We start from the raw sequence: 144,179 nt of genomic DNA, 5'->3' as shown, positions 1-144,179 counted from the left end.
TCATTATCCCTTAAATGGAACCTTTAGAATTCAAAATGATTTTGGAATGGAATTTACCACTGCCCTGCACTCCATTCATTGCAAGGAACTTTACTGTAACTGCATGTCACACTTGCATAAATAACCTTCAGAGGGGAAAAAAAAAAAAAGAAAAGATGAAAGGACTGGCCCAGAAAAAGGAATAAAACTCCAGTGCAGGCTACCACTGCTGGTAATATTCCAACAGCAGGGTGATTCTGTAACAGGAGGTGAAAGCTGCTGCAGAAAGTGGAGGTAAAAGAGTCTGAAAGTATTTGATGTTTGTAAGAATTTTCTGTGTGAGCATTAACTGTAGCATATTTTCAGGCAGCAATGTGTTATGGGTTTTTTTTGTTTACTTAGCTGCTTCCCAGGCATATTCTTGACAAATTAGGTTTTCTTAATAAACTTAGGATGGCAAGGTCCCTGTACTGGCAACACATGGCCTGAAGAGCTGCTGAAGGAACTGGTTATTCCTTTGGATGAGCAAAGTGCAAGAGTGTGACTGTTGTGAGTGTTGAGGTATTGTTCTGCTTCAAAGCCAGAAAGCTTCAGTTCATCTGCTGACCTCTCTTGCAGGTCTTTTGCTTGCAAATTGTATCTGCTAGCTAAGCAGCTCAGGTACAGCATATTGCTTAAATTTCATTCCTGAGAATGGAGTGAAATCTGTGGTAGTAAAGCAATCAGTGACCTCAATCATGTCTATACTCCCCTCTTAATCCATCTGATGTAGGCTTCAAGCCTGGCTATACTAAGGTACACATGCCTGTACACAAGGTTGTAGAAACAATTAAATCTGCTTACTGTTTTTCATTTTTTTATAGACAGAAGTTTTAATCAAGAAATATTTCAGACAGGAAGATTTTCAGCATCAGTGCTGGACAACCAATTTAGGATAACTCTACCCTGGTAGACAAAACTCTACTGGTGACAAAAGTCTGCAATGCCGTTCTTGCAGTCTCCCATGTAATATGCACTGGTCACATGCACACATCAGTAATAAATGTATTCCTAATGTATTTGGACTAATTTTGCATGTGGACCCATGTCACCTGTTGCATGAAGTGATTCTGGTGGTAATGGTCACCCAGTGGATGGCTTTATTTAGATCCTAGTAAAGGCCATTTCTTAATCAGTAGCATCTTGCACACTTTTTTTTTTTTTTTTAATTTTATTATGGATCAACCTCAAGCAAGGCAACCTATAGCTACTGCAAAGTTGAAATATTCTGCAGCTGGTTCAGGGTTAACGAAATTTGGGATGGTCTCCAATAATCTTCTCACTCTTCCTCTGATGTGTGGTGGGCATGCAGCAGAGTGAAGCAGGGCTGTACACTCCTGGACCTGGCTCCTGGACACTGCCTGTGTGCTGCTTGTCTGCCAGGAGCTGCTGACAGCAGCACAGAGCAGCTCATAAGCAGAGATGGCTGTGGTCTCCTCTGCTGCTCTTTCAATGAGTGAGCCCAAATCAGGATTTTGATGGCAACCAGCCTACCACACTGTGCCAGCATTCCCTGCAGGTGGAATCAGGAGTGGTTTCTGATAGGTAACCACTCCTGGTGATGGTGAGGCCCTTCTCTGAACCCTTACCTTGCTTGCTGAGCAATGAGCCTGGGATGGACTTTGCCTGATCTCTGCACTGTGTGGAGCCCTCTCAAACCCATGAACAAGAATTTTGTGGATCAGTGGCTGAAGGTGCAGGTATAAGGTATAAGGTCAGCATTGGAGGAACATACACACTGAACAGTTCTGGCACTTGAAGCCTAGACTTTCATATTCTTAGGGTTTAGTTTTTAAAACATTCTCCAGCTCCTCTCCTCCTGCAGTAGCCAGAAAAAGCCATGTTGTTGTGCCATGGCTTGCTGTGGCTGCTGGGCCACCTGTGCCCAGAGAGGAGCCCAGTTCCCAGCTCTGGGACCAAGGAATTTCAGGTTCTTTGCTGTCTAAGCTGCTGCTCTGCACTATGCCAGTCAGATCCAACATAAAGGCAGACAATACAAATGTGATTCTTTGACTTGAAATCCTTCTTTCTCAATAACAATCTCATCAACCTCTCTTGTATCTCACTTTCCATTAATGGTGTCTCAACTAAATTCTACAGTGTTTGGAGGATGTGCCACATTATGGAAAGATGCAAGACCTTTTGGGATACTGTTGGAGAGCTCTATTAATCAGAGGATGCAAATACAGACCCTGGAGCTACCTCTAGCTGACCAACTCCCTCATGTTTTGAAATATTTTCCCCATACTTTCCTTAAATTTTCTTCATATTCCAAAATCAAGCTGAACCTCTGGCTATGTTTTGGTAAGCTGCCTATTAAGTGGGCACTAATTATACAGAAAGATTTAGAATTAATATTTTAAAAAAGGAAGAAAAAACTGAGGACTAGATTGGTTTGGGATTTTTTCCATGATGCTGGGAAAAGGCATTAAGTATTTTGGGTATATTTGATTTTTTAAAATGAGGTTTCTTTTCCTTCTTATTTTTCATCAAGACTGAAAACATTATGAGACAGTATTTTGTAATTATCAATACTTAAATCAATGCCTAAAAGATTTTTTGAGAGGTCTTTGTTTCTTTGTTAAGAGAAAACTTCTGCTCAGCATCAGAGATCCCTAATACATTTTTTTAACAACACCAGGTATCAGAATAGATGCCACATACATTCCTATATAGAAGTGAATTGAAAGAGGGATGCATGTCTTTACTTTTGGAAATAGCTTTAATTGTGGAAATTAGAAAAAAAAAAAAAAAAAAAAAAAAAAGCTTACAGTTAAATTTTAAATGTTCCAGCTGTTAGCAAAGAAGGAATTTTGTCTGAAAATGAGTGTTCTGATTCTAGTTTACTGGGAAGGAGAAACAGTAATAAATTGTATCATGTTTACAAGCACCTGTACAAAGTGTTGCCATATGTGTAAAACCTCAGGGCATGTGGGGCCATACCACAGTTGGGACACCCATCCTTCCCTCTGTTCTGTTGGAGGAGGAAGTGTCTTGTCCCTGTCTTGGAACTGGGAGAGGCAGTCTGGGATGGGACCAGTGTTACCACCACCATTGTGACATGGGATTATCTAAATCAGATTGATGTCATGTTTTTTTACTTAAAGACAATGAAATTCCTTGTTAGTTTCATGTCTTTTTTTTTTTTTTTTTTTTTTTTTTCCTTTTCTGCTATACTACCAGCTATGAGAAAGCATTTAAAACAACCATATGCCTGAAAATAGTTCATTCTGAATTCAGTTAAATTCTCCCAACTGTTTTCATTTTACCAGTCTTAGAGCTATGTTTCATTGTATGTTCAGAGGGAATCAGGCACCACAGAACCTGAAACCTGAAAGAGACCTCTACATTTTATTGGGGTATAAATAATGGTAATAATTTGATGGAGCTCCTTGAATAGCACAACAACAGAATGGGGTAGGGTTTACAGCATCATACTTTGCTTTGTCTGTAGAGAGTGTGCTGCAGATTGCTTTCCTGCAGATTGGTTCCTGCCAGTGACAAGGTCATAAATGCCCACCTTAAAACCTGGTTATGTCTAAACCCCCCAATTTAATCCCTATATAGGGCACCATGTACTTTTTAAGATGCAACTTGAAGAAATTAAAAGAGTGGAAAATTTGTTCTTATTAAGATGTAGTTGAGGCTGCCATGTGATGATGCAGGGGAGGGACAGACAGCTGGCCCCAAGCATGTTAATCTGTAAGGGAGCAAAAAACAACCCTGTAAAGGATTCCACAACATCACTCTGCTGAGACACTGCACAGTCTAGGACTCATCTAAAATTCCTTTTGTTTCATAAAATAATTTTCATCTATTTAAAGCAAGGGCAGAGGAGGGGGAGAAACAACAATATTTCTTAAAACTAGAAACCAGAAACTTTTATAAACTGCAATTATTTTTTAAAGAAAGCATTGTTTCTAGTCAGCTCCATAGGTTGGACTGTATGGCACATGGATGGCTGAGGACTTCAAGCACACTTACTCTGTCTCCTCCTGCCTCTGCTCACAAGGAATTCAAGCCAAAATATCACTTGGGGGAAATAAAATGGAAAGCTTCAGTGGCTGACTAGTATTTTGTTCTTTCACTTCCAACACTTATCATGACCCTTAATTAAGGGGATATATTAGGAGATGTGTTGCTTTTGCTGGCACAATCAAACAGGCTGCTTTCTAAATCACCTGGTAGACAGGCTTTCCACTGGCAATGTAATGTCTGAGTGCTCATTCCCTGGTACAGAGGTCCCTAATCCCAATGGAAGGGGACAGGGACCTGCAGTGAAGCTGTGCACCAGAGATCACTGCAGTGTATCCCCATAGCTAGTGACCACATGTATTCCCCAGACAACCTTTCCAACAGGAGAAGGGCAAATGGCCTTCTGGAGCAATCCTTGTCTGCAGAGACTTGAGAGAAGCTGTCAAGGAAGGGCAGCAGAGCCAGAATTGTTCCACAGAGACTTGTGGCATCGTGGCCGTGTTGCAGCCATTTATCATCATTCTCTGTCATTCCCAAACCAGGGCCTCTCACATGATAACACAGAGTGCCACTGCTCCTTTACTTACTTGGTCCCTGCTTAATCAGTTTGTTCAGGTTTTGAATGCTGTATTCAAGCATATTTTTAACAATGAAAAGCTCTCTGTGCTAAAAGAAAGGTCCTACGTATTTGACTCACATTCTTTTCTCTCCAATCGTTTCAGGTTTTGTGTCACTTGATTTGTACTAGCTGTGGCTCATTATGAGAAGTATTTGTCAGTGTGGGCACTAAGGCACGCACAGCCCTACATGTGAAATTTAATTATGGGCATGGGAATTTCCTGTCCATTCCCTTGAAATATTGTTGCTTAAAACTTGATAGAGTGAAGGTTTTGCAAATTGAAAGAGAGAACCATGAAGGAAGATAGACAGAGGAATAGACAGAGGGGTCCAGAGATGTCTGATGTCTGGGGATTGAAGAAAAAAGCCAGGTTCCCTTAGGAGCAGTGAATGACCCTGGAACCATTGGGACAGAGAAAAAAGAAGACACCCTGAAGGCACTGAGGGACACAAGATGGAGCCTGATGACAAACACTGAGGGACAGATCCTTGAATTGGATCAAGAGAGAAAAAAGGGCTTGGAGGGGAGAAAGAATGAAGGTTGAAGGGAGCCTTCTGTCCAGAGGACCTTTAAATCTGAGATTGTGAGCACAGGATTGTTGATATTACAGTGCAAGGTTCTTGGAAAAACTAAGGATTAAAATTGGCATAATTTTTATTTCATAGATTTGCTCTGCCTCCCCTATCTCACTAGAAAGATTTGAGCAAGAGCTGAGCCCTGGTCACTGGTGCACAGCTGAGGAGGACAGGAGGACTTTGCCTGCTGCTAATGGAGCCATTTGCTGGGAAGTTTCCTGCTCATGCAGTGATGCTGTTTGTATCTTTTCTTGAGAGGAGTTATAGAAGATGGAGAAATCTTTCTCTACAGGTGGTCAAGTGACATCTTCATTGCTACTCATGTCTTTCTCGAGGCAGGGCCTGTATTAAGCATTCCCTGTGTATTCAGGGCCTTTAATGCAGAATCCAGTCATGCTGCAGAGATTTGCTTCGTCTTTTGAAATCCCATGTAAGCAAAAGAAACCCCTGTAGTTTGCTCAGTTTGGGTTATTATACCATAACCACTGTTTCTGTCCTAACACCCTGTAACCTTCCCTGAATCCCAGGAAGCACAGCTCCAGTGGCAGAGCACTATCACATACACATCACAGGGCACATGAGCATTATCACATACAAGGATATGGGGCAGAGATGGGGTTTTTTGGAGAGATAGACATGGTGGCAGGTAGCTCGTTCCCACTACGGCATCACAAACAGCTACAACATTATAACAGAGGCTCACAAAGGCATTGAGGCTCCCTTGATTATCACTCTATTTCTCCCTGCTCTAAATCCATCCCTGGTAGAACTTCAAGAAGGAGTTGAGGAGCTCTGCTAGCTGCACCTGACATAACAGTGGTGTCTTAATCAGTAGAGCCTGAGGCACAGCCACAAACTTCCCAGGTGTTTTTCTCTGCCTAGCAGTGTGATGCCTGTCACAGTTGCACACTGGCTGATTTTTGCTGATGAACATTCAACAGATTTCAGCCAAACTCCATGACAGTGCTGTTGTCACTCGTGGTGCAGCTACAGAGAGCTGGATGTTGTGTCCGTGCTCTTGGGAGGGAAACCATCAAACAGCAGCAGACAGCAGAGCTGCTGCACTGTCTCCCTGAGTCTGCAGATGGTGTGAAAATAGGGAGCTTTCATTTCAGCACAATGATAAAATCTGAGACTTAATTGTGACAGCTGCATTTGCATTAACTATTTCAGTACCTGAGCATTTTAGCCACATGTGAAACCCTGAGCCTCTCAGTTCTCTCTGTCATGATAATGACCTCCAGTTCAGAAGTTAGCTTTCAGCTTCCACCCTATTAACTTCTGATGCTGTTTTTGGTTGCCAGGATAGATTGGCATGTTGGAAACTGAAAATGTATATATATATATATATTTAATTTAATATTAAAAAAATACAAGTCTTTCCTGTCTTGATTATATTGCTTATTTTCCTGGTTAGGATGATAGAAATTCTTGTTCCCTTGGCTTAGGCTATGGAGAAGATCTGCTAGGTCAGTGTCATCTCTTTCTGAGGACATTAGCTGGAGCACAGCTATTTTGTACACAATTGCATGACCAGAGCTACAGCTGAAGAGCTTTTCAGTACCACTTCCCTAGTCATGATAATTGGATTATTGTATCAACTCTGAATTACTCCATAAAGAATACAAGTAACTGATATTCATTTGGATATGGAGTCAATTTTACACCTTTAGAACTTGAGATGTAGCTGAGTTTAAAACACAAAAACTTAAGACATGTTACTTAAAATCAGAGATAACTTCCTTCAAAGTTGGTGATTTTCCATTTGAACAATTACTGTGCTTCAAAATCTTACCTACAATCAAATTTAAGAACTTTGCATAAATCTAGGCACTATTTTTGGAGAAAGTAGAATGTGAAGTATTTGCAATAGGAGTTGTTAGTATATAGCTGAAGAATGGAAAAAAATTCATACAAAAATATAAAGCTAGAGATATACTTGGAAGCTAACAGTCTTATTTGCAACTTATTTTAACTTAACACCATAGTCTCCATTATTTGCTGGAGTCATATAGTCTACTGATGTGCAGATAATGTCACAGTCCCAGAGTAATAGCCTTCTGTTTGGAGGGTATTGAAAGAACAATTGTTAGGAAATGAAAACTTCAGAGAAGCCTCAGCCCTGAGATAAAATAATGCAGATACCTTATTTACCCATTATCTCATTAGAATCCAAAATGCAAAGGTGTATTTCATATTGATAGCAAGTTATGAAAGCATCACTATCAACTTAGTTACAGTCTAAAAATTCTCACACTTTTAAGAAGAGTAGGAAGGACACCCCACAAGAGAGAGAAATGAGAAGGAAGACTCTATAGAACAGGACATCAGTACTGAGAAGAGAAAAGGAGGAAAAAGCAGCTCACTGTAGACTACAGTAGCTAGTAGAGTAGGGATGGAATCAGAGGAGAGAGAAAAGAGACTGGGAAGAATAAAATACTTAAAAATTGTTGCCCAAGGATAGTGCTGGGATAAAATATATATCTATCAGTGAGATTCTGTCAGCTTTACAAGCATCAGATCAAGCTGACTCACTTGCTATCAGCTGTAACTATGCAAAATATGCTACTCCAACTAAATTGGCAAAAGGAAATAAAAAAAGAATGGTTTGCACATAAAGAGCTAAACTTTATGTTGATTCACCATATGTCCCTTGCCACCTCAGAGAGATAAAGATCTGAAGAGCATAAATATGCAAAGAATGTTGGCCAGGTTTTGCATTTTTAGTATTTTCTAGTTCTTCCAGAAGTACAACTCTCTTGCATCAGGTCTAAATGCTGTCAGCTGCCATTGGTTGTAGAATTCTACCACTGACAGATAGCAAAATGAAGATCATTTTTGGGTCCCTTTTTCTTTTTGTTGGAGAATGGGATTTACAGCAAAACAGCTCATTGATATTCATCCATTTGGAAGACTGTTTCCAGGGAACATGCTTAACACGTAAACTTTTGGAGTAAGGACTGTCTTTTGTTCTGTGTTTGTGCCAGGTGGTCTTGGTCTCTAAACAGGGGTTCTGGTTGCACTAATGATAAATAATCTTTAAAGATTATAGTAATTCTTGATTTGGAGGTGACAAAGAGGTGTAGAAAGCAAGCCAGTCATTTATAAAAATCCATTCTAGGCTGGCTTAGCCTTTTCAGTGCTGTGAGCCAAATATCAGCTTTGGGGCACCTCTGTAAGCTGATCTCTGGAGCTCCATCAGAGCAGGGTTCTCCTCCAACACAGGTGGGCTGACAGTTTACAGAGTAAGTGTTTGGGCATGTGGAGGTGCTTGGGGAGGGAATATGCCAGCTGACACAGTCCTGGCAGCCACTCTGGCTCATGGGCTGCTGCTTTGATCTGGCCCTTCCATCACACTCATGAGAACTGCTCCATTTTTTTTTCAAATATGTTGATAAATTTATCGTTTTCTCCTGTATTTGCATAACTCATGTACTCACTATGAAGTGACTTGAGAGTTCTCTGTGTGTATTCCATAATCCGTGCCTGGGAGTTGTGTCATCGTGATTAGGTGTGATGGTGTAGGGTCTTGCAATGAAGGTTTTGTTCCTAGTCCTTGGCTGATGGAGAAAAGACACTCTTAGGGCAGAAGTGTGGGTGCCAGCAGCACTGACTTTCTGCCCACTCTGTCATGGCAAACACCACATTTTCAGGTGGAATCTTCTAAAATTAACCACCAACAGACAAGCATATAAACAGTTGAAACAGGCAGTGGGATATCAATTATGAGTCAGTATGAATGAAATAAAAGTCAGTAATATTCTGTAGGTAATCACTTATTAGAGAAACACACAAATATGTAGCACTCAACTGTTCATCTGCTCTTGTGTAAGAATAAGACCATGGCTGAGGTACAGTGTCCACATTAGCACACAAAAGACGTGCAATAGGGTCAAGTAATATATGCATGCATATAAATTACATTATGTTGCAAAAAATATGTTTCTGTTTCTCTTTGAATCAACTATTCAGAAAAAAAGGTTGAGGAATTTGCAAGGAAATTCAATTGTATAGTGTGCAAGTGGATATGTAGTAACAAGCTGTAATACAGGCACTATTATAATTACAAGGTGAGGAAGGGCTAAAATCAGAATGAGAATGAGACCATATAAAGAGGTGCACATAATTCATGTGATACATTCTAAGGTGTGTGTGGAAAACTGAGGATTAGCCTGATTGACCAATGGAAGCTGAACAACATGCAAGGTTCAAAGACAGAAAAACCGAGCTACCTTTATTTAGAATCTAAGGAAAAAACCCACTATCAACACCTTTCCCTACTCTTGTAAACATCTTGCTAATTTCTGCCATTCTGCTTCACCTCTTAAACCATAAGTTTAGGTTAAAAATTGCTGCATTCACTCTCTAAAGCCTGCATGCTGCTGATTGTCTTTTTCTTTGGAGTTCCAGCCACAGGGAAGTGCCTGTCCAAGGTCAGGTATCTGTGCCTCAAGAAGGATGAGAGGCTGTGAACTTTGCAGCCATCAGAGGAAAAACCATGGCTTGCCCCTCCAGGAAACTGCTTCCAGGCTTACTCTCATCTCATGAGGATGTGAAGAAATGCAACCACTCCCAACCCTGAAATCAGCTCAGTTGGTCAGAGCCTGGTGCTAATAATGCCAAGGTTGTGGGTTTGAATCATGCATGGGCCATTCATTTAAGAACTGGACTTGATCATCCTTGTGGGTCCCTTCCAACGTAGAATATCCAGAGATTCTGTTTATCGCTAAAGCAAGGAAACCGAAAAACTCCTGCCTGTGGTCAGAGGAAGCAATCAAGACATTTTGGCATTTAATAAGACAAGACCTAGGAAAAAAATCTACTCATGTACTTGACCTGAGTGGTTAACCAAAAATCAGCTTTGTAAGAGTGTTTTTATGTCATAAGAAATTGCTGGTGGAATAATGTATTTCTTTGATGCTGTTATGATTATTTTCAAAGGCTGTGCACAGACAGTCCTGATCCCTGAACACAGTAGAAATGTGACAGCAACGAGAGGTATTTTTTCTTTACCAGTTCTTTCTACTCACTGTACAAGGGGACTTCATTTAACATAAAAGTCACTTTTACACAGTCACTAAGTCTGCCATACTGTTCATTTTCCTACTGCATATGTTTGACATCTGTAAGAAATACTGTTGTACATGGTTTGAATATACAGCCCACCACTCAAGCCATGCAGAAAATCTGGAGGAGGTGGCAGAAGCTCAAGACATCTGAACAGAACTTTTACTGTTAGAGAGGTATGTGGGTATTCAACCAGAATGATCTTGATTAGCTAAAAAGGAAAAAAGATAAAGTATTTCTGTCTTAAACATTTAATGATGTGTTCATTCACTGTATTTCAGAGTGGAAGCAGTGGGGCTGAACAGCAAATTTTTCAGCAAGGCAATTGCAGTCCCTCAGATGTTGAACTCTGGGAGAATTCCGATTTCTTCCTGTGCTCTGATACCTCAACAACAGGAAATCATCAATTCTAATTTTTAATTTGTCAATAACTTGTCTGTCTTCTACTTTAAAGCAAATTAATTTCCCTCTTTATTTTTCTAATATGTATTAGAAATTTTATCTACCAGTTTGTATTCATCTCTTAGGCAAATTTTGTATATAATATACCTATATTATATTATTTGTTTGGAAGAAAAAAAAAAAAAAAAAAAAAGGAGGGATTTTTTTTTTAATAATAAGGGAAGAAAATATAAAACAATTTAAAAAAATATACAGACAATATAAGCCCAGACAGGACTGCCACAAAGCTCTGCAGACATCCCCTAAGCAGAATTCTCTCCTGGCCTCAGAGAAGATTACAGCTGTGGTATTAAAGGGCAGCTCCCCAGGGCCTTTCCTCCCACATAAATTAACTGGAAAGCAGTGGCAGAGGGGTGAGGCCAGAGGTGGGCACTGACACTGTTGGGAGTTTTGATCTGCTTCTGTCTGGATGGATTAGTTAAAGAAACCACTACAGGATTTAAATTTAAGGAGATAGCTGTGGTAAAGTACAGGATCATCTCAAGACTTCTTTATTTCAATATTTTGTGAAGGAACTGAGGATCTGGAAGAGCAATACCTGAAATGCAGAGTTGTCACTGATGTGGTGCTTGGCTGGCAGTCCAGCCCAGGGCAGAGAGATCCCGAGGTGCCTTTGGTCAAGGAATTCAGGCACAAGCTGAATGGGACCCCAGAGCAGAGTTCAGTTTTCACAGCCCAGCCCCATCTCCCCAGGGCCTGGATCAGCCCAGCCATCCTGTGTTGGGTTCTGGGTACATCCACACTCATTCCCAGTAACCCACCCACCATCCCTGTCCTGCCCTCAGCATCTCTGCTGTGAGCACCAGCTGCAGCATTACATCTCTTCTGTGGTTTTCTCTTTCTCTCTTCTCCAGAGCTTGTCTCTGGAGCTGTGTTGGCAGCCCAGAAAGTGGGAGAGCAGAGGAGATGTAAGTCTCTGTCACTGTCTGGAAGTTTTTCATGGGTAAATATTCTATGTGAACAAACCCATGATATCTCATTATCATGACAGATATGGTCCTTAAAGGTTGTCTGGTCAGTGGAAGTATAAACTATAAATTGGTTACCTAAGTTGCTCAGGACCTAAAATTATCCTCTTGTAGTGCAAGGTGTGTATTCTCTGTTGTAAGGATTTTGTGGAGATCAGATGTTAAGCCATATCCCACCTTCTTCTTCTTGTTTCCTGTTTAAGGAGACACCTGGCAGAGTTCTGCCTTCTCCAGCCAACCCAGAAGAGTTTCAGCAGCGCTTTCAAAATGTTGTGAGTACCAGGGGCCATACTAAAGTGTATTGATAAGGCTACATTTGTTCCTGCCAAAATATAGCAAAGTGCCAGGGATTAGGAAAGGTAGTCCCCAGTTAAGCACTCCCACTAAAAAGAAAATAGGAGCTGCTCCCTCCCCACACTGGTGGGACAGACAAAAGACACAGGTAATGAGCTGAGCTGAGAACAATTTATTGGAAACAATGAGATAAGCAATGAGATAAGAAAGACACAGTAACAGCAGCAATATTGCTAACAAAAGGATACAAAAAGAGAGGGTGATTTACCCTCAAAAGGCTCATCCAAAAGCAACAAGAAGGATGGCAGGCAGGTTTCCCACTCCCACCATGCTCTTCTCAGCCCAAAGCCATGCCCCTCATCTTGGAAACTAGAGTCCCTTACACCCTTGGTGAAGATGTCAGTGGTAGAGAGTCACAACCTAGACACAGCCACACAGTTCCAGGCTCCTCCCTCTCACAGCTTCTGCAAAAATTTTCTCTGTCCTGGCCGGAACCGGGACACGTGGATCCAACCAGAGAAAGCAAAGCTTGAGGTGACACTTTGCAGGTACCTGACCTTTGTCATTTGGCTCAGCACCCCTGGCCTGGGCACAGCTGCAGTGACTGAACATTCTAGGTGTAGGCTGGATGCCTGTACCAAGCAGAGATGGGTGGGATCGCCATGACAAGCTGTGCCAGTGGCTTATTTCCACTTTTCTGCTCTAGCCCTGCCCATCCCAATTCTCTCCTGTGGCATGGGGAAGAGGAGGCACAGACACTTAGCAGAGCAGAATAGGTGCCACATATTCTTTAGCTCCCATGCCAAACCTCTTGTTTTTTCACAAGGTGCCTGTAATTACAGGTGAAATGAATTGATTCCTCTGCGTTGGGAAGGTCTTCTAGATAACTAACAAAGAAGGCTGTTAATTACCAGGAGGTGGCTCTGGAAGGGGCACTTTGCAGGCTGTAGGTGAGAACTGTCTTTTCTTAAGCAATTTTTAGTTCCATTAGTTACAAAACCCTAAAGTAACAGGATCCTGTAGAGTGTCAGTCACAGATGGAGGCAGAGAAGTCCTCCCCAAATCAGGAGGAGGTGGCTCTGATTAGTGCACGACCCCATGGCAGAGCCTGCTGGGTTGGACCTGGGAGGTGAGCAAGACAGGGAGGTGAGTTTGAGTAGTAAATCATCTTTTCTTTAGCACAGAAGAAAAGAGTAAAGAGGGGGAGAGAAGAGGAGGAAAAAAGGGTAAAGGTGGCAAGGAAGTACTGATCAGGTCAACATCTGCTCTCCTGCAGTGGACTGGGCTCTCTGGCACCAGTTCACCAGCATCCATTACATCCTTTGCTTAATTTTAAAAGTAGTTTCTAATAATTTATCACGGATTTGAGAGAGCAGAAAGTAGCTATGGTGCTAGAAAAACTCTGGAAAGAGTAAGCAAATTTAAATGATGCAGCTGTTCCAGGCTTTCCCAGCCTCCCAAGAAGACAGCTCAGACTGCAGCACGACACACACCACATTTCATTGGCATAGGTCCACTGTTTGTGTCACAGCCAGACAGCTTGCAATAGAGCTTGGCCTGGGTGTGGAAAGCCTTCTTATTTGAATTTGAGAAATACAGAGTCGTACTCAGATTTTAAAGCTTTTTAATTATTTAAAGTGTAGGACAGAAAATTCAGCACAGCTGTTACTACTGAATCCAGACAGGGCTTGAAAGGTGGACATTCAGCAGGGGGTGCTTCCAGGAACCCTCATCCTTCAAGGGTGATGGATACCCTCCAGCTTTGCTGGCTTCCCTGAGAGCAGGTGTGCAGTCTCTCCTAGTGCTAACCTCAGGTGACAGGTTGAATTCACAACTCAGGAGGGGACCCTGTGACCCAGGGCTGTCTTACAGCTGCTGACAAAGTGTCATTCAGAGAAGTTTGATGTCAGGTGAATTCTGGAGCAACTCTATTTCCCACCAGTAGAGTTACATCAGTGTAAAGCCACCGTAGGAAAAATCAGAATAAAGCCCAGTGTGGAGAAACTTAGTAGAAAGTATAAAGAGGCCATAAATCTTACTCCAGTTGCACTTCAGATGGGATGGTTTTATTCTGGACCTGGTGTATGGCTGCTTTGGGTGCTGAAGCCATCTTAAAAATTACTTAAGTGTTCCCTCATGTGAGTATCCCTCACCAGCCCTCTACACTTTGTGCACACCAATTTAATATTTGAGACAGAGTGCTCAGCTTTTTGCTGCAGCATAATATGGAGCAGTTTAGGAAGTGGTATCTTGGTGTTATATTAGAGTTGCACTACAAGCTCTTTTGGCCTTTACCTAGACCAGGACTAAAGGGGAGAGTGGGGAAATAAATATATGTTTAGAACTAAGACTGGGATTTAGGATTTTCAATGATTTACTCAGCCACAAAAAGAAATTTGAGAATAACCAAAGTTATTTGTAAATGTGAGCTGGAACTGGCAAATAGCTTTGGATTGAAATAAATAAATAAATAAATAAATAAGATCAGTTTTGGCATTTTCTGAATTTGTTCCTGAATCCTTTTCAGACTAGATTCATAGACACAGCCCACATAACTGAGGAAGATGAGTTCTGTTGCAGGGTGACAAACTACTTACAGACTGAAGACCATGTCTAGTATAGCTCTCTGAAATGGGAGATCAAGTGAAATTCCTAATCTGGTCAAGTGAGAAGGACTGGATGGCAGATTTCCCTACTGTTGGAGATATAAGAAAGAACAGAGGAAAGCAATGTATTTTGTTAACTTTTTTTTTTAATTGATTAAAAAATATTTTTAGGATGACTCAGGACAGGATTTTTTCCCCAAAGTCAGACAAAAATGATTTCCATGTCCCTGCTTAGAGCTGCATTTCTGCACAGCTCTCCTTGGCTGAGCCAAGCACAAGCCCAGCCTGTGTAACAGTGCATCCCAAGGTATGACACACCATGGATGAAGGAATTACTGTATAGTCTTGTTCTTGATTTGGAATTATGGTAAACATTTATCTACTAATGCAAATCAGATTCATTCTACGAAGATTGATTTTCAGATAATTTGACCTTGTCTAATAAGTCTTCGTGACCAGATGAATTGCAGGGACTTTGCACTGATTTATTTTTGCTTATGCATAAAGTACTGCATGCTTGTTCATTTATTATGCTTAGCACATCAGACTCAGGAAGATGATATTATTTGAAAATTAAATTTCATACGTTAATATTTTATCATAGACCTCTCTTCAGCTGTTTGACTTCCTATAGCTCTGTCCTCCAAAATTAAGAAAATACATAGAAAAAAATTAGGTTTTTTTCTGAAGTTTGCATGTTGAGTAATAAGCCCAGAACTGTCAATGTGTGTGTTCATGCTATGATAGAAGGAGAAAACCACACAATGTAAGGTTACCAGAAGCATTTTGCCCCAACCTGTGTCCACAAATACTGATGTGATTTACTTATCATTATAGTGTTATTGTGCCACTACAGGGGGATTTTGCCATTATTTGATCACCTTATCTTTAACTGTATCCCTTAATAAGCTTTGGTTTCTATTGCTCTTTACATTAACTCCATCCTAAATCCAGAAGTTTTTGTAAGGCTGGATCCAAAGTTACTGATGTTAAGGGAAAGGCTCCCTTTCATTTTAACAGCCTGTGTATCAAGTTCCTAAAGCCAGCAGTGCCTTAAGTTCTTGAATCTATTTTAAACAATATCTATATAGGAAGATAATTGTGTGAGGAGAAGATATTTATGATTGTAATTAATCTTTCTCATATTATTATCTTACATTTCAGTAGAAGTGACCTCACGCTGCTACATTCTTTCAATTACTATGGTTCTTTCTTCCCATCGTGGCTTACATTGAAGTTTAAAGATATATCATTTACTCATTTAATCAACTGCCCCTTTTAGAACATTTATGCTTATAGTAAATTTGTTTCAACACTGATGTCTTCAGTATCTCCCCAGATACCTCTTTGCATCTATTTCAACAAATTGCAGCCTATTTATCATTATTAATTGTTTACAGTCCTTCAAGCAGTCCATGATTTATCTCAAATTATTTAATATATACCCCTCATTTTTTAAATATGAAGCTGAATTATGCCATTTAGCCAATTACCCAAGTAAATAGGGAATGTGGTTATCCTGATCATCAAAAATAGTTGTGTTTTGGTTGCTGTATTGTTGGACAATAGAGCCTCTGTAAAACTCAGCTAGTCATGTGTGCATGTATATATCCTTCCAAACAAGTAACAATAAAAGCTGATTTGTCTTATGACCTATATATATATATATATATATATATATATATATATATATATGTGTACACATGCACAAATATACATATATCTGGAATCACAGTCACTTCTTTTTTAAAATAAAATATTAGCTATATTAGAGTTAAGATGCTTTGGGACTCTTCACTTCTAGGGCCATAATTACAGGGCTGAGATTGTACAAAGCATTTAAATATGTTACAGAGTGGAATTACACTGATGTCAAGAGAATAAATGTGCCTGAAGAAATGCATTTAAGGTCTGTGAGAGAATTTAGGTAGCAGAACTTGAAGACAAACCAATTCTAGAATGACTTTGTATGGTTCTTCTCTTAATGAAAGTATAAACATTTAAATGGTGAATACCTGTTACTGTCTTGCCAGTGACAGAAGCGAGCACTGAGTTCCATAAGAAAATTGTATCTACTTCTGTCTATAATGACAGAGATCTAACTTTTAGCCCTTCAACTCCTCATGTTTTGAGATTGAATAGTGTACTTCAGAAGTATATAATTTTAGCAGAAAGATATCCACATGTGAGAGGCAAAAATAATTCCCTAGAAGACTGATGAAAATTAAATATCAGGTGTTTGAAACTGCTCAGGTGTTTAGAAAGTCAGAATTTGCTGAAGGGAAAGGAATTTGTATCCAAAGATCAGGCAACACATTAAAAATGCATGGGAAAATATGAAGAAAAACCCCCATAGGATGCATTGTGGAACCATGTGATAAAATCAATTTCACAGTGAATCATATAGCTCTGCAGTTCAGTGTTGATAACTCACAATTCAGCTGAGAGTCAGAAAATATTTAGTAATTTTTTTACAGGCCCAACTCTTAAATTCATATGATTACAGCGGGAATTCCAACTTTAATTAAATTTGAAGTAAGTCCCTGCCTGCAGAACAATGCTACAAGCTATGTTCATGTATGCTCCAAAGACTTAGAAATCAAAAGCAACCTGTATTTTTTTTTTTGTTTGTGTAGGCTTTTATTGCTAATATATTGTAAATAAGCTTTATTTGTTTCATCTGGAGGCTGCCTTATTCAAAATGAGTAACAAAACTACAATACTGAGCTAAGGAGAGGAATACAGTGAAATTAGACAACCTACAATGCATCTTTGCATTGTAGGAACAAACTTTATCCTGGTAAACTAAAGCACTAGCAATAAAGGTTACTGAGGAAAGAGCAGAAATGTAACCTACCTTAATGTCAGAGAAAATATCCACCCAACTGCTGTGTGTGTCCAACTAATAAAATACAATTGACATGTATAACCAGCTGCCTGTAAGGGACCTAATAAATGATGGATCAAAAGACAAATAATCTCTTTCCCCCTTTTATTTTTGCATGATATACTGAATGAGTTTATCAAAGAAAAAGAAGGGTCTTGCTCAAGAACTATCCCAAATATATTCCTTTGAAACATTGGGGTATCCTCTAAGCATTCACATTGCTCTGTTCTGGGGATCACACAGGAATTACAGGTATATAATGCACATATAAATAATGATAACTTTACTGAGGTTGAAAGATCAGGCTCCCTAAAATTAGGAAGTTTCACAAATGGAGTTTTGTGTAACTCCAGTCTTTTATGAGCTTGTTTGTGTTTTGACTCTCATGGCCAGTAAATATTAGCACTTGTACCTAATGCTGAAGATTGCTCCATATAAGACCTAAAGAAGTGTCTGTCTGTCCAACCCCTTTTTTCTCCAAACCATCATAATTTAATTCAATGAAATGCACTGGCTGTGACTGCAAATCTCACTTTGTGAGTATTTCTGATTGCCCTTAATTAGTGATACCACTGAAAAACCATATTGCACTTAGTCACTCCTCTTCATGTAGCTCCTCATCAAATACCAGCAAGTTCCCTAAAGCCAACTAGTCTCTCAATCTAGCGTCTCCTGCCTCCCACTCTCCATTTTGTCTTGACTTTCTGCCCTCAGGCTTCTTGTCTGGCTGGTTCCAGGTCTGCCAGCACTGCCTCTCTCTGCCCAGTCAAGTGGCTCCTTCCTCTTGCACCAGACAGTGTTGACACAAATAGGACGTGCTGCTTTTTCTTGCTACCCCTTCAGAGCAATTAATGTTGAGAAAGTGCAATGTCCTTTGCATATATTTGTTGGAAGATGCATGCCTAGATGCTCCAGTGACAGTGACATAGGATTCTGGAAAGGAAGGAGAATACTTTGTGGTATGGAGGGAAGGCACATCTACAGATCACACTGGATCTACAAGCAGGTGCAGTATACTCAGTTTGCAAAGGATATTACAGGATAGTTATATTAGCAGTTGATGAGTTTTAGTGGTTTTAACTTAATACCTCTTGCTGCTCTTGGGATAGTCAATATAAACTACAAATAATTTTGTATTTTGTTTGTTTTGTACCCTATTGTGCTTAGGGCTCAGATCAGTGTTCTAAAATGTCTGTTTCTGATCATCATCATTTTTTAATATCATCCATCCTTTCTGATTTGATCTTCCTGGCCCTTTTTAACTGGTTTCCCTGACTTCTTGACCCAGTGTCAGAGAGGTGGCAAGAGCAGGCACAGAGGATACAAGGAGAAGCAGAAGGGGAAATGCTGATCTCCTCTCTCTTGACCAGTGACAAGACCTGAGGGAGCAGCATGGAGCTGTGTCAGGGGAGGGCTGGGTTGGGTATTAGGAAACAGTTCATCACCCAGACAGTGTCTGGGCACTGGAACAGGCTCCTCATGGCAGTGGTCACAGCACCAAGCCTGACAGAGTTCCACAAGTGTTTGGACAATGCTGTCAGTCACTCTGAGTGACTCTTGAGGTGTCCTGTGCAGGGCCATGAGATGAGCTTCAGTGATCCTTGTGGGTAGTTTCCAACACAGCACATTCTGTGGTTCTGTGAAACTGTGGAAGAGATCACAGGTACCTTTGACACCTTCTTATCTCTTCCAGAATTATCTCCTGACTCAACCTGTCCTTGTTCTAGTTCTGAACTGAGGGAATCTCAAAAGTTATTATGTATGGTTAACTATGTGATAAAGACAGAAAACACTGAAAATTAGATCTAAACTTGTTTATGGGAAGGAGAGAGAAAGCATCACAGGGCTTAGTGGAGCTGCTCCTACTTACATAAGAAATTAATCTAGAAAAAAAAAAGAAGTTTAGTTTTGAAGTTCTGTGCTTTCTTTACAGTTTGTCAGCATCACAGGACCTTTCTCTGGATTTCAAGTGCAGCTCATGGGACTGTATCCCTGCTTATCCCATCGGGCTCTTGTCAATAGGATTGTTGTGCTTTCTCCAATAAGATTATAAACGCTCATTTGCTTTCAGCAGAAGTTTTACCAAGCATCTATTCATATCTTAATGGATTATTGACATAACACAGCAGACTGTTATGAAGTATTCCACTATGTGTAATTAGAGAGTATTTAATCTGCATAATAAAAATCCATATGAACAGTTGTTGTCATTCATGCCCAAAAGCTGCTCATCTAAATGAAGTATCTAGTTTGCCCTATAAATTTAGAGATGGAAAACAGCATTTTGAAAACATGTAAATTCAAGAATGTCAAAAAGGTACTTTTACCCAGCAACCCAAATTGGGGCAATTTGATTTCTCTCCACCTTCCCCTGCACCAAAAAAAAAAAAGAAAAAAAAAAAAAAGAAAAAAAAAAGGCATATAGATTTGAATGTTACATTGCAATTTTCATCTTTGGTCATGCTTTTACAGCCATTTGTTGAATATTTACTGCCTGTTTCCTCATGCCTTTAGTGGGATGCCAAGACAGAATACAAGGAGCTTGCTCAGGATCCTCCTGCCTGGGCTGGGGAGGAAGGGTGGGTCAGGTTCTCTGCACTGTAGGGCCTTGTGATTTTTTTAATAATCCATCCACCCAGTGCTCCCACATGTACAGGATGGGCAGAAGGTCAAGCTGGCATCTGTATATCATTTAAGACCTGCTAAAGCATGTGAAGTAGAGTTTAATTGGAATATGGGTGGTTCAGAGAGCACCACTGAGTGCTCTGTAATGGGAAAATTTAGGGTTAAAAAGCAGCAGGGGAAGACAAGCTGTAACTGATAATGCAGCCTGAGAGTGCTGAGAGAGTAACCAGTAAATAGGGGAAATATTTTATCCCTGTAGCCTATTTGGGCTTTTACTAGATCTAAATTTGCAAAGCAAGCAGGAAAAAAGGAGTTCAAAATATTTATTAAAATGTTTATATATAATAATTTTTAAAATCTGTTTTAATAAAAAATTATTGTGATTTTTATTTTGCTAAGGAACTTCTTTGAGTTCAAAATTAGCCAAAACTGAAGGACATAAACTTTCATTGTAAAGAAATGTTACTGAAGGATATAAACTTTCATTGTAAATAAGTGTTCTGTTCAACTGCTGTCGCTGCTTGTTACGTTGTGGTGAAAATCCATCTCAGACTAGCCTGAAAACACTAATGAAAAGAAAAAACCCCAACCAAGGTAAAACCTCAGCTGTAATTTTCACATCAGCTTTTTACAGCCAGAATACAATACAGTCATTTTGTGGTATCATAAGGAGTTGTTAGTCGTTCTTCTGGTGATTTAAAGCCCCAAAATTGTCAACATAGTCTAGAATATTATTGTGTACAGAAGGAAACTCCACTGCATAAATTCCATAAAGCTGTTCATTTTGGTATGAAAATAACAAACTCAATTATTTGAGAAAAGGCATCTATAGGGCATACAGTGGGTTTGTCATGGCATTGATGGGAATGTGTGTGTTGAATTAAGCAGAAGTGTTCACAAAGAATTGAAAAATCTATGCTGATACATGAAGGTGCTGTAATACTCAGGTGAGCAAGCCCTGTAAAGCAACTTCTAAGTGACCAGTGCAAAACTCCTACTTTTGTATCTAGACATTAATGTTAAGTCAACAGGAAGTCAATTATTCTGGAATTGGTTCTAATTCTGGTATTTAACTTTCAAATATTTGCCTGCACAACATTAACATTGTTCCTTGCATACAGCTTCTAGCAAATGTGAATTTAGACTTGTAAATTGCAGGCCCCTCCAGATTATCTGCAGAAATGTATTTGTGGTTCTCAGCTGAGGAGGAAGGATTTGGGGTTGTATTGTAATTTAAACCAAAGAATGTTAATTGCAGTGTATGTGTAAAACACTTGGAACTGTCCTGGAGGAGTCTCAAGATGCTTTATCAAGCCAGATATTATACAGAGCTTTCAAGAACCAATTCCTGAATGTCTGAGTTTAAGAAAAAAAAAGGCCAATGCGATAAGAAATATGCTGAAAAACCTTCTAAATCCTTTTATCAGAGGGAGAGAGATAAAAATAATAACACTCAGTAGCTAAAAAATACAATCTGTGGAAATCTTAATGAAGCCTAATGAATCATGTGAGCTGTATTGTTAAATTTACTATCCCTATTTTACAGCTAAGAAAAAAGAAATATGAAAGTGAACACTGACATTTTCATCTACTGGGTGTATTAAATTTTGCAACTTAATCCATATTCTTACATGCTAGTGAAAGAGAGAAGAATTTAGTTCTTATTGAAAGTTAAGCTATCACAGACAGGGGAGAGAAATCTGCAAAAGAAATACTCCCATTCTGTCAGGCATCTAGTTACTAGTGACCCTAACTTATGGTTTGAAAGCAAGAGGCTGAAAGTTTTAAAGTACCAGCCATCCAAACATCTGTCCCCATCTAAAAGAAGGAAGTGTATTTCTGCAGTGCTCAGTCAATGCCAGTGTGATCTCCATCTTAGGGAGCCTGCACCTGAATGCTTGCAGAGGGAACACCCACAGGGTTTCACTTTGTGTGTTGTTCTGTGCATAGTCTTCTCCTCATATTAGCTGATCACTGGCTTCTTGATAGTCTCTTCTTATTTGGAATTTGTAAATTTAGGATCTTACTAACTTTCCTCCTTTTCCATCAGACACTGTGGATGTCTCTCACCTTTCTGCAGTCTGTGCTGTATATAAATATACCAAGCTGTCTTGTGGTTGCTTAAATATACTTATTGATATTTATAAAGAACTAACAATTTTGATGTAGTTTGCTAATCAATGAGGATTACAATGTGAAAAGGCTGTGTTCAGCATTTTGGTATCCAGCATCAGGTTGTGGTCTTTCTTTCTCTTGGGCATATTTTACCAGTATTTTGATGATCCTATTGCATCTGAGGTTTTGTCAATTTGCTGTGAATTTGGTTTTCTCTTTTGAGTACCTATCTATGTATGTCTCTACACTGTCATGTCCTGATGAGGAAGCAAAATGATCCCAGTGGGAGATGCACAAATGCAGGCAGCCCTGTCCTCATTCCAGGCATTCAGTGTTGGTGGATTTTGTTGCCTCCTCTTAGTAGTCCATCTGATTTGGATCAAGACCCCAGATCCTTGTTAAAGTTCTGTACAAATTGAATTATTTCTAAAAAAGGCTTGTCTATAGAATGCATATATACACACATAGGTGTATATATATGTAGGCAGAATCCATATGTAAATAATATGAAGAATGGATTTTTAAAATTTCACATCAATATAAATACATGTAGATACAAACTTTTGGCAATTTTCAGCTTCTTTTTGGCCAAAATTTCACCAGATGTTACCTGCTTCCTTTGCATGGCATGGGTTGCTGGACTTTTCCCTGGGGAACCTATTTTTCCAATTCTGATGGCTGCTGTTTTCTTAAATGCTGTAGGGAAGTGTACATCCCTTGCAAGATGTTCAAATTTGGATTCAGACCACATGGGGATCACTGGTGTTATCTCTGGGAACGTTTAATGAGGAAACCCAAAAATTCTACAAAGTTAAACATCCTGGAGAATGAACTGGCTGACAGCTCTTGGACTGGTTCGTGTTTCTACAACCAGAAAGAGGAAACAAGCTTTTGACAAAGATGCTCTTAAGATGTGTTTTGGTCAGATGTTGGTCTATAAAGGTTGGCTCTTCACCTTGGGCTCAGGCCATGTCTCCCAACACCCCCTGGTTTGAAGCAGCACCTCATGAGACTCTTGAGAACAGCCATTTCTCTCACATTTTTGAGATCCATAATGGTACTCTGCTCCTTCCAGAGTCATTCATGGATAGATCCTGGATACTGGCTCTCTCTTCAAGTAGCTTCTATTTGTGTCCTGAGGTTTTCCTTTATATTATTGTGAGATTCTTACCTCATTTTTACCTTTACCTTGTGACTTCCTTTACACTGCAAAAGAGAAATCAGAAGGCTCCATCAGACTTGTAATCTGTTCCTTATCTTCCCTGGAAGGCAAGAAGGCTTTCCAATGTTTTGTTAGGTATTTCTGGGGAAACTCCTAACTCCATAAGCAAAAACACAAAGCAAAGATCACAGGCTGTCCTTTTGAAACAGTTCTGCTTCCTCAGAGTTCTTCAAGACACAAGAGCACACCCAAAGTGTCTCACTCATTTTAAGGATGAGAGAGATTTGTTATCACATTACTCCTCCACCCTAACATGGATAAAGGGATTTTGTGTGGAATTAAAATTGACTTGTTCCTCATGTAGACTATGTCCCCTCAGCTTGTCATTAATTTATAAGTCTTTCTTTGATACATAATGATAAATTACATTTTTAAAGATGCCCACCAAATCAGCTTGGTGAATATCCTCTATCACCTGTCAGAGGTTGTCTCCTGTGCCTTCAATGTCCACTGCAAGAATCAGTCTTTCTGCCCTGGAGCTCATCCATCTCTACAGCTCTTGTTAGACTCCTCAGTTAGAGGAGTATTTGTTCACAGAATTTTCTTTCATGGCTGTAGTCATGCAGTAGGTAAGACAATACATCACTGTGGTGATTCTTCCATGGTCTAAGGCAGTTTTTTCTCTACTACACCTAAGCTTTTGGTAAAGCTCCCTAAAACACTGATTTCAGTGCCATGGCCTCCTAGAGCTGAGCTTGCCTTCAGTCAGCAGCAGGCAATGGCTCTCTGGGTTACAGCTTACCTGTTTATTCTGGTTGGTGATACCCTGATAAACAACAGTGGAGATTTCAGCAGGCACATGCAGCAAGTGTGCTGATGATTTACAGGACAGGATGTTTTGATCAGCTTGTTTGAAATGACCCTCATAGTCATACCCACATAGTGTCAACAAGTAAAATATTTTCCACTTGGATTTGCTGAATGCTCTTGAAACTCCACAAGTTTCTTCCCATCAGGGTCTTGGTCCTCCTTGCCAAGTGAGATGGTTGTACACTTTCCAAATCTTTCTCCATTCTTCCTTTCTCATTGAAATCAACATCAGTTATTCCAGTCAGGAGGGTAGAAAGAGATGGCAGCCTTTATTTACAGACAGGCATATACATCTTTTAGAGTTTATGCTTTATACTAATGCTTATACTTTATGCTAAATACCTTCCCAAGCAGTGTCAGCATTCTCTCTTGGGTGGGAGAGTGGCTTCTGTCAGCTGTTCCCAAGCTGCATTCTCCCAGGATGGAGCTGTCTGGCATACCTTTGATACTGTGTCTTGCACCAACACATAAATTATCTGGCTAACTCTCCTTGGCTATAGTTACACTGACAGGATTTGACACATCTCAAAGAAAAGGATACAGATAAACTACCTCTCCTATGTTACTTCTCTATTCCATTTCATTATGTTCTGCTTTCACTTTATGTGTTTGCTTTCTGGACTTCATAATTTGCATTATCATCTAGTATCTGTCATTTCCAGTCCTAAAGAAAGATACAGTGTTTCATTTTTGAAACCACTGAAAATATTAGATTTTCTAAATTTTGTCTTGTCTAGGCTTGCAGCTTACATTCCCCACTGCACAACTCTTACGAGATTTTTTTGTTGGTTTTTTTTGCTTGTTTGTACTCAATATAATTAGAATTTAATTTCAAAAGTATTTCTGGGACTTCAAATACAGTATAACTTGTGTATGGTGTCCAAATGTAAATCATATGTAGTCTTTTCATATCCAAAGTGATAATCCAGTCTTTGCTATTGCAAAATTTCTGCTACAATTGATTCTTTCTTGCTCTTCTTTGCCTCTCTTCAGCCTTTGTCCACAAAATGTTACAGAATTGTTTTACTTCCTACAAGTATAATGGATTTGCCCACAGGCTGCTTGGGTCTATATTTTATTTCAGACCTTTGTGCAGTCTTCTATGTGACATCTTGCAAATCTACTCTGACTGTATTTTGTGGACTTCTCTATAGAGCCTTCAGTTTTGTTTCACATTTGCATCTCTTTATGGATTTACAGTTTAATACATATAAAGCATCACACATCTTCTTGATTTCTTAGAGGAAGCCGATCCCTCTGCAGCTTTACCTTTCTGTAACTGAAGAATAATCTTCATTTATTTAGTGCTGTGTAACAGCTGTCTTGCTCTTCCTCACCTGCACAGAGGCTATTGGTCTAACCTGATGCATCTGAGCTCAGCATGTATTAGGCCACATTTTAATCTTCTCAGAAATAGAAAAAAAAAATTGTCCTGGTCCTCTTTGCTCAGTTCTCTAGGTTTTTTCTGAAAAGTTAGATGCATAGTGCAGTTTTTACTGGTTTCTCTAAGATATGCTTTGCTCACTATTTTTTCTTCTAGTTGTGTGTCTATTTTGTTGCTGGTACTGCATTGTCTTCTGAGATGGCAGTGAAACAGAGCTCCAAATCAGGACTCAGAGGTACAATAATTCTCATAATGAAGAGAAACTGATGCTGGGGAAAGATCCATATGTTTTACTCCATCAGGTGCTCAGCTCTGACTGAGTGTAGCAAAAGCTAATTCAGACCAAAATTCTTCTTAAACTGCCTTTTACTGTGAGAGTTATTTAATGTTCAGAGGTGTTATGTACTTAAGACTGTCTCTGAAGTTAAATGAGGAAGGAGTGAAATGGTATATTTATGCACAAAATTTAAAAGACCAAGATTAAAAATTGGCTTGTAATGCCTTACTATTTAGAAGTTCTTACATCCAGTTAAGTTATTCAATAGTGTTTTTTATGGAGATATTCCAGAAAACTGCTTTCAGCTCTGGAATGACTGATCTCTTTCTAACTGAGTGAAAGTTGGCAAGCCTCAGATCTACAAAAAACACAAAGAGTGCAGGTACTACACTTTGCTATAAAAAGATTTAATTAAATGCTGTATTTCTAAAATCATAATAGCTGAGAAACCACCATTTTGTTTTACTTACTGTGAAAAGACAAAATGTAACCAGAAAACAGTAAGATCCAATTTGCTTATCCCTCAGCTACAAAATCTGCTTTCCAAAATAAATCTTTATTCTGCTTCTTTCTCCTTCTAACAAATGTTTTGGTCTCTTGCTGGCAAAAATGAAAACAGAAAGAAAGACAATAGTTTGTGAAGAGTCTTTTCACTTGGGAAATACTACTTTATAGTAACTGTAGTATAATCTGTCATAACTCCAAATATAACAGACTAGTACAAAAAGAAAGCAACAATGGTAAGTGCCTCCCTGGGTGTTTAATGGTAATTACAGCTCTCTGGCTGAGCAAGCTGATGGCTAAAGGCAATTTAGACATTTAAACTGACCAGTCTGATTCCTTTCCTTTTAGGTTGTGATCATTCTATAAACAGGCATGTAGATTAATGGCATATCCAAGATTTTCTGGAGTGGGGTGCAGTTTCAGGAGACAGCCTTCAAAAATATGGGTAAGAGTGAAAGAATCAACCACACAATAACTGAGGCATAATTAAATGATAGCCAGGAGAGCATCATGACCACCATTTTACTGTTTACTTTGACTGCCATTGCTATTTTGTACAATCTTTAATATGGAGGATGTGGTGTGTCTGTACATGGTCTTGTGCTGTACATACTATTGTTAATGCTCACTGAATATTCTTTCCCATAAGACAAATATGTTTTTCAATACAAATTAACAGGTTATTATCTTCAATAGTGAGCCATGGAGCAACAGCAGCAGTAGGTCTCTGATTACAACAGTATTTAACATTTTCTATAAAGACACACAAAAATTCCAGCTCAGGAGGGACCTATTGCTGCACTTGCGCCTTTTTCCAGGTTGGTTTTGTTTTCAATATTCCTGTACTTCAAAATGACTGCAGAGATGATGGGATTTTGGCACAGCAGGAAGTGCTGTAGTTATGGAGGTATTGTCATTTTGGTGAATTTTAGTTCTGTGCCCAGTGGGAACAGGAAAAGCTGTGTGGGTAGTGGGGGAAGAGTTTGCTACTGGGCCTGAACACAGCACACAGCTGTGGCAAGTCTGCTTGCTTGTAATTGCAGAAAGGCCTAGGTTACATTTTGTAATACTCCTGGGAAACCAGACAACACCAACAATCACATATGTACCCAAAGGGATAAGTAAAAATTATTCCAAATCAAAACAGAGATGAAAAACCTCCACAGTTAATATTTTTAAATAGAAAACCTATTTTTTTTTACCTTTTGTGTTTCAATGTACTGCATTCTTCAATGTCAAATTTCAGAAAAATACAAGGACAGGTTTTTTCCTTTTCCTACCAGGAGCTACAGCATCCAGAGGGCTCTTCATTGCCACTGTCAGGTCTTCAGAGGGCAGATGGTCACAGATGCATCTCCTGCTCCACTGACCTGTTCTGGCTTGTTTTTCATGTCCAAAGTACTTGATCCATTCTCGGTTGGATCTGCTGACAGAATAGGCTGTTTGCCCCAAATTCCTTTAAAGGAAAAGGTAACTTAAAGGAAAGTTGGGAAAGTTGGAATGTATGACTTTTGTCTAAAACTTGTCCATTATGACTACCCTTTGGAAAGCTACCTGACACTTGTGCCCAAGCTGCATGGTCTAAATCAGTTTTCTTCTCCTGGAAAGGTCAGCAGGAGTGGCTGTTAGAACATTACAGGAGCAAGCAAGAGGGGCCCCAGCTCTGGATGTCGCTCTGCAGGTATGTGTGCCAGAGGAGGACAGATATGCTCAGGTCCTTTCTCCAAAAACAATGCTGTTTACTGTTTTAAAAATTATTTTGCAACAAAAGCAAAGATGAAGAATATAATTTGGCTATAAAAGCAAATCAGGGATAAGTGGAATAAGGACAAGTGGGCTGTTCTTTGACATTAATATTTATATTTAAGGATATCCTAAAGGCATGCAAGGGACATCAAATTCCTTTTTATTTCCAGGATATAAGAGAGGTTTGAAGCTTGCATTATGGGATAAGAAAGGAAAGGATATTCGTTTGGCCGCTGCAACACAAGGGAAACAAATTAGTGGATCTGTAATTTAACTAACCACTTCTATTAGCACAGCTATTAAGGGTGGTTGCTTTTCCCAGTTTCCATGGATAGTTTTGATGTTGAGAGGATTGCCAGACTATCGGGATGTTTTTGTCTTGTAACTTTTTGATACTTTGTGTTGAAGGAATGGCTCATCAGTACTACTTTCCTAGAAGTGCATCCAGGTAATACCAGTGTGTATGTTCCTACTCTGTGCCCTGCAAGCCACCTCCTCACCCTACCAGTGACCAAGAATATGTACCAAGAGCATCCACTAAGTGATTTCTTCCTGTATGTGCCATATGGAGGAGAAGTCAATATTTATACCTCTCACTTGATAGAATTCATTAAATATATTTTGCTAAATAACACTCTATATTACATATTCCTTGTCTAATATTTGCCCACAGAAGTAGTATTTGTTATGTGAGTTGAATGCCTAGTTAAGACCTAAATGAGTACAACATATTTAATATTTATTTGCTAGCACAATACAGTAGATACAGGGGTGATGAAAGAGAATGCAAATAGAGGAAGAAGTGATTAAAGGGCACAGATGAAATATTTCTACATGACTGCAGTGATTCTGAAAAAAGTAAGCTGCAAGAGAAGTTCAGTTATTTAGGTTTTAGGATTTAAAAGTCAATAATTTTAAGAAAAAAATCATGTTTAAGGAGATTGCAAATTACTATTAACAGCAGTCATGCTTTGTCAAAAAATGTGTTGCTTTAATACTCCAGAAATGAGCCACTTCTCATCAGATCTGGACCATTTGGGTTCTCCACATTTAGGGCACCTTTAATCTTCAATGACAGGTCCTTAGTACGAGAAATCCTTATTTTTACTTTTCTATTGTTTTAGTCTCTGACATAGTGAGTAAACTCATACTACTCATACTACAGAAAATCTAGTCACAACAATGACAACAAAATCCCCATGTGGTTGAGAGCTGTTAAAGCTCTGTTAAAGACTGCTTACTAGAGAGATTGTATTGGTTAATGGGATTTTGTGAGAAATTACATTGCAGAATTTTTGGTGAAGAAAATGCTTTGGGCAGTAATTTGTTTTTCTGAAAATAATGTTTTGTAATAAGAGTAACATGCCCTGCTCTATTTTCTGAAATATATTCCTTGAGAGCAAATGGAAATCACAACTGTACAGGCAGAGGAAGGATTTTGGCCGTTTAAGTAATTTGAAGAAATCATGAATATAATCCACCACCAGCAAGATGCCGTGACATGTTTAACACTGAACTTTTAATTTAATAAAAGCAAGTGAATCATATATCAATATATCAGTATATCTTTACTTGACATGATACAAATGGAAGAAAAGCTATATCAGACATGATAATACTTATTTTAGCAGATATGTGTTTGCATTTGCAGCTGTGGACAGGATTTCAAAGGTGTCCTTTGGTAAATATAAATGGAATAATCAAACCTCATTTCTTTATATTGGTTTCTCCCAATGTACTTCTCCTGCTGTGTATCTGTGATTATTCAATCCAGACAGGTATTCCTAAGAATTTATTTTCTATGTCTGTATATACTGGAATTTTGTGGTTGAGAATTCAATGGATTTTTTTTCCAGTCACAATTAAGTGCACTGTTAAATTTAAAGAGGAATATGAAGAATTTTAATAGGCTTTTTCTTAGAAAGACACTTGTACACTACATTATATTATTGGTCTTCCTATATTTAGTTAGTTCTGCTGTTTTTGCACTGTGTAATCAGAGTATGACTACTTTGTTAATGCAATCCTGAAGTGTGAAAACTTGAAATTTAACTTCATTTTATGAAGAAAATATTTTGAACATCCTGAGCAAATTCCAAAGTATTATCCTCAATTTTGAACAGGACAGCAATTTACCACCTAAAAAAAACCCTATGGCACAGAAACAGCAGTTTTGAGTAAATAGTGTATTCTATGTTCATCCATCACAGCTTTCAGTTTCCTCTCCAAATGGATTCAATCATTTTATTGAAAAGATATCCCACAAACCAAATGCTGTCCATGATTAATTCCTACATGTGTTTGCTGTAACAGGCTCTTCTGTTACACTGCTGGCATGTTGTGCTGCTGGTTGCACAATCTCTCCATGCATGGTCATATTAGTTTATTTCATGGTGATGTGTTTTTGGTTTCGGGTTTACCTGATTATTTTTCTTTTCTCTAATATTTTATGGTACTAGTTCCTTTATTGGGAGGGGGCTTTAGCAACTGTCACTAACATGCATACCTACGACATCAATAAATGGGAAATGAGTGTTATGTACTGACAAATGGAATTGTATAATCTTCATAGAAAATTTCCAGGTGATATATATATATAATATATATATATATATATATATAATGTTTTTTTCATTTGCAAAATTAAATTTTAATTTTAATTATTCCTGGCATCAGCTCATGTCTGGTAAAGCAACAAATAGGAGGGACTAAGCAGAAACAAAACAGCACTGACATCATTGAGCAAGGAATTAAAATCAGCTGAAATAGAATGATTCTATGATTCTGTGATGAGTGTTATGATACTGTTTTTACAATACAGGGTTACTTTGTTACCTGGTTTAACTTCTAGATTGTTGTCATTTCTTTCTGCACAAGACACAGCACCGCATGTTTCTGACAGAGGTGCAGAGCAGCCATGCTCACAGAGGACCAAAGCAGAGCTCACATCACACCCATCTTGTACCACCTCTTCTGCTCCTCCAGCTTGCTCGCTCTCCCAACAATTGTCTTAACCTTAGAGCAGTCAAAGTTGGCAAAAATTGTTCATATGCCCCTCTGATGTATTTTAGGTCTGCACACTTTTTGTTTTTAATCACATCTGCGATTACCGTAAAGTAGAAAAGGACCTCGGAAGGGTCATGCACCTATGAAACCAATATAAAAATGTTCCCTCCGGAGAAATAGTTCTTTGCCCCCTGGTGGTGAATTAATTTTGAAAAATATTGCAAAACACTTTTAGGGAAATTTACTTGAAATGAAAAATAAGTGCTAATTGCTTCATTGAATACAAGTAATAATAAACTGCTAAGCAACACTTAAAGTTCAAACGTAATTAGGAAAAATCCTATTATGAGCAAGCTCCATCAATCTTTGATAATCACTGCAGAAAAATGAAAAATAGTTTGAAAACTGCATGAAACCTTCAATACTTCAAAGTCACGTCTCATGAATGTCTTGAGAATGTGAGGTAGTCTTGCCATTCCTACTGGAAATGAACTATGGAAATTATATTCATCTGAACAGCTTCTTTACATCTGCCCTTTTCTATATGTTGCCCATACATTGAGTGCTCCCATTCTGGGTCACTAGAATAACATTCCCTGGATTAAACTTTTAAAATAGCTGTACATATTTCTAAGAGTTGTCTAGAGGTTTTCAGCTTGCATATGCTGAGCATCTCCATATGTGAATAGACTACTAGGATGTCATTCTTGGAATAGTAATAACAAAATTAACGCTGGTAGTCACCCACTTGCAATTTTAGCCACAGATAATTTTGAAAGGTGTCGAGAATACATTGTTTAATGAGATGCCATTAGCCTTCTAATCACTGATTTTTGTTCTATCTTTTGATTATTGTGCCTCCAAAACTTCAGCCTGAGAGTGCTTTCCTGTATTGCTGTTCTTCAGAAAATGTATATTAAAATTTAATGACAGACTATTGTCATGTCATGCAGCAAAACATTATACATTTATGCTGGGAAAAGGCCATTTATAATGATCAGGGTTTCCATGTTGGCTTTACACTCTTAGGGTATGGCTGATACCCTGAAGATGATCTCACTTTTCCTATTGCGCACTCAGAGTATATTACCATATCTTGTATGATGGTAATGTGGCTTCAGGCAGATTTTGAGTTTGGAAAACAGCATCAAAGGTATGCCATGCTCAGCAGGCACAATTAGGTGTTGGCACTAATGACGTAACATGAAGAAAAAGAAAAAACAAAAGAGTGATGTAGCTAAAAGAGACGACTGAGCTTCCCAGACTAGGCACAAATTAGCTATTTTCTAAATAATATTCTTTCATGCCTGATGGACTGCAATAGCTTTCTGTTTTTAGCGCTGTTGCTTTTGCTTCTCTTCCCATTCCCACATTTCTTTCTCATTACTTCGACTTCTGTCTGGCCTAAAGTAACAGCTGGTGTACACAAATGGTATTTTCCTTACAAATCTTTCAGTGGGCAGCGTTACTATAAAGTGGTCCTGTCCCCACGGTCCTTCTTCTCCCGCTGCCACACTGGATGTCATCTTCCCCCGGTCTCCATTCCATTCGCCTGTTCGCATGGCTGAACGCTAAACTGCATCTGCAGAATGATCTGACTTTAGAAAAAGATCCCTTAAAAAGGCGATAGGCAGGCGGCTGGCCGATGGGGAGGGAGCAGCCGGCGCTGCTCGGAGCGGGGCAGCCGCAGCCGCTCCGCTCGGGCACGGCTTCTCTTCCGGGGCGAGTCCTGCGGCGGCTGCCGGCCGAGACAATTCCTGCCCCGCTCTGCCCAGCCCTGCTGCCCGGAGCAGCCAGCCCTCAGCTCTCCGGCTTTAGCTGTACAGAGGGGTTTTCCACTGCGGAAAAGCCACTTTAAGTCGGGCTGTTTCCTGCCTGCTCTGCCCTCTTGCTCTCGCTCCCTCGCCGGGGCTCGCTGTCCCCGCGGTTGTGCGAGTGCAGCTGTTCGTGGGTTGACTTGTACATCGGATCAGTGAAACATCTGAGTTTTTCTGTGCGTGTGTTCGTGTGTGCGCGAGTTTTGTGGGGGTATTTTTCTGTTTGTTTGTTTGTGGTTTTTTTTTTTTTTTTTTTTTTTTCTTTTAAAGATGGATCATCTCAGTAGTTTGATTTATAATGTGGCCCACAAAGAGTTGAATTAGCACAGCTGAGGAGGCAGCAAACAGCGGCGCAGAGGTGGGAGCCAGCGCCTGGCTGGGGGAGGGCGCAGGAAACTCATAAGCCAGCTTTGTGAGCAGAGAGAAGTACTGTGGCTGTACAAAACCGCGCCGAGCACCTACACTAACCAGCCAGAAGAGAGACTGGAATAGACCGCAGAGCAGCCAGGCTCTTCAATTGCTGGGGATAAGGCTTTATCTTTAGGAGGAAAAGGGGTGGTCCCTTAATAAGCTCTTTCCCCCAGACGTCTGCTCTTCATCTGAGACACCGAAATCGCAGGCTGCTTAGCTATTCAGAATATGATCGAGTGAATCCTACTGGGCTTATGAAGCATGTTGGTCTTTCAGTGCTGTTAAAAACGCTAATAATAACTAGTTCATGCCTCGGGTCCTGGGTGCTACTGTCAATTAGTGTCAGAACAGAGATTTATTTAAACAAATTATTTTTTCCCTTACGCTCTGTGAAGTAGAGCTTCATGCCCAAGTGGACCTCTTTCAGAGACACCTGTCCGCATGTGCAGGCAAACTCGGGCACAGAAAGAAAATGCTATCCTTACCTTCATAGCTCTCTACATTCTGGAGTTAAAGGAGTGCCCAGCTGCAGAGACTACATACAGGATTAAAAACTGCTCTCTGATCCTCTAGCAATTTAAATGTCATGGCTGAGTCACAGGAAAAAATACTAATACTTCCCAGCAGGAGTAATTTTAGACAATGATGAAAAAGCCATGTGTAGTCTTTTACCTTCCCCTCTACCTTTGAGTGGGAGTTTGCAATAGTGAGATTTAAATTGTCATCACCAGTCTCCCAACTCACCAGCCTGTGATGTCTCGCTTGTAGTTAGCCTCAGAGAGAGGCCAAGCATTGCTGAATTTGATTGTGTTTGTTTTATATTTTAAGTCTTTCTCTGAAGGCAAGAAAGAGAACCAACTCATAATTTAATTTTTTTTAAATTTTTTTTTTTTTTTTTTTTTTTTTTTTTTTTTTATACTGGGGAGGTCTAATATGACTTGGATTAATTGAAGTGCTGGAGAAGGGTGAAGTACTCTTCATGACTCATTCTCATGACTTTAAAGAAGAAAACTGAAGAATGAGAAAATGTCATTATTATGGAGGCACTTATAGCATTTTAATAGTATTTTCAGCATTTTCTTCCCAAAATTTCAGTATCCATGCTTGGAGTACAGAACAATTTTAATGGAAATATTTAAACTGATCTCATATTGCAGAATTTTAAAAAATCCCTTTTGGAAATGTTCCATGCAGTATTAGGCCTCTGTTCCAATGGTTTAAGGAGCAGAATAAAAATGAGTTTCAAATTTCTCACACTGTTAAAACCAATTGGAGTAATTTAACTATGCTGACTTAAATTAAGAGATCTCTTAAATATGTATTTTAGATAATCATAATCCCATTAACATTAGCACATTTTTTTTCTCCTATTATTCTTTCCAAATTCACATTCTTCTTGACTAAAAGAAGTCCATAATTTATCTGAACAATTCTGAGGTGTATCTTTCAAAATAGCTATTATCTGCTGTGTTCTCAGAAGCATTGGTGCCACAAGCCACCTGCAATTTGTGTTCGGTGTTAGAACTGGCTTCCTGGTCTCGGTAGAATGGAATAAGTGACTTGTTTTTATCAGAGTTTTTGAAGGCTTTTTTAACAGTTTCAGCAAGAGCAGCCAGAGGTGGGTTTTGAAAGGAGTAATTATTTATAACAAATTCCAAACACCAAAAAAATAAGACGAAAATAACAAATGTTCCTCTTCAAGGTTCATCATCGCACTAGGTCAACTTAACTGAGGCTTAGAATCTTAGAGGCAAGAGGGAATAGATATGAAAAATACAGAACAAATCAGAAGGAAAGGAGAATTTGGAAGTATTTATTAAGGGCAATGAAATACCACTAATCTCACATTTATAAAAATTTTCCACCTGGTTTAAAAACAATGTTATCTTATTAAACTCTTTATTTACTCCTGGTTTCTGATGATACTTCGCATCATTAAACTTTGTTCTAAAACCTTATGGGTAGGTAATATTTTGAATCCAAAGTTGATATTTTTGTGCAATAAAGCTTCAGACTTGAAAGAAGGGATAATGCAAATATATGGGGCAACAAATTTATACTGGCATGGATACTGGCATGCAAAACAGAACAGATTAACAAAGTAAGGACGTGGGAAGAAACTGATCTATACCAGGTTCAGTTGCTCCAGCCAAACAAAGCAGCTGATAAATTAACTAGCCCATGACTTTCTCTTTACTTTGTCATTCTCTACAAAATGATTTTTTTTGGCTTTGTGATCAAGTGGGAGGGACCTTTTTTAAGATTATAAGAATGAATAGTTAAGTGCACTTTTTTGTGAAGGGTAAGCTAAAAAAGTCTATATAAGTCACCGTTGGCTAAATTATAATTTCCTGGCAAATGGGTTTAGGGCTCTTTTCAGAAAGCAGAGCCGGAGGCACAATTGTGATCCTAAAAGCCCAGTGGGCATGCATATGGGATATGGAAACATGAGTTTAAATATCAATCTAATTAATATTTAAATAGTTTATACAAAAGGGAACAATCTCAATAGTAGAGAATACCTAACACTACTCTATACTTTATGAGTTGGAAAATTGATAATGGCTATGTTGGTTCAAATCCCTACTCAGAAGTGAGCAGAGTGTATTTTAAAGCCACATCTTGATATTCCCATGGAGTATCCAAGGAAGCGCTCTACTGTGCAGTGGTTCTGTAAATGGTAGCTAGCTCCTCTTATGTAAATCCAGGTGCGGATAAGATAAGCATTTGGGATTTTTTTTCTTAAATTGTAAACCCTATTTTTAAAAACTTTGTTCATGGATATTTTTCAGATGAGTGAATCTGTCTTTTCTTGAAAAGATTCCCATAAGTGAGTTATTAACCAGGCCTAGTTTTGAGAGAGATTAAACAGATGGGGTGTGCCGAGGAGTATGCCCGTGCTAGAGAAAAGTGATTTAATGATGATAATTTGTATTGTTCGGCCATTAAGTTTCCATCTAATTTCTCTTCTAGCGTCCCAGGTGAAACATTTCACATTAATTTAAGCAAGGAAAGAACAAAAGGTTCGGGGACAACACCTTAAAAATCGGGTTGATTTTGATTTTCCAACAATAGGATGGAGAGATTTTTAGGGTAAAATAGGTTAGGGGAATCAAACACGCTCTGAAGGAGTTAATGAAGACAGAAAATCGAAAGACGATTTAGAGCGCGGGGGCCCCGCGGGCACCGGGCTTCTGTAGCCACCGCGGCAGCCCCGTATCCCCTCAGCCCCGTGTCCCCTCAGTCCCGCATCCCTCAGCCCCGTGTCCCCGTATCCCTCAGCCCCGTATCCCTCAGCCCCGTGTCCCCTCAGCCCCGTGTCCCCGTATCCCTCAGCCCCGTATCACCCTCAGTCCCGTATCCCCTCAGCCCCGTGTCCCCTCAGTCCCGTATCCCTCAGCCCCGTGTCCCCGTATCCCTCAGCCCCGTGTCCCCTCAGCCCCGTGTCCCTCAGCCCCGTGTCCCCTCAACCCCGTGTCCCTCAGCCCCGTGTCCCCTCAGTCCCGTATCCCTCAGACCCGTGTCCCCTCAGCCCCGTGTCCCCGTATCCCTCAGTCCCGTATCCCTCAGCCCCGTGTCCCCTCAGCCCCGTATCCCTCAGCCCCGTATCCCCGTATCTCTCAGCCCCGTGTCCCCTCAGCCCCGTGTCCCCTCAGTCCCGTATCCCTCAGCCCCGTGTCCCCTCAGTCCCGTATCCCTCAGACCCGTGTCCCCGCTCCCGCTGTTCCCGGCGGGAAGGGCGCGTGAGGGGGGAAGGGCGGGGCGGGGCGTCCGCGCGCACACAGCTCGCGCCCTTCCCCCTCCGGCCTCTCCACTGCGCGAGCGCCGGCGGTTGCCGGGGCGCGTGACGTCACGAGCCGCGGAGGCGGTGATTGGCCGGGCGGGGAGCGCCCCTCCCTCCCCTCCCCTCCCCCGCCGTGGGACCGCCGCTGCCGGGGCCGGGCCGGGCCTCGCGCGTCCCCTCAGTGCGGAGCGGCCGCCGCGGTGAGCGCGGTCTCTGCGGAGCCTCCCGGGCGCGTCCCCGCCCCGCCACCGCTCCGCTGCCGCTCATCGCAGCCGGGGGTCATGGCCCGCCCGCGGCCCTCTCCGCGCCCTCGGCTGCTGCCGCTCCTGGTGCTGCTGGCGCTGCTTGCTCCCCGCGCCCGCGCCTGGGACAGCGGCGACCTGGAGCTCTTTGACTTGGTGGAGGAGGTGCCGCGGAACTTCTACGACTTCCTGGGGGTGCAGCAGGTGAGCGAGGGGCCGAGCCCGCCCGGCGCCGTCCCCTGCCCCAGCCCGTTCCCGCGGGCCCCGCCGGTCCCCGCCGCCCCTGACCCCGGCAGAGCTCTCAGCTGCCCGGCTCCCCCCGCCGGCCCCTCGGCCGCTCGCCGGGCGCTGTCACCCTCCTCCTGCCCCGGCGCCCAGGGGTCGGGGAACGTGTCTGTCCCTTTTCAGTCTCCCCCGTCCTACGGCGGGGGCTCTGCTCTGCTTCAGGTACTGCTCTCTTGCTTCTCCTTCCTGCCCCACCGTTAATTAGCCCTCTCTCCCACTCTACCTTTGTCTGTTCCCACTGCCTGTTGCTTTTCTGAACATACCTCATTTTCTCCAAATGCATCTACAGCCAGACAAAAGTAGCTTCTAGGCTTTTCACACTTCCCATTCATATTGTCGGTGTGGCAGTTTCTCACCTTTCCCTCATTCTGCACAGCTGCTAGTTCCTTAAGATTGTGCATCACCATGTGTTGCGGCTCATACTTTCTCTCTCACTCTTGCCATGTGGTAGACTGTGACCCTTTGCTGTGTTAATGGCTTGTAGATTGTTATATTTGTTTACTTTCCATGTATCTTGGTTGTTGTGCGTGGCTTTCACCTCTCTTTAATAAGTAGTACCAAGATTATCTTGAAGAATTTTTTATGTACCTTCAGTTAATTTTTCATGCCACTGTGGTCAAGACAGGAACTCCTGTTAGGAACATTTTTATCCCATGGTTCTTGTGTACACCTTAGATGTGGTTGCTGGTTTCACTGCCACTTGGCATCTTCAACTTGTTTCACTTGTCTGGGCTCCCATGTGGTGCCCTTTCTTATCTCTAGATACTCTGCTCTGTGTGTGACCTTGCTCAGTGTCTCTACGTGCATCTTAAATTTTTTATTTTTTTTTTTTTTTTTACTTTCTTCTAGTCAGTGTTCTTCTCCTCAGTAATGAAATACACAATTCTTTATATGCTGTTACTTTACCCAGAGTCCCTAAAAGACATTTTGCTCTTTCTCTGTCTCCTAGTACATTCTGTACCCCTAGTATCTTCTCTCTCAAGTGCTATATTCTGGTGAGTGATCCTGTTTAAATGGCTTCCCTGCTGACTTTGAAGTTTAGTCTGATGTAGTTCTTGCAGATTTTGATAGTAATGACTGTATTTTCAGGTGCATTTCATTAAGGCCATGCCTAAAAAGAGAGGAAAGATGTCTGCAATATATAAGGGTCCAGTTTTGGAAACTACTGGCTATGGTTGTTCTGACTGTTTCATCTCTTTCTTTCCTTCAGTCCTTCTTAAGCATCCATTGTTTAATACTATGGCATACCATCATCTATACAACACAGCAACGACTACTATTCATGTTTAATTTTCAAGACCCTAAAAAACTAGGTGTTGATTCTCAAAGACAATTTTAGTGTTAGATAATGTGGGAATGCAAAACTTTGTTTCTGCTAGTGATGTTCAGGTCTGGTATGCAAATCTTTGTTAACATCTTCTACAGTCCTTTTTTCTAGGGCCAAATCTCTACCTTGCCCGTATGTTTAGCAAAATGTTAATTTTAACAAGCAAGTAATGTAGTTTACATTTCTACTCCTAGTCATAATGGAAAACTTGTATCACTTGCAGTGTGGGAGCAAGGAGAAAGTTGGTTGAAGTGCGACATAAATGCAACCAAGTTTTCTTGTTTAAAGTGTGCTTTTGTTTAAAGCGGTCACTCATTGTGTCATTATAGCTAAGACTAGAAATGTACATACTGCTACACATGCAGCAGAATAGACCTGTGAGTGGGATAATGGAGTATGCAGTGTTGGAAATTGATCTTCAGTAGGAATTTGTAAGATTGTAAAATGCTATGTGTATTAACAGGTTCTTTCACATTGTATCCTTTGTTCCTGCTGCTTGCTTCTCGGGCTCTGACCTCTATCTGAAACTTCCAGCAAGGTCCTTGTGTCATCCTGAAGGGATGTTGTCTTCCAGTGACTCTCTAGGCAGCTGCTGCTATTGAAGTTACCTTATGAGAAGAGTAGTTGGTCTTGTGGCAGGATAAAGGGAAGTGCCCAAATCTCAGGTGTGCTCTATCCTAACTTGGATGTCTCCAGACAAAACTGTCTTTTGCCACAATATCTCTATGTGATGTTTGCACATTTCTTTAGGTATTCTTCTGTATTTTAATAGTACAGTTTAATGGAGCTTGTTCATTTTGTATGTCATTATTGTTTTAGTTGGGATGATTTTTACTACAGTGCTGTAATTTCACTTTTCTTCATTCTGGTACTAGAGGTTTCCTTCCCTGAGTTCAGGTGGTTTACTTGTCAGCAAGAGTTGTGTGTGTGACAATAGCCTTTTATGGCCATACCTTTGAACTGTTTAATTATCTTTCATTTATCAAAGCTTGCTTTTCCTCCCACCCATTCCTATTTAATTGCCTTGTATCATGTCCTGATAATCCCTTCTTCCTTCATGTAATTCTGGGAGAGGGTCTTCTTCTCCATTATGCAGGATGTAATGTCTACATCTGAGATATGGATGCTTAACTGTGTTTGTTAACAGTAGTGTATCAGCGGTGCCAGATTTCTTCTAAACATGTCATCTTGTGTTTTGAAAAAATATAGGGAATGACTCCAATGCTTCCTTAAGGCATTAAAGCAGCTTAGTTTTGATGGGAGAACTGTGGCACTATGTCAGAAGCTGATGTTGATCACAGCTGACAAGATGCAGAAGACATTGTGGGAAGTGCTGTAGATCTCAAACATGCTTTGGTGAAGTCTCTGACATGTGGATATTTTTCACACAAATTGGAGGAAAACGACTGGAGTTTTGTTTTGTTGCTGCTCTATGCTTGCAGGAATATGGATTTTGTGTTTTGTCATTTTGAGGGCCTTGTGGAAGCCTCCTGGCATTGTCAGGTAACTCATCCAGCTCTACTAAGGTGTTAGGTTTGAGCTGCTGCAATGGCAGAGATAGAGGATGATCTAAGCAAAGTGATTGTTATGATTCTGAATGTGGAATGACAAAGTAAGAGTAAGATTGTGATTGTTTTGGCTTAAGTAACTGGTTTTTTTTATATAACTGACCTTTGCTCCTGATTTCAAAGAGTGATTGGCTGAGCAATCTACGAATACTCATGGAATAGCTGAGGCTGGAAGGTCCCTTCTTCTCGGACCTGCAGGTGTTAGGGCTGAGCACCTAGATTAAGAAGTATCTGATTTTTATACAGGGACACAATCTATCTATTTGGTTTTTTATCAGATCTAATAGTAACATAGCACGAGGCAGTCTTGTATTGTTACATTATTACTATTGCTGTTCTGACCAATGTGGGAAGTGCTCTACTTTGCCTTTCTTTGATAGTTCTTAAATTGGTGATGTGATTAACTTAAATGACTCATTTAAAACATTGTGTTTTCGAGAAGTTTGACCTAGCAGAATGGGGATGTAACGTTTGGCTTGAGAAAAGGTTGCATTTCCCTGTCCCCCCAAGTGATTACTGAAGAAAATAGAATCATAACATCTTGATAGATCTGATGTAATAATAATTTCAGTAATCGCTTCAATATAGCCAGTTTCAAACCAATAAAGGAATCAGGACCAAATAGTATTAATCTAAAAACTCAGATGAAGCAGCAGAATTAAACCAGAGGCTATGCAGACTCAGTAATATGATGGCCTGTTACCTGAGAATGAGAACATAGAAATGCGATACTGACATTTTGGAAAAATTCCAGGAATATCTGAGGACTTATAAGCTTGTATGGTGGACAAATGAATGGATCAAGTTCATGTTATCATCTCTTACAACTTTTAATACTTGATACCTTCATGAATGTGATATGCTTTGGATAAATAAACTTTGCATCAGCTGAACCTGTGAATCTCCTTCCCAAAATATGCTTTTGATTTTAATTTGTTCAAGTGGCTTCAAGGGAATTATTTGTCCCTCCACTTTTTTTTGGCTTGCAATCAGGAAGGTACCTACAAGCCTCTGAATGTCTTTTCAAACTTTGTGATACAGTTCTTGCATACAAAGGACCTGATAAAGAAATTTTTAGGTAACTTTTTTTTGTGAAGATATATTAGAATGCATGAGCTGTATTGCTGGAATCGAGCTGTGTGGAGCTATGTGCTGTGTGTCAGGATCAAGGAAGGTCTGCATGAGGCTTTGATTTCCACTGGTAATTACATAAGGAAAGAGGCTGGTGTTGAAAGTTCTGCTAGGCCTGTGCAGTGGAGGGAAACAAATGGAAGGGTTCTCTGGGTGCTCTTAGAGGTAATGGAAGAGGCCCTGGGAGCTCAGGTTCTCGAGAGGGGGTTAACAAGTACAACTTGCTGGCCAGCATGGTGGATAAATATATAACCTGAAAAATGCTGAGTGGGATATTTTCTTCAATATTGGCTTATGCCTTTCGTGTGGCACATGAGCTTTATATTGAACCAGGCTCTAGTGTGTTTGTGTGGCTTTACTGTAGAGTTCTAAGAGCATTATATCCGCTGCAAGATGATGGGTTTGCTAGATGATGTTGCAGCACAAAGTCAGACCTGTGTGTGCACTACCTGATTTTGGTCTGACAGCCTGTGAGACATTGGTATGTTGGAAACTCCAAGGAGTTGGATTTCCATGGCTGTGGGAAGCCACAACCTCTCCAGATGAGCTGGATATGTTGGGCTAATAGCCTTCTTTCAAGAAGGCTGGAACAGATGAGCTGTTGTGTACTGTGTCAAGTTACAAGATCTAAGAGGGCTATGTCTGTAGAATGCAATGTTTGGTGCTGCAGAATTGATGTCTGTACTGTTTGCATTTCAGGGTTGTTTTTTTTTTTCTTGTTGTTGAACTAATTCCAGTCTGGCTCCATGGACTCAATGCCTGTTTGTGTTGAAACATGCTGTTTGTGCTCTTGGTTTCACATCTGATGGTTCAGTTCTCTCTGAAAGGAATCCTATTCATCCACTCCAGGACTGCTTCATGATACACAGTCAGTAGGTGCAATGGAGAAGTTTGCTTTCACATGCACTCCTGGGCTGCACTAAAAATATGAGGTAGCTGCACCTTTAAGACTATAGTTTCTACTAAATGTCTGGCACTGAGTTTTACCTCTTGGCATTGCTCTGTAAGAAGAGGGATGAACACAACAAACTTTTGTGGCTTTTATGGTATTATCAAGTGTTACTAGAGATGGAAGAAAATTCTCAGTAAGATGTTTCTATGAGGTCTGTTTTATGCAAATGGATTGACTGATGGCATGTAATGAATATATCACCACAGGTCAAAAGTTGTGAATTTCTACATTATATAAGTAAAGTTCTTGGATGTAGATTTAGTATTTTATATTTCAAAAATAATCTCAGAAGTTGTCAGTGTTGTTTTGCCTGGCCCTGCCACAGTTTTGGCTTTGAATGGGTTATTGTCCAGAAAAAAAAAATCTACATTAAACTATTATTTCTATAGAACTTCTGGGGAACTTTGAGTATGTAGATTGGTCCCCTCAAGTGGAAAGAAACAGCTCTCCCTCATGTATCTGTCAAAGGAGTACTCTTAAATCATCATTAAGAGCAGCCTACCTGTACTCATACAGTTCTGTCTTTCCTGGCAGACAAGGTACACATAATTAGAGCAAGGAAGGAGGGAAATAAGGAGAGGTAGCCTGGAAATTCAGCAGTTTGTTTGTTCTTCCCAATGACAACCTGGATCACTCTCAATAGACATATTTTGGTTGCTCTTTTAACATTTCAGACTGTTCTCCTCCCTGCTGCTCTTTAAGGTTAATATATGTGGGTGCAGTGTTGCTAAAATCATGGAGTGTGCATCATCTACAAAAGTTTTAGCAAAAATCTAGATTGGTCATAGTGGTTCAGTCTTCTAAGCTTTGGAAGCATTTGATCAAGTGAGACAAAACTTTGCTTGCATGTGATTATAACATCACTTTTTCAGATGATTGTGTCAAAAGTATGAGCTGTAAGCTATTCTTGCTTTGTTTTGCAAGATTATTTTGTCTTGCATGGCAAGTAAGATATTCACTGTGACCTTCAAAATTGTTGTGCTGTGAAATGATGTGGAGCCATGTAGCACCTTGGTGTCTCACTCATTTCTGACAAAGCAAAGTTGTTTGGCTGGTGATTAAACATCATGTCTAACGTCTCAGCCTGTTTTGAGATTGCTTTCTGCTTCTTGTTCAAAGTTATGAACATAACATATGTTAAGGAGATCTAAGTTGGAAGGCATTAGATTTTAATGCACTGGCAATTGCAGTTCTCAGTTAGAAAGATGAAATGTTTCCATTTTCTTGCTCCAAGCTTTAAAAAATAATTAACTTCCATAATACACAACTGGGTGATAGTAGTAGCAGACTGTTATTTGGACACTGAGGGATTTAGTAATTCCTGAAACTGTATTTCTTTTAAGCATATGAATATGCTGTCAGCATTGAGGCAGTAATAGTCCATTGCACTGGTTCAAACAAAAATAGCATCAGAAAATCCAGTTTTGTTTCTGGTGGCTTTAGCTGTAATGTCAGTTCATTCCATAAAAGTAATTGTGTGTTTTCTCCCAGTGTGTTACTGGGACACATGCCTGGATGATTTAGACTTCCTTTCTGAATCTGTTACTTGTAAATTATACATGGAACTGAGATTTTCAGCAGTTCTAGAAACTCTTCTTGTCCCAAAAAATGTGAATTAAGGTTGTGTGAAATCATCATTAAGATTATTCACTTGGATCCTATAGAACAAAGTTGTTTTGATTTTGAGTAGCTTAATGGCTTGTAAGAGTCACCACAGAGAAGTGCTAATGATAACTGCAGCATTTAACTGGGGATGGTGCAGGGTACAGGTTTCTGTGTGTTTTGGGGTTTTTAAAAAATTGCTGAACTTACAGGTAAATTGATGGTAGATAATATATTCTATTCTATAAGTGCCTGCCCTTATCTTTTTGTTCACTGTTGCTGCATATAAAAATGTTTGAGACATCTAGACATGTAAAGCTTGTATATTCCATAAAAATGGGTTTTCTGCATTGTTGCCTATTAGATTTCTGCTTGGATGTTGTCCAATAATTTCTTTTCTTTCATTGTTGTCTCCTTTTTTTGAGACACTGAAGAGCTTTGGAATCCACCAATTTAAGTAGTTTTAAAGACACTTACTCTCGACTTTCCCTGACAATTCATTCATGTAGTACTTTCCTGATTTCTTTCAGGTTATCTTTTTCTTCTTTCTTTCTGTTTAGAAGGACGTACAGCAATAGGAAATTACTATGTTTGGGAACCCAAGGGAACTGACAGTATGCAAAGTGCAGTAAAAAGAATAAAACAAGCAGTCTTGAATTGGTTTGGTTTTGGGTTTTTTCCTGTCTGCAGCAGCAATAATGTTTCAGCTCTTTCTCTCTGTACTTCTTGCTTCACTAATCCTTTAAGGATGTATCTATAATAGTTTGATCTTCAAATTGCAGAAATAAAAAATGCTTGGTTTTTTTTTCCAAGTACTTCTGTATTTGATCTGTAATTCACTGAAGGAATTGACCAAATTCTTAGTGTAGAAGGGTAGGTAACCTGTGCTGGTGGACTTTGGTGCTTACAAAAGGCTCTACGTTTTATGCTTGTTCAAAATTCATCTTCTTTGCTGAAGTTCTAAATGTGTGTCCATGTTGGTATCTGAAGCAGCTACGTAATTGATCTAACATGGAATTTTGTAAACAGCTTCCCAATGGGCCTTTTCCTACTTGACTGCTGTGGATTGTCTGTAAAGCTGTATAAAAAAAAAAAAATCTTAGAGGCAGCCCTAATTTCATTCTGTTGAATGATAAAGCTTTTATGCTCCATTTAGAGTAATTTTACAATTAAGATTAATGTGGTTTTCTAATCAGATCTAGAGAAAACTGTAGCTTTAAGGGAGATATTTGGAGGTATCCATGGTGCTATTTTAACTTTAAGTATGTGGTAAAATTTGAAAAATAAAATGAGAATTCAGCATGTAAGATGTTTCTTAATTGGCTTGGTGCTTCTTGTGCTCTCAGCAGAGCCGGTAACAAAGAGTCTGTGGTGCTGTTGCACAGCTGAGCTAGTGAGAATGAGACTATAAGTGATAACAAAGGGATTTTTTTGTCTCTTAAGAATGGGTCTGACATACATTAATTTCCTCCTTTGATTCATTTTAATATCTGAAATGTTTTGGTTTTCCGCAGAATCCTACTGGGCCAGCAAAAGTCATGCAGCATATGAAAATCTGCAGTTTTGCTTTTGACTTTCTTCTTAGTCTTTGTCCTTTTGCTTAGCTAGATGCTGTGCAAATTAGAAGTTTGCTTCTCTTTTGTTTTTTTTCCCTTGCAGTGTAAAGTTGTTTGGTTTCCCTAAATTATGAGGAGATTTGGGGTTTCTGAGTTTCTTTTGGTTATTGTTTGTATATCAATCTTGTTTGGATGTTACTAACTCTGTATAAAAGTGATTTGTAAACAGTCTCACTTACGTGGCAATGTGTTGTACACGTGGTGTATGTTACAGTTATGCAAACGGTAGCAGTTTAAAGCAGGATTGTGTGTTCCTGGGCTCTTATCTGAGGGTTTACTTAAGTACAGGTTTCTTAAATGATCTGGTTGCAGGCCTTGCAAACTGTTCTTACTGATGTCAAATGAGCAGTGGGATGAGAAGTGAAGAAGTGAAGTGTACAGTCTCTGATAGATCTGAAATTCGTCCTTATCAGTTAATCAATTAATCTGGAAAGTTGTGGAGGAAACCACATGATGCACAGGAGATGTTGAAATAAAATAATTTAGCAATCCTTTTATGACTGAAGAGAGGAAAAACTAGAGGGGTATTGCCACATGGATTGTAATTATGAAATGCTGCTGTCTCAAATACTGTAAAGTACTTTCACTTGTTGAAGGAAGTGTTCTGTGCTGATGAGGACAGGAGAAAGCTGTGAAATAGCCTTATTGCACTGATTTGTGTTGAATAGCTTCTATATTAAGGGACAATGATTGTTTTTACCTACCCCTCAAACTATTGCAAATTATTTTTTAGTGTGATTGATCAATGCTTTATTAAATTTTATTTATTTAGCCTAAATTGGTTTTATCAAATTGATCAGTTTTAATTCAGTTTTATCAAACTGATTTAGACTAGCTTTTATATTCAATAATCACCATTTGAAACTCAGTGATTTCTCTAGTGTTCTTCTATGGGGTATAAATGCTGCAATGGGAGAGAAGAATAATTCGTATGCCGTTTAACTTTGTGGCAGTCCAAGTTATATTTTGAATTGCTTTACTGGATGGTGTGTCTAACAGAGGTTGCTAAAATGTTATAGTACAAAAAAGTCTGTAAAACTTAATCCTATATGAACGCTTCTTCTCATTTCCTATTAAGATTTATTAAAAGTCTTATTTAATTAATGCATTTCCTTCAGTTGATTAAAGCCTTGAAATAAATGAGTTTTCCAGTCTGAGTCTACCCATCTATTGAATAAAACGTATTTATTCTGTATGTTGTAACTTGTGTGGCTTGTAGTTTCAGTTCTACTTCAGAATTTTTTATTTCCACTCTAGTAGCCTTTCCACACTCCAAGCTAAGTCAACAACATTCAAAACAAAGCAATAAATTCGAATGTTGGCTTTTGTCTGTTGAGAATGGAGTTTCCATAGCTGAAACACAGATTGAGGGGATCAGCCAATCAGTTGGTTTTTTGCAGCTTACAATGGTGAAAGAAGTAACTTCTTTTGTACATAAGATGTGTACTGTATTTGAAAATGAATTGTAACTGACTTACATTCATTCTCACGTACCTAGTACAGAGTTCCTGTGCTGGAGTGCACCATCAGTCCATTTTGTAAGTATTTTTGGTCTTTGTGTTTTCTGGTTGAGTAATACTGGGTGCTTAATTAGAAAGCAGTTGTGTGAGCTTTTGGTTTTGTTTTAAAGGAAATAAAAATGAAACTAGTTGTCTGCTGGAGAGATAGAGACTCAGGCTATCAACGAGTTACTGACTTAAGAATTTGATCAATCATGAAATCTTTACACTTATCCTTACCTTTCTTACCTACAAACAGATATGATATGTAGACACCTTAATTTTCTGAACGAGGTGCAAAGGACACATTGGTGTGGGAATCTCTTGAGCATCTCCAAAAGGGAAGATTCATTATGTGAATTATTAAATTACTTGGCTGTAGCTTTGTTCCTGAATGAAACGTTTCATAGTTTTGTCATCAAGTCTCTAACACCCTGGCTTTGATTACATCTGTAAAAATAAAAGGGTTTTGAAAATCAAATAAATTGCTTGGACAAATGCAAAAGTCCTCAGTAACATGCTGGAAAGAGGTAGGCGACACATTTTTTAGCTATGCATTCCTTGAATTCTAATGGAATTGGCACAAAAATCCACCATGTTACTGCTGTGGTTATTTATCATTAGAAGGAAAAAATAGCTGCTGTTACGCTGTTTTTCCTGTTTGATTAACTGCTGCACATGAATGATTGAGCACATCTTCATAGGAATCCAGGCTTTTAACTGAGATATCCATAGGGAGTTCAGGAATGTATTATCTGCTTCTGGTCACTGCTTTGGTTACTGGCCTCAACTCTGTAACATCTCAGTCATGGACAGTAGTTCTCTTTCCAGTAAGACAGAGGGCTGGGGCTTGTATTACTACTCTAGTTAAGACTTAAGCAGAGTTGGTTTGTGTCTTGTTATTCCTCCTCCTTCTTCCTTTTTGACCTATGGTTTCTTTATACCACAGTAAATCAGTGGATTTATTAATTCTGCAGCAAAGTTCTTACTTAAGTATATTGTTTTGGGAACAGTAAGATGACTTAAATCCAGTTTTTGTAATTTTGATGGTACCACTTACTTGCTATGTCTTTGCTTATTCCTACTGTTTAGGCAAAATTTTGGTATTGCATTGTTTGTTGTATAAATCACAGTGAAAACTTCAATTTTGTGTCTTCTGTCAGATGTTGGGATTGTGAGGAGAAACATGACAGGATTTTATGAAATACCCTCACTTCTAGAAGTTTTTAAAAGGTAGAGACTTGCTGAAATAACTTTTGCAGCAGGGAACTTGTTTGAAATAGAGGAGCTTTAATTGAACATACTAAAGTTAAAAGTTGTATCAGATAAAGGGTATTGAATTTCAAGGTTTTAGTACAGTTATTTATTGTATAATCAATTTTCTTTTTCTTCTAAATAGAGTTGATCTGCTTATTGTTCAGGAACATAATAAAGTCTTAGTTCTGGGTCCTATTTAAAGGAATTAAGCCCTGTCTCTAATCCTATGCGTTGCTTCCATGCTGTGCATGCACCTTTGACTATCATCAAGAGATGAGAATTTAGGGTAGACTGTGCTGTTTGCATTTGCATGTCTGATATTATACATTGAGAAGTTAAGTTTGAGAGCACAAAGAAACACTATCTAGAAGAAAGTGTGGGGTAATGAAAGATGAAATCAGACTTTTCTGGGAACAGTAGTTTTGTAGGTACAATGTATGGGGTGCAGAGTTCAGGCGGAGAGTTTGGTAGCAGAGGTGTTGTTGGTAAATACTTCCTGGTTTGAGTTCCATTTGGGATTGTCTCTTTAAGGCAGCATTTTGTCTTAGTGTGACAGCAAATTGCAATATATAGTTAGCTTTATCTTGATTTTTTAATGTAAAACTGTAATATTTAATTTTCTCAGTCTCTGAATATGTATGTTTGAGTAGACTGTATTTACATCCAAAATGTGTAGGTAATACTACATTTTCCAATAAAAAGGGATAGAGAGAAATGCATTTAAATTAAAAATCATGCCGTAACAAGAAAGAGCTTTAATATTGATATTGCACTTCCTATTTTAAACCATGCTGTTTTAAAGTTTTCAGTACAAAACATTTGTTGGCATTTGTTTCATAATATCTGAAGTCTACAAAGTAAATTGGAACACCTCTGTTTAAAAAGTGCTCTTGCATAAGTAGCCATTTTGCATTGCAGAATGTTGGCTTCGCTTGTAAATATATATGTGAAAATAAACACTGCTCAACATTGAATGTGGATATCCATGTTTTCTTTATAAGAAACATTCTTTCATTTGTGTTCTGTATGTTTGACTTCCTCAAAGTTCAGATTTTTAACAATTTTTTTTTTTTTTTGTAAAAGAAAATATGACTGGTATTTAGACAACCGTTAACAGAAGCATATCTTCTTAAATTTCTGACCTAAAAGATGCAGAAGGCTGTAAAATGTGAATGTCTTTACTTCTGGAATATGCAAGATGCATTCCTGTAGCTTCTGGGGTCTTTCCTAACAGATTAACTCAAAGACACTGTCATTGAATTAATGGTATCCCATTATTATCAAGGTATTGGTTATCCTGTCTGCTGTCATGAGATATGAGAGCCTTACATGACAGCTGCTTAGATGTGATTGGATTGATACTATGGCCAGGAAAGACAGTACTGGACTAGGTTGCTTTCTGAAATTGATTTCTCAGTCAAGATAGAATTGTATCTTGATCAAGTATTCAATATTTTGCAGTTCAGCTAAGACAAATATACAACTATTTCCCATTCCAGCTGCAAGTGTAGAACTTGCTGTTGTCATACAACCAAATACCCACCCCACCCCCAGCTTACACCAGGGTTACTTTGTAGTCTCAAGAGTGTTTGGCTGCAAGCCTGGAAGGAGTACATATATTGTACTTACATTACATATGTATGTACTTATATATATACTGCAAGCCTGAAAGGAGTACATATATTACCATACTTCACCTGAGTATGAGATTCACAGGATAATTTAGTAAGATTATATTTTGACTGTTCTTAAGGGATACCTTACTAAACTAGAGGTTCCTCTTGGACTCTCCACTGGGGTGAATGGATAAAAAGATTGACACAAAAATCCCATCTCTGTTCCCTCTGACCACTGCCCCCCCACCTCCCCCCAGCCCAATCTATTTATGGATTTAGGCAGGAAGGTAAGAATGCCTAAAAAGATGGAATCTTGTATGAGTTGGCAAAGCTGAAAAATAACAAACTGTCACGATAAAAATCTAGTCTAGAAACCAGTATTGCCAGTTAACTATGAGATGGTATGAATCCTGAAGTAGTGGTAAAAAGAAGAATTAAGACTCCATGAAGGACACTGATACTCTAAAAATATGGAAAAATCCAGTAAAATGTGGGAATTAACAAATCTTTCCCCCTTCCTCCCTGCTTAACTGTTGAGTTTCTGGGTTTTTTGGTTTTTTTTTTTTGGTGACTGAATTAATACAAAAGATATTATCTTCTGTGCTAGGCTATGATAACTGTGAGATAATTTTTTGGTCTAGAAAATGCTGTTCTGACTCTCAGCCCAAGGTTTTTGCTCTGGGATTTTGGTAGTAACACATTCATATACTGGCCATAGGTACCTTGAAAACAGGATTTGTTTTCACAAGGATTCTCTCTTGCAATGACTTGGTTAAGGAAAAACATCATTGCAAAAAGTGAAATAATATTCTAGATGAGCTATACTGGAGTAAAATTATCAGTTTAGCTGATGCACAGTGCAGGATAGCACTTTGCTGAGGCCCAAGACTCTGGCATGAGGAAGGAGAGAGAAGAATAGAGTGAGCCAGCATGTGCTTAGACTGTAGGTTACTCCAAGGAAGTTTCTTATGGTCAGTCTTGGTGACCTATCTAACAGGCTTGAGGTCTTTGGTATTAAATTTTTAAGATAAATATCTAATTGGTAATTTTAGCAAGAATTATTGCATGTGCTGTGGTATAACTGTTCTAAAATTGTTTCTTTTCAAGCATCGGGAAAAGTACTGCAGTTTCTAATATAACCCAAGGAAAGGAGCTAATCTTCAAGAGATTAATTGCTGATCTTTTGATGACATTTTGAAGTTGCATCTTGCTTATTATGCTGTCCCTTGGTTTCTGTTTAAGTTGGACCTTGGTGCTTTTATTTGGATAAAATATGAATGCCTACCCCATTTTCTGGCAAAGCCTGGTTCAGATGATATTTTGGATGAGTTGATCTTCAATTTTTAGACCACAGCCTTTCTTCTAGAGTCCCAGTGATAGTCCTGTCTTGACAGAGAAGGGTAAAGGCAGATTTTCTTCTGGTTACCACTGGGATAATGCCTGTGGCCGCAAAAAGGAAGATGATGCTTCCTTTTAGACTTGCTGCATGTGTTTTTTCAGTTGAGCTTTGTTGTATTCTTTACCCAGAAAAAAATGCAAACAAACTCAAAATTACCTACACTGATAATTTTTCATTTCTTCAGTCTCTTCATTTCTCTCTAGATTTCATAACAGATCTTCCTTTGAGGACTTCATTTTCTAGGTTAATATTTGGCAACAGGTTTACAGTTTTTGCTGCCTTTAGCTTGCTGGTCTTTCTGGTGGTTTTGTTGAATGTGTTGTTGTTTTGCTTTTTTCCTTTTTTACATCCTTTTCCCCCCAGATGAAATTCCTTTCTTCAAACCATTAATCCTAGAATAATGATGAACGAGACAGTTAACTAAATGGTTTCTTGTTCTTTGGTATGCCTAAAGCTTTGTTTTTCACCCAGCCAGTACTGAGTGTTTCCTTAATGAGAGCCGTGTCCGAGGTCCCTTGTGGCCGCAGCTGAGAACTGCTGTGCTGGTTGTGATGCTCGTAGTGTTTCAGCTTTGTAAGTACATCCTAGGAACCTTCTGCTGTGCAGTTCTGGAGCTAATAATAATTCCATATTCTTTGATGGTATTTTCCATGGCTTCTGTGCTAGTTGTTTTTTGATTTTCTTTCTGCTCTAATTTTTAGAAGCTGCAGGAATGAGCAGTCTAAAAGTCTTCTCTGTTGTGCTTGAGTTATACTGTACTTTGCCTTCTGAGTTCCTTTCCCTTTTGGTTTAAAGTTGTCCTCTCATTAAGAACCAGAGTTTCAATCAGGGATACTTTACAGGGGTATCTGTAACTTTTAAAGTACCCTTTTTCTGATTACTTTTTCTTATCAATGTATTCGGTTCTTCTGAGATATCTGTAATCAGTTCAAACTATAAGTAATCATGTTTGGGAGGAAAAACTAAGGGGTTTAAAATGTCTTTTTAATCCCCGATGCCTTCTGTTTGTCACTCCTGATCTTTGAGGTCATCTTTTCTCTTTATTGTGTGGTTGGTTGGTTTGTTTTTAAATGTATTCCTGCTGCCATCAAATTTTACTGTGGCTTTCACTGCTCATCATAAATTCAGTCTGCCCTTTTAGCTTGGAGCTAAAGTGGTTGCATGCACCCTGGTTAACTTACTTTTCAATTACTTCAGTAACACCCTCTTTGTCTAATCCTTATGCTTTCTGTAACTAAAATGACTGTCTAAAATTGGTTTTGGCTTTTCAGTTGGACCTGGAGATGAATTGCCAAGCAACAGGCACTTAGTGTTGCCTTGATATTAAAGCTACATGTGGCTGTAGGCTACATGTTACATTTGCCCTGTATATTCCCATTTTTAAAATTCTGCTATTTTTAAAAAATCCTCACTTAGTTTGGCATTATTGGTGGTGCTTTTTTATTTGTTTGTTTTGTTTTTTTTTTTCTTTGACAGTTCACTGATTTCTGTTCAGTTGTTAGTCTCTTTTTATTCATGTAATTCCTGAAGATGCGTTTTTACTTCTGCCTGCTGGTATTAGTTCTATCCCTCCTTTCCCAACATTGTAGAAGAAGTAATTGTCCTAAGTTTCCTAATGCATGCTTTTATCATTTGTGGCTTTTAAAAGTAATTCTTAAATAAATACTTGATGTGTTCTAAATTTCAATATGTAGGTGTTGTATCAATTATTATTTTGAAGGAAGATATTTTACAACTGTGTATGAAAATTGCTGTTCTAGAAACTAAGTGTCTTTGGATGAGGTTCTAGGGTCAAGCAAACACAGAAGTCAGATCTTTCCAGCTGGAAGATGTCAGTCCGAAAGTTTGACTGTCTGGAGTTTGCTTTTTGAGTGGCAAAGTTTTCAGCAGAGATTGCTCTGCTCAGAAGTAGGTAAGTGGCCACCCTATACTTACACAGATCAGGTTGAATCTGTGGACTGGTGAACAGAGGGTTTGATAGAAGTAGATCTGTAGTTCTTTCATTACCAATGAAATAATGATAACGCATAGAATATCTCTGCTATTGAAACTTTTTTTTTCACGTGTTCATTTTAATTTGATACCTATTCCTTTTTCTGTTTTTAAATTTCTGTAACAGAAGTACAATTTCTACGCTCCATTGCATATGCTGATCACTATTCTAACAGGACACCACCAAGAAGTATTTGTACTTTATCTTCTGCTATAGGCAACATACCCAATTGGAATAACTGCTGAAAGGAAAAGGTAGTGAAATAAGATCGTGTATGTGCAGGAGCACATAGAAGCTCTTAGTTCAGTGACATTGAATGTATGCTAGGAGGTTTATTTCAGTGGAATTCCTGGTCATGGTGGAGAGCTTGTGGGCTTTCTGTAACTCAGAGTACTCTATGTGGGAGTGGTGGGAGTAAGTTGAGGGGTTGAAATTGAAATAATCAAGGTCTTGCAGCCTGGCTCCATTCTGGTCTTACTTTGTTAGCTCTTTTTCCTATTTATTTGATCTAGACAAACCCTCACAGTTTTTTGGTGTGTTGTGTGCTTGTTTCCCAGCAGGTAACTTGGGATTGTAGAGCATTAAGGCTTCTCCTGACATAACAAATGTCCGCAGTTGATTATAGCTGTGGAGCACAAAGAGGCTGACATAGCTGCATACTTGCTGCATTAGACACTGCTGGAGAGATGAGCTGCTGTTTCGCTCTTTCTTTTGAGTTACTGCCAGCAGGCAACATAAAGTCTGAGGAGATATTTGTGCTGTTCCTTCTAATTATGTTATGACATTCTTCCTAATTGCCAAATTAAATATTTTTTAAATGTTAAGCATTTTAAGTAAATAAATTATTTTGTTGTAATGCCTTTCTTTTTCTAAGTTTAGTGTTGAGGAATATAGATGTAGATTTTTATTCTGTGCAATTTGAAGTAAAAATAAAGCTTACAAAAAGAGATTTGAAACCATTGTTGAATTTATTGTGTGAGACACTCTAGTGCTCTGGAGTAGATATACCACAACTTCAATGAAAAGAATACATAAAGATTTTCAGTATTCAGTAATTATAGTTATCTCTCTACCATACTGATAATTTAATCTGATGATTGAGATTTTACATTTTTAAGTTCAGTTTGGGTTTCTTACCACTTGATGGCAGTGAAGGAGCTAGTGTTGCCGGGCAAAGGTTCAGGGCAAGAACCCATTATGAATAACAAAAGAGGAGGTACAAAGGAAGCCTCTGACATTTAATATTGTTCACATTTCTAGGTGATATTACATATACCACAAATGACAGTAGATGGAGAAAAGCCTCTAGATGGAGCTTCAGTACTTTCAATAGGGCAGAGATTTTTAAACTCAAGTGGTTTTCTCCTATTTATAATAATTGTTTCTAACAACAACTTTCCCATTTAGACCTGGAATGATACCAGGCATTATCAATAAGTAATGTCAGTGCTTCTGCTATTATACTCATACTATGTGAAGAGCATGCAATTCTGGCTTTTTCTCACACCTTCTATTCAAATCCTACAATCTCTCAAGATTCTTAGGAATTCTCAAGTATTGTTAGAAATGTGTGTTGTAGATTAAGGATCAACATAATTCTTCTTGGTTTTGTAAAAAGAAGATAGTTGGATTTCACTGGTGACCAAAAAGAGAAACTTGAAAAATACTGTTCACTGGAAGCTGCCCTGCAATATTTACTGTTGTGCATGGTCTGGTCCCATTGAGGAAGTGTTTGTTGTGACATTAAATATTACAATGCACGGATGTGTGTTTGAGGCGCTTTATTAGTGAAGGTTCTTTTGCACTTCCTACACCCATGTACACCTCTTGCCAAGCTGGTATGGGGAAATGAACCATATAATGGCCCTGCTGTAGTAATTGGCTCCACATGGGTGGACTCTAGTGCACAGACAAAACCTTATTTGAAGTAATTGGTGCTTTGTGTAGGTACAAGGGTCTGTACATGCAGATTTATTTTGGATCCTGGGTCAAACCTTGGCATTAGTAAAGGTTTCAATTTCATGCACTGTCTTTGACATGTAAGTGATTTTGAATGAGTTTCAAAAACATCCATGCAGATTCAACTTGATTGAACTTTTTTGTTAAAATACACATAGCTAATATTTTGCAGTTATATTTTTGATTGGATGGTAAGTAAAGGACTTGGTTTGTTAAATTTCTGTATGTGCAGCCTGTTATTAATTTAAGAGAAAGTCAAAAAGCAAACTCTAAATTTGCATAATTATTGAACGTTTTAATTGTTATCAGCATTATTCTAGTTTTATAATTGTACTGTATAAACTCACAGTTGAAAATAAGTTAATATTTCCAGAGCTATTAAATATTTGTTTTGGTTTCAGATGCCATTCTTATTTTTTCAAAGCATTAAAGCACATTATTCCTTGTAGTTAATATTATCCCTCATATTAGTATTAGCAATTCAAATGGATGGATTGCTGTGCTGGTTTAATATAATGGCAGCCAGTGATACTTACTGGAAAAAATTCAAGTTTATCTTATCAAATAAGTAGCAAATACAAATTCTGTCTAGTGGTAGAAAGAAAAGTTAGAAGATGGAGTCAAAGATAGTGCAGTATTTAGAATGATGATTTTAGTCAGGGGAGACTCATTTGCAGGAAATGCCCTTGTGAGACTGTAGCATTTCATCTATGGCATAAGTTCATTGTGTGGCATAAAGCAGTACTGGAATGGGTTTCTTGTCAATGCTATTTTCAGTAAGATTTGTTAGAAAACAATGTGATTTTACTTCATTACATGGTCTGGCTGCATTTATTTAATGTCATTGAAAAATCTTAGCTACTGTGGTGCAATACAATTGATATGATAAGGTGGTGCAAGCTTTTTTAGCTGCTACTTTTCAATTTAGGGGAATCTGAAATTTGAAAGCTACAAGAAAATTATGGCAGCTTTTGGAACATGAAATCTGTTTTGAGAAGTTAATGTTAATCTTACTGTGCTTTACTTGCCAGGATGAACAACATAAATGCCAAAAATCAGATATAGGAAGAATATGTGTATTTGTGCAAAATAAATTTTATTTTGCTAGGTGATTGTTAAGAATTTTAGCAAATGTAACTTAAAAAAAAATCTGGTTTGTTTGTTTGGGTTTTTTTCATCCTTTATCTAGGTGATGGGCAACTTATTCAGGGGTGCATGTTATGTTACTGCATGCAATTGATAAATACTGTGTGGAAGAAATCACATTTTATAAAAGGGGGGAAAAAAGGCTGTGAGTATAATGCAGCTCTCGTGCTTCCTAGAGGGTAACTAGTTTGTGCTAAATAGTTTCTATATTAATCAGTGCAGTAGTAGCAATTTCCCAGAAGCAATGTGTTACTTTTATTTCTCCTTATCTGGTAAAGAGTTGCAGATAATAGTAAAGGTCTCAATTTCTAGGTTTTTATCTCTGTGGAAGTCAGCAAATTCATATTGATCTTTTTAAAATCCTCTGGCCTTTTTCTTTTACTGTGCTAACACTTGGGATAATTTTTGCCCTGAAACTGTCTCTTAGTTATATCTTTATATTAACTTTATCATTAAAACGTTGAGGTTTGTTGATGGCATTTTTATTTATCCTTGACTGCTGAGCAAATCCCAAATGGTCACTTCCTGTGTGGGCAGAAGGAACAAGTCAGTTCTTGGAAAAGGCATAAAATTGAACAAATTACCAACCAATATATGGAGTTAATATCCTTGAATATTCCTGTGTTTACTCTGATGTGTATTTTGAACAAAGAATTAATTCCCTTTATGTAGGCAATTCTTTACTTTGTAATTTATGAACAAAAATGCCTTACCAGAACTGAAGACTATTGTGGAGTTTGTTTTCACATTGACTTTCTTTTTAATAGTGGTAGAGAAGATTCACTACTCAAAGCTACTGAATTACTGAAAAGAAATCAGAAGTTTCCCTTCAGTGAAGAGACCTTCTAAACAATTCTATTTTATTTTGTTATAATTATAGAATTATAGAAAAAAAAACCCTGATGAAACTGATTATAGAAAACTGTAATGATTAGCATTTCTTGTTGAAGTGTTTAGTGAGAACAGAATTTAAAATTGCTCATAGAACTAACTCTTCATGTTTTATTTTGCTATAAGAGAGGCTTTCAGAATTTGAATTTCTGTTGCAACTTATTTATGCAGTGAACAGCATATTTTTGTGTGCCCTTATTTAATACCCAGCTAAATATTTCTGTAGACTTGTTTTTAAAGAAAGAAAAATTTTTCAGTTTATGGCTATGAGTCTGACTGAAGATCTGTAAATATTATCAAATTAAACTTTAGCATGCCTATCAGTTTGAGAGTGTAATTCCGTATTTATTTAGTATTTAGGCAAGAGTTGCATTTGACTCCCATGTAAGTACATACATGTCCTAGGATTCCTGAAAACTTGTATAGTTGGAATTTCAGTATTTAAAGCAATGTTGATTTCATTGCATGCAAATTTTGATTGCCACAAATGGGAATAGTATCGTTCTATATTTAAGTTATTCTTTTATATAGTGCAGAAAAACTGCATCAAATATAAAATACATTAAATATTGTCTGAAAAATATTACTACAGTACTTAGAGTCTTGGGGCTTTTTTAAGGAAAGGCTTGGATTAATCATGTTTATTCAGCTTACTGGAATTTGTTTTCCAGGGTATATAAAGCTTTTCAACTCTTTGTCTAATGTTTTATATTTAATGTGATAAATTGAGTTGGAAGCAATATAAAGTATTGTATGTCTTATATTGATAAATGCTAACAATGCCATTCACATAAGTAAAATGATTTTGGATTATTTATAACTTCTGAAAATGTGCCTCACAAATTATATTTCAGTAAGATTCCAAATAATTTGGTTAAAAAATTGTTGCAGTTATTTGTGATCTAGAAGTAGACATCTCCGTTTGTCTTTCTGGGCCATCCTCTGGTGTAGAGACCTTCTGTTGTATTATTAAGGAAGAACTTTGTTGTACTATAAGAGAATTAGTAATTAAAATACTTTACCACTCTCTCATGTGGCTGCCAATATTTTTAGAATCTCATTATTTTCATTATACTTGAGAGATTTTGCAAGGTGCTCGGTCTTGGGCTGCTTTGTCATAGATGATAAAAATACATAAGCCTTGCAGAAAGTGCTTGGTAAATATTTCTGGGTCTTTTGAGACAAAAAGTACATTTTCCTCTAAGAGAATCATCAGTTGCATGGATACTGTTTCAGACCTGTCTGTCTACACCCAGGCTCGTCTGCTTCAAATGCAGTCTCCTTTCCTTTCCTTTTCTAACTGATGCACTTGCTTTACTCATTTCTCCAAGCCCTTCTACAGTGATATTCTGATTTTTAGTTCTGTGCAGACACCAGTACTACTGCACATTTCACAGAAACATTGCACTTTTAAGGAAAAATCGATTTTATGTTGTATTTGTGTTAAGAGCTGTAATTTGAAATAGGTAAGTTGTTAACTAGCCAGATTGTTCTGAAATTTAGTGAGCTTGTTAGAAACAAAATGATGCTTCAGAGAGCTGGGGTTTATTTAAAGGGAGGGGGGAAAAGCACTGCTTGTGAGTTACTATTATAAAGCAAGTCTGCATTGGTTATGCAAATTTTTTTTCCTTTCTGAATCTGCTTGTTTCTGTCTTTTTGTACAGCAGCTATGTACCTTAATATCACTTTTAAAAGACTAGTAACAAATTTCTGAGGCTGCATATTCTAAAATTAGAGAATGTCAGTTTTCAGTGTGTCTCAAATCTTAATTTGGTTTCTTTGTGCTTGTTCATTGTGATGATTTTTAATTCACTACATTATATTCTACAGGGTCTTTACTTATTCAGGCTCAGGGAGAGATCTGGCCCCAGTGCAGCTTCAGGCTTATGTATTGAAAGAGACTGTTGTCTGTAAAAACTGTTTAACCTGTAGATGTTGAGGGTATGTCGAGAGTGGGGGAGAAGATTGCGAGGGGCGGGGGGAAATGGTTTCATGGGTAAGCTAGTCAGACGAAAAGTGCCCTTGAGGATTGAATTCTGTTCCTCTCTCTGCCACAGAATTCCTATGTGATGCTCTGCAAGTCGTTTAAACGAAACTTTTCCCAAGTGGTGACTAATTGATTTGAGTGCTCTGCAATTCTGGTTGCATAATTTGAGGTACTAGGGCCTTATATGCAGAAATGCTGAGGGTTTGCAGCTGCAGCTGAAGTCGATTAAAGTCTGTGCCCTGAATGTATGAGATGTTGTTTGATACTGAGCACTTGGAAAAATCATATCTGAGATAAAATTAGCACCTGAGATTACTGAGGATTTTACCTTAATCTGTGCCTCATTTTATGATATATTAGAAAAGGCAAGTAATGTCCTCTTGTCTCTTAAGATACTACAATGGTGAATAATATTGATGAACTCTGATGCCATTGAGATGAGCTTCAAAACAAATAACCACAGCTTCCAAACGTGTTTGAACAGCATGCAGCTACGAGCAGATGAGGCCACACATGAATAAATGCGTGGAGAAAAATCCTGAATAGCTGCTTGCTGGGTAAGCAGTCATCTTCTGTGTGTCACATAAAGACAGAGTGGCAGGAGTAACGACAACAGATTGTAGTTTCTTTTCAGGGAATCACTGAGTTCTTCCCAAATCCTCTTTACTTGTTTGGAATATTCATTATTGTTTGTAGCATGTATTATCTTTTATCATATTGCTGTTATCTCCTAATTTGCAAACTGAAGTTTACATTTTAGATGGAATTAAAATCAAATGAACCTCTTATCTTTTGTAATCTCATTATTTTTTAACCATCTCTTGCTACTTAGAAAGTTTCAGTCTTTGTCTTGATTCGAAGAACAAAAATAGAGCTTGACCAAATATTTTTATCCTTTAGATCTGTTTGCTCTTTGTTGACATTGCCACAGGGTATTCAGATTCCACTGCTGGCATCTGCTTAAAGTTGGCTCAGGGTTTGTGTGGTACTAATTGGTAGAGGGGAGCTAGATGAGGAAGCAGATTAATTTTAGTCCTTTCTTCCTGCTTCCTGGTTTCTTCACTTTGAAGTAAATATTTCTATTATGTTGTCCAGTGGTACTTACTAGGACAGATCTTTTCAGAACTAGTTTTGCAGTATTTCTGCCACACTGTTTTGTGTTTGGGTTTTCTTCCTTCCCATAAAGCTAAGTTATGAGAAGAAGAAATTGCATCTGATGGGAAAAAACACTCAATGGATTAGATTCCATTGGTGGGATCCTGACAGAGGAAAATGCAGTTTTGGTGTATTATTGTTACTTTCAGACTTGTCAGTAACATAATGCTTATTTCCATGTAGTAGCTGTGTACTTGCAGTCCTTTCCTCTCCTGCTGTGTGAGAAGTTAGCTACTAGTTATATTTTTGCCTATATGTTGATTTTTCTTTTAGTCTTGACTTCATAACTTGAAAACTTGGATGAGAACCCACATTAGGATTTATCCTTGCTTCATTTAAATCTTACCTTATGCATTTGAAATATTCCACATTTGCCAGTGTTTCTATTTTAGGCAGCAGAACACAGTTTTATCTCCCAACTTTCACTGTTATCTTTGATGCTGATAATCCTGTAATCCCATGTTGAGAGGCAAGTAATGAATTGGTAGTAGCCACTATCTTCTGCAGTCAGTTGGCTGAAACAGATTTCTGGGAGCACAGTTAATGGGATGTAACCTGTGCCAAGTTTTTATTGCTGCTCACTCAACTGCTGATTCTTCTTTTCCACAGGCATAAAAAAAGGCACATTTTTCCTCTTTATTTTGATTTTTTTTTTTTTTGCCTTTTGCAGTGTTTGTCTTGCTACCAGCTCTGTTCACCCAACTTTGTAGGTCCTGCAGTTAGCTATTGCTCTCTTTTCTGCTCTGTAATCCTTCCAGACTAAAGAAGCATCCTTGAATTACAGGTGTCATATGAAAATTCCTCTTATCTGTTGCTTCTGCTTATAATAGTAAAAAAAATAAAAATGGAAAGCATTTCCTGGTCTGTTTCAGGGTGAGTATTGAGTAAAGGCTTTCTGTGCGTTTCTCAGTGCTCTGAGGGTGATGATGAACTATCTGTCTTTCTTACCAGCACAAAAGGCTTGTTTTTGCTGTATAAGGAGAGAAGCAGGCACACACATGTGGTTGTTACCCACTGCCTTTTGTAGTGGTGAGGCTTTTGGGTGTTCCACTCAGCTGACTGAAGAACGCTTGAAGTAGGTCAGAAGTGTTTCCTTCACACTCATCTTGTCTGCTTCTGTTCCTTGTGCAGCCCTGTGCTCTGTCTCTTGTCTTGTCTGTGTTTCAGGGTCTGGTTCAGCTCTTGCAGCCAAGAGAGGAGGCAGTTTGTGGACCAGCATGAGTTAACCCCCCTCCTTCCCTGATGCAAAAGATGCCTCCAAAGTCCTGGAAGAGAAGAGCAATAGCGGCTTGCAGGGAGTGGCTTTATGAAAAGCAGAGAAGGGATCTTTGTGCCCCTTGCTTGGACCTGTGTGGTTCAGTTAAAACATTTTGATTTGAAAAACACAGAGGGCAATTCAGGGAACAGCGTGCCACTGTGTGTAACAGTATCTGCCCACAGCTGCCATAAATCTTGAGAGGTAATTATCTTCCTTAAGGATTATTTGGCTCATTCTTGCTAGAAATAATGTCAGAAAAGCATTTTTAGAGACCATAATACCAGTTTTCCATACAAAATTGCTACTGAGTGGGAAAGACTGTCTTCAGGTCAGTCCCATCATAAGTCATTGCATATATGTGGCTTTTAAAATATGTCCGTAATTTTAAAATGTTAACATTATTTAGGCTTCAGTTGCCTATAAGTTAATTTTCTGTGTGAATTTTAATTGATGGCTTCTAGTGCTAAACTTGATTTCTTTATCTGCGTACCTTTGGACATCAGCCGCCTAATTTATGACTCATACAGATTCTGGCAGATTTTGCCAATAGCTTTTTGTGATGATAATGTCCCCTGCCTCTTACCCTGGCCCTTGATCAGATTTGCAATATTTTATGCCATTAAATTGCAAGCTGAAGTGATCAGACAGTGCTCATGATTTCAGCTCATTTTGTAGGAGTGTGCAAACATTTAGCAACACGGTGGGCTATAGTTATAGTAATCTGTTAAGCTTATTGGAGTTTAACTGAGATGCATTTTAAGTTTTAGGCTGGGTTGTGTCTTACATGCAGAAATTTTGCTGATGCTGGCATCTGAACTAGAGAGAGTGATGGAGGGCATTCCTATGTTCTTTCAAGGAGGCTATGTACTAACTCAGCAGTGAATTACTATATAGGTAGTGGCATGTTACAACCTCCCTGAGGTCTTCTGAGTCCCGAGGTAGTAATAGCTCATTAAAATGGTAGTTAATGAGTATAAAGGGATCATTATACGACTCTCCTACATAACGGGTAGGGCTAAATCCTAACTAGTTCAGTAGAAAGCATTCTGAATAAAGAAGGAAAGAATTTGACAAATGCTGCTGGTGGTTCTTTATAAATGTAGCTATTTAAAGCAATGTTTTTGAGAAAAAATATTCATAGAAATAAATTTGGAATAAATTAGTACTGTTTTTAAAATGTATTTTAGGGCTTTCAGAAGTATTAGTATCCTGTATAATCTCTAAGTTACCTTAACACAGTGTAATGAAGCATCTTTGATTAAAAATATGCAGTGTTTTGCCACTTCTGATCAGTTGGATTTGAAGTTTAAAAAAAAAAAAAAAGAGAAAAATTATTTTGTCTCGTAAATGTTTACATTTGATGGTTTTTTAAGATCACAGAATATTCTGAGTTGGAAGGGACCCTCAAGGGTGAAGTCCAACTCTTAAATGAGTAGCCTGTAGCTCAGGATTTGTAGACAGTTTCTGTCTTATATGCCAAAAATAAATAGTGGAACAATTTTGCCTCGTGGCAGGAGGGTGGCATTCCCCAGTATGGTTTTGTTCATGGAAAATATAACCACCTCACACATGAGGCAGTATTTTCTATTTTTTCATTTAACTACAGTTATTTTCTGGAAAAAGGTGCTAAGAATTTATCCAAACTGAACAATGTGGATTTTGAAGCAGTGAGATGAAAACCTTTTTGATCTCACTTGATATCTTCTTTCGGGTTCTAGGAGGATAAACAAACAGATGCAAGACTGTGGACTCAGGTACACCTGTATCTCACAGGTCAAGTTCAGTGGACAAGGTTATCTCTAAGTGTCCTTAACCTAAGAAAAATAACATTGCTTCTACTAAATGAGCCCTTCAGTAATATTACAAGAAAAGGAGGGTGGAAGCAAATATGAAATATATTAAATGAAAAATATATAAATATATTGTAAACATGTATAATATGTATAAGATTTGGAGAGAGGTACTCCTGCTTTCTGTCTTAAATGAAAAAATTATGCCTACTGTGCATGGATGTGGTTTACTACTGCAGCTCTACCATATCCTAATTTATGTGTTTTTGTTGTAGCCTTTAACGATGTATTTAAAATAAGCCAAATACAGAACATTTTTAAAGGTATAGTTTAATTTTTAAAATAAACTTTTCCTTGTAGAAATTTCTGCTTGTTTTTCTTGTTCATCTTAGTCCTTATTTTCATCTGACATTGTCAAGATGAAAATACAGAACGTATCTGTTCTGTATTACCAGCTTTCAAGGTTAAAGCTGGTAATGGATGGAAAAGTATTTTAAACTCAAATTATATGGATGCCTTACTCGTGATCATCTACTACAGAATGACTTTCTTAGTTTGGAGCAGCTGTGGTGTAACAGGAAAAATAAGCCTAATGCCCAGTAGTGCAAGTGGTAGAGTGGAGTCCCATGGGCTTTCATAGCAAAGAAGTGTTTCCTGCCACCCCTTTTTATTTGCCACTCCTTCCGAGGCCCTTTTAGGTTTTGTGAAAATCTCATGGACACTTCCAGCATGAACATCTGTCATCTTCAGTGTGACAAGAACACTGTCTTTCAGCTAGGACCTTTTAAACTACATAAACAGATGCAGTAAATCCAGTTAGAATATTTTCAGAGTAATTATTAAATTGATCATCAAAAGGGTATTTAAATTCTAAAAGATAAGACTGTTAGTGACCTACTCTACCCTGCTGTGACAGAGCTGGTTAAATCTGAGTCCTGCCTGATAAACGTATGCAAGACTTGCTTGTAAAGGAGTCTTCAGCAATCTGTTCCAGTGATGTGCTAGTGTTGTTTATGGGATGTTTTCCTGGTACCTAGCTTGAATCTTCCTGTGCTGCCAGCTGACTAGTAGTGCTTAGCCCTGTGTAGATTAGGCAAAGCAATAAAGTTTTCCTTTAAAGCTATCTTTGCATATTTCAAGATTTTATTTCCTTGTGTCAGCTGCCTTGTCTGTAAGCTTAAGTCACCCTAATTCTTTTGGTTTCTCTGAACAAGTCACTATTCTGTTCTTCTAGACTTCTTATTAGTAAAATTTATTTTGTTTATCATCTGAACATGTTCCTGGCTGTCTTTAATTGTATTGTTTGAACTGGATGCAGCAATCTGCTGAGGTCTTACAACTGCTGCGTGACATGGCACAACTGCTTGTTGCCATACTGCTCATGTCACAGTGCTGTGCGGTACAGAAAGGCAGCATCGTGCCTCTGGCTCATGCTCAGCTTGTGATTTACTGATCCTTTCTGCCTAACTGCTTTTTTTCTATCCTATGTTTTTGTAGTTGATGAACTCTGTCCAGATGTAGACCATTAGTCTTTCACTTAGGAAATAATGTCATATTTTTTTACAGCAATTCGCCATTTTGTCCAGATATTTTAAAATTCTAGTTCTCTTTGATTGCATCATGTAGGTTTTTCAGGTTAGTGTTAAGTACTCAATTAATCATGATTCTGTAATTTACCTGCTGGTTAAAATACTGAGTATGGACTTGGGACAGACTTCATAAAATCCTGTTTGATACACCTTTTCATTTTTGACTGTTAGAGTCTTTAACTATTCAAGGTATATATTTCCGTTTTGTTTTGCACTTGCAAGAGAAGCTTTATGATATCTGTGTTTTTGTCATTTGTTTAAAAAAGGTTGTACATCAAAATCATTACTAAAGTCAGCCTACAAAATTGTCACACTACTCTTTCCAAGCTTATTTAACTGTATTCTTAGAATGTTTCATGAAGTTAAACAACAATTGCAAGTATGAATTAGAGCATTGTATAAACATTAAGTACTGCTGGGAACATAAAGTTGGTTACACCTGTTTTTAAACTAGTGTATGTATGTGAAAATATATATGATGTATGTATCTGGGAGTAAGGGCATATAAATTGGTATCCTTCACTGCTGATAGGCTGAAGAAGTTGCTAATAAATAGTTAATGTTTATTCTAGAAATTATTGCCTGTGGGGATTATTGATCTTGTAAATGTTGTTGATGCGTAAGATAATGGGTAGGTTTTCGAAGACTTCTGTGTTGAAGGTAATTGTGCTCTGTTCACTTCTTGTGACACTTCTTTATAATGTTTTCAGTCATACCTCCTATATCCAGTCCCTCAAATGCTTTTTCTTCATTTCTTGGCCATCAGAAGGAGGGTGATAAACACCTTACAAAAATATGAAAAGTTTTAGCAATTGAAATTGTAGTCACAGAAGTGACAATAACTTTTTAGGTGACACAGGAATTCAGTAATTAGAAGCTCAAGCAAATTTTAGGGGGATTATTAATTTATTTTTTTTTTTTGGTAGGTATTTCGTTTTTATTAAGACCTAAGTCCGTAGTTGTTAGAAATCTCCCTCCAAAAAGTTACCCTTGAACTGAAATCAGGGAAGCATTTTTTGATAACATGTCTAGGTGTGTCGGAATGCACGGGTCAGTTCTGGTGGAAGGGTGTAATGAGAACAGGAATAGCAAAAGGAGGAAGAGGTAAAGATGTGGTATGGATGTAGCCTTGCTGATTTTCTAATTTTCTTTAAGTCCCTACCCTAAGAAAAATGTTTGGAAACGTTCTGAAGCAGAAATGTGGCAAGTAAACCATATAAACAAATAGCAGCATATTTTCAGCATTACATCATGGGAAGGGTTGGAACTTGTCAGATGCAACACCCCAAAATCTTTGCTCATGCCCCACAGTGGTGAATGTGGACTGCATGCAGCTGTGCTTGGGTATAGAGTCACCTCTTGTCAATCAAGGCGCTGTGCTATCTGAGAGCAAAGGCATTGAGCATGAAATGCACTGCAAGAGACACCATATTTTGCTTTTCCTGCCAACCTGGGCTGCAAAAGCTCTTTGTTGCAAAAGCAACTTAGCTCTTCTGAAAATGTTGCAGGATCAGGAATTTTGTAGGTGGTGCTTTTCTGTGAGAGCCATAGACTGGAAATGTGAGATGTAATAGGCAGATTTTTAAGAGAACTCACTATAAACAACCATCTTTAGACTGTAAGGTGTATGCACACACATATATAAAAATATATACAACTATCTATATTATAAAAATATGTAACACGTGTAACTATGTAAACAATAAATGTAATATATCAAATAGAATAAAAATAAATATGTAATAGTGTTTCTGGAAAAGCATATGAAATAAGTAAAGAATATCTGCAAATTCCTTTCTTTTGAACTATCAGAAGAAAAAACTAAATGGATATCGAATAGAGCAGTAGGAAGAATTTTTAACAAGTCAATATTGGTTTGAATGGTCGTAGTTGTTATTTGGTAGCCTCTAGCCATTGTGAATTTGAAGAGTAATTCTAAAAGTGTTGAGAGTTGATGAGTCTTCTCTGCATCTCAGAGACAAAGTTTATATTAAAATATAAACTTACTTTTATACATGACACTGTTCTCTTGGACAAACTAATTTTTCCTAAGTAAGCAGCTTCTGAAAAGATGCAGAAGGTAAAATAGTTGAAAGGAAGAAAAAAAATTATACATAAATACTGTTGTTCAAGTTGGTCAAGAAGACCTAAGCCCATCTAATTGTGCACATATGCAGAGAGAACACTTTTTTTTGATTTCTCAAGCATGAGACAGCAGAATTTTCATTCATTTGGCATGCTAGGCTGAAAACAGAGTCTTCTTTCATTTGACACACTCCTCTGGAAACAAACATGCCAGTGAAGGGGTTGTGCTAGTTATCAGAAGCTTACAGAAATACATTGTGCTGGTTTGTATTCATTTTTATTTCATGAATTGCTTCAAAACTTAGCAGCATAAAAAAGCATTAAAACACCTTTTTAGCATTATTTTTAGTTCCTATTATATTTAGTTCCTATATATTTAGTTCCTGCTGTGCTGTCATTCAGTTTAAATCAACGGAATGTGATTTGGGTTTGCAGCTGAACAGATCTCTCCTCCTGCCTGCGTATCCTCCGAGTATTCATCTGTAGATAAGCAGAAAATTTGAGTTTAACTCATTTTACATCCTTGGAAAAGATGAGTGTCTTAGAAAAAAGTTCAGTAAAAATGAAGGGTAATTGAACAAAGGTTATGCAGAGAGAAATTTAAGCCAAAACTCAGCTGGTATCTATTAACTATGAAAGTTCACAGATAATGCTTGGTCTTCTGGGAGACACTTGTTTTCCTTTCCTGGAGTTATATTCTTCAGGATTGCCAGCAGGTCCTTCCCACCTCTGGAATTTTCTACAAGATTCTATTTCCCTCATAAATGTTTTTCCACATGCAGACTTGGCAAATTCAGGTGTACTTCTTGGAACTAATCTGCTCATGGGAGCTTAAACTAGGACCAGGTTGCAGTGAGTATGTGTGGAATAAATCTGGGAGTGGTATTGAAAGTCTGTGTGAGCCTGTGCTAAACCAAAAAGGCGGTAAAGAATAAAGAAGAAGGGTCACAGCTATATGGTGTCCATCCTAAGAGTTACCTAGAGAGGGGTTGTGAAGTCACAGCCGTCACTGTTCTCTCCCCATATGATAAAGAAACACTGAGGAGATGATCACCCTGCGTTCCTTCATGCTGCTTAAGGAATGAGGACAGTGGATATTTCATCATTGGTCTACAGTCACGTTTGTTTGTTCTCTGACACTTAGGGATATTCGTTTTCTGTGGACTTCACATGAAGATAGTATCAAATAGATAGTATCAATGTTGACACAATGTTTGATACATGATGGTAGCTTCTGTCCAGTTATCTGTGCCTGCTTGTTTGTGAGTTTGGTGGGACAGGCTGTACATTCTGCCATTTGAAATCATAGTAGAAAGCCGAGTGATTGTGAATTTATAAAGCTTACTTTGTTTATTTTTCTGTACCGTTCTGCTTCAGCTTGTATGGCTGATGCTTACCAGAAGGAAAGTAGTGACTTATACCCTCTCTTCTGCACAGAAGTACTGAATGAAATATTTTTATTGAAGGAACCCAATACATTTGAATTACTCTAGAATTTTTAAAAAAGAAAAAATCCAAACATAGACGTTTCATAGGCTTGATTTATAGTTTGGGAAGGCTAAAAAAGGTCACATGAAAGCTTGGCTGCACTAATGTCACTTACAAGTTCAGACTTGAAATGCAGTCAGCTAGTGCTCTATCAATTGTCACTTTTTGCCATATAGCTTCAGTGTCATGGCTGTGGAAAATTCTACACAGTCATTCAGCAGCACTGGAATAAATAGATATATTGATGTCATTTTCCTTTCACCCATTAACTAGTGATTGGGCAAACTGCAAGTGAATACAAACGTGATTTCTATCTGCATAGTTCCTGGGCCATGTGCCTTCCCATTGCTAATTAAGATACTGCCACCTATTTGAAGACATTGGCAGGCATATTTAAAACCCAAGATGAATTGAGCACATTTACTGTGTTAGAAGCAGTTGCTAAATTGTGAGTAACTAAGTCTTGTTGTATAACTGCATTGCACTCAAGGGAACAATTTAGGTTTTGAATTGTGTATGTTGGTAAGTGAAAACTATGTAGACATTGATTATTTTTTCCCCTTGACCTAATCACTGTTTGCCTATGGCAATATCTGATATGTTATGTGTTCACCAAGAATTGTCTTGGGAACACAATGAGGCCTTTTTTTTTAGCTTCATTAGTAATCATAGTTACATTAGGAATAGAAGGCAATGGAGTAATATGCTTGTACTGTGTACTACACCAGTTGTTTGATTTATTGTAAAGGTGGACATGAACTCTGTGAGACTCTGGATTTGTATAGGCAGCGAAGGAGACCAGATTTAAAACTTTGTGCATCTTGAGCAGGAATTTAATTTTTAAGAAATGGAAGTAAATGTGCATTTTTATTTTTTATTTTTTGTTGTAAAAATTTCCTTTCTGTGTTCCTACTTATGTATTTGTAATATGAGAGAACTTTCCTGGGTAATACTAAAGAATATGGAAATGATGCTGAGTAAAATAAAATTTAGTAATGTGTTTTTCATTGTCAGAATTCAACAAGCTGCCAAAAGTAGATCATAAATAGGGAGAAGAATGTTTCCTGTTCTATCCCACTCTTTGAATCTGACATGTATTGTACTTTAGACAAAAATGTGAAAGTCCAACAGAGAACCCTAAGAAATGTGCTTAACTTTTCTGTTGATTCCTTCCAATGTTAATTTTGTTTCTCTGCTAAAATACTTGTTTGAATTATAAGGGATTATTTTAAAAAATGTACAAGATTAAACTTCTAACTTCTGCCTAGAGTTCATGTAACTAGGTACATGGGCACTCTGATGGAGTGTTGGGCATGAAAAAATGAATACTTGTATATTTCTATCCATAAGAAACCAGACTGTGGCCTAAGTGTAAACTTGTATTTCTGAGAACTAATTCTAGCTCAAAACAAAGAGATGTTCAAGCTTGGAAGTATGATGGGACAATATTGCTTTGGAAGGATAGTTACCAGGAAATAAGGTGATACTCATGATGTTTGTATCCACGTGACAGTGACATTATGACAGGCTTATTTGCCGTAATTGGTGGCAAAACCTGCCAACCTGAAGCAGTGTTGGAGAAATCAGTGAATGTACTTGCTGTCTGACAACACCAGCTCCTTCTGCTATTAACTGAGATGCCTCTACAGATTTTACTTTTCCCTCTTTAGATGCAATTGAGATTTCTCTTGTAAACAAAGCAATCTAATGTGTTGTTTCTTTAAAACAAGCAAAGCCTTGGTGTGGTCATGGCTTTCTGTAGTCTTCAGACTTCTGGTGTAATATGTATGATAATGTCTTACTCTTCAGAAAACACTAAGTCCTAACTGTGTGTTTAAAAGCCTAAGGTTTTATAGAAATGTTCCTGAAGGTGGCCAGCAGAGTCAGGTCTCTTAGAACAGCTAGCATAAATGTGGGAGGTATTTCTTTATTGGTTGGAAAATAATAATTCTTTATAGCTTACTTGAAGTCATACACTGGTAGGAGGTTCTGTAGAGATGAATCTTTTCTCAAAAACCAGCTACTTTTGTTCAGGGCAGGTCCTAGAGGATCTGGAACACTGCCTGAAGATGCCTAACATTACCCATAGGTAGCATTAATTGGCAAAATGTTTGGAATATACAACGGTCCCGTGTTGTGTTTGGGGGGTATTGTGGAGAACAGGTTAGCAGGCAGACTTACTGCTTTAGAAATTAATATGTGCCAGTTGCAATAAGGTAATTGATAGTAATATCCCATTATTTATTTCTTCATGTTATAATATGCTCTTTATCTTTTTACAGGCTTAATTACAATAACCTGATGTGTTGATAAAGATCACTTTCATGGTTTAGATAAAACCATGGCTTTTAAACTATTTCCTGTTTTTTTATTTGGTGTAGTAGTGTTTAAATAATTATATTTTGTTAGAAGACCAGCCCTTGTTGTTTATGAAGTAGCTGACTGGGTTGGTAGATGAGGAGAAACAAAGCAATCTTGATGTTATTTCTGGTAATTAAGATGAACAATCTGGTTTTGTAAATTTATACATTTTTATTTCAACATATCAAGGTGAAACAACATAAATATTTAAGCAACTTTAATATTTCAGAATTGTCTTGGTATCTTTTGCTTTGCTTAAGCGTTGAAAAGAAAAACCATCTTTTGTCTTGATCTCTTACACAAATAATCGTGCTTCACCCAAATAAAACTAAAGTTTCAATACTTCAGATACAACTGAAAACACTCGGTCTTCTTTTTTGCTTGTTTGTTGTTTGAAGTAATTGGAAGAATATTGCAGAACAGCTTCTTATATGCTTTTATCAGGTTTTTAACTGTTAATCATGAATGCTCCAAAAATAATACCTAGCACATCTAAATGTGTGGTAGAGAAGGAATAATTTGTAGTTTATCCAAAACACAAATCTAGAGGTACTCATTTGTCAAGGTTATCGCATGGTCTTGATCCCTAATTTTTAAAAGATACTTTTACATCTCATTTTCACATGTGTTTCATATAATTCTATTAAGTCTATGTCTCAAGGATTTAATGTTCTTTGAGCTTAGAATAGATATTTTGTCACTGTCTCTTCCTTCCCCTTAGCTGAGAGTTAAAAATAAACCTATAAAACAATGGCAATATCAAGCAGCTCATTGGCAGTAATTAAGCTGGAGCAAGCTGCTGTTTGAGCAGAGGAATTCTGCTTCGGTGTGCACATGCCTTCAGAAGTAGCTATTGAAAATGGAAACATTTAAAAATTATATGTGGTCTTTTCGGGAGAAGTCTTCTTTCAGTATTAGAAACATTTTCCTTTGACAGAGAAGAGACTGTGGAAACTTTGGTCTTTTATTAGGGGAAAATGCAAACTTCCTTAAAATATAGTTTCTGTGCTGAATTTCCACAAATTCTGCATTTTCCCCTGCTTTTCTGCTTCCCGTTGTTCAGTCATTTTCTATTTATTCACTCTGGGCCTAAGTGTGTATACAGCATTTAAATAGCCTTATGTTATAAAACTAAAAATTTAAAAATTAAAGTAATGATCTGTAATAAAAAGCCTGGTAGACTAATTACAGTATTGCATTAATTGTTATCTTATTTCACTCCGTTCCACAGCAAATTCAGGTCCCTGTTTAGACTGTCATTTTGAGAGAGTGAATATACTTAGGAACAATTTATATAAAATCAAGAAATAAAAATTGTCAGATAAGCAGTTGATTTCTATAGTGCTGCCTTGGACATGTTAGCAGTAAAATTCAAGTAGTTCTGTTTAAATGCTCTACTTTGTGTATCTTCTGGTGAGGGTAACACCTATATGACATAGAACACAACTCTTGATATCTTCATTTCTGATATCTTTACAGCATGTACTAAATAGCGGTCATTAATTCAGAAATTTGCATTTGTGCAGCTTACTTGGTACATAATTTTTTGTTTTGAGTTTTATTTTTTTCTCCCAAAATGTGTGCAATTCTTATAATGGTTAAGGTAAAGATTGATGTCAATGCTACAGTATAGCTCCAAGACTGTAATTTGAAGCTACTTTAGAAAAATACAATTCTTTAGACATGGTGAAGTTGAAGTTGAATGGAAGTCCTAATAGGAGAGAATTGCATGTAAATATTAATAAGGGAAGAGTTCCTAGCAAGTCCTGAGTTTGGGAAATTGAGCATGATAATTTGCTGAAATTATGTCTGTCTTGAAGATATGCAGATGCCATAATTTTCAGTTTTCAGTTGAACTTTTAAATGGTGCAGAAGGTGCCCAGGCTATGTTTTAAGCAAGAAAGTGTTTGGAAGTATTGGCAAATGTCGTTGTAATGGGTGCATGGTAATGAAAGGAGTTAAAATGAAAGATGAATTGGGCTGAATGGCTGTTAAGTCATTTAGGCTGGGCTGGTTGCAGGTTTGGTTGTTAGATGTCTCAAATTACATTGCCTTAGTTCCTACACTCGGTTAGCTGTCTTCAAATCCTCAAAAAGTTCAGGGAATTGGTTTCTCATGATTTGCTTTGTTTTCGTTTTTTTCAGGATGCTTCGTCTGCAGACATTCGGAAAGCATATCGAAAGCTTTCTCTAATATTACACCCAGACAAGAATAAAGATGAAAATGCAGAAATACAGTTTAGGCAAGTAAGTGCAATTTGTGGCAATAAAATTTCTAGGGGGGAAAAAAAATTATGTTGATGTTGTTTTAGTAAGAACGGTGGTACCTTTGAAATTAGTAAGTCAAACATTGAATTACATTTTTGCTGATGCAGCTAGACTAAAACCAAGTACACTTTTTTGAAATTAACTTGTTCAATAGTGTGTATTTTGTATTTACCTATATATTAAAAATAATTTGAATGTAATACTTATACTCTTAGGAGGAAAATATGTTTTGCACTTCCAAAAGCAGTGGAGAAGATTTCTAATCAGTCCTAGATAGGCATAATTTAATGAAAAGAATTAATTTTATTTATTTTTAAATATTTATAGAGTGAAATAACACTACTGTAATTAGCTCTACTGTTAAAAATGTACCTCAGGCTGAATTCAGCTTACTTCATTTTAGTAAGATCTTCAGGAAGAAACAAGGGATACCTACCTGAGACAAGACTCAAAATTTGATAGATGTGAGGACAGGAAGAAAGTCTTGTATAAGAGTTGCTTGTTTGTGTCTGATGACACTTTTTATATGAATATATTACTGTTTCTTTTGCATGCTGGGTTTGCTACTTAGGGGTATAGGGAAAAATGAAAACTAGTAAAGGTCATTTGTTGGCAAATGTAAATATGATACTGCTGTTCAAATTTTATAAATTCAATCACAAAGTAAAATCTTTCTGTATTTTCTTTTTCGGTGTTTTGTTTGTTTGTTTTAGTTGGTGGCCATCTATGAGGTTTTAAAGGATGAAGAAAGGAGGCAGAGGTGAGTTAAATTGCACAGGCTTTTAAATAAAGCATTCATACCAGTGCTATGCTTGAGCCCTATTTGACTTAGGTGTAACACTTCAGATTATTTTTTTGCATAATTTAAGTTAGTAAATTATACGTAATTGTTTAATTAAAGATTGTATGTGGCTTAAAGGGCAAAGTCGTATTTTTGCTTGACATACTGTTTTTTCTCCTTAAGAACTAGTACTTGAAAGACATTTGAAAGCTAGCTGTTATTTCAAGCAATTTAAAAAAAATACTTAACTATATTTGCTTTTTTGCTTAGTTGTCAATTTTTAAAATCTGTGATTAAAATATATTGGCCACCTATTCAAATGCAGGTCGTACCTTTCTGTATTAGTGAAAGGCTTCTTGCATGATATTTAGGGATTTCTTCCATTGTATGTTGTCTTCAGCATTGTTTTCTATTGCTTAGTTCATAAGAGTTTTTTTTTTCCTTTTAGATGTATTATCTCTAATAGTGCAAACTTTTTTAGTATTTTTTTAAAAAATGCTAGTTGTCCATGCTGCTTCAGGAGCAGTTCCAGCAGTACCTAAAGGGGTAGGATAAAGAACTGGAAACCTGGGGCTAATTTGCTGTCTGGAAGATTATTCTGAACTTTTTTTTTCCGTTTTTAAACAAATAGGAATTTCAGCCAATGATTTCAGCCAATGATCTGAAAAACTGAGACACTGAAAGACTTTTGCTTTTGGGTTGGTGTTTTAGTAGATCATCTTTCAGCTTACAAGTCTTTAAATGGGGTTTTATGAGACATTTCTTGAAGGGATTTTGGCTTTGTAGATGTCTTGGCAGGAGTCCAGGGTTTATAGAACAGATTATCTACTTTTTTGATAATCCCCTTTTCAAGTGTCATGAAAATGTACTTCATAGAAGCACTTTTGGAAATTTGTGGGGTTTTTATTTCATCCATCTAAGGAGAATTTAATTGTGAAGTTACACTTAACAAAAGTTTTAAAAAACGTTAGCTAAATTATTTCAGATCACTTAAAGTGTATTATCCCCCAGATCTTCCCAACTTTTTGTTTATAGCGTTGTTTGCATACACTTCAAAGTGTTGCTTCTCTGGAATTTAGTTCCATCATGGAAATTTTAGGAATCTCCTTGCAGCAGTAATAGAAGCTTTTTGCACTAAACTGTGATGCAGGAGCTTGCAAAAATTATGGTTTAAGCCTTGCATACATTATAAATGTGACTAGCTTACTCAAATAGTGGTAATTAGTGCATCAGTGATTACAAATGAGAAGTTAAAGCAGCAGTGTTCTTTGATTTGTCACTAACTTATTTTGTACATTTTTCTTGCACAATGTGGATGTATTGTTGATACTGATTTTATAATTGAATAAATAGAAATGTGGTGGATTAAACAGTGTTTACTTTCAGAGAATTTCCTGGAAATAATATGCAGTGTTTAGAAATAATCTGTAGAGCAGAGCTATATGGTCTCATTGCTTTGAGAAGCCCTGTATTGATCAGGTTTATTGCACAGTGTAATGATAATCTCCCAGCCGAGCTGGTAAACGGAGGGTGGCCTGTAAGGCGTTGTTGTAGCACGTCTCTAGTGCAGGCCTTCAGTCAGTGTGATAGGAGCTGCTCTGCCTGTTATATTGGTTCTCTTGTAAGGTAACTCAAGGCTTACTTGCAGCTGTACAGCAAACAAAAGGGTGGGAGTTACTACTTTTTGGAATCTTTCTACTTTAAATATTGATATTTGGCTTTGAATTGTGTGAGGTGATGGACATAGTGGAATAGGCTCAAAACTTACTCAGTGCCCCGGCACTGGGCAGAAGCTGTGTGCAGCCTTACACTGGCTTCACCTGGGTAGGCATTGAGAGAAGAGTCACCGGCAGGCTTCTACTCCTGTGCAGTAAAGTCAGCTGTACCTGGCTCTTACTGCTCCTCTCAAAAGTGATGTAATCATTCCTGGTGTGTGTACAAAGAGTGGAGCCAGCAAAGGCAGGAATAAGGTCCTGCGCTGTACGAGAGAGTGATGAACTCATTTTGAAACAATAAAACCCCTTCTCCGTGAATGTCATTCTTGGTGAATGTCAGTGGTGGTGTTCATTTGTGTGAGTACAGAAACAGTGTTTTAAAAAGGCAGATCTGTTGGCCAGCTACATGTAATTATTTTTCTAATGCCTTTGCATTTTCTTATTTATCAGTGAATTTTTACTTTATCTGATGGCAGAAGCCTTTCTCAAAATATTACAGTTCCTCTACTGACAATTATATGACTGGGCTTTAAAATATGGTTTTTCTTTTTTAAGAAAGTTATGTAGTTGCTCATGAAGTATACCAGTATCATTAGTAGTACTACATAATATAGTAATACTACCATGTTAGTACTTCTCTCACACACTTTTGAGCAAAACATGATCAAAATATTCAGATATTCTAACAATAAGCATACATGCATCATCATTTAATGTAGCACTGTTTAACATTAATTTAGATGTACATGCAGCAGAATACAGTATTTTATATTTTGTATACACACTCCAGTGTGAAATTCTACAGAGAATTTTATCTTTAGGGTATGTAGAGATACACTTCATCTTTAGGGCATTTATTAGTAAATCAACTTCACAGTGATAAATTTTATTAGCCATAGATTGTTTTAGTTTATGAAAAAATAGATCATTTTATGCACTTCTGTTAGTTGTAATTAGACAAAAAAAGAAATCTTAGATCTTAATTTCATTATTTGTTACTGTTTAAGGAGCTTTTTTTTCCTACCAGGCCTATCCTCTGTAACAATGTTGGCTGGATTACAGGAAACATTTGAAAAGGGATCAAAATACACTTGTATAGAGTAAGAAAGGTGTCTATCTTAGTGCTCATTAATAATTAAATGTCTGTATTTGTAGATATAAATTGTTCTGGCTGATGATGTGCTGGATGTCTTTGACAGCTTGAGGAAAATAGGACCCCAAAATAAAAACCACCAATGCAATCTTTCCACAGTTCAGAATATTCCTCATTAATTCAAGGTTATAGTATATAAACTATATTAGATCTCTGATATTATTTGAAATATGAAATGCATTGGCTCTCTTAAAAGGAAAAGTAAATTATAATTATATTAAGATTGATGATACTGTAATTAGTTATTACAGTTAATGGATTTTTTTTTTACTTGCAATGTAATTGATTCACAAAGAACTCTAAAAACTATTTTATGAAATTTTACAGAAAAAAAGTTAATCTTGTAATTTATTACTTTTAGTACAGGACTACCAAGTCTTTTATAGACTGTTAAGTTTTAAAATAAATACTTAACATAGTTTTAAATGGGGTATGTTTTTGGCTTTCTGTTTCTGTGATGCTTTGGGGGTTATGTAGCTTCTTGACTGCTACATTTTGGAGATTACCAGTAGGCATACTCATGTGAAAAATTTGCTGTTTTCTATGTGCATATGTTTGTGGAAAAAGCCCTGCAGATGTATCTTTTCAGGTTGTTTTCCTACATAGAGTTACAATTAATATAGGTTGCCAAAAGAATGCTTTGTAATTAAATTCCAAATGTAGTTCTTGATGCGCACGGATTAACTGTCTTTCATAGTCAATATAACTGTCTATACAGGAATTCTTTAATGAGAAACTTGCTTTTAATTAAATCACATTCTAAATTTGAAAATTAAGATTTAAAAATTATGGAAGCTTCTGAGTTTCAGTAGGATCATTTTCCAATTAAAAACCTAAAAATCATTGATATCTTTATCTTTCAAATACAGAGCTTAATTACTATTGAAAGCAGTGATTTATCTTTTAACAGTATATATTCTAAAAAGTGGGTTATAATAGAAGCTATCTTCCCTTAAAATGGCCAGTCGTGTGAGCCATAATGCTCATTGATAGTAAAATCAATAGAGCATTGATTCTGAGACTTAATCCGTGGAGACTGTTGTTCGGAGCAGCGGACATAGCCTAGTAAATACCGAGTGCTGTTTAAAGCACTTAATGCAAGAGGCTCTGCTGTCTTAATTTATTTTTTCTTAACAGATAATTTATAATAGAACATGGTTGCCAAATGTTAGTTTGAAATCTTGGTTTACATATTACTGTATTGTTACTGTCAGCATATATGGATTTTATTTAATCAGTTGCCCCTTTTTCAGTATATCAGTTAACAACCCTTAGTATTTAAGAAGGCAGCTGCTTAATAAATGTATATTAGTGTTAAATTAGATTGTACATGTATTTCTCTGAAGATTTTGAAGGAAGAACATCTTATGCAAAACTTTGTTATCAACCTAATTTGTTTTAAAGATGGTTGTTTCTAAAATATTCTCTTCTATTATCACTAAAACCTTATAAATGTCTTCATACTTTTAAAGACTAAAACTTCTACTTGTTTTTTAAACAAAAGTTAAATAGAAATTTTAATTTTAAAATAATATCGTAAGCATATTTTCTGAACAGAGTTTGTATTAAGGTATCAGTAGTTAATTTGTTCTGACTTACTGGGAAAGGAAAAAAGTTAATAGTTCAAATTTTACAATAATGGGTGTTAACCTTCTTATTCTCATACTTATAATGGAAGATAGAACTTTGTAATATGAATTTTACTTTGGATGTCATTCAAAACACAGCAGAATCCTGAAGTGTTAAATCTTTTATGCAGACATAATGATGCCAGCTTGAACAAATGTTTTATCAGAAGTTAGCTTTTCAGATATGCACTGTATTAAGGTATATTTCTAATTGAAAACCACTACTTCTTTTTCTGCTTAAAATAAATTTGCTTGTAGAATTTTTTTTTAGTACATCTCCAAGGTATCAATTTAATAACTATCAAAGTAGCTAGTGCAGTTGTTGCATTTAAATTGATTTACATGTCAAGACTGGCAGTTTAGCAGCTGCGCTATTATTCCTGGATTGGTCAATTTACTTGAGAAAAACCTACTACTGAGTTCTACTGACCTGCATGACAATATAGGCCCTATTTCTATTCCTGTAATTAGGCCTGCGACTAACTCAGAATATTTTTAATTAAAATATTTTGGTCAATGTGTTGCACCAAATTAGGCCTTTCAGTGCAGATTTAATTCTGGAAATGGTGTGATTAGAATATGTAATGAGTTGTGTTCAATTTGAGATTAACAGGTTGTGCATCTTGAACATACAGGTTTTTGAGTTTACTGTAGAGATTTTTGTTTGAAACTTTACTCTGAAAAGTTGATTTTAAAAAATGTGGTTTGCATATCTGTGGTTTGTTTATTTTTAAATTGATCAAATACTGTAAATAAAAGACCTCAGACATACTAAGATCTTTTAAGACATTTGTGTGAAAGAAAAGAGATTGTCATAAAATAGTTTCTGTACAGTTGGTAAGGTTAGTAATTAAATAGTTTTAAAATAGATTGATTTTTGAAGACAGTGTTTCAAATAGAAAATCAAAAACTGGTGAACTTTGTTTTCAAACATCAATATCAGGCCTCTAATTTAAACTCTTATCTTACAAAGAAGGTATAAGTCTGGCATGTTCTTACCTAATGGATTTTGTGGCACTAAAGGACAAAAACAAAAAGCAGAGGTACCTCTCCCCTCCCCCCAGCACTTGTGCATTTAATTTGTAAAAGAAAAAAGGGTTTCTAGTGTTTGAGACGTTTGTTCTTGGCTACCTATTTAGTAGTTAGTGGGTTGTTACTTCGATCAGGGAGACCTGCCCACTGATTACTGAGCACATAGAACAAATCGACGTTTCTGGAAGTCTCTTACTTCAAGAGTGAATGAACTTGGAGGGGGAGGGGGTAAGTGTTGCAGGAACATTTGAATTTTTTTTTCCCTGCCCCAGTGTTTGGAGCCTGTTTGTTTCCACATGCAAGCCTATCTGCTGACAAAACAAGGCATTGCTCTCTAAAAAAAAAAAAAATTACTAAATGATCTTTTGTGTGTGTATTATTCAAGCACTCTGTGGATTATCTTTTGTTTTATAATTGGATAGTTTGGCTTATTTCATTTTTAGCTCTCCATGAAAGCTTGTTATGTTTGCCACTGTAGGTATGATGATATTCTGATCAATGGACTACCAGATTGGCGACAGCCTGTGTTCTACTACAGGCGGGTGAGAAAAATGAGCAATGCTGAGCTGGCATTACTCTTGTTCATTATACTCACAGTGGGTCATTATGCTGTGGTTTGGTCGATCTACCTGGAAAAACAGCTGGTAAGTATTGGTAATAAATCAAACTTGCTTCAATTATTACTACTGAATTTCCTATAGAAGTTTGCATATTGTAGAGATCTCTACCACTTCCCCTGGTTAGAATTTGGATTTTTCATATTTTAAAATTATTATATTTAAAACTATGATAATTACAGAATTTAGCATCTCAGAAATAGTCATCTAAAAACTACTTAATTTTTCTAGAATTGGTAATAACTTGCAAGAGCTGGTCCTGGGCTTTTAGCTGGAAGGAAGAATAAAAAAAGTCTATCATTTGTTGATGAAGAATCACATGCTACTGTAGTCATATCTAGGGTTTAAAAATAATCAGATTTTATTTGTTTAAAATTCATACTTGCTTTGCCTTTGTTCTAAGCTAAATGCTTTTTTCTTTTGGGTTTTTCTTAACAGGATGGGAATTGGTAAGCAGTATGAATCACATTATTTTTTGCTAATTTAAATTTTTGTTATATAAAAGTCTGTTGCACTTAGTAGACTAAGAAAAAAACTGAGCATAACTTGAAAATATTCATACATTAGCATCTATTTATTTTTTTTTCATTTTCCACTACATTATTGAAGTTGATGAATGAGAAAGGAGGCAAGTTGAATGCTTTCTCCTCTTAGAAAACTTTGATTGCTATGGAGATACACATGAGTGACAGAACTGGACTTCATGTGTGTTTAAAGACTGGATACCATGGCAACAGTTATTGTTAAGATAGATCATTTTACTTAATCATGTAGGACCCCAGATACATTTGCATAAATGCTACTCTACTGTTTACCCTTCACATAAGAGTCCCAGTAACATTTGTGGTTTACATGCTAATGATAACCTGTAACCATAGTTCTTTCTATATCAAGGATGAACTGCTTAGCAGAAAAAAGAGGGAGAAGAAGAAAAAAACAGGCGGCAGGAGTACAGATGAAACCAAACTTGCTGCTCTAGACAAAAATGAAAGGTGGGAACAAACTCTCTTGTTTTCTGCATTTGAAAACATTCTGTCAGCTACCAATTTAGTCCTCTCATTTTCTTTTTGCATTTTTGAAATACTCTGTGAGAAAAATAATTTTATTTGTAGCAACAGCCATTGCTGATACAAAGTGTGCCAGTGCAGATGTGTTTTCAGGTTTGGATTTGTAAATAAACAATGTAGTGTTTATTCAGCAGATCAATAATAATTGAAAGATTAAGACTGAATAAAAGGCATCTGTCCTACAAAATGGTATTATTTCTACAAGTTGATTCTAGATGATTTTAGAACTTTTTCCCTCTTTAAGGATTTTTGCCTTTGATTACAGTTAACAAATTTCAATTTATTTGAGCTTTAATTTATTACTGTTCCAAGCAAGGAGTTTTTATGGTGTTTTAATGCTTGTCTGAATAAATGCTTTTTATCTGATTAACTTAAAAATAAGCGTGTTGGTAAAGGCTTCTAACACATTGTTTGTCAAGGAACACATAGGGAAATAGTGACTTTCAGGACACTCCAAAAGATACCACTACTTCTTCTATTGATTCATAGAAAGAAATAAAGGGTTTAAATAGTTCACACAGCAGGGGCATGAACTGGATCAATGAGGGATGGAGATCAGAGCCCATTCTGCCTGTCGTCTTTCCTGATGACATCAGTGAGTAATGCTCCAGTGAACTGCAAATGACATTAATTTTTATGTATTGTTTTGTTTATGCTACAGTCTTCATATCTGGTTGTCAGCACTTGTGAACACTTGGTTGAGGCTTGAGTGGTTTTTTGCTTTGTTTTTTTATTTAAACTAAAGTGATTATTTGGTTTATGAATTTATCTTCTTGAAGAAAATCCTTTTAGGAGATCAAAATACAGAAATTATTAGAAGTTAACTGTTACATATTTTGAATTAAATATTTAAAGTGTATCTTTATTATTACATATATAGACATTTTTATGGGAGTTGAGAAGTGCTAATCATCTTAAAGGATAATGGGAAAGTTCTGGCTTTGAGATTGTGGCAATAATGAAAAACCTACAATTTGATTTGACTGCAGGGTACTGGACAAACCACAGTGGCATGACTTACTTCCATGCAAGCTGGGAATATGGTTCTGTCTCACAGTGAAAGCTTTACCTCAGTTATTCCAGGTAACAGTAATAATTTTAAATTGTGATACTTAGTTTTTTTTATGGTGTTGTTATGCATAATCAGATGAGTAGCACTTGTTCTTAATTAATTTTTTGTTCAAGCACATAGCATATATATATGTGTGTGTATATATATATATATATATATATATATATAAATAAATTACTCTTTGGAGGAAAATTTGATATCATAAGTTCATGGAAATATGAATGTATTTTAAATGCATATTAATCTTAATGAGCTAGGAAGGCAGTTTCTGTTAGGCAAAACTACAAGATTAAATTATGTGAAAGGGGTGATATATACCCATCTCATTAGGAACAGCAATGTTTTTTAAGTGGTGTTAACAAAAGTACTTTAATCTGAAATCAGCAAATGTACTTTCATAGCAAATTTTAATATGCCATTAAATTTGGGGTAACAGTGAAATTACATTTTATGTTAGAGTTGCTTTCTCTAATTCACTGGATAATGATACAAATTGACACCTGAAATTGCTGAGGTAAAATAACAAAGATATGGTTGGGATTTATAAACATCAATGTGGCAGGCTTGCTCACTGTTATTGTGTTTTAATCTAATACTAAAACCTGTAAAATCCAGCTGGTGTTCAACCAATGGAAGTATTGTCAGATCAGTTACCAGAATAATTTTTGTTAATATCACCTGATCTTTCTTTTCATCTTCCTTAAATACATTGTTTTGGTTTTAATGCCTTTGTCACTGGTAATATGGGTCAGGTAGTTTGGGGTGGATTTTACTTTGGTTTACAGAAATATTGAGTAATAATTTAAAAGTATAAGTAGTAGAAATGGCATCAGTGTTTGAGTTTTGTCTGGGTTCAAGCTAGAAAAAGACTATAGTTATAAAACTTACCTTATTTAAACTCTTGTGAAAGTTATAAATACAATAATGCCTGGTCTTCCGGCATCCATTTTTATAGCCTTTAACTTTTCCTACGAACAGAGGCAAAAGTTAACCTATCTCTCTCTCAAAATTTTCATCAGAACTTTGGGGCTGTTTTATTAAAAAGCTTTCTTTTTTCAAGTGTGCAAAGCAAGTTGATTATTCTTAATCATCTGTTTTGTCCAAATTAAGCTTTGATGTTCATTCCTCATCAAGGTGAGTCAGAAAATAATTAATCTCAGCAAACTCTGTTGCTGCATTTTTGAAACTTTATTCATAATTATACTACTTTCCCTTTTGCTTTAATTGCAATTTTTTTTAAAAAATCACACAATATAGTAAGATTACTGAATAATTTAAAATTAGGACTTCTTACAGGCTTCTTAAAATTTTTATGATATTAAGATAGTGTTTTGTCAGTATAAGAGGTTTCAGGTTTGCTGTTCAAAAAGCAGCCTCTTTGCCTGTCAGGAAAAAAAAATACAACAAAAGTGATGTTTCATGCTTTGTAGAACTTAGCCTTTGCTTGGATTCCTTTTCCATTAAATTAGTAGTACTGGAAAAAAAGCTGTGCAGTAACTCCTGAAAAATTGGAGACCATCAAGCAGGGGTTTGGTAGCAGGGGAAGCATGTTGTAGAGGAATTCAGAGCAGAAAGGCTTTGAAGCAAAGAGCAAGGAAACAGGGGTTCTAGAGTAAATTGGCCCATATATAAATGACACTGCTGCTTAACTGCAGGGTTTGTTTTGTTGTTTTTAACATGACCCGCTAGTTACATGAGTTAAAATGCAACAAACCATAAATAATCTTCAGTGTTAAAACTATTCAGGACTTCAGGTGACTGAAATAAATTATTGTAGCTTATTATTTATTAATTAACAATACTTGAAGTATCACCTCTTCTGAAGAGCATAAGAGCAGCAGTGACCTCATGTTGGAGCTGTGTTCTGAAATGACAGTTGAAAAGACACCTGGTATGTTGTAACTATCTTGACAGAGAGACCTATGGGTTCTTTTTGATTTTTGATTTTTATGTATATTTAACATTTTGGCATAGTGACCAGCTTGGAGCAAAAAGTTATCTGTACTTGTAAGATTATACTCTGGTACAGATGTCCTGTTTTAAATCTGAGTGCTTTTTTCTTCAGTATTACAAAGGCTTGGGATTTCAGAGTACTTAATGTTTTTAATATAAGTAAAATCACTAAGGCAGAAGATGAAGGATCATACAGATACTGACTAGTGTTACATGTTATATTGCAAGTGGTTGACATCAGGATAGATGCTACAGATTTCAGTTGTTTGTTGTTTTAATCTAAATGATTTCTCCAGTCATTTAAGAGCCAACAAATAATTTTCAAAATCTGTCATTCAGCTGCAACTCATCCAATTGTAGATGAACTCAGGAAAATGCATCCATATTTGAATGAATCATGTTTGGGGCAGGAAAGGGGAAAAGTCAGCAATGCTTTTAACTGAATATTGCTCTGCCACTGAGATTTTCAAAGCCCTGCCAGTAAAACAGCTCAACTGTTTCCTCAAACTAACAAAACAAGCACCTGCCTGTAGCAGACATGTCCTTCCTCGGAAGAGACTTCATTATAAAAATCCCAAAACAAATCAAACGTAGCAGCATAACAAACATGCAAAATAGCAACAAATAAAACTTTTTAGCCTTTCTTGTATTTAATTGTTTTTACCTAGCATCCATCTCTCCCTCTATTAGTTAATGTGAATATTCTTCTTGCAACAGCTGTGTCTGAGGATTCGGGTTGCTGAGCTTCTGCTCATGCCTGGCTCTCATTTATCCAATTGAGTGTCTTTCTCCTACTTCCCTTCCTCCTTCAAAATGTCAGATTTCAGAAGGGGGCACTTAAAATAATTAAGGTGGGCCTTTACTGAAGAAAAATGCTTTGTTTGCATGCCCTTGTGATGGCCTATGCCATTTTATTGTAGCCTGCATTTTATGTCAAGAAACTGGAAGAAAAATGTGTGAGAGGAAGATGAGAGAAACTAAGAAAATGAGCAGGTTTTTTAAACTGTTGACAACTGTATTTTGAGAGAATAAACGTAGGTTTTTATACCCACACTTTGAGTTTTGTTACATTTAGGAGTGAAAAAAATAATTTTTAAGTTTTTTTGAAGAAGTTAAGCTGAAAAATACATAAAATGTATCATAAATCAAATATGTGCTGTGAAAGAAACATTAAGTGGAGTGTAAATTACCATTGCCTATTACAAAGTTTAATTCTTGTAATGCAGGATAGGAAAAAGAAATTGTTTCTAAGGCCATATTAGTTAACACTTTCATGAGAATGACCTGGAAAATAGCAACGTATTTAAAAAGAAAGGGGAAAAAAGAACCCCAAAAACTTGATTAAAATGCTTAAAACTGAAATTTCTTCTTAGAATGAAATAAACTAGCTACATGGAGTGTGCAAGAATTTCTGTTTAAATTGTGTACGTTTTACAGAACAGATAGTTGTGTTAAGTGTATTATGTTTTGAGGGAGAGCTGCCATAAGTAAATTGCAGTTTATTCCAAAACCAGCTGACTGGAGGGTGGGTTTTTGTGGATGTTCGGACATATAACTTAAGAAAAGCGATTTCTTTCAAAAATGTTTTTAATTGTTCTTCAGAAAACAAAAGATAGGCATATTTCTTAGTATTTCTGTCAATTTTCCCTCCATACTGATGTGGTGAAGTTCAGCAGTGAACGTCTTATTTTAACACTGACTGAATTATGAGCCTGCTGTTGTCTGGAGGGTAATGGAGCAGAAAGCATTTTTGTTTGTTTTTGACAGAAAGGTTTCTTGTTAGGAAAATAAAGTTTTCTTCTTCTATCTGTGTAATCCTGTAGGTGTAGAGCATACACACTTGCAGTGAGCTGTTGGGAGAACTGATTTCTCACCAGTAATGAGAGGGTAGTTTGAGCTCAGTACATAGTTGCACTGGGTATAACTTAGTGAGATTATCAACAAAGCTTTCAATTCCAGTTGAAACTTGTGTTTATAAAGACCTTTGTATAGCACAAAGTGAATTAAAACAAAAAAGCCAGTAATTTATTTTTATGTAGACTACCAGATGGTAATTACTGTAGCTGATTTAGTAGTCTGGAGTAGATTCAAACTAGTGACCCAGAGGTGTTTAATTTCTTGGCATTTTTTCCTCAGGTTTTCTTTTAATCCATGATCACAATTCAACACCTGTTTAGAGATGGTTCAGCTTTGGCCTTAAACGGATTGGCAATGTGTCATTAAACTCAAGAGGCTTTGCCAGCAGGGCATCTCCTTTGGCAAGTTAGCTTCCAAGCAATATTTGATTAGGTCAGCAAATGTGTTTGTGAGTCGTTTCTGTCTTCACATGTGACTTTATATAAAATCGTGTGAGATTAAAACAAAATTTATTGCATTTAATAACGTATGCCTTAAAAACATTCTAAAAAAATTTATTAAAGTCTGTAAGGTTAAATATCTCTATTTCCCAGCTTTACAGGGTTTTGAGGGTTTTGACACGTTCCAATTTACTGTACAGCACCAATGTTGGTGTAATTTGTGGGGAGCAAGCAATTGCAGGATGTGTGGCACGAGTGATTGCCCATTTGCTCTGTTTCTTGCTATTTCGCAGCTGTTGGGAGAAGCAAAGTAAGGATGAAGCTCTTGACCCTGAGGTCAATTAGAAGCTTAGAAGCAGGTCAGAGGAGAATGGATTGTAGAGCAAGTATTCTGGGTGTATGCAAGTGAGCAAAAATAATTTGTGTCTAACAGGGTATTGCTTGAGGCTCTAGAGGAAAAATGTGCTTCAAAAATACTAGAAGTTTTAAATAAATGCAAGACAGTAAATAAATTTGCTTTTAGTTGCCTGCTGTGCTGTGGCAGCTTCTTTATATCACTTACTATAAGTCTACATGTCCTACCACATGAATGTGAGTAGCTCGTGTGTACGAGTCAATACTGGCTCTCAATTATTGCTACTGGTCTGCTGTGGTATGAGGCTTCATGGGGTGTGAAATGGGTCCCAGAAAGGCCTTGCAGCACTGACCTCTGTTTCCCCTTCTGGCTGCCTTTGTGTCACCACTGGGCACATGGAATTCCCAGCAGAGCCTGCAGTGGCACAGCCACTGCTGGTCACACAGTGCACTGAGGCTTGGGAGCCAGGCCACGACTGCCCATGGGCTGTACACAGCTGAAGAGCCCCCCCACACCTGGGATTATTCTACAGGCAAAGCATGATTTTTTTATTATAAAGGAGGAGATAATGCAATTCTTATTTGCCTACTAAATTACGTTTGGGCAAAGAAGTAAAAATACCAAAAAGAAGTATAAATCATAATGTTCAACTCTTTTTTGAAACATTATTTCTTACCATAAAATATTGATATCACTAGTCCAGAATCCTGTCCAAAGAGTATTTTTGCTGTGGTGTAATGGCTGGAATTTTTATTGCATAGAAATGCCAAATTGAAGGTTGGCTGGTGGAGTAAATTTAATTTAACTTTTTTTCTCTCTTTTTAATATAGATTGTATACAATAATTCTGTGCTCAAAAAGACAAAAATCGGTTCAACAGCTCCATAAAAGTATTTATTTTTTGGATGTAATAAAAATTAGTCCAAAGATACTAAAATGTTAGCTGTTTTTATCACAAAATCTGAAATGAAGATTCTTATACAGCAAGTTGTTTCAAATTGTTTGCTTTCTTTCTCCTAATCTCCAATTTCTTTTGAGGTAGACCAGAAAGCCAGAAGGATTTAATATTTACTGGAGGGGAAAATACCCAAAAACCACAAAGCAAACAAACCAACAAAGCCTCCTCACCCTCCCCAAAAATCAAGGAGAAGCCAAAATGACTGAATACTTCTAGAATTAGTACAGTTTGAATAAATGCTGTATCTCTTGATTTAAAAGCAACAAACAAAAAACACCTAAAACCCCAACCAAGACCTCAAACCCTAAAACAAAGAAAGGAAAGAAACCCTTGTAAGTTCTTGTATTTCTGCATAACTCAGGCTCAGCTTTATCTGGGCAATCTCAATTTAATAACATGAGATGATAATGATATAAAGAGAGAAACTATATTTTCAAGAGTTTTTCAGTATTCTTCATTCTTATTTGTGATTAAATATGAGGGTAATCACGGAATTTTCCTATATATGGCAGTTTAACTGTAATTTAGAAATACTAATAGCAGAATTTTGCATTTCCAATACATTCTTTTTTCATTCTGGTCCTTGATTTGAATTCATTCTATTCCTATTTGAATTTATAGTATAATAAACCAGCATATATCAGTTGTCTTCTTTATTCTTTATGGTTAACTAATTATATGTTATACTGCTTTAATGGTGAAAAGAAATAATGTATTTGTTTTGATGGTTGTTTGAAAACTTCTTAAACTCCTGCAAATGAGATAATATTTCTGATTAGGTAAGGTGTGGAGTTTTAGTTAGAATTGTTCCAAGCTTTGTATTTGTGTATCTTTCCACCCCAGATGTACAAAAATACTGCTTTTCTTAGGTCTATTACCTCTTGAAGATGAAGTATACATTAAGTATAAAATGTTGATGTTTTGAGCTATAAAATCATTACTGAATCATGGGGAAGGAGCATTAGATTGGAAGAGGCTGTATCTATATTGTCAGTGTCTTTAGGGCCTAAAATGCTTGTTTTGATACAAAATGACTGCTTAAATGTATCACTTTGGAAAAGTAAAAAATCTGAGCATAAATCTATTTTTAAGTACTTACACTACCAAAACTGAATTTTCTTGAAAACAGATACCTATTTAGGCTGATTGAAAGCTAATGAAGAATAAATTGAAAGAGGCTTATTTACATTAAGGCAGAAGTTTTCTTCAGAGAAATTCCCATGTTAAATGGTTTTCCAGTGTTTTTTCGTTTTGACCTATAAGGTCTAATACACATAAAATTAGTGTCTGTGGTTAAAGTCTTTACTCAAGTATGCCTATTAATTTTCTTTACAACCTGTAGAGCCATTCTTATTTTTTTGTGGGAAGGATTTGATTTTCACATTTCAAAATCCATTTTGAGTTAAGCTTTTTGTTGGTTTTTTCTTTGCTATTCTCTATGCATATACATTTATGTATGCTTCAAAATGTGCAGTTTCCTCTTTTTTTATATTATGGTTCTAGCCATAATAATCTTACTGATAAAATAAAAGACTGATGCTGCCTTTGTTACCTGCATATTACTCCATTTGTAGTGATAATCCATTCTATATCTATAATGCAACAATAATACCAAATTTCATTTATGTGCTTCTGACTAGTTTTCTTTGTTGTTCAGCTATTGTGTCTCATTTTCATCTGAGCCACATTTACAATTGTTCTGTGATTGACGTGCTGGAGAGATTGACAGTTACCCCCTAGTGCCTGCTGTCTGGAGATCCCAAAAGCAATAATGGATTTTACACCAGAATTTAGCATCAAATATTGGCTTTCAGTGTCAAATGGGTTAAATTTAAATGCCAGTTAATTGTAGCCATTTTGAAATCATAGCCTTAAACAAAAGAGTTTTTTGGATATCCATAAATCCGAGTCCTGTGTATGCCACGCAACCCAAATGTCTCAAACTCAGCAGAAATGAACTATTGCATTTATGCTGGTTTTATTTCTTAATTTTGCAAGTAGGCCAAACCTTGAGAGTATAAGGAAAGTTTCCAGTATGGAATTCTTATTTCAAGTTAACCACAAAGAGGACCAGTGCTGATCCTAATTTTGTAATTCAAATATGTCTCCTCTATGTATGTATCTGCTGGTAATGCTAGTCCTCTTGTAACTACACTTTTTTTTTTTTTCAGCCACAGCTCTAGAGAAACCCCTTTTTCCTAATCCTAAAACTATTAGCATGTGAGATGCTGTCTTCTGTTATGTTTCAGAAGCAAAGAGTTATGTAAACCCTTTAAAATTAGTTTTGTGTGCAGAGATTTCCTACATAAAACTGGCAAAAACCCCCCAAACTTTCTATTTCCTGTACCCAGTTTAAAAATAATAATAATTTTTAAAAAAGAGTTAGAAGAAGTGTTTTGGAAGGAAGTGGAACTTTACTGATCTTTTGTGGGAATTTGTCAGAGTTGTTCTTTATGCATGCTGACCTGTATCTATGAGAAGTCTCCAAACCACTACAAAGTTCTGCTCAGAGCTTGGTCACAATTCTTATCATGTGCTTTCCAACCTCCTTCAAATAGCTTTGAAAGGGTAGATGCAGGTATAACGTGGAGAACAGCTGTTGTATCTTTGCAGGGAGAATCTATCTAATACTGTAATTAATTTTTATGTAATACAATAGATGTTCTGCATGCTTGATAAAGATAAATAACAATTTCTCTGTTTCAGCATTTCTATTATGGATTCCTTGTTTTTGAATGACTAAAGAAGTCTCTTAAACTGGTGAGAGTAAGAAAGCTCTCCATATTTCTTACTTTAGCAATCTGGTTGTTCATATTGGAAAGCTTTCATCAGAAATCTATAATTACTCTTTCATCAGATTTTGAAAGGGTGTACCTTATTGTGGTGTATGTATGACAGGACTTCTTGTTTTAAGTGTAACATTTGCTTTATCGATTTCAGATTACAATCTAATCCTTGAAGGAAAAATAAGTATCTTTTCAACACTTTAATAGCAATGTAGAAGCTGGGTTAAAAAGGGAGGAACAAGTTGGCACATGCAGTTAGTGTTACCTTAATGAGTTCACATTAAGGTGATTGCAGCCTAGCAGTTGCCTTTGTTTGTCCCTGCACACACTACTCTAATTTAAAACATCTCTTTCTCCCTTGAACTTCCAGATTGCTGATTTGAGCAAAGTGGGTGCATAGTCGCTGCAAACCTGTAGGTAGTTTCTGTAACCATTTTGCTTTTCAGGTTGTCAATGAGCATCATAGTCTATAATATCAATGCTATTACATTTGAGCCTTTATTACACCGGTTCTATGTTTTAGACTGAAAATTGCTGTAATTCAAGGAAACAAATATATATATTTCTTTTGGTTTTGTTTGTTTTTTTGTTGTTTGTTTGTTTGTTTTTGTGAGGTTAAGTGAGAATTTAACACAGAGCCATTGCAATTACTTGTTTGTATAAGGATGCTAATGCCATTGCAACGTTTTCTTAAAGGATGCCAGACAATTATATGTAGAATATAAAGAAACAAAAATGAAGGCGAAAGAAGATGCCCTGGCTAAGGCTGAACTTGAAACACTTCAGAGTGAGTTTTTACCACTGTCTTAATAAACAAAGATGTAATACAATATACTTTCTACATTGGATGTATATGAACAGATATTTTTCTAATCTTCTAAAATACTTCTACTGCTATTAAATTAAATAAGCTTTTAATTTCGTGGCTAATTTTGCAGCAGGCTGCTGGTTTGTTCCTATAGAAACATACTACTCAGGTGGTCACTTATATTGTAGCAAGAAGAACGTACCTTGCTAGAAATGTTGCTTTACTGGAGGGGAAGATCTCAGATACATTTTCAGAAGTGACCTCTTGGGTTTTTGAGCATTTTTGTATTCTCGTTGTTTGTAAATAATTTTTTTAATAATGTGTTTAAAAATCTTTTGTGCATATAGCATTGATTTTTGTGCTAGAAAGTGACAATAATTTGAATTTCCAAAAGCATGGATGCAGACTTCAGAGATTGATTCATGCTGTTGTTGAAATAAATGCTTTAAAGTTTTTATACTCTTATAAAAAGACCAGAGAAGGCAATTAACATTTCCTTTAATAAAGTATTCAGAATAATTATAGGTGACTTTTCCTTTTCTTCTTTCTGTTATTTGCTTTTGACGATGATTAAACCTACCCTCTTCTGAAGACAATTTTAACAGTTTTTTGTCCGTGTTTGTATGTGCATGCTTGCTTTATTTACTGTACTGAAGTGCATGCTTTTAAGTTCCTTTATTCTGAGAAGTGCATTGAGTGCATTGTGATAATTTACTAGCTTGGAGTAAGCATAAGCCTTTAGATACTTAAAATGCAGCTGCATTATTTATATTTACAAAATAGCTTAGTTTTGTAAAATCAGCAAAGAGATCCAGTTCCAGTAATAATTCCCAACTTATCTGTAGCTGAATCTATTTTGGGAAAATGAGTAACATTCAGCATCTCAGTGAGCATCATGGACTCAGGCCAAATCTAGCAAAATAGTGCATTTAATGCTTGTTAGGAAGACCTGCCTTTGTTTGAGATACCTACCACAAAATGGGCCCTTGAAAAGGATATTGACTCAGGTTATTAAAAACTTGTTAAATTGTCAGTAATGTATTACCACTGTTCGAAATAGCCAGCATACATTCCTCATCAAAATCTGTGAACTACTGTTTTAAAAGGATTGGTTTTTGAAAAGAAAAGTGCAAATGAAAGTATGAGGTTATTAATATCATAGTGTGCACATACATTCCTGTGTGTCACTGAAAGGCCATGTGTGAACTTTGAAGTATTTCCCTGCTGCCAGGTGTGTTGTGAGAGTCACTTTTTTTTTGTTGTTACCTCCAGTAGCAGTGCTCACCCCTGAGAGGCACAAGTTTGGTGAGTTTGGCCTTCCAGGTCACCCCTGAGCTCTCACAGAAGCACCACCCTGTCCCCTGTCAGGCTGCTGGTGACTCCCATGTCTGCCAGGTGACCCAGTGTCACTCGTGTGAGCAGGGGCCAGTCCTCACCAGTCTCACTGACTGGCATCCTGCCCTCCCCTCCTAGGCTTGCAGGCAGGGAGCAAGGAGGATTGAGAATCACCACCTGTAATTAGCAGTTTGAGATTTGGCATGGAATTATTTGGTCAGCCGTAGCAGTGGTATAGCTGGGCAGCAGAATGAGCTGTCAGTTACCTTTTTTTTTAATAAGAAAGACTCCCAAGAGAGGAACAAGTGATTCATCCATGTTACTGTAGGTAAAAAAAAAAAAAAAAAAAAAAAAAAATTTTTTCCTGAAGCTTGCATGCAAAGCATCTGCTAAATTTGCTTATTTCATTGTGTTGCTCTGCATTGTCACATCACATTTAGCATAGAAAGGTTGTAAATCACCAAATGTGATTTTTGTTTGCACCCATTCTTCTTAATTTTAGACACTATCCCTGGGATGCAAGGTCATAATAAAGGTTCCATCTATTTAATTGAGTAAACATATCTCATGCTGATTAGCAATAGCTGTTTTACACTGCTTGTTTTTTCATGCCCTAATTGCTAGTTTACCCCCTTGCCTGTCTGCTTTTCCACTGAAACTGCAATATTCTGTAGGCAGCTTGAATTAAAACCAGAGTAGGGTACTGGAGAGGAAAATATAGTTTGCTAAGCAGGAAAGAGAGGACAGTATTGAGATGTCATTAGAGTTCTATTTTTGGGAAGGAGTGTGAAAAAATAATTTCTTGGTAAGTCAATATCATGCAGTTTTGATTTATTTTTCTGGCACTTTTGCAGCACTTCTCAATCCATCCAGAATTGTCATTGCTACATTAATGAAATATAGCAACTTTACCTTACATAAAGAGAGTAACTTATAATACAATCTTAGGTGTCTAGGAAATATGGTTTTATAGGAATTATAGAAAGCTGTGTAGGGGCAAAAGGGAAAATGGTACAAATGGTTTACGCTACATTTTTTTATGCATTTTTCACATTTAAATGTAGGAAGACAAAGTTTTATTTTTAAATGGAAGTGCTTTAATTAATAAATTTTCTTCCAACTTCTCCCTCTCCTGTGATGTCACATGTGTGATGCCTGCATCAGGGAATGGTTCTTTCACAATGGATAGCCCTGTTCCTCATGGTCGTGGGATATAAAGTACAGTAGGTATTAGCTGCACTGAATAGGCATTATTAAACTAAGATGACATAGGCATACAGTCAGGACGGATCAATCAGTTTTTAAATTTAAATTGCAAGGTTTGAGTAGTTATCACTAGAAATTCTCAAGCTGTTTTTGCATGGAGTACTTCTTTCAATGATGTCCATTTTGGGGGAAGCACATCTATTTTTCTTTCTTTATACTTAGCTTTGGCAGTTCCCTTACTTTCCTTCTTAGTTTGTTTTCCCTGATATTCAGTATGAAAACTTAAATTTATTTTTAAAATACTCCTTTTCAAAAAAATGGTGTCTGTTAAGTATTGCAAGTGAATTCTTCACTGGCATCCCAGTTATGAAATATATTTGCATTGTGAATCCAGAATTCTTGCCATGATGTACAAGGCATCTGGAACAATCTATGCCAAGAAACTGTTTTGTTTCTACTTATAAACCATGTTGAATAGTATATGGGTTTTTCTGCTTTTTCCTTACCCCCATCATTCAGGCTTCAAGTGAAGTACGAAATTACAAGCCCATTGGCTACTTGATGGGCTGCCTTTCTGTGTTGGGCTTTTATGATGTGATATTTATGTCTCTCCGTTAGGGTCTTACAGCACTCTTACCCAAGTGCCTGCCACCAAACATCCAGAGCTGTAGTGAAACCTTCAATACGTTTGATCAGGTTTAGCTAGGCTTGATTGGTGGCCCTTCCCTGACAGTTAGGAATACAGCATGCTGCTTGGGTAGCTTTTTACATTGTTTCATGAAACCTAGGGATAGGAGACATCATTAGGTCTTTTAGTATAATGGGCTTATTTCGGTCTCTTACAGGTGAAAATCAGGGAAAAATACTGATTCTCTTGAGCTGTCTTGTTTGACTTGCACCAGTGCTGCTCTTCAAATTTGCTCTTCCTTGTTACTCGGGATACAATATAGATCAGTAAACCTTGAGATACCTTCTGTTCTTCGTGGTTTGTTCAGATAATTAATTTTGCTTTTATATAGTTAGATCCTAATTTCAGTATGAATTTCTCCAGGTTTAACTTTAAGCTTTTCATTATTAGCATGCCTATGCCTAAAAAAAATCTATTTATCTGCAGGTTTTCTTAATATAAAGCCTTTCTTGAGCCCTTAATTTCTGTGGATCTTCTGTACTTGATTAATTTTGCAGTGTATCTAGAAGTATTGGGTCCTGGGTTTGTATATAATGTTCTAAATTTTGTCATCTTCTGATTATAAAATCATATTTCTTCTGTGGTTATTACAGAATCACAGATTACATTAGTTCCCACTTCTCTGATAGTTCATTTCAGATTGCTTGTTCACTATTAATGCAAGCCTTGATATCAAATGTTCCTTGCCCAAAGTCCCTTCTAAGTGCAGATGTGGCATAAGGCCCTTAACTGTAATTTTCAAAAACACTTTTGATTTGATAGTCCCCAGACTACCAGCTAGTCTGTGTTCCTACTTCTCCTTGTACTTTCCATTTCACTGTAAACCATTTGATCCAAATTTATGGAATCTAGCACTATACTGAAAGTTACTTTCCTTTTACTTCCAAATAATTGATAAATATTTCTGGTAATTGTGTTTAGTATTAATCTCTGCCAAAATGTAGTGTTGATATGGCTACTCAGTAATGATTTGCTGACAGACAGATTCAGAGAAAATTAATTTATGCAATGCACTTTTTTTGGTTGGTATGAGTGTGAATGTTCTGCTCACTTAATTGTTATCTCTAAAACCTAATTATGGCAAACTATGTATCATCCATTTCACTGATTGTTTTGGCTGGACTGCTGAAAGAATTTTGGACTTTCAAGCTTGTATATTTTTCCCAGTTGTTTCAATTAGGCTTGTAGGGTGCCTCTCCCCACAAAACTTGCTTTAGACTTTATGGAAAATATTCCAAAATATACAATACGTGAGTCTCATTTGAGAGAGACATGCATGCTTCATTATATGTTGGAAGGCAAATTAGCACTCATATATTGGAGCCTTAATAATAAAGTTTCTAACCCTTTTGTATTTTGGGGGAATTGGAAGTTTTGGGAAGGGTAGGTCTTCAGGAGAAAAGGATGAAAGTCATCAAAAGCTGTAGCTTGAGACACGCTTGGAGCTGAGGATACATTAATCCCTGAGCATGTCTTTAGTCAGTTTGCTCAAAAATAAACTAGCTTGTACGTCCCAGTACAGATGTGTATATCTGTCTCTAATTCTTCATACATTCATATAATCCCTTTGACTTTGAGATAGTAATGTGTACTTTTTAAAGCATATGTGTGTTTGCCCTGTATTTGCATTGAACATAAATTGCTCCATTTTTTCAATAGACTGTCAAAACCTTAGTACATTTTTTTTCCGGGCTTCTGGGTTCTTTGTGTTCTGTCTGACTGTGTTACTGTACATGTAAGTGAATTTTTTTCTTGTCATGTTTTCAACAAATTTTAATGCTACAGATGCTTTGGTTGTCTTTCATAGTTACATAGGTAAGTGAACTGTATTGAAAAAAGAGATACTGATTTGCCAGAAAGATGTTTGCTGTCTACCTTTTTGTGTGGTCACATTTCTTGTTTACTAATGCATGAGGTATCAGGCAGTTTGTCCCTTTGATTTTCAAGATATCACTGTCTTTTTGACTGTATTTTCTGTGAATTCTTGTTCATGCTTAAAGCTTAGTAGCCTTGTAGAGAGAGAGAGTTACAACTTGATGTGTTGAAATTTCTTTGCAGAAGTTCAGTGCCTAGTTTTGGTCTTATTTATTCCTCTGTGAAGCAGTTGCTTTTTTATTTTGTGGAAATTCTCTGAGTTCTTTATGTTTAGATCAGCTAACATGTAAAATCAATATAAATGAAAACTTTAAAATTCAGGACCTTTGATACTTGTTATGGAAAAAGCATCACTGTTTTATTACATGCCACTTGATCCATAAAGTCTAGTTGATTCCTTATCTGATGCCTGATGTATCTTAAAGCAAATAACCATTAGCTTGATACTATTAATTCTGCCAATGGTAAAATTATGTAGTAACAAGGGGGAAGAACTAATGAGGAAGATCAAAGTGTCTGATTATGTGCAAGTAATTAATCAGACTTCAAAACCCAGATCATGGCATCATAAACTAGTAAAATGTATAGCCAGTAGAGGAACAGTATTGGAGGCCTTTAGAAACATAAAGTGTTGTACTTTAGGAGAGTTAGCTAATTGTTATCTGTAAAGTCTGGGCATCCCAGTGATAGATGTATTCATATGATGTTCAAACATAGGGGACATAGGCTGCATCTCTCTTTTTTAACTCTTACGTTGTTAAACACACATTAGATTTTATTCTTCTGGTAAAGAACTTGATAGTTCTAAAGGTATAAAATACTTTCAGAAATCAGTGTTTTTGCCATATGAATTTGGGAAATGATAAAATTACTTCTGCTAAAAAAGACTAGAACTTTCTAAAAGTTGTAAGTCATGTAAAATACTGATCTGTTGACATTGGACTGGTAGATATTAAACAATTTCCATTGTGCTTATGATCTTGGATTCCATATATGCAAGAAAATTCCATTTGTTTTTTAAATTCTATTTATTAGACTAAAAAAGTTATTACACTATAATTTGGCAATTAAAGTACATAATCTTCCCAGAAAATATTAATGAGAGTAAGCTTTTCATTTACCCTGTTGAAGTCAGGCTCTGTTTTACCAAGACTGTTTTCTCTCCCCAGTGTTTAGTTGTATGAGTGCCAGTAACTCTGGATATAGTGATGGTTTGCTGGATATTGGTGCCCTCATAGGGCACTGTGGTCTGACTGGATCTCCAGCAGACACTGAGCTCACTGTCACAGAACTGAGAGGAACCTAGGAAAGTTTTTCTCTATGTTTTTCCTGCATTTTAGATAGATTTGGGTGTAACAATATTTGAGACTGGAGGAGGAAAACGTCTTTTTAAAGCCTATTCTGTTATAGTGGATAGCCTAAAACCAGCACCATTGGAAAACAAAAGTAAATATTAAGGGAACACTTGTGTTTCAAAATTTGGAATCACAGCTGCAGTTGTCAGTACTGTCAGCACGATCAAACACATCCTTACTTTAGGTCATAGTGGTGGGCAGCTGCACCAACTTCCTGGCTGTCTGTCAAGCCTTAGCAGATACAGGATTCAGCTGTCTAGGCATCATCTACTATTTGGAAAACCTGATCCATATTCTCTTCAGGGCAAAGTGCCTGGTCAGGTCAGAAGTGTCTTTTAGGCTGCCAATTGAATTGCTGATAGTGAAAAGATAACATGAAAGAGGGAAGTTTTCTTCCTGAGTATCTCCTGTGGACTTCTGTTGTTTGGGTGAAATAGTTCCAGTGGTCTGTTTTGCTTTCTCCATATTAACCTGAAAGAGCACCAGTACTCAGCTGCCTTGAGGCTTCATACTGCTAAACATAAATTCTGAACTTCCTCTGTCTAAAATCCTTTATGATGTTACCATTAAACTGCTTTTTATGCGCTTTCCTATTCTGGAAAGTGGCTTTGAAAATTTTGAGATGAAACTCTTCTTGATAGGTTATTGGGAGCCCTATGTCAAAGCTGCTGTGACTTCTATTTATTTTTTTTTAATTCAAAATGGCAGCCATTGTGGTATCAAGAGATACACTGAACTCCTTCATCTTTTTGTATATGCATGGGAGACAGTAGAGATAAGGTTTTTTTAATTCTGGTTGAGTGCTTGTTTGAGGTTGTACAGCCATCTTCTCTAGGTGGGATTTCTCATTCCTTTGATAGTCAGGAAACAGCAGGGTGTCTTATCTATGTTCGGTCTTCCTCTATCACTTAACTGCCTGAAGAAAGCCTAGATACTGTCTTTGATACCTCATTTTAAAGTGGAGCACAGTGTCCTCTGGAAATAGTTACAGAAATACTTCCAAAACTACAGCAAGAGCTTAGATGACCTATTTCAGCCTATGCTCTTAATTTTTAAATATTGGTTGGAAGCATTTGGTCTTTAACTATTTGCATATTTTGAGAGGTAAAATTAATAAGCAGTTGCTAATGGGGTGCAAGATACAGGAAAAGCCAACTGTCATGGGGTATCTCCAGTGTTAAGTAATTCCAAGCGAACACACACAGTGTGCTTGATTACTTTGAGGGATTGAAATAAGGTGGTGAAAATTGTCATTGAATTTAACTTCCTAGAGTATTTTTGCCAGTATCAGTGTTTGCAATAAAGAGCTGGTAAAGCTATTGTTACTTTCCCATGCGAATCTTAAGGGATTCTAGAAGCTGTTATACATAGCAGTTTTGGAGTAAAATGGGATAATATTTAATATATATGATTTGATTATAAAATTTACCTTTTGAAATAGACAAAAAAATTGTACCTATGTTGTCTTTACTATTATCTGCATAGTGAGACAAATGCTGATATTACACTTTTGGGTTTTCACTTAATTATGAGGGGTATCTGTCATTTCAATATATTTACTAGGCATCCCTACAGAAGGATGTTAAAAAGAAATCAAAATACAAATTTTAACTTAGTATTTAATTTATTGAAATTTGACAGGTAAAGTTGAAGATTCTTTACAAAAACAGGTCTCTGAACAATGTGCAGTGAAACTCTGAACAGTGAAAAGTTTAAAAGCTCATTAGTCATCCTGTTAACTTTCAAGATCTGTATGAATTTTCTGTTCATTTTGGATTTGAAAAAGTTCTCTATCCCTTTATTGTTTTCTTGAATACTCAGTTCCAAGGGTTTGTCAAATCCCTTGAGTCTTTTTCAGTGTGCTGTTTCTGCACATACACTTTTAGGAAAAGAAACTCTGCTTGAGAGTCTGTAGGGAACAGTCCTCTGTCCTCTTTAGGAATTTTTAAAAGAGATTTTTCTCCTCTGAAGTATTAGGGTGTGGTTGCAAAGGCAGATAAACTGATCAGACAAGTGTGGTTCTTCTTTTTGTTGCCCACCACCTTTAAATGACTTGGATTTTTTTCTATTTATTTGAGTATTAAGAGTAGTTTTCTACTTGCTTAATAAATTGAAGTAGTTTGCTGAGAGATTGGATGATTGTGGAAACACAATAGAAGAGAGAGGAGCATAAAGATATGCAGTGGAGAGTGAAAAGGTGGAGTGGAGTGTAGAACTTCCCTCGATTGCAGTGGAGTATTAGATCAACTCTTTCAGGTTAGGAGCATTTAGTCACTGTGAATATGGCATATTTTGAATACAAGAGGGAAAAACAGTAGAGTCCCACTGGACACACCTGAGGTTTCTGGATGCTTTCTGAATGTTTAAGCTTCTTTCTGCTACTCATCTTTCCTACAGTTCTGTCAATTGTCCCATTTTAAATCTTGCTTTTGAAATCATCTTATATAGTGGATGCATTTTTATGTGCTGGGGTTTAGGTTATTGTGGTCCTTCCTTTCCTGTGAGTTTACTGCTCCCATTTAGTACCATTTGAAAGGCAGAGAGAGCAGAAAACAGTAATCAGTGTTAAGAAATGAGGTCCAACATTTAAATCTTCCTAGATGTGTAAGTGCTAGAACAGAGCTATTTGTGGTTGGAGAAATCTGAGAATAGAAAAGCCATCTGTTGATTCACAAGCTTCTACTTAGCATAGCTGACCATAAAGTAATACAGAATTGTCTAAAATTCACTTTGCCAAGTTCTCTGAAGCTAGCTGGACTTCAGAAGCCTTTAACAGCTCCTATGCTTTTGCCTGTACTAATCTTCTTTGCCAAGTGGTGTAGCAGTAACAAGAGCTAACTCACCTGGCCCTTTCAGGCATAGTTCAGATGGAAGAGGGGCTAAGTGGGTTCATTGCTATTTACTTCTAATAAAAATAAAATTATTATTCAAAACTCTGATTCTCTTTTTAACAAAGAAATTGAAGCCGCTTCCTCAATGGAAGTTTTAAGATAGAATTAAGAGTTGAGGAGCTAAACCTGCTTCTGAAGTATTACTTGCAGTAATGCCTGCAGTACTAGTAGCATTACTTTTTCTTCTTTTTTGCTTTTGTATAGAAGAGAAGAAGCCTAAAGTCAAGAAACCAAAATTAGAATTCCCTGTATACACAGCTCTGGAATCAAGTGCATATATACCATCTTATGATCATGGTGCTTCAATTGAAGAGATTGAGGAACAGATGGATGATTGGTTGGAAGGCAGGAACAGAACCCAGAAAAAGAAGGTAAGTTCAAAATCTTTCATGTTGTTATATATTTTAAATGTTGATTCATTTGCTTGCCTCTCAGGAAAACAGAATATTGTGTATATACCACCACAGTATTCATATACCATTAAAATGTAGAGAAGTATTAATTGTCTGGCAGAGATATAACAGAAAAATTTATATTAAGGTTCAGTGTAATTTGTGTAATGATACTGGAAATGTTGTTATAATAGGATGTCGTTGATTAAGCCATATGAAAGCTCTCTATGGTTTCTAATATAAATACTATCCTTGTTCACTAGAAATTAGTAGAATGTAATGCTGTCAAGTTGTATGAGGCTTGGTTCTTTCTCTTAATTGCAGTTAATAACATTTTGCTTGCAAGAATAGATTCTTCTCTATTAAAAGAAAAGTAAAGGAAAAAGAAGAAACCTCCTCTTTGTAATATGCAGATGTATAATCTTTTGATGATAGAACTGATTAGGTACTTTGTGCATTTTATCTGATGCATGGAACAGTTCTAACAATTCAATTTAGGCCTGTTGTTAAGGTTCTTTCTACTCAGAGATAAGGGTTCTTAGTGGCAGTTAGTATAATTGTGTTCTGGTAAATTGTATTGAATCATACTAGCTTGAAAATGTATAATTTTAATGTTGGAACTGAGAATAAACATTGTAAATTAGTCTGCTGTGAAAATCTGCCTCCCTTGGAAGACAGGTGAAAAGGGTGTGTTTGGAGTAAAGTTGGGTTGGTTGTGTGCTTGATCATCTGGATCCACAAACTAATTTTCCCCTCCCCAAAGACATAAATTGAGTCTGTCTTTGAATTTCCATGAAAATGGAGAAATTGAATACGACTGGGCCTATTCCCTCTATAAATTTACACCTCCTCGCAAAATATATAGAAGTTGTATCTTCAGAGACACTGCTAGGAGAACTAGTTGTAGGTCCATCCTTCCAGGTGTCCTCAACAAAACTAACTTGATTTTCTACACTTCATCTAGATATTCCAGTATTGTGTCTCATTGCTTTGATAAATTAGTGTATTTTAAAAATTATATTCTGTTTCAAAAGGGGTTTACCTTTTAGGGACAACTAGGCAGTTTGTAGGTATGCTGTCTGGGTAAAGTGTTTGACCTGAACAAACTGATGGGTTGTGCTCCCTTTGCTTGACAGCTAATATGTTCATAGGGTGCAACATCAACAGTTAATACAATTGTGGAGGGAAACAGATTCATAAACTGCACAAAGAAATGGAGAATATATGTCACGGGCTCTAGGAGCCTATAGGAGCCATTTGTATCTGATAGGAAAAAGGCTGTGTCACATGATTTGTAATGTAAGCTCAATGAGAAAATGGTTGTACCACAAGTGAATTGTTCCTAACTGTCATTTGATACATTTTCCGTTTTAGAAATACGTATTTTTCATCACATCATGCATGTGAACTGAATCAACATCCCTCTTCTGCCTCTTGCATGGACATATAACCAAGTGATGTGTGACGTCCAGCTCTTAGTTCTGCTTGTTTTAGCAAAATGTTACTCTGTTGTAAATCATTTTGTCATCAGACTTTTTCTTGGTATTGTCATTCTTCACCCATAAGGAAGCCTGTTAGCTCCTTTTTTCCCTTATCTTCTGTGGTGGCTCAGGGATGTGGACTATGTACCAGCCAACATCAAAGTAGTTTGCTAAAGTAGTATATTTGTCATCCTTCTAGGAGTAACAAGTGGAGTTGCTTTCCCTGCTATTGGCATCCCAAGTGTAGATGATTACAGTAATTTAATATAGTTCATCAGCTGCACTGCCCTGTTGATATTTGTACTTTAGAGGCACCTATTAATGAACTAGTGGAAGCGCTGTACTGTGCAAAGTGCCTAATTTGATAGAAAGACTAGATTATGTTCAGTTCTTAGGTTGATTTATTATTTTTGAATACTTTGAGTTCTTTTTTCCTTGTGATTTATTCTTTTTGATTACTGCTTTCATAGGATTTAAGTATCAAAGTAGAAAAAGAACAGGTTATAGAGAAGAAAACAGCTTCCTTCTTAGACATTGTAAAATGATCTACCAAGGGAAGGAGAAAGAGGAATGTTTTCCCTTTTCTTTCCATGAGGTTATGTAGCTGGATGAAAACATGCTTACAGCATTGTGTAGTTATTTCTCTGCCCAAGTTTGAGAATGACTGAACTTATGTTCATAAGGAGCTAGTCTTGCCATGTTGTTATTCTTTAGTTAGGACTGAAAATTAAATGAAATAATAAAAGAAAGATAATATCAGTATTGCAAAACGGAGAGGTAATTTTTCTGTGTTTCTTCGTAGCAGTGATCCATCCACCTTTAGTACTTTTTTAGTATAGCTTTAATTGTGGTACTTGAAAAAAAAAAGAATACAGAAAGACTAGGTCAACAGTAATAGTAAATTTAGAAAATCATATTTATGACGGTAGGTTAAATAGTTGGAATTTTAGACCACAAAAAAAGGGGAGGCTGTATGGGAATAATGGGATACAATGCTTTTCCAGTCTGTTCCAGTTTTGTTTTAGGTAAAATTACTATAATTTATTATTATTTATTACTACCTTTCATAAATTCTGAGAGAAAGAAATACTCAATTTGCTTTGCAGTCAGGAGGCTTAAATTCAGATTTGGGAACACATGAAGGTGGAGGCACATACCAAGAGCTTGTTACCTGTATATTTTATGAAACCTTTCCAACTGTCCTGTTCTTGAACTTGATCTGTTGGAAATCGTGTGGGCTGACTCAGTTGTATTTGATAGCATGTAAATGAAGTAATGGGACTCTAGAGAGGGTTTTGTGGGGTGTTTTTTTGCTATGTAGGAACTCGTATACTTACCTAGGACTAAATTGCCTATTTTTATAGTGCTGGCTGTACTATTCATGCAAACTGCATGAGTAGTAAGAACCTGGGAGGAATTGCTAAAAGCTTCTTCTCATGCTGATCAACAAAACTCTTCAAAGCAAAACAAGCAAAGAAAAAGTTTATTTCAAAGATTATTTTTGTTTTATCACTGAATGTTTGTGCTCTGTTTCTGAAAAGATCATCTGTAAGATCTTACAGGTTGTCGAGATCTTCATTTACTTAGCTCAAGTTTGAGGGTTTTTTTCCTGTATCTCACTAAAAGGTGACTGAAAAACTTGTATGTATGCTTATTAGTGGTTAAGGGAAATTTAGAGAGAATGGACTTCCTTTGAGATGTAGTAGCCTGAATATGTTGTTAAGGCACTATTCATTAATTAGTAGTGATTTAACCCTTTACTTCCCTGTTGAGCAACTTATTATGTGAACCTGGAAGAAAGAAAGGGAACTTATTAGAGGACATATTTTGTTGCAATTATTTTATTCAATCATTTCTGCAAATATTCATGTGAGAATATGTGTATTCACTGTTTTTGGAATCATGCTATTGATGAATCATTTCTCTCAGTGGGATTTCCCTCATACTCTTTGTTCTGATTTGATTTTATATGATTTGTAACATGTTGTTTTTATGAGAGTTCATTGCATATGTGAAGAATATTGTTGTTGCATGAAAATTTTGGCCCTTAAGAAATCATTGGGAGATTTATCATTGTCTTCAGTGGGACCAGGATTATAATTCCTTTTGGTTTACAGATTCCTCATCATCTCCACTGGAATCTCCATTTCATATCATATCATTATTTCACTCATTCATCTATGAAGATAGAGTTCCAAGTTCTGTCTCAATGACTGGTGAATACTTTTGACCTTTTGATATTTGCTTGCACTGTAAAGAGGAGATAAAGGTGGAGAAAGACAGTGCCTGATCCCTTCCAGCTGGACCAGATGTATGGATAGAAAATGTTTCTCATTATTTTTGTTTTTCATGTTATCCTGCAGCACTTCTTGGCATCTTGATATTGCAGGAGCACCTGGCTTGATTTTACGAAAGCAGGAGTAGTAAAAACTTTTTTGTGCACAGAGCATGGGAAACTTAGTATATATCATTTGCATTTGATATACTGTTAACCTTTAAATTAGGATTATTAAAAATACTGTGAAATAAAAGCATACATAAGCATTGTTTTTACACAGTTTATTAAGATGCTGGAAATGAAGTAATTACCATTTTTTCTTAATTATTGAACTGTAGACTCTGATCATTCTGGTGCTGAATTTCTTTCTGGTTAAAATGCATTTTGTGCTTTTGTTTTTCTCAGCCTGGGCCATCAAAGGACTGTGTTTCAGATATAAGATATTGATAACTGAGTCAGCTTTTTAATCATGAAGGTTTTATTTGAAAGCTGCCTGTGGAACAGCAATATAACTTTAAATGTACAGAGGAGATCTCTCTGCTTTCTAATATTAAAAGGCAAAATGCTATACAAATGCTAAATTACTATTTTGTTAGCTTAAAATGTATAGCTTTGACAATTTAGTCATTTTATAACCTTGTACATTTTATAATTGCCAGCTAGCCTGCCACCTGCTCTCTTCTGCCTTGGATCTTCCCACATCTGTGCTGCTTTGAAATCTGAGTATGCTTTTTCTTTAGTAGCAAATAATGTGGTGCTTGTTCTAATCAGATGTCACGTGACAGATTACCTGAATACAGTTTCCAAGCTTTTAAAAAATGTTAATTTCTTAAACAAGCAGTTTGTATCTTAGCAGGATTAAGGTGCTGCGTAAACCAGATGTTATAATAAATTGGTCTTTGAGGGGAAGGTTTATTCTGTTCTGGTGTGCAGCCTGAGGTCATCTAGCTTTGAAATAATTTATTTTCTCTTTCTAAGCAATGCAGCAAATATGCTATTTGTAAAGTGGGTCTGGATTCTAACGCCCTTTTATTCTTGGGACAGGTACGAATGAGCAGCTAGCAGTCTGAGATTCCTCACAGTGTTACCTACTGGGCCTCAATCCTGACTCGGAAGGATTGCTGTAGGTCCAGAAAGTAAATCTGTGTTCCCAGTGAATATAAGGCTCTGTATTGAGACTGCCAGCAACCATACATGTTAGTGTCAGTTAAGAAGCTATTAATTGGAGGTAGTCTAAGTTCATAATACATTTTAACCTGAGCTCCAAATTCTCATCAAATGTTGATGACTTTGAGTCATTATTGATCTGGGCCATATTGAATTTAATAACCCTAAGGTGAAAATCTCAGTATTCTATTACCAAACTCTTAAAAATGTAATGTTACTGAAAAGGTGCTTCATTTAAAATAAAATAAAATAAAATCTGCATTACAGTGTTACTGAAAGTGTTAAGAGTTCAGGTTTTCCTGTGGTTTTTTATGCTTAGTGTCGCTGCAAATATTGCAGACTCAGCGTGAGGAGAATACTGGGGTTTGCATGTTAAAAAAACTGTACGGTTTATGTTGCATAGGCTACTCCTGCAGTTGGCATATTTACATTAGAGTTATTACTATTAATGAAAAATTACACACGCGCTTTTAAAAATAATTGTTTAAATCTGTTTTTTTTGGCTCCTGTCTGTGGTCAGTGGACAGGTATGGAACAATGTATATATTTTTCTTCTGTGCAACAGAATTCTAGTGATGAAATATTGATAAGTTTGATATAATCATTTAGGTTTGAAAAGACCTCTTAAGATCACCTAGTCCAACTCAGCACCACCATGTTCACTAAGCCACATGTAAGTGCCACATCTGTCAGTCTCTTGAAAACTTCCAAGGACAGTGATTCCACTGCTTCCCTGGGTAGCCTGTTCCAATACTTGACCAGTCTTTCAGTGAAGAAATTTTTCCTAATATCCAATCTAAAACTCCTCTGGTGCAATTTGAGGCTATTTTCTTGTTACCTGATTTATCCTGAGCCTCCTTTTCTCCAGGTTAAACATCTCCAGCTCCCTCAGCTGCTTCTCATCAGGCTTGTACTCCAGACTCTTCCCCAGCTCCATTGCCCTTCCCTGGTCTCTCTCCTGCACTTCAGTGTCCTTTTGGAATTGAGGGGCCCAGAACTGAACACAGGATTCAGGGTGTGGCCTCCCCAGTGCTGAATACAGGGGGATGGTCACTGCCCTGGTCCTGCTGCCCACACTGTTGCTGATGCAGGCCAGGATGCCATTGGCCTTCTTGGCCTCCTGGGCACTCACTGGCTCATGTTCAGCTGCTGTTGACCAGCACCCCCAAATCCTCTTCCAGCTTGCATCTTTCCAGGCACTCTGCCCCAGCCTGTAGCCCTGCAGGGGCTGTTGTGACCCAAGGGCAGGAGCAGGCACAAGCACTTGGCCTTGTTGAACCTCAGACCTGTGGCCTGTGCCCATCAATGCAGCCTGTCCAGATCCCCCTGCAGAGCCTTCCTGCCCTCCAGCAGATCAACACTCCCACCCAGCTCAGTGTGGCTGCAAACTCACTGAGGGTGTCCTGGATCCCCTCACGTGGGTCATTGATAAAGATATTCACCAGAACTGGTGCCAGCACTGAGCCCTGGGGATCAGCACTGGATGTAATTCCATTCACCAGCACCCTCTGGGCCCAGCCATCCCAACAGTTCTCTGTGCATCCACCAGAGCACCTGGCCAAGCCATGAGCAGCCAGCTTCTGCAGGAGATGCTGTGGGAAATGGTGTCCAAGGCTTTATTAAAGTCCAGGTGGGCACATCCAGAGCCTTTCAGTGATCCACTAAGTGTGTCATCTTATGCTAGAAAAGGAGATGAGGTCAGTCAAGCAGAACTTGCCTTTCAAAAACCTGTGTTGGCTGAGCCTGATCCCCTGGTTGTCCTGAACATGTCATGGCTCTCAAAAGGGTCTGCTTCATGACCTCTGTGGCACCCAGGGAGAGTGTGCTGAAGGCATCCTTTTGATACAAGTTATGTTGGTGATGAAGAGATCAGGATATACCAACATAGTAGTTTTACAGCTTGGTTATTCTAAAATGTTTATTTAATTGCATATTGATGGTTCTATTCCTCTTTCTTTTCTTCTTTGTTAGCCACCCAACTCAGTCAGCCTAAGGAACACAGGAAAACCAGAAAGATTTTTTTCAGTTTTTCAAGCATTTTAACTGACAGCTAAGTTATTGTTGGTTTTCTGGCTAATTTTGTTTTCTTTATGTGACTGTTGAATCAGAGTAGTCTGTTTCTAGGAAATTAGTGCATTTAGCATATTTCTATCCAGTCCATCTTATTTAGAAACAATAAATTTATTTACGTTTACGTCCTCTTTGAGTCATCTTTCCTTAAATGCAGACAATAACCTTCTTTTCAGGCTTCTATCTTGAGTATTTAAGCTTCTAAGTACTTTACTTTGGACTTGAATAGCTTTAAGGAGAGAATAAATGTGATTCTAAAAAAGTATTATTTTTAATTATTAAGTTTTCCTTGGAGAGGATGACCCACATATTTAAATCTAGAGTAAGGCTTGTCTGCTTTTGAGCTGTGAATATCAAATCATTAGGGTCAGGAATCTAATTTAATCTGCAGTATTAAACATGCAAAGCTTTTTAGTCCTTGGGTTTTCTTAAAGAAGAATAAAATGATAGGATGATGATGTATTCTTTTACTAGCATCTCAAGTTGGTGATTTCAATGTTATGGCAAATATACTTCAAAGAACAAATTGTACTTGTAAACATATAATGAAGTAATTAATTTCTCCTAGTCTTGGATTCAGAGAAAATAGGTTTTATGACTGAGACAAATGCCACAAATAGTAAGCATGAAACATAGAGTTAGGGAGTTTTGCCTGAAATAGGTCATGACTATGTAAAGACTGTGAATAAACAGAAACTGAATAACTGCTATGTAAGTATGTGTAATTTATGTATTTTTTTTCTCTCTTTGACCTTTAGTTAGGTTAGGTTAACAAAGCATAGGAAACCTTATTTCTTTATTTATTCATGTATTTTTAGAAAAAGTAATGGTGTGTTTTCAGAATATAGATCATTCAGTAATATCCTGCTTTCAAATATACCATGCTCAGGCCAGCTAGAACTGCAAGCAAGAAAGTCATGCTATGAACATATAAAGATAGTATTAAAATTTATCTAAATGATATAGACAAATTATTTGATATGGCAACCAGAAAAAGAAGGGGGTTTGGAAAAGGTATTTTTCACAGCACAACCAAAATTCAGTCTAAATTGCAAAGGAAAGAAAGAGCCAAAATATATATTTCCCTAAGGACATTTCCTAAAGATAGTAACAATATGTTATATAAACACTTATGCACTAGTTAAAAACATAAATCAGCCATGCATATGTGTTGAATTAAGGCAATACAGTTGACATTTGCCTGATATTTCCTGATTTTGATTGAGTTTTTAAACTTTCCTTCTAATTAAATATAGTGGCATGGGTTCTTGTCTTGTACAGACCAGAGTAATACACTGATTTCAACACCATGCTATAGATGTTGTGGTGTCAAATTTTAGCTTTCAATAGTTTTCCAACTGAATCTGTGTTCCAGAAGAAGTGATTGATGTGACTTTCTGACATAATTCAATCTGACTAGTTTTACACATGTACTTTCAGTATGTAGTCCTCAGTTTTTTGAGTCTCGCAGCTGAAAACTACCAGAGAGTTCCAGTTAATTGTGCTAAGTATTAACCTGTGGGGACACAAGTGCAGTGTTTTTGAAATGCAGCTTTGTTTCTGCACTGGGCAGTACTATAATCTCAATTCAGGCACCTGCCTGAATCTGGGTCCAGATTAGAGCTGTATAGCTTTTTACATTACTTTCATAGCTCTGGTTAAACTTGTTAATCTACTTCAGGTCTCGAGTCCTGTTGCATTTCTGAGATTGACATGGTAGTTGTGTATCACAGAAAAACATGGTAGTTGACAGAAGAGAAACCTCATTCCTATGAGGAGAAACTAGAAATTGAGCCTTCCCGGTCAATCCTTGAAGATCTGACTTTTGTCATTGTCTGTCTCTTCTGTCCTGAAGGGCATATCCATTTTACATAAATTTGCAAGAAATTGTACAGTGCTTTTGTAATTAATAGTTTTTGTTGCACCAGTTTTGTGTTCCCCTCAGCCTGGGAAGATGTAGAAAAACACCTGATGGGACTGCTCTGATTTAGCCCAGTTGGAGTCAAGGGCTGATGGAAATCCTAGTTTTCCTAGGTAGAGTTCCCTCACTCACTTCCCAAAACAAAGTCACTCCTATCTCAACTACGAAAGGAAGAGTAAAGAAGCAGAAGGGAGTAGTTGCACATATCAAGGATAGGAGCTGGAAGAAGATATGAAAGCTGGTTAATCACTGTGACCTTGCCCCACTTGCCTAACCATCAAAGAGAAGGGAGAGAGCAATTCAACAATCCCTGTACCCTCACAATTTTGGCAACAAATGAGAAGCAAGGATGTTAAATATCCCTGAAATGGAATTTTCACAGGATCCACAACTTAGGGATCAGAAAGAATTTGCAGTTTATAGCACTGACTTCTGTAGTTCAATTCACTGCTGCGCTTTTTGGCTTTTTAACATGAATTTGAAAAGTGCAAACTGTTGCAAAATAGTTACTTATTTTTCTTCATATGATTTTAGCTATCTTTTAGGTGGAGAAGGAAGTTAGCTTCAAATAAATCCAGTTTTAATTCATAAGTGTAAATCCATAGTGATGTTTCTATATCATATTTTCCAGACAAACCAATTAAAATCTGGTTAGATTCAGCATCTTTCTTTCACAGTTCATAGTGCTGCTACTTTCCTTTCCTTTTCTTCCTAGGACCATGAATATAGTGAGATTTGGTCAAATTTATTTATAGAAATTACCCAGAAATTGTAATCTATGGTAAACTCCAATTATTAAAAATAAACTGAACAGTGTGAGAGATATTTGGCTTTTGTTGTTGTAATAAAGATAAATATGTAATCCTGCCTTGTTAAGGAACAATTTAATGCTTCTGACATAAGCATTTTGTCACTTCAGAATTTTCAGAGAATCTCAACCAGTTAATTAATGATTTTCTGTATGGGTTTTGTCAGGCAGAATGCAGTCTTGAAAAGATCACTTTTGGTCTTCAAACTCTCAGTTCATACTTGAGCATGCAATTGTATTCCATTTAAAGGAATAGGAGTTGTGTCCATAACCATTCCTATAAAATGCTACTGTGTAATATATTACTCATCCAAACCTGCAAAAGAGAAGAGCACTCTTAAAATTGGCACAGTATGAGAAATGTTACATTGTAGTAAGGTTAGTTTATCATAGTGATGGTACTTTCTATGATTTCCAAAATGCAGAATTTTTTAAATACTGTGACTTGAGATGCAAATTGTGGAGAAGTGGATGTTCTTGCATCATTTGCAATTGAGGATTTTGGAAAGCTTGTGGTCTTTTACAGCCCTCAGACTTCCACAAAGTAAGCATGCATTTACAGTGTGCATTCCCCTAATATGTTGTATAGCATCAGATTTTTTTTACACAGACCTCGTAGGGAACATCACCATTCTGACCATCCACCACCCTGTGGTGTTCTTTTTAATCATAAAGTAACCTGGGTGACCGGGTTTGTTTGTTTTTTGGGTTTTTTTAAAAGAAACATACAAACATGAACATGGAAAACATAATACTTCAATTTTTAGTATTCACTTGATGATATTTGTAATTCACATTGGAAATCTGGATTGGAATAGGTCTAGAAAGAAAATAAATCAATAGAGGATCTAGGTTTGTAGCTTCTAGTGTATGAGTGTGTTTTGGTTTTTTTAATGATACTGGTCTCAATGACTGGATATATACCAGTAACTGCAGTATATCACTGCCTTGAGCACTTTTTTTTATTGTCCTTGGTCAGAAAACTTGCCTGGTAATGAGAAAGTGAGCACAGGAAGAATGAGACTGACGTTAATGGGACTCTTTCAAATGGCCACAAATTATGGGAAGGAAAATCTGTGCATGTGAATAAAAGCCTACCTTTGATTTTTAATTAGCCCAAACTTTGTGGTTATATTTGGAAATTTGACAGACAAGCTCACTGTTTATATGTTTTAACTAGTTTTACTAGTGTTTCCCTTCTTTTCAATTACATGTATACCATTTCATCACAATTAACAATTTTGAATTTTGGGAGGTTTTTGGCAGTGCTCTGCTTGAGGTTGTCATCACAGATTTGTGTTTTATGAATATGTAAAAACTTCTCAGATTCCCCCACCCCCCCCCACCCACCTTCATTATTGCTTGACAACTTAAGACTGTTGGAAAACAGAACTGAAGTCAAGTTTAGTACAGGCCATGTTCATGACATTTTCCAGGTAGCCCATTTAGGATCCTAAATGCATATAATGTTTCTGATTCTTTCAGGCATATTCTGCTGGGACAGTCGATTTTTTTCTTTTTCCTTTCCTTTTCTTTTTCTTTCTTACTTCATAGCCAAGATTCTCACTAGCCTTGAGCCATGTCAGAATATCTGTTAGGTTGTCAGCTAGATACCATTCTCTTTTTTTTTTCTCTACAAAAGTGAACTTGTATGTTGAAAGCAAATGTCTAGTTTTGGTATTCTTTGTAGCAGAATGTTATCATCTTTGTATATCTTGTCCCTTTGTAGAAGAGTGCTGAATTTTTGCTGGGTTTTAGCATACTGGTAGACCTGAGTCATATACTATTGGATTCCACTATGTCTACACACTTTGGGGATGCAAAGTATCTCCTGCATTTGAGTTAAATATTAAGAGATCAGAATATTCAGGCTGGTTTAGGGCATTAGAGCAAGATTGCACTGCTAGTAAAAGAAATTAGTTGCATTTGATGTGAAAAGAAAAACATTATTTAGATATTATCTGTGGTGGTGAAATACTTCAGAGGGAGACAGTTAAAACTATATTTGAAGGAAGTCAAGGGACACAAAAGCCCCCTGATTTTGGATAAGCAATTTAAGATGAATGAAGGTAGGAGAAATATGTTGCCAGCAACAGACCAATGTTAAAAAAAAATCCCACAAAACAAAAAAAATTCAAATGTTACTGAGGTAAGATCTTGAGCTTATGATAAATTGTGCCAGGAAGCCTGACAGAGAAGCTGGATAAAGGATAGAAAAGGGAGGACAGCACTGAAGAGCAGTCACCGGGATTAGCTGTGTAATAGTATCTTGTTCATTATGACACAATCACAGGATGGTTTACTGTATTGAATGGTATTTAAATACCATATGTTAGTGTTTTCAGAATACTCATAATATGCCATGTTGTACTGAAGTTGGTAAAAGAAGAGTATACAGCCTGATGCTGTAAAATATTTGACACTTTCATAAGTAAAATAATAACCTTGCAAGGAAAAACACTCCTTATTAGTAAAGACTAATCATATGCTTTAATGTATCTGCATGCCCTTGGGCTTGTCTTCTCCAGTGAATTTAGCATGGCTGAAGATTTTTAATGTGTCAAGTAATTATGAAATAAGCTGCCACATGCAATCTGTTGAGACTTACTACCCTATGTACTTATTAAAGTTTATGAATTTTACAAAATTCTCCTGAAGAATTCATTGATCTATGTACTACAGAAGATTTTCAATTTCATGTTTTCTATCCAATGGAAATACTTTTCAAAATACATTTAAGAATCCTAATTGAGTGGTGTTTGAGGGAGAACGGAATGAAATGAAAAACATTCATTCCCTTTCTTTCGGAATTTGTCTCCACATTAATGTATCACAGGCCAAACCTAATTACATATTCAACCTATATTTTATTTGATCTACATGCCTGAGTGTCCTACAATCAAATTTACTGAAGAGGTTCTGACTTTTTTCTGCATTAAAACAATTGCCTTGAAGCAGCTAACAATTAAAAAATAAATGAGTTAACACTTTCTGCTAAATGCTACCATTTAAGTTGTAATATGCAATTAAAAACTACATTTTAATTTCTGTTCAATTACATTGACTTAAATAGTAATTTTAGTGTTATACTTATGAACCATTTAATTGTGACATTTTTCCTCTGGCATGCGTGATGCAAAAGTAGATTTGATTTTGAGAATGTGGCAACCTTTTACCCCTCATGGTTTGCTGTAATGACAAAAATAAAAATAATTACCTGGGCATTGTGTAAATATGATGGAACAATTTAATTTCAAAAGCTATAAAAATATGTTGGGATTCAAATAATTTTTCATGTTTTTAAAAACTATCTATTTCAGAGGATGAATACTCAGATTGCTTTGTGGTAACATAGATGGGTATTTGAAGCATCCATGCATGTACTTGGTCATGTTAGCAGCTATAGATTAAGGAAGGCTTTGTGTTAAGTGTAAACCCAAAGCCTGGTAGAACCTGAAGTGTGAAAAATTCCATTGTAGAGCAGTGACCTTTTTCAGGTGTGTATTGCTAGAGACAGATGCTTTACTACTTTGGCTTTAGCTCCTTATTTTAAAAAGAAAATAGTTTATGAGTTGATGCATTGCGAACAGCTAGTTAACACATTTTTATGTTACTTGCTATGTAACAAGGTCCTTATCAGAATAGATTAAGATTGCTGAAAATCACATTGAAACATTTTCTAATGTCCAGAATAAACTTCTGGTAAATAATAATAAGCCAAATGCTCATGTCCCTCTTCTGTGATGTGTTACTCTGTTCTGTTCAGGTTACTGGCTGTAGGGGTGTAAATATAATCAGAGAACTGTGATTAAGCAAAACAAAACCTGGCTTAAAGTGAGATTGTGTCTCTGGGAGGATCTTATTTCATCCTTTTGGTAGTATCTTTTGTTGTTTTGATCTGTGAATAATAGTGGTAGTTTATAGTGATCCTTCTGCCAGTAAACCTGGTTCTATATCACTTGCAGTTGTTGAGTTTCCAGCTCATTTATAAATTGAAAGTATCATGCACTTTATTTAATGCCATCCCAATTATATTACCAGATTTGTAAAGTTCTTAAGATATGCTGATCTTTGCAAAGAACCAGAATTTTAGAGTATCATTTTTTTTGGTGTTCTGGTCTTTCCTGCTTCATGAAAAATTGTATCTTAGGGCTGATATGAACCTTAAGAATGAACCTCTAGTCGTATTTCTTTCTGTTACATAAGTTCAGGTATTGCCATGAACTGTGCCTCAGATGCTGTGGTGAGGACACAGCAGCTTCATTACCAAGAAGGACTCTTAGTATCATTTAAAGAGATTGTTGCTGGAGAGGACATCACAGAACAGTGTTGCGGATGTGGAATGTTATTTCCCAGTTTAGGATTCTCAATTAATCACTCCAAACGATGTTCTGCTGCTTGATCACTCCTCCTCTCCCTGTGATAAGCTGCAGAGGAGACTTGGATGCACAAAATATAAAGATCATGGGTTAAGATAGGAATAATTTACTGGAAACAGCAATGAGATAAAAAGGTGAATAGCAACAATAGTAATGACAGAGTTTACAGGAAAAGGTGAACGATTGACATGTGATTGCTCCACTGCCACAGAAACCCCCTGACAATACCTGACCTCTGCCCTTGCCACCTGTAAGGGAGCCATTCCCCAGTTCCCAGAAGATGACGTGAGGTGGTATAGAATAATCTCCAAGTCCTAACCATGCTTCCTTCTGGCTACTGCAAAAATTAACTCTGTTCTGGCCAGGACCAAAACAGTCTTTCAGTTCCAGTCCCAACCTCCTAACTTAGTGTCTTCAAACAGCAGTGTCAGCATGACTGGTGGATTTGTTCAGGAAAGGAGAAAGAGTACAATGTAAGAAAACTGTGTAGAATTTTAAGAAGTATAACTTTGAAAAGCATTTGATTTTTCTTAACAATTTCCCGTTTGATAAATCACTTGAACCTTCATCTAAATTCAACTGTTCTGACAGGTCTTTGTGGCTCAGGATACAGGAGTGGTTGCAAATGTGAGTGTCTCTCTGAATATCAGGAATACTTTCTTATTGTGGGAGTGGCAGACCACTGACAGAGGTAGCCCAGAGAGATTGTGGAGTCTCCCTCCTTGGAGACAGATATTCAAAAACTGGTCATGATCCTTTGCAACTGGCTCTAGTGAACCTGCTGAAGCTTCTTTGTTGAACCAGATGACCTCCAGAGGTGCCTTCCAACCTCAGCTGCTCAGCTCCCTGTATTAAGTGGTGTGTATTTAGCCCTAGTCTCAAACAATTCCAGGGTGATGTCAGTTTTAACTGACTGTAAGAAAGTATTCTGAGAGAAACATTCTTCAGATATAAGTGATGTCTTGTGTCTTCCTGATCAAGTAAAACTGAAAAAAAGAGTGATTCTTCCAAACACCTCTAGAAGAAAACCAAGGGTAGAAAGTTCATTAGTTCATTTAGGCTTCTAATACTTCTGAGCTGTGGGCTATGTAGGGAGTAATTGCTCTCTGACTTCAAATGGGGACATTCATGGCCTAATGACCTCTTTTTTGGTTGTGTGTCCTTTTCATATGTGCTCATTTTATCTGTGTTTTATAGAACTGTAATTTTTATCTGTAATCTCCTTGAACCTTTGAGATCATGAAAGGGCTTCAGCATTTAAATGAAGTTAACCAGTATGTTCTGCCACTTAAAAGGGATGACAACAATTTTTAGAATGTAGACATCCATGGAAGATTTTCCATTTTTATAATGTAGTAAACAAAAGAAAAATTGTGAATAATTTTTTTCCAGAAGCACCTAAATCACTGAGGAAATAACTTCTTATTAAAATTATCATTAGTTGGTGTAGGAAATTCAACCAATTTGTTATACCAATAAGTAATAATTTTTTTAATATTTATTTCCTATGGAGGTAGATCTGCAGACTACTTTATTGCTAGGAGACTTTTACTTAAAATCTGGTATTTGTGCTGTTGCAATCAACAGCAGCAATTGTAGATGCTGGTAATCTGTAGTTTTAAGGGGATATCACCAAAAACTTCTTCCTCAGAACTTCTCCTAGATACAAACCATTTATTTTGGTACATCATAATTCTTCAGTGGGTGTACTGAGGCTGGCTGCCAGGTGCTTACCCAGCCACTCTTTCACTCCTTATTCTCAACACAACCGGCTGAGACAATAAGATGGAAAAGCTCATGGGTTGAGGTAAAGGTATGGAGATCAAGTAATCCATTGGTGGTACAGACAAAACAGACTTGACTTGGGGAAAAAATCTAATTTATTGCCAGGTAAAATAGAGTTGGATTGTGAGAAATTAAGACAAGACCTAGAACACCTTTCTCTCCCTGCCCTTGAAGTCGAAGGCTCAACTTCACTCCTTTCCCAATTCTTCTGCTTCCTCCCTGCTCCCAGTGGCCCAGAGGGTTGGGGTAGGGAGCATTTGGTCAGTCTGGAACAGTTGCTCACTGCCACTCCTTCCTTCTCACACCTTTTCCTACTCCAGTGTGGGTCCTCCACAGGCTGCAGCACGGAGCTCTGCTCCTGCATGGTCTATTCCACAGGCTGCCAGGGAGTCTCTGCCCTCCTCTGACCTTGGTGCCTGCAGGGCTGTTCCTCACACTTCCCCTCACACTGCTGGGCAGCACTTTACCTATTCCTAAGTACAGTGCCACCAGAGATTCCCAGGGATGCCACCAGCTTGGCTCACGGGCTCAGCTGTGTCCTGCAGTGGGTCTCCAGTGCCCAACACAGGGCAGCTCCTCACCTCTTTTCAGAGAGGCTGCCTTGGCTACCAAAATTCTGCCCACAGTCAGCTGATAAAAAGTTCAGTTTTTCAGTCATATTTCTAAAGATTTTTGCAACTAAATACTGTGTTCATTCTTCTACATCCTGTTTTTCCAAGATGATGTAGCTTCAACCAGATTACTTCATATCAATGACTAGGCATTTAACAAGTCATTGTTTTTGAGCACTTTTAGCTCTATTGACAAGAAAGTATTTTTATTAAAGTAACATAAAGTTGTTTTTGAGGTATTCTTGTTCTACAAAACCTAAGAATTCTCTTTAGCTGTGCCTTCCTCTACAGATTATTGATTAAGAACTGGAGCATTTTTAAAGTCAGTACTCAAAACTCCTCTTGGCTCTGAATTCTTGAAGCGGGAATAAATAATGAGTAGGAAAGGGGAAGGGAAATCAACTCTGTTTTTTTGTCATTTAGAGATTTACTTTTAAAAAAGGTGTAAAATAGATATAAAGAAAATCTAGAAATTACTGAAGGGTTGGAAGTAATATCTACTGGTATTTGGAGAGGGACCTTTATGGGAGAAAATACTTGTTATAAAGGGTTTGCTTTAATACATCTGGGAGGAAGACAGTGAAAGGCAGAGATGTTGGAATGAATGTAGTATAATACAGCACTCATCTTGTGAGTATACAGCACATCTTGTGCTTCATTTTCAAGTCTCTGTTGCCACCTTTTCTGTAGATGACTGATTAATACTGTTTTTCAAGTATCTGCAACTTTCTGAATATAGTCATAAATTTAAAAAATGTCTTACTTCTCCATGTAGCTGGTTCTTAACTTGATTTATATTTAATTCTCCTCTTCCTCCTCCCCTGCTTTTTGCCTGTCTTTTTGAACACAAATTCTTCAGTCTTAAGGTATGGCTTATTCCAAATCTAGGAATACTCTGGCAGCACCAAATAATACTGCTTAAGGTGGTGGTGGTGGTAGAAGAATCTCTAATTCATTACAGCTTCCTTTCTGAGGTTAAGTAAGATACATGTGGATATATATATATATATAGAGAGAGAGAGAGAGAGAGAGAGAGGCACATCTTAGGAATGAGAGAACTGAATAGTAATTACTTTTGGACCTACGTTAACTGTGAAGTGTACTTGTAAATAAATACTTTCGTTGTTGTTTCTGGTTCTGTTTTCCCTAAAATGTATGGAATGTTTTGCACTGGCATTATATGTTTATGAACATATTTGCATTTTGTTTTGTAATATGCTGAAACTCTCAGAGTTGAGTTTTGGTTTTTTCCATGGGAGGATTTGATTTTGTTTGTTTGTTTCTTTCAATGCTTACAGATCATCTGTTGACATGCAGTTAGGATGGGTTAATATATAGCTTGAAGGTAAAACAAAATTGTCAAAATTGTGAATAGTTAATAGGGTGGCCAGAGGAGGAATCACAAATATAACCATTTTGCTGGAATTAAGTTATTCTTGCCTCAGACTACAAAGTGAAGATAGCTGCTTTGGGGAATCAGTGTGGTTGGTGAGGAGCTCCAGAAAGGGAAAGGCTTATGCAAATCCAGAATAAGGTAAGCCCAAGAAGAAAAAATTACAACTTTTTGTTTTCCCAAGAAATAGAGAAAGGAACACTGTCAAGGATTTTGATGAAATACTGGATGACCAAAATATAAAGCAGTTTCTAGAAGATGCTAGGGCCAAAAGTCCTTTTCACCCATGTTTACTACAAGAAGTTTAGAGACTTTTGACATCATATATTGAAGACCAGTGAGAAGGGAATGTTTTAGATTGAAGTGTTCATCTGAGGATGATAAATAACAAATTGCTTGGAACAATGGTCTTCACCATTCGTTGACCTGAAAAGAACTCCAATATCAAATCCATTTAATACTGCTGTTAATATTTTAGCAATTACTTAAATGAGCCTTGAAATGAAAGATAGAAATAGGATACCAGGTTTTGAGTTTGCTTGAGGATTCTGGGAAGTACAGACTGTTTAGTATGAATTCCATACTGGGTAATTTTTTTTAGTTATGAAATGAATGGTACTATTAGGAATGCCAATTTAAAAATAATAGTAAGAAGTCAGTGTGAATTTAAAGAAAAGTTATGCCTTACTATTAGAGCTTTACAATGCACTTGGATTTTATAAAGGTTTTGACAGGTTCTGTCAGCAAGACTTCTTATAGACACAAAGTAATGTTAAGATGGAAAGGAAAATCTTTAGAGTAATGCTTGTCAAGAACAAGAAACAGATACATTTTTGTTATTGCAAAATGTCAGTAGAGGAGTTTCATATAAATCTGCAAGGATCTGTTCAGTACTGGAAATGGTCTATAGTGCAGTGATTTGCAAGGGGTAACAGAGTTATTCAGGGCAGCACTAATTAAAATGTCTGTGAAATCCTCATTCTTAAACAGGCATGGTCTAGAAAAATCTCTCCAAGGAATTCTGTCTTTTCCTATGGACTCTCTTCAGCTGTGGATTTAGAAAGTAAAGAAATTTGGTTTAGAAAGTAAAGAAATCACATGACTTCCCGATAGTGGGGGTTTTGGTGGGTTTTATTTTTTTGATGTGGTTTTATTCCCTTCTCCCTCCTACATTATACCTGAAGCTGTAGAGCACAGCAGAAATATATGGCACAGAGAAGTGAAAAGGCATCAGGGTATGGTAAGAAGTGAGAAACTGAATGTGTAGAAAGCCAGCTTATGATGTTGATTTAGAACAAAAAAGGGATGAGGAGAGTGGACAACTTCATCATTGGCTTTGTAACCAAAATGGACTCAACTTCATGCTTAGGAAATCACTAATCCAAGCTGTGATGAAGGAAAGAATCTCTGTCCTACAATATTTGCTGCTGCATGTGGTAGAAGACCTGATACTGAGGCAGATGAAACTCCATGCTTCTGTTCTTAGGTTCTCACTCTTCTCTAGGAGCTGTTGTCTACTCATGTATGTTGTTTAATATTTTAATGCTTTTAATGCCAAAGGCATACCTATCTGAAGAATAGTATAAACAAAAAATGGTTATGGTTAGGTTATTATTTTGACAACTTTATAAGAGAAGACAGTTACTTCTATCTTCATGTTTCCATGTAGTTGCTTTGAAAAATTCTAAAATTAATGTTCCTTTAAACCTCTGTAATATATTGTTTAAGATTAAATTATTTAAGTTACTGGGACCAGAGGATGTGCAACACAGAGTTCAAAGAAAATTTAAGGATTAAATAATTCAAGTAACTGTTTATATTCATGGGTGCCTAGGGACTGAAATGGCAAATGTGTCTTTCTGCATATTTATTAAGTTGTCAGTGCAATTCAGGGACCTTTACAGGTCTGTACTTTCAACAGCTCTTTAGAGAAAACTAAAAAAAAAACTGATACAAAGGGAAGAATTTGTGTGCATCAGGTAAATATGACCTGCAGGGAGTCCTGAACATTGCTTCTATAATGGGATGTCCTGCCTTAAACCCTTTGTGCTTCATAGACAGTTTAACAAACATGCAGGGAAAAAGCCATCTGATTTGTCTATTTGTCTATTTGTTTTCCAGAAGGGTTTAAAGAGATTCATAGGTTTCTAAGGAAAGAAAACAGTCATGGAATAAGAGAGAGGCTATTTCCCAGACAAATAATTAATTAAAAGATGGGAAATGGAGGGTAGAAATAAATACCTCATTCAATAGAGTAAGTTTCTTTCAATAGAGCAGTGCAGTTTGGCTGAATTTCTGCTAGGAATTTTGGTGTTCAATGTATTCATATAGTGAAGATGGTAATAAGGTAAAAAGGTGATTCTTGAGGTGGGAGAGTTTCTCAATGGTAGTGTTGTGTGGAATAGTGAACATGAGAACAAACACTGAAGAACTGCAGAATCATCTTAGGAGTTTGACTACTTGGGCAACAAAATAGCAGAAGAATTTCCCACTATATAAATACTTAGTGATGCAAAGGTTGACATAGTGGATGACTGTCCAAACTTCATGCACAAGATAATGAGCTCAGAGCTGACCTTGATCCTTGAGGAGTTATCAGTTCTGGCTTCATTGAAAGCATCAGCTCAGGATCATTCTGAAAACCAATGCAAACTGTCAGAAATTATTAAGAAAATAACAGAGACCAAAACAGAAGAATCCATATTTCACTGTATAATTTACTTAATCCTGCTCTGTGCATTTTGGTACCTCGTTTCAAAGAGGTTGGTTACAATGGAATTGCAGGTGATTTAGAAAAAGGCACAGTGGGAAGCATTGTGTGTAACATGGCTTTACAGCTAAGTAGATCAGAACTCTTTAGCCAGAAAGAGACAACTTGGAGAGGAATACTCATTAGGGGTATTTTGAACAAATTTGTGGAAATCAATAGATGCAGACTATTTGGAGGTGACTCTGAAAGCCAAGAGCCAGATGTCATCAAAGCTAGTGGGAGCCAGGTTCAAACACAAAATAAACTGAATTCTTGTATAATGAGTAGCAGATACATGCAGCTCCTCATGAACACGATGTTGCAAATCTGGAAAGTTTACTTAGTTTCACAGGAAACTGGAAAAACTGATGAGCAGATTAATTGAGATAAACAAATATCAATAGATAAAATATAGCAGACTAGAGAAATTGCTTGAGATGAAAATAATTTGAGTTGAGAGAATATTAGGGGAAGTGTAGGTAATCTGTATGCTTGCCTTCATCTAACTCCTGTATAGGTATATGGTCCCTGTTTTTTCAGAGCAGGGTGGGACTGAAAAGAATGAATGATAAACATAATCTTTCTTGTTATCACAAAGTTTTCTGCTGCACTCCCTGAGCACAAACTGACCTGCTTTGACCATTGCTCTGAAACAGCATAGCTGTCTTTTTGTTGGCTCACCTAATAAAAACAGTACTAGTGAAAGTTGGATGTGAATAAGAGCTTTGAAGGACCAAAGGGTTATATATGAAGGTGTGGCTTTGAATATGAGTTCAGGTCATTAATACCCTTTAGCTGATCTTCAGAGCGTCACAACACATCTTTAGAACTGGAGCAAGACCCTTTGTGTTCAGCAACAGCTAGATCACAATGCCAAATGTGTATTCGACTAGATAAAACAAGACTGACTTCAGACTTCCTGTAGGTAAAGCAAGAAATGTAATAATATAGAAGAATATTGTAATAAAAATAAGACATTATGAGCAAAAAATTATTAATCAGGAAAACTTTCCTTAGTTACTGCACCAAAACTCTATCATCTAGTAGGTAAAATGTTTTCTGATTTGCAAAATTGTCCACAGTTTTACTAGGACCCTTGGTCTAAAAATATTTGTACAGGTATTTTTAAATAGGTGCTGCCTCATGTTTTATTTCAAGATCATAGACTAGATCTGCTCAAAATCAGTGAATCATCAAAATTAAATTAAGTGTAGCACAAAGTTCTAAGTAGATTAAAATGTTAGCCAAACTTCCATACAACCAGTGATTTTAATTGAATATGGAGTATATTGATGACAGGAAGAAATTATCTAAATTTTAGATCTAAAAATTTAATCTAGAAAAATCACGTTATTTCAATGTCAAGGTACTGTAAATGGCTCTGAAAGTTTCCTTAAAAACTCTCAAATACCAGCTACGTTCCCATTTTATCAATAAAAGCATATATAGTCTAATGCTTATTAACAGGATTAAATGAGTCAGACTTATCTTGACAAGAAATGCTTTGTTGTCTAAAAACTTGCTTTTAATGTAATTGAAAATAGTGTTGCTCATATTTTAAAAAATCCTAAGAGTGTAAAACTGTCATGCTGAAAGAGGTGGGATGGAATTGCCAAGTGCAGATGCACATGTAAGAGTGATGCTGAACAATAAACTGCATTCATATTTCTTTTCTGTAGAAGGTGCATAGTGGTTTGAGTGAACTAATCCCTCAATATTGCCAGCTATGATAAATCATGCTAAAGGTTATTATTTATGGGAATGCTATGAATTTTTTTATATCTACACTTGTAGCTTTTTTTCAATTTAAAGACTTTAGACCACAACTCTCTACTTTTAATTTTATATTCAGTATGGGGAGTTAATCCCAGAATGGGGCTTTTTGGATGCAAAATCTGAATGCTTGTGTAGTAACAACAGCTGTCCCCTCACCATGTGGTGTCTTCCACTGCTTTACTGTAGAGATGAATTTTGGCCCAGTGTTTCAGTAATATTGGACACACATGGTTTTAGGTGACAAAGCAGTATGTTTATGCATTCATTTGACTCTCGCAGTTACAGTTGGCTACAGATTAGAACAGGGAGAATACATTCACACCATGACCACCCTCGTAGCTGCTTGTAGTACTTGGATCACAGTAGGCGCTGTTGCATCTAAAGACACAATTAACTGTTGCTGAGGAATTGCAAATTCACAAAAGCTCCTTTACAGCTTTTGCTGTTGAGAGTGGATTTTCTTAAAAAAAAAGCTTTTTCAGAGATTTTCCAAGTTTATAAATGTTTTAGATCTTCACATTCTAAAATTATTGTCAGCTTGAAATAAGACTAAGAAGTTGATATTTTAATGTAACTAATGAATTCATGTGCCCTGAATTAGCTGTGTAATTAACTACAGACCTACAGAATGATTGTAATTTTGTCCATTATTTAGGAAGATAACCTCAAGAGTTCTGTAATATTTACAAGTGGTTAGTAAAACTGTGAGCACAAATCAAAGCTTACAAAAAAGTCTGAAAATAAAACTTAGGAGAAAGCTTCCGACATCTGAAAGATGTCACTGAAAGATCATCTTGATTTCCATGTGTAATTGCTTAGATATGCTTTGGATATGGTAAGAGAGAATAGCTGTGAATGTAGCTGTGAATCTATTTTAAAAACACAAACAAAACCCCCACCAAGTTTTAGTACTAATTAAATAGAAAATTACAGTAAACTGCATATTAACCCTAATTTTGAAGTATGAAATTTGGCTGGTTTTTAAAGAAAAGGCATATTACCAGAATTTTTAGAAGAATTCATTATTTTATTACAATGATAAAAATTTTTGTAAGTAGAATATTGGGCACTTTAAAAAAAGCCCTGAGAAATATTTTCATATGAAATATCTGTGTGGAGTATAATAAAGGTATATAGTAAATTAACTTGTTTAAACCTGTAAAAGTAATAAGGCTATTTTGCAATGTGGAGATTTTTCCTATGTATATCATTTCTTCTGCAGGCCAGGGTGTTATTGTGTAATGCAAGCAATGTATGTGTGAGATCTCTTATATACACACATGTTACTTAAGCATCTTGTGTTTGAATCATCAGAGATAATTAATTTTATTCTTGTATTAAAAACTATGAATGTTTGAGGCTTTCAGCATTGAATAAAGGACTACATGGATCCAAACCAGGACGATTGATAAAATCCTTGCTACTATTGGCTATTATTTACTGTCTTTTAAGTGGCAGGTTGTATTTATGCCAATTTATCTGCTTCAGGGAACACTCTTGATAGCAGAACAAAGTGAATAAAAGTAGTTTGCTTTGCAAATGAATGCAAATGGTGAAGCCTTTCGGGAAGCCCTTTAACGGGAGCAATGCACTTTGATTATGAGTGAAGCTGCCATTTGGACATGGTGAAAAGAGCACGCTTGAACCATTGATTGGGGGAGACAGTAAAAAGTCAGGAAGGGCCCCGTTAAGCTTGCAGTGCGGCGGGCGGATGTCAGTGTGGTTAGAGCACAGTGGGAGAATGACAGGCAGGATTAGTGTCAGGGAGAAGCTTTGCTGTAGTTGTGGAGATGGTCCCTGGGGTCACTCACCTCTGACTGTTGTTCTGTGCTGATGGCTCTGTAATGCAAACCGCTTGATATGTGCCTGTTCATTATCGGAAATGGTGATTAGAAGAGGTATGTCATAAAGAATTCCTTAAAAATAAATAAAGTGGCAAACTGCTGATGATAACAAAGATTTGGCTCTGCAGTCTGCCAAAGATGCTGCAAATGTCAAAGATGGTTACTGCGTTTTGCCTTCTGAGGCAACTGCGATTTCATGCCTTAAACTGCTGTAATTGTGTGTTCCTTGCTTTGTTCACTTTTATTTGGCCGTTATGAAGATAGTCATTGTTAACAGCTTGGCATGCAGTTAGAGTAAAACATTTTTATATCTTTTGGTTATTGGGTAGTGGAAGCATCCGGTCTGGTTTTGTGGCATAACTGCATTTTAGGGAGGGGGAGGGGTGTTGTTTAATTGTCTTGATGGACTGTTAGAGTCAACAGATTTCATACTGATTCGTTCTAGAATGCTAAAACACAGGATGGTAACAGTGACAAAAAGCTAAGATGACTGTTCTGTTTCATTTAGAGGCTTTTTTTATAAGTCAAAATGGAGATATTTTCTGTGTCTTTGCTGAAAAAATATTACATAGGCAATTAAGTAAATGTTTAAAACTTTGTGTCTTAAACTGTGATTTAATCATGGAATAATTTAAGTTGGAAAAGGTCATTCATATCATTGACTCTAACCATTAATCCAGCACTATGAAGCCCACCAAGTGTCACATCCACATTGTCTTTCAAATACCTCCAGGGATGGCAATTCCACCACTTCCCTGGGCAGCCTGTTACAATGCTCTTGTAACAGGCTCTTCTTCACCTTTTGGTGAAGAAACTTTTCCTAATATGCAATCTAAAGCTCCCCTGGAACAACTTGAGGCCATTTCCTCTTGTCCTAGATCGTGGGAAAGAGGCCAGTCTACACCTCACCAAAGCTTCCTATCTCAGGCAGCTGTAGAGAGCAATAAGGTTTCCTCTAAGCCTCATTTTCTTTTAATGAGCCTCTCCAGCTCACTCAGCTTCTCCTCATCAGGCTTGTGTTCCAGACCCTTCCCCAGCTCCATTGCCCTTCCCTGGTCTCTCTCCTGCACTTCAGTGTCCTTTTGGAATTGAGGGGCCTAGAACTGAACACAGGATTCAGGGTGTGGCCTCCCCAGTGCTGAATACAGGGGGATGGTCACTGCCCTGGTCCTGCTGGCCACACTGTTGCTGATGCAGGCCAGGATGCCATTGGCCTTCTTGGCCTCCTGGGCACTCACTGGCTCATGTTCAGCTGCTGTTGACCAGCACCCCCAAATCCTTTTCCAGCTTGCATCTTTCCAGGCACTCTGCCCCAGCCTGTAGCCCTGCAGGGGCTGTTGTGACCCAAGGGCAGGAGCAGGCACAAGCACTTGGCCTTGTTGAACCTCAGACCTGTGGCCTGTGCCCATCAATGCAGCCTGTCCAGATCCCCCTGCAGAGCCTTCCTGCCCTCCAGCAGATCAACACTCCCACCCAGCTCAGTGTGGCTGCAAACTCACTGAGGGTGTCCTGGATCCCCTCACGTGGGTCATTGATAAAGATATTCACCAGAACTGGTGCCAGCACTGAGCCCTGGGGATCAGCACTGGATGTAATTCCATTCACCAGCACCCTCTGGGCCCAGCCATCCCAACAGTTCTCTGTGCATCCACCAGAGCACCTGGCCAAGCCATGAGCAGCCAGCTTCTGCAGGAAATGCTGTGGGAAATGGTGTCCAAGGCTTTATTAAAGTCCAGGTGGGCACCTCCAGAGCCTTTCAATCATCCACTGAGTGTCATCTTATGCTAGAAAAGGAGATGAGGTCAGTCAAGCAGAACTTGCCTTTCAGAAACCTGTGTTGGCTGAGCCTGATCCCCCTGATCCCTCTGGATCTTCTTTCTAACCCTTCTTCTAGATAGGTATTGCATTTGGAAACCTCTTGTGAACTGGGACCTCCCCAGTCAGCTGAGTGTGCTGGTAAATGTTTGAAAGGGACTCAGTGAGCACTTCCTTTAGCTCCCTCAGTTCCCTTGGATGGATCCTGTTCAGCCTCATGGACTTATGTGTGTGTCAGGTCACTGACCATTTTTGCTTTGATTATGGGGGCTTCATTGTGCCCTGTCTTCCAGGTCAGGGACTGGGTACATGGAGACCAATGGATCTTTCCATTAAAACTGAGGCAAAGGGGAGATATGAAGTACCACTCCTCATCCTGTGTCATTGTTTCTGCCTGCATCTAGCAGAGGATAGAGATTCTCCTTAGCTCTCCTTTTCTTGCTCATGGACTTGTAGAATTGTTGTCTTTTATGGCAGTAGTCAGATGAGTTCTTATTTGACTTGGGCCCATCTAATTTTTGCATAACCCCATAATCTAATAAAGTGTTGTTGAATATTATCTTTACTGCATTTTATAGTGTTGTGTTATGTATGTTGTTTTTAAGTTAATAGAAATTAAATGTGTTAGTCTACATATAATAGACAAAGTACAATTTTTGAGTGTTCAGGATTTATTGTATATTACTGTTGGTTTGTTGTTTTTATCCATTTTCAGCAATAAGACACAGAGAAGATACCAAATTTTATTTTTTTACGTTATTAGATTAATTTGTTTAAAGATTTTTTCTTTTGTCTGTATATTACCTTGCAAATAAATGTCCAGTAGTGCAATAGTGTAATGAATGTTCTACAAATGTTTTACAGGCACCTGAATGGACAGAGGAGGACCTGAGCCAGCTGACAAGAAGTATGGTTAAGTTCCCAGGGGGGACCCCTGGTCGATGGGAAAAGATTGCTCACGAATTGGGTCGATCAGTGGCAGATGTGAGTTCACTCAGATTTGCATTGTGTAGAGGATGACAAACCAGAACAAGACAGGCAGTGTAGAAGGCAGACGTATATGGGGGCTGACATTGTCTTTTGAGAGAAGCTACAATCCTTTTAGGACCTGGAAGTGAACCATTAACTAACTATGCAAGAAGCAGATGTCAGCCAGTCTCTCCCTCCACAATTAACAGCTGTAACTGATCAGCTGGATGGGGGATTCTGGTGCTTGCAAACTTCAGCTACTGTAACCCAACAGCAGAAAAACAATGCTGCAGGTTTTGTAGCAGCCTCACTGCAAGTGAATGTTTGTGTGGCTTGGTTAAAGATTACATCTCTGTTTCAAGCCAGTCCTTAAAAAACGCATATGAGCTAATGGTGTTTAGACAGGTGGTTTCCATTAATTAAGCAGAAATATCTTTACAAATTTTAAAACAAGTAATGTGTATGATACTATTTCAGTGTCTTTTTCAGTATTATAGCATGCTTAAAAATATATTATGTAAAATAATTAATGTTCTTCTTAATTCACATTTTATAGTATGTACCAGATACCAAAGCAAGCTTGTACTTATGTTTTTTAAGTGTTATGATCTTAAAACCCTTAGGGGCCAGGCTGTAAGAGACTTTTCCTTTTCAAGCTATAGATCACTAGAACATGATGTAGTGTCTGCTGAGGACCATTTGAAAGCCCTTTCAGCTGACCCTATTTTATAGGCTCTGTAGGGGTTAATGAGAATAATGTTTGAATCTGTTCATGTACATTTTGAGATTAGATGTTCTTTATTTATTATATTTCAGGAATTATCTTAAATAATGGGAAACAAAACCACTGACTACAGTGAAATCTTAAAGCCCTCTGGGAAATTTGTGTGCTTCTTAAATTTTTTTTCATTGTTGACATAATCAAAAAAAGATATTTTTAGAAGTTGCTTTTAAATTAATGCACCTATACTGTTCTGATATATATACATATATACTAAAAAAATAAGGTTTTTGCACTATACTAATTTTAGAACAATACACTATTTGCAAAATAGTGTGTGTAAGCAAGAAGTTACTAACCTGCTAATCAAATGAAATTATGGTTTTTGAGGTTTATTGTGTTCTATATATATATATATATTATATTTCTTGAAGTATTCATACTACTGAACTGAAGTGTTTTATTTAAAAAATGATACATTTTACTGATAGCAGCAAAAATATTTCACGTCTGTTGGTAGTATACAGAGTTCATTGCAAAGAGTTTTTGAGATAGGTTTGGAAAATTTGATTATCTTGATACAGATAGCACAGACATGTGAAATGTCTCTACATATATCCATCACAAAACTAACACTATCTTCAGATTGCTTTTGCACCCACTGTCTGCTTTGTTCCTTGACTTGGGTATATTAAGAATCCTTTTCATAATTTATTTGGCCATCATACTTGCACATATCCAGTACTGGAAAGAAAAAAACAAAGCTCAGTTGTTTCTTCTATTAGATGAGAAGTCCTCAGCAACTTGCTGTTTTGTTTCAGTGAGTAGGAAAGAGAAATGAAAGAAATGTGATTGTCCTAAGAGTTGTCATTTTCTTGTATGAAAAAAGGAATTTCCAGGATTTTTATGTGTGGAGAAAGGTCTGAGTATAATCCTTTTTACTTCTAGTAATCTCCAACTATACTATTAATATAATTGTTCTCACATATTTTTACTTCTCTAAAAATATTCAACTGCTGCTAATGTTAGGTCAGGTTTCTTGACACAAGCTGATTTATTAGAGCTTCTGCTACTTTTATCATTGCATTACACAGAATTGCAGCAATTAGGTATTACAAGGAAACAAAAACTAATGTTTTACAAAATGAATGTTTTAAACAAAAGCTTCATGGGAACTTCTTTGGGTCTCAGATTGTATTAGAAATTGTGAGACTGGAAAGTACTTCAGATATGTCCATTCAGTAAGATTTCAGTATTCAATGAGTTGTACAACTTAGCCTGTGTATTTCTTGAAGATAACATAGAATCTCAGTTTACAGCAAGGATTCTTACTTTGTTTGGGCATCACTATAATTAGATAAGAAATGTTATGGTAAAGCTGCAGAAGAAACTTCTGAGTTGTTAAAACTTTGTGTGCAGTAAAAAAGGTGTTTGCATGTGCAGGCAGCATTTGCTGCCCAAACAGCTGTTCCCTGTTTCTGCTGGGAGCAAGGCAAGGAGGTAAGTTCTGGTGTACAAGGTGCTGCTTTGAAACAGCTTGTGTAGCAGAGGTAGGGAATGCCTTGCTTACAGCTGGTTACAGGAGTCAAGCCAGAGAAGGTTTGAAGTATGTATTATCTAGTAAATGCATTGGGTCTTAAAAAAGAAAAACATTCAAGGACAAATTTTAATTTGGTTTTTTAATATTTTCTATTATAGGAAATACTTTTTAAAAACTTGAGATTAATGTCTGCTTCTTTCTTCTCCTGCAAAGCACCAAGAGCAGTAAGGCTTGATTCTCTTTTCACAGTTAGAGAATTATGACAGAAAGGATTGATAAGGTACAATGTGCTTGTTTCCAAGGGAATTTATGCATTCAAACCTTATTTAATAGTAGATTAGCTAAATAGGTATTAATAAAAATAGCTCAGAGTAATCCAGTCCAAAATGCTGTCTCCATTTTTGCTTTTGTCTCAAAGCTTCTTCCTCAGAAAAAAAAATAGTTAGAAAAGAATATTCTTTATATTCTTTAAAGAATAAACTGAAACCATTCATATATATCAGAAGAGCATCAATGAAATTCACTCCCTCTAACCAAATAAATTATATTTTGTCTTAAATTTATTCTTTTTTAAAATAAATAAATTCCTACTGTGTCCAACTGTTTCCACTTGCAGTTTTTAAGCAGTGTGAAGCACCTACTCGAGGAGAATGTTCTTGACTTTTTGATTTTTTCAGCTTCATAGTGTTATTTTAACTTTCTACAACCTTAGTTTGTTTCTAAATATTGCACTTAAACATGTGGTTTGATAGAAAGAGTCTAGATGAGAATAATAGGTTTGTAGAATGTTATCTACAGTGGAAGATTGTGAAGGAATTCATGTTGTTGAACTAAAAAAAAAAAAAAAAAAAAGAGAGAAAAAACAAACTGAGGCTGTAAGTATTCAACTACATAAAAAGAAAACCATAATGAGGAAGGGTCTTGTCCACTGTATTAGTTTTACAGGGCATGAAGTTATTGCCTCAATTTTAATCAGAGGCTGCTGAAGGACAAAGAATTGCAATGGAGATGATAAAACAGTGGAGTCTCTGTATTTGTGAGCCTTTAAGAACAGGTTACACAAACATCTGCAAGAAAAAACATCAATATAGTTGTTCTGCCTGAGGTTAGGTCCTTCTCTTCATATGGTCTGTGATTACACTAGCAAGTGCAAGCTATCTGGGAGGAAAAGGGAAGGAAACAAAACCTTCCCTACAATTGGAAGCATGTGTGAATTCACTTTTAAAAATGTAGAATTAAAGCCAGATAGTCACCCTAATTGGTCAGTAATCACTGCATATACCTTAGCTTGACTTCTTAAATTCAGTAATTCCTAATAGTGTTCCTTCAGCTTTTTTCTTGTCTAGTACTATTCAGATTGGTGTTTTGTAGATGTTTAGTTTGTTATTTCCCAAAGCACAGGCCAAATAAGGATTACTGTAAAGCCCATTAGTTAAGTATGTCTACCAGATTCCCTGTCCAAACAAGTACATCCACCCGGGGTGATGCAGGCTGCTGGGAAAGCGCCAGCCAAAATCCAGCAATGAACAGCTACATCCATGCTGTAGTGCCCCTGAGCTCACTCAGCTCCACTGTTTCTATTTATGCTGCCTCATGCATAAATATCTTTGCAGCATATTCCTGTGCTTCTCACCTCAGAGCTAGGGTGGGCTTGCAGCCGTGGTACAAAGGGTTCCTGCTGTAACTTCTGTCATGGTAAATGGAGGACATGTTTATCTTGTCTCTCTTTGGGAAGACATCTTTTAACAGCCAATGAATAATCGACCCAAAATAGATGAGGTTAAGTTGTGCTTGATTTATCACTATGTTTAATTATTTAAATTATTTAAATTGCTAATTGTCACTTCAGTATATGCATATAGGGAATTTAGCAATCTTTCCATATAAAGATGGTTTTCAGCTGGCTTAGTATAATGAAATCTTATTGCTTTCATAACTGAAAGCTTCTGCAGCTTTTTAAGTAATTTTTATTGCAATTGGCTGTTATTGTAAATTAGGTTTTCAAGTATTTTGATTATGAAAGGGAAATGGAGTTCAGTTAACTCTAATCAGGATTCCTGCCTGCTGACCTGGTTACCTGTACCACTGCTCTCTGTCATCCTCCAAACATCTGTTCTTTGACCCATTTTCCTTGCTGAATTTGTTGCTCCAGGGTTAGTTCTCATTCCTGTCTGCCAATACTTAAGGAAATAATTGACCTTTTAAAACAAAATAAAAAAGTTATGTTTGAATTTCCTAAGCACTGTGAACACTCTACAACATAGTATAAATAATGAATGGAGTAGAGTTGCAATACTACTATTTCTGCAAAAATTATATTATTTGATTTGACAAATGCTAAGCCTTATGAAGATTTATAATAATGATTGTCAGCTTTTGCTGAATTAAAAAAATTGAGAAAAAGCACTTAGATATGAAATTATAGAAGTATATTGTGCTTGACAATACCAACCTTTATAGATAAAAAGTTTTAAAAAAAATATTTGCTGAAAGGCATAAATTAATTTCAGTAACTACAAAGGACGTTCAAATTGTAAAAATAATAGAGGAAGTAAAAGCTGTCTGGCATGCCAAACAGACTTTAATGTGATTATTAGGTACAGGTTTTTTAAATTAAAGGCAAAGAGATCTCAGATTTCATACTTGTGAAGTAATATCATTCACTTGTCTTACAGGATTTAAACTGATTCTGTTTGCTCCTGCAGCCACTAATCTCATGCATTTGAGTTGGAAAAACAGACTGATTGGGATTTGCTGCTTGTATAGAAGAAACTGAGGTAGACAGCAAAACAAAAGCCAGGTGGCAGACATTCTGAATTACCATGAAACCTGAAAGCATAAGGTTTGGGGGGTAGGTGCTTATTATGTGATATCTCTTGTATGCCCAAGCAACAGTTTGTCTGTAAGTCTGACTGTGTGAGTTCATACTCATTACACTTTATATGTCATTGTAAAATAGATTTCTTATTTTTGACAAATGCAAGCTCATTACTTTGGCAACAAGAAAACATCTCTATGAGAAATGTTCCATATGTAAAAGCTCATGAATTTATTAGGTCTTTTGCTTGTGGAGATTAGCTGTTTTCCTAAGACTGTTTTACATTTCATTTTGTGTACTGTGTCTGTGTTAAGTCAGTTACAGTGCAGTCCAGTTATATGTGGATAATCTGAAACATTCACCCTTAGCAGTTTGCATATATTTATGTAATCAATAGTTCTCCCGGTTGGTTATTGAAGTATAAAGACCTAAATCAAGGTCCAAGAGAGGTTATGAATATCTAAGATGGAGTTTAGATAATATATAAGTCATGTAGATCCCTCAATCTGAGAGTGAAGTCTTCAAAACACCTGTCTAATCCCACAGACACACCAGAGTGACTCTGTTGATACTTGGAGGGTAGAAAAGGTGGTTGCTGTTCACAGCATTCACTGTACAATTTTATTCTGTGCACCCCTACAGTTGCCCTTGCCATTTTTACAGGGTTGGGCAGTACGATGCCCCTTATAAACAAAATGGATTTTTGTCTCAGAATGCATGACCAGAACATTATTCTCACTTTAAGGAAAAGTTTTTTTTTTTTACAGAAGGCAGTGGGACAACAATTTTTGATCCAGATAGATGGCTTGTGAAGGGGTTAAGCCAGTGATGCTGCAATTTTTTATAGTGGTGTAAATTAATGTAATGTCTCACACAGCTCACAGTGAGCTGGGTTTGAATTTCATTGGAGAATTCAAATTTATGACTGTCAAAAAATGCATTTTGCATTCTCAGTAACAAAATAAGATGTCCAAGTATGTTCTTGCAGTGGGCATTTGAGTCAGATTCCTCTTCTGCATAGGACAGAGCTAAAGACTTTCTCATGGATTTTAACTGACAAAAACCAAGCACAGTATGAAGTCTCGAGCATTTTCGCAAGACTAATTGTAGATACTTCCTCTTGTGTCCTGAAAAAAAAGAGCAATTCTTTTGCTGCTTTAAATTAACTGTTTGGGGACCTAAACTGGAGAAAATTCTGCATCTGGTGAATTAGGTCAATTTTTTTGGTTTTTTGGCAAGCCACATCTTAAACTGCCTCATAATTAAACTAATAGTTGTTTTGGGGATTTCTATTACTGTGGTGAAGTTCAGAATCACACACGGCTTCAAAGTCACAAGCAGAAGAAAACTGTATTGGTGCTGGCTGCAACTGCTGGTTCTAAGCAAGTTCAGTCAGATTCATAACATATTTTGTAGTTCTTGCAAGAATGTTCTCCTCAGAATACTCATTTGCTGTGTTAGTATCAAATGGTGGCTAGAGATTAGTTACATTAGCAACCTTTGTGAAAGCTTGTAACACTCTACTAAGCTAACTGTTACAAGCAGTTACAAAGGTACATCTGATTTGAAATACTTATTTCAAGTGGTCTTGTAAGTTGCAAGTGAGGACACTTGGAAAAACGGAGAATGATTTGGCTCAATGTCTTAGTATTTGAAGCTTCCCCAGTCTGGTAAAACTGAAAGACCATTTTAGTGTCTAAAAGTGAAGTCATTGTATAAAGCAACAAATTCTGAGTCATATGGAAATCAAAGAATGGGTCATTATTGTTGTCTGACTTTGGTCAAACAGTGTTTGATACAGTTGTGGCTGATATGAAAACAGCTGTTTAGTTTGAAGGAGAATTCAGTACAGCAGGTAATATTTTGGTTACAAGAGGAGAACTTTAAATTTGGCAAGTTATTATGTGTGGTTCTGGAAGATCCACAAAACTGTAGATCTGTAAAAACCTACTACTTTGGCAGAGCCACAAAGACATTAAAATCTTTCTGTATCTGGCTTTCCCTTGTAAGAAAAAATATGATTACAACTCAAATTAGCCTCAAAGATTCAAGAAATTTCTTACTGCTTTGTAGTAACCTCAACTACTCACAGGCTGTGTCCACATAATTTTTTCCTGTAATTCTACTAATCTTGGCATTTTTTCATGACATAACTAGATGGGGAGCATGCAGGAAAATAACAACTGGTTGTTTAAATGTAGATTTTCTTTCTCTACAAAGGAAGAAAATATCTCTATTATTTTCTCAAAATATCATTAGAACCCAAGAGGTTTTTACTTCTGTAACTATCTGCTGCAATCCTAGTCAAAATGCTATCCTAGAGAAGGAAGGTGGGTTGTTGCCCACAGAAGATTCCTAGGACACAGTGAAGGGTGAAGGCTTCAATGGCACATGAGTGCCCTGCAGAGCTGGGCTGGGGATGGTGCTGGAGGGCTCAGCTGAGCTGGTGGCTGCTGCTGCTGTGAGAATGGGGAATTGTTCTTCATCTTCTGCAAAAGAAGATACGACACACTGTGTCTGTGTTTAGCACCAGTAGGATCACTGTACCTGACTCTACAGGGTTTTCCCTCTAGGTCTGTCATAGTTCTGTGCTTTTTTTATCTCTGCCTTCCCTGCAGTGTGAAAAGTACCCTCTCATTCATGTGATAGCAAAATTTGCTTTTGCCTGTGCATCTAAGAGGTTTTTAAGCTGATATTTTTTTCTTATATATCTCTGAAGTATCAATTGTCCCATCTGAAAGAGGTGGCAGGTGTCCAGGGTAATAAGAGATTTAACATCTGGATGGTCATGATGAGGAATGTTTTTTACTGCTAGGTGTCTTGTTAAGTAGCAACTGGTCTTTGTGATCTGGACTAATTGTTAGCAGTACAGGAGGAAGCCAGCTCTGTCTGGCTTTCATCACATAAAATCATCCCACTAATCCCACTTGCTTTCGATAGAAGCTTTTTATAGCTGAAGAGCTATTGAAACTGAGTTCAGAAGGGAGTTCTCAGAAGCAAATTGTTCCTGTGATTTCTTTCTGTAGGTCCCATAGTAAGATAGTTTGATTTCTACTCTAGCAATTTGATTGCTTGCATCCAGGTTTTTTTTGGTCATCTTTATCTGTCTAAGGAAATCTGTTTCACTGTGTATGATATTACCTGACTTTATTTGTGACTTGTGTTATCCCTGGTGGACTACAACATTTAAAGTTGATTCCCATAAAATAATGTAGTGTGTCTGTTCAGCAGTACAAATACTTGCAGGAATATGAGATCTTCTGTCTTCTGTTTTAAATCAATTTCACAGTCTTGATCCTTATTATTTAAGGTGTCCCCAGACACAGGATTTCTTATGGGGGTTGGTTGATACTCCGGTGAAAGCTGTTGTCAATAACAGCAGGCTTTTAGCACACCTTCTCACAGTCAGGACAAAACTCATAATTTAATATACATGAAAACTGTAATTTTGAAGCATTATGCAGGAAAAAAATAGCAATAATAACTATAAGAGAGTATTTTGCAACTGCTTCATATTTTGAATAATTTTTTCCAAGTATGTTACCTGTTAACTAATGAAAATTATATAAGATTATATAAGCAAACTATGATAAGTAATTGAGTAGAGGAAGCAATAGAGCAACTTATGTTGCATAACTTAGTGGTTTTTTTATGAATCAGTTAGGAACTAGCTAGTAACTAACACTATTCACCCCTGAAGAGGAAATTTAAATTGATATTAAGGATGTCAAAAAGTATGGAGGACTGGGCAACAGAAGAGTCTGCAGATTTGAGTGGCAAGAACAATGATTAAACTCCAACAGATCAAATTGAAATACAATTTCATATGTTCCATAGGCTGGATTCCTAATAATCCTCAGCAGTTTAATACCGACATGTTAACGATTCTTGCCCTGTGTCAGCATCTGGAATGACAATGACAGCTGAGGCTGATGGACACATAAATCTGAAGCCTAAATAAGTGATACCTGAACTCTCTATGAACAGAGCTGGAGTAAACATGAACTGTACTTAGCACCTGGAAAAGGACTTGCAAACATCCGTATGAAGAAGAAAGCTGACAAAAATAATAATAGACAAATAATCTTCCCCTGTAACCTGTGAATGATGATAGTAAAGCTGTGGGAAGCTTGATGAGTTGTCAAATTTATGTCAACTGAAGGTACTTGTTCAATGTTTGAAATAGTAGATTTTCAGTATCTAAACCATACACACAGTTGTTATTTCCAGCTTATGTGGTGAATGTTCAAATTGAAAGTCTATCAAAATATGAACAGATATCATAAAGCCTTAAAAAGATAAAGTCTTGGAAATATTAGATGTGATGAATGGAGTAACTTAATACTTGGTTTCACCAAGCTATAATGAGTGAAGCTGGCCAACACAAGATAACCTATGGAAAGACTGTTACTCCTGAATTTTTTTGCATGTAAGCGGGAATACAAAATGCAGCCAGGTCTGGGAATAAGCCAAAATCCTTCATGGATCAAATGGAGAGGTACAGTTTAGATTCCAGTCCAATTAGAAGTGATGTGCAGCAAAATTTATATCTGTTACAGGATACATACACTAACTGAATTTGGGGACACCTGTCTTGTAAAGAAAACTGAAATTCAGCTGATTTGCACCACTTACAAAGCAAAGTCTGTGTTGCACGTGTAGTCTCAGCTTGAAAGACAGAATGATAATTGCTGATCTCTGAAAATGCCAGAGGTTCAACAGAGAGAAAACTGAACTCAGTTGGCACTGAGGCAGCAGCTCATGGTACCTGTCTTTGCTGGCAATTCATTCTGCTCTGTTTTATTCAGGGAATCGTTTCTGCTCTCTTTTTCTTGCCTTCATGTCCTTATGAGCAGGCTGTAAATCTCTGAAAGACCTACTTTAAAGATAGCAAGATGGCTTAGAGACAGTTTTCTGGAATACATGAAGATAGATCAGGCCTTGTCATGTTTACAATGAATCCACTGTGTCTTTGCAGGAAGCTCTAAAAGCTACTTATTTGCATGGCAAATTCTTCTCCCTCTTTTGAAAATAATCTATTATAATCCAATTTATATAACATGATTTCTATTTAAGAGATGCATGGCAGGATACCACTAAGGAACCATTCTGTTCAGCAGTCAGGAGTGGTTTCCGTTCCTCTCAGCCTTTTAAATCATTGGTACTGCTAAAGATGGAACAACATTTCAGTTTTGATTATTTTAGAATATAATTTTTTTAAGGAAGGCAATTTTTATTAATGGATCACATTTATCAAGGAAGATCCATTTTGTTGTTTCAAAATTGGGATCACAGAGATCCCAGAGCTGTTAGTGCCACTTAAAATTATCTGTTCATATTACAGTATTCTGACATTTTTCTTTGAACAATTAAAACTTTATCGTACTGCAACACTAGAAACTGGAGTTTTCTGTGCCAGATGTCTACCTCTGGATAAAGGTTTTGGTTAATGAGAGTTGGGATTTCATTGTTCACAGAGTTTTCATTTGAACTTAATCATCCCAGAAAATGAGGCTTAATTTGTAGGGAAAATAGACCACTTTGCCTTGTTAAGTCTTGCTGTCATTTCCTTAAGGAGATCCAACACGAGCCTATTTTTACAGCAAACTGCTGCAATTTTGTGGGCAGAAAGGTGGGTGGCAGGAACCAAACAGACCAGACTAGAAGCAGATGGTACCAAGGTATTTTAACTGTTGAGGTGCTCACTTATGAATCTTGTCACAGAACAAAAATCCTGAATCTTAATATTTAATTCTTCTCACAGCTAAAGGCTTTACAATGCTCTGGCAGATTTGCTCTCTAGTGCTACTCTGAGTAAGGAATAATTGCTATTGTTAACATTAGGTAGCTAAAACAGCTAAGTCTTTGCTGTGGCTCAGAAGGCCTAAATGACTTCTTTTGGGGTTAAATCCCATAAATCCCACACAGAGGAATTCCTGACTCTGTAAGTGATGTATTTTTTATTTTTGCTCTGGGCAGCACACTACCACACATCTTACACTACATGGATATTAACATCTGAGGTCTGAGGTCCCAGGTTCAGAGAGCAGGTAGCACAGAGAACCCACCCCATGTAGTATCAGGTTTGATCAGTTGTTGCCTGTTCACATTTTAAATTTGATTTAGGTGGTTCAGACTACTCGATTTCAATTTCTAGCTTTTTTAGTAAGTCCGCACATTCAAAAAGGAAAAAAAAAAATTATATCTAGTATTGATCAAACATTTTCAGTAATAAAAAGATTGTGTAATTGTTTGAATACCACATTTTAAGATGTTTTTTTGTGCTACCTGAATTTGGGACTGTAGGCTGCTACCTAAAAGGAGCTACAAGAGAGCTGGAGAGGGACTTTTTACAAATGCCTGTAGTGACAGGACAAGGGACAAGGCTTTTAACTGACAGGAAGTAAGTTTAGATGAGATACTAGGAAGAATTTTTTTTACTGTGAGGGTGGTAGGGCACTGGAAAAGGTTGCCCAGAGAAGTCATGGATGCCTGGAAATGTTCAAGGCCTGGTTGGTCCAGTGGAAGGTGTCTTCATGGCAGGAAGGTTAGAAGCAGATGATTCTTAATGTCTCTTTCAACCCAAGCCATTCTATAATTCTGTGATCATTTTATATAACAAAGATGCTAAGAAATTAAAGAATCTTAATTTTAAGTGAAGCCCGGCTTGTTATCTCTAGTGAAGTCCAGAAATTTGGGATGAGGAAGCTCCTTGTTCTGGGTGGGGAGAAAGCCTGCTTGTTTGCTTACAAACAGAACACATTTTGAAACAATTTTTACTCTAAAAAATCCAAAAATGCTAAAACTAGGTTATTTTTCTCCCAGGACTGAGGTTTCAGTATACCTGGAGCAGCTGAATCAAGCAGCCCTCTATCCTCTGGACTATGAGTAATAACTTTTGCTGCAGTACCAGGACTCAGGAGGTGTCTTTGCTGATGTTTGGCAGTCAAACTGTTATCTTTCATTTGAGGACTGAATGCCTGTCCACTTATGTGCTTCATCATCTGCACCTATGCGGGTTATTTTGTTCTTTTGTTCGGTATTGGGAAACTAATATATAGACGATAACTCGTTTGGGTTCTTTCCTCCTATCCTTGTGGTATTTTTAGGCCAGAAAATTGGGGCTTAACAAGGAAAGAAAATAAAATTTGAGTATATCAACTCAATTTGGTAAATCAACTTTGGTGTATTATGGTGATAGTAATAGAAATGTGTACCATCGTTTATATTATTTTAATAAGCCAGGAATGGTTTAGAAAGAGCAAAATCTAGAAGGTTATTTTAAGCCAGTTTGAACTCCACATATGAGCAATGCAGCCAAAGAACAACAGCCACATCATATTTACTGTGTCTTCAATGTAGGTATTTTGTGGTAAGGTAATAATGAATTATTTAATACCCCTAATAATATAATTTTTTAATAGTCCTTCATTTTTGTTGTTTTCATGCAGGTTACCCTGAAAGCCAAACAGGTGAAGGATTCTGTTACACATACACCAGGTGTGTGCTTATGAAAATTCTTGGGTTTGGGTGATAGTTGTGCCTTTCAGAGTCTGCTCTGCAGAGATTTTTGCAACTTTGCCTTACTTTGAGAAAAGAGAACTGCTGGGTACTCTAAGAGAACATTTCCCTTTAGCTACATCCTCCCAGGCTTTCTTATTTTGTTTTTTTGTGGGGTTTGGTCATTTGTTCAGGTTGCTCTTTTTTATATCATGTGGGAATTTAGTAGCACTTCCCGTAGATCAGATAAGCTCCTAATTGGCAAAGTTCATCACCTTGATGATCAAGTGAATGCTTTGATTTCTCTATTTTGTTTTTCTTAAGCTGTCAGTCAAGAAGAGTTCTTTGTCCACTCTGCACTATTCTGAGAACCTTTAATATGTGGGCAGTTCCCTGCTTGTTTGTGGGTTGTTTTACTTTTTCAGAAGTAACAGCAGTGCTTCTAACAGGTATCATTAGGCTCTCGGAGCTTAAAACGCTGGCTCACAACTCCAAAAATTTCAAAGTCAACATGAATCTGCCGGATCACATAATCACCCAGCGGGAAAGGGAAGAGGAAGTGGAGGAGGAGGGGAACTACAATCTTGTATCAGAGCAGATGGATATCCAGACAGATCCAAAGGAGACCATGACAAGTGAAACTAGACACCGCAGACGAAAGATTGTCAAAGCACCTGAAGCGGCTGTGCTGGCAACAAAAGAGGTACCAGAAGAGAAGGGCAGAGGGAGACGCCAGAAAGATTTTGATAACACTGAGCAAGAGGAAGAGAGTGATGATGAAAGCAGAAGAAGGGAGAAAAGCCGTGCACCAGAAGAACTGTGGACTCAAAATCAACAGAAACTTCTTGAAATGGCCTTGCAGCAGTATCCAAAGGGAACATCGGACCGCTGGGATAAAATAGCAAAATGCGTTCCTGGAAGAAGCAAGGTATGACTGGTTTTGACTGAACTATAGCATCAATTGAGGGGAAACATATTTATTACCAATTCATGATTACATTAGGAATGAGGGTCCATATAGAAAGGTGAGACCTTTACTTGACTTCTCAGTCCAGACTCAGGTGACCTAAAGAGCATTACTCTCACATTTGTTGCTTTATTTAAAACATTTTTCCATTTATTTCAGCTTGTTTGATCTAATACAGAAAATGCTGAAGTAACTCCTGTTTCATTTAAAATACCTACTTCTCCTCTGCCTTTCAGATCTTCAATTGCAGGACAAAATTAGATTTTAAAACAAATTCTGATTCAAAGGTAGTAACCAAACACTGATGAATTGCTTTTCTTACACTTTCACAATACATTTCTCAACCCATCTCAATGAACAAACAAAATAAGTAATCTATCTGCAAGTGTTAAATGCTCAATAATCAATCTAATGTTATTTTTGTAAGTATAATTTTTAACAATAGCATGAATTGTCATTGATATAGATGGTCTGTACTAGATTTTCCTAATAGTTGTGGTAGCTTAGTTTGCTTGGTTCAGCCATAGTAGCTGCAGAAAAGCCCTGTAATATTTGTGACAAACACAGTGAGGGAGCAGGAAGTGTGGTGGGGAAGGATTTGGATCTCTCTGGCTCTGAAGTTCTGCAGTTTCTGGTGTCAGCAGGTACTGCATTAGTGACCTTGAAGGCTTGGCTTAACCTGCCTGCAGTGTGGCTCACACCAGAGTAACTGTTTTAAACAGATACTGCAACACAGCCGTTCCATAATTGCTCTTGCAGTCATTGTCAAGAAGTACTGGGCAACTCTTTCTTGGGTTTGTGTGTTCTTCAAACAGATAAATGAACCACTAAGAAATGGAAATTGCAAGTTCATTTTTCTAATCCCCTCTTCACTAGATGTAATTTCCCTTCTCAAATCCAGTGTGCAGCTTTAAAACAAGAAAATGGCCAATCAAGAAAAAGACCAACAAAACCCCCACAACAAAAACCCCCCACAAACAAACAAAAATAAAAAAATAAAAAATAAAATAAAAATTTTTAAAAAACAGCAAAACCCCAGACCCAAACAAAAAGCCCCTACACAGCCCCCAGAACCCAGCTGCTCTTTTAGAATAAAGTAGCATGTATAGAGTTAAAGCAGTATTAAAATATCAACCTTTGAATAACACTTTTGTGTTTCCTTTCAGGAGGAGTGTATAGCAAGATACAAGTTGCTTGTTGAACTGGTACAAAAGAAAAAAATGGCTAAAAGCTGAATGTTGTGAGCAAGAAGAGATATAGCTCATCTTTGTCAAAATGGGGTTTTAAATCTCATATGCAGCAAATTGCATTTTTGTACCTCAGTATTTCTATACGTCATGTGCCTTAGTAGAAGAAAATATTAATAAATCTTATACAATCTTACCTGGTTTGTGTGTTGAAGAATGAAGGTGTGTTTGTATTGAAAAGCTGCTTATGCAGATGTGTGATGACAGTCTAAAAGTTAGCTTCAGGAAAATTCCCTCTGATAATCACATACTGAATCTGGTAGGTTTGCAGCCAATGGATTTACAAATAACTTATATTTGTTTTGAAAGAGAGAATTGACCTGAAACTGTTAAGCAAGCACTTAAAATATATTTTTCTTTCTTGCACCTCTAAATCTAAGACCATATGCTTATAAATACCTTATTCTTATAAATATCTAGTAATGCTTTGAAATAAGTAGTATTTCTAATATTAACTTCTACATATATTTATGTGCACCTGCAGTATCTTCTTTTGGAAACATAGATACAGAATAATGTATCAAATTTTTTTTTCACAGAGAACTTCACGGCTTAACTGCACTGGAAGTTAAACATATTTAGAAGCTGTGATTTGGGTGCTAATCAATGGAACAGGAATTCTGTGCTACTTTGAAGGAAGAATCTTAGTGAGATAAGTGAGGTATTTTAAAGAAGCATCAGGAAAACTTGACTTTCAAAAGCTTTTAGTCATCCAGAACACTCAATGAGAGATGACAAGATG

At 37.1% G+C, this 144,179-nt stretch overlaps 1 protein-coding gene across 1 annotated transcript; it reads left to right on the top strand.

Moving 5' to 3' along the window:
• The first annotated feature begins 37,267 nt into the window (after positions 1 to 37,267).
• Positions 37,268 to 143,573, top strand: DNAJC1 (DnaJ heat shock protein family (Hsp40) member C1). The gene is made up of 12 exons (XM_056484858.1): positions 37,268 to 37,618; positions 73,513 to 73,614; positions 74,349 to 74,395; positions 80,423 to 80,588; positions 81,456 to 81,553; positions 82,618 to 82,711; positions 91,745 to 91,835; positions 101,411 to 101,577; positions 128,540 to 128,659; positions 141,175 to 141,223; positions 141,673 to 142,151; positions 143,357 to 143,573. Exons 1-12 carry the CDS (start codon positions 37,454 to 37,456, stop codon positions 143,423 to 143,425), a joined length of 1,647 nt encoding a protein of 548 aa, XP_056340833.1. The 5' UTR covers positions 37,268 to 37,453; the 3' UTR covers positions 143,426 to 143,573.
• Positions 143,574 to 144,179: the final 606 nt, after the last annotated feature.

The sequence above is a fragment of the Oenanthe melanoleuca genome, chromosome 2, assembly GCF_029582105.1.
Source record: "Oenanthe melanoleuca isolate GR-GAL-2019-014 chromosome 2, OMel1.0, whole genome shotgun sequence".
NCBI lineage: Eukaryota > Metazoa > Chordata > Aves > Passeriformes > Muscicapidae > Oenanthe > Oenanthe melanoleuca.
Note: the sequence above shows the minus strand (reverse complement) of the source record. Positions and strands in the feature narration are given on the sequence as shown.

Bases quoted from the DNA above. Each gene is read 5' to 3' on its own strand.
- DNAJC1 (XM_056484858.1), top strand. From the start codon at position 37,454: ATGGCCCGCCCGCGGCCCTCTCCGCGCCCTCGGCTGCTGCCGCTCCTG. The intron at 91,836-101,410 runs GTGAGTTTTTAC...GCTTTTGTATAG, and splicing joins TGAACTTGAAACACTTCAGA to AAGAGAAGAAGCCTAAAGTC. The intron at 101,578-128,539 runs GTAAGTTCAAAA...AATGTTTTACAG, and splicing joins ACAGAACCCAGAAAAAGAAG to GCACCTGAATGGACAGAGGA.